At 50.4% G+C, this 122,546-nt stretch overlaps 6 protein-coding genes and 38 non-coding genes across 45 annotated transcripts; 18 read left to right on the plus strand and 26 right to left on the minus strand.

The window, feature by feature from the left end:
* Nucleotides 1-5,031: 5,031 nt before the first annotated feature.
* Nucleotides 5,032-32,991, plus strand: COL6A2 (collagen type VI alpha 2 chain). 2 transcript variants are annotated; one of them, XM_032189600.1, is made up of 28 exons: nucleotides 5,032-5,257; nucleotides 9,836-9,958; nucleotides 10,865-11,463; nucleotides 12,047-12,067; nucleotides 12,714-12,779; nucleotides 13,326-13,379; nucleotides 13,490-13,534; nucleotides 14,019-14,045; nucleotides 14,590-14,616; nucleotides 14,715-14,759; nucleotides 15,765-15,818; nucleotides 16,182-16,244; nucleotides 16,431-16,493; nucleotides 16,786-16,875; nucleotides 17,680-17,742; nucleotides 18,159-18,221; nucleotides 18,481-18,543; nucleotides 18,938-19,000; nucleotides 19,432-19,482; nucleotides 19,939-19,974; nucleotides 20,330-20,392; nucleotides 20,707-20,769; nucleotides 21,035-21,070; nucleotides 21,337-21,382; nucleotides 21,740-21,892; nucleotides 22,156-22,608; nucleotides 22,886-22,924; nucleotides 26,422-28,001. In XM_032189600.1, the coding sequence occupies exons 2-28, from the start codon at nucleotides 9,865-9,867 to the stop codon at nucleotides 26,715-26,717; spliced, it is 2,736 nt and encodes a 911-aa protein (XP_032045491.1). In that variant the 5' UTR covers nucleotides 5,032-5,257; nucleotides 9,836-9,864; the 3' UTR covers nucleotides 26,718-28,001. The 2 variants fall into 2 exon arrangements, with proteins under 2 accessions (XP_032045491.1, XP_032045490.1); XM_032189599.1 differs by lacking the exon at nucleotides 26,422-28,001 and adding an exon at nucleotides 31,396-32,991 and having other exon boundaries at nucleotides 5,034-5,257.
* Nucleotides 32,992-37,660: 4,669 nt separating this feature from the next.
* FTCD (formimidoyltransferase cyclodeaminase) lies at nucleotides 37,661-43,249 on the minus strand. Its single transcript, XM_032190634.1, has 14 exons — nucleotides 43,196-43,249; nucleotides 42,391-42,574; nucleotides 41,930-42,058; nucleotides 41,682-41,770; nucleotides 41,338-41,517; nucleotides 41,126-41,263; nucleotides 40,671-40,802; nucleotides 39,923-39,984; nucleotides 39,355-39,484; nucleotides 39,042-39,203; nucleotides 38,775-38,818; nucleotides 38,504-38,642; nucleotides 37,965-38,060; nucleotides 37,661-37,747 (listed from the first exon to the last, which is right to left on the minus strand). The coding sequence occupies exons 1-14, from the start codon at nucleotides 43,247-43,249 to the stop codon at nucleotides 37,661-37,663; spliced, it is 1,626 nt and encodes a 541-aa protein (XP_032046525.1).
* An 871-nt stretch (nucleotides 43,250-44,120) lies between these two features.
* Nucleotides 44,121-44,192, plus strand: TRNAP-UGG. Its single transcript has one exon. It is a non-coding gene; the product is annotated as a tRNA-Pro (tRNA).
* A 328-nt stretch (nucleotides 44,193-44,520) lies between these two features.
* Nucleotides 44,521-44,592, plus strand: TRNAA-UGC. Its single transcript has one exon. It is a non-coding gene; the product is annotated as a tRNA-Ala (tRNA).
* A 164-nt stretch (nucleotides 44,593-44,756) lies between these two features.
* On the plus strand, nucleotides 44,757-44,828 carry TRNAP-CGG. Its single transcript has one exon. It is a non-coding gene; the product is annotated as a tRNA-Pro (tRNA).
* A 266-nt stretch (nucleotides 44,829-45,094) lies between these two features.
* Nucleotides 45,095-45,166, plus strand: TRNAA-CGC. The gene has a single exon. It is a non-coding gene; the product is annotated as a tRNA-Ala (tRNA).
* Nucleotides 45,167-45,555: 389 nt separating this feature from the next.
* On the minus strand, nucleotides 45,556-45,627 carry TRNAP-AGG. The gene has a single exon. It is a non-coding gene; the product is annotated as a tRNA-Pro (tRNA).
* Nucleotides 45,628-45,863: 236 nt separating this feature from the next.
* On the plus strand, nucleotides 45,864-45,945 carry TRNAS-CGA. Its single transcript has one exon. It is a non-coding gene; the product is annotated as a tRNA-Ser (tRNA).
* A 374-nt stretch (nucleotides 45,946-46,319) lies between these two features.
* On the minus strand, nucleotides 46,320-46,391 carry TRNAA-UGC. Its single transcript has one exon. It is a non-coding gene; the product is annotated as a tRNA-Ala (tRNA).
* A 487-nt stretch (nucleotides 46,392-46,878) lies between these two features.
* On the minus strand, nucleotides 46,879-46,950 carry TRNAA-CGC. Its single transcript has one exon. It is a non-coding gene; the product is annotated as a tRNA-Ala (tRNA).
* A 266-nt stretch (nucleotides 46,951-47,216) lies between these two features.
* Nucleotides 47,217-47,288, minus strand: TRNAP-CGG. The gene has a single exon. It is a non-coding gene; the product is annotated as a tRNA-Pro (tRNA).
* A 169-nt stretch (nucleotides 47,289-47,457) lies between these two features.
* TRNAA-UGC lies at nucleotides 47,458-47,529 on the minus strand. The gene has a single exon. It is a non-coding gene; the product is annotated as a tRNA-Ala (tRNA).
* A 328-nt stretch (nucleotides 47,530-47,857) lies between these two features.
* TRNAP-UGG lies at nucleotides 47,858-47,929 on the minus strand. Its single transcript has one exon. It is a non-coding gene; the product is annotated as a tRNA-Pro (tRNA).
* Nucleotides 47,930-49,305: 1,376 nt separating this feature from the next.
* On the plus strand, nucleotides 49,306-49,377 carry TRNAA-UGC. The gene has a single exon. It is a non-coding gene; the product is annotated as a tRNA-Ala (tRNA).
* A 374-nt stretch (nucleotides 49,378-49,751) lies between these two features.
* Nucleotides 49,752-49,833, minus strand: TRNAS-CGA. The gene has a single exon. It is a non-coding gene; the product is annotated as a tRNA-Ser (tRNA).
* Nucleotides 49,834-50,069: 236 nt separating this feature from the next.
* On the plus strand, nucleotides 50,070-50,141 carry TRNAP-AGG. The gene has a single exon. It is a non-coding gene; the product is annotated as a tRNA-Pro (tRNA).
* Nucleotides 50,142-50,530: 389 nt separating this feature from the next.
* Nucleotides 50,531-50,602, minus strand: TRNAA-CGC. Its single transcript has one exon. It is a non-coding gene; the product is annotated as a tRNA-Ala (tRNA).
* Nucleotides 50,603-50,868: 266 nt separating this feature from the next.
* TRNAP-CGG lies at nucleotides 50,869-50,940 on the minus strand. Its single transcript has one exon. It is a non-coding gene; the product is annotated as a tRNA-Pro (tRNA).
* A 164-nt stretch (nucleotides 50,941-51,104) lies between these two features.
* On the minus strand, nucleotides 51,105-51,176 carry TRNAA-UGC. The gene has a single exon. It is a non-coding gene; the product is annotated as a tRNA-Ala (tRNA).
* A 327-nt stretch (nucleotides 51,177-51,503) lies between these two features.
* On the minus strand, nucleotides 51,504-51,575 carry TRNAP-UGG. The gene has a single exon. It is a non-coding gene; the product is annotated as a tRNA-Pro (tRNA).
* Nucleotides 51,576-55,975: 4,400 nt separating this feature from the next.
* On the minus strand, nucleotides 55,976-56,272 carry LOC116490499 (beta-keratin-related protein-like). The gene has a single exon (XM_032189700.1). The coding sequence runs from the start codon at nucleotides 56,270-56,272 to the stop codon at nucleotides 55,976-55,978; it is 297 nt and encodes a 98-aa protein (XP_032045591.1).
* Nucleotides 56,273-60,942: 4,670 nt separating this feature from the next.
* Nucleotides 60,943-61,024, minus strand: TRNAS-GCU. Its single transcript has one exon. It is a non-coding gene; the product is annotated as a tRNA-Ser (tRNA).
* Nucleotides 61,025-61,686: 662 nt separating this feature from the next.
* Nucleotides 61,687-61,760, minus strand: TRNAT-AGU. The gene has a single exon. It is a non-coding gene; the product is annotated as a tRNA-Thr (tRNA).
* Nucleotides 61,761-62,194: 434 nt separating this feature from the next.
* On the plus strand, nucleotides 62,195-62,266 carry TRNAP-AGG. Its single transcript has one exon. It is a non-coding gene; the product is annotated as a tRNA-Pro (tRNA).
* A 234-nt stretch (nucleotides 62,267-62,500) lies between these two features.
* Nucleotides 62,501-62,572, minus strand: TRNAA-CGC. Its single transcript has one exon. It is a non-coding gene; the product is annotated as a tRNA-Ala (tRNA).
* A 266-nt stretch (nucleotides 62,573-62,838) lies between these two features.
* TRNAP-CGG lies at nucleotides 62,839-62,910 on the minus strand. The gene has a single exon. It is a non-coding gene; the product is annotated as a tRNA-Pro (tRNA).
* A 204-nt stretch (nucleotides 62,911-63,114) lies between these two features.
* TRNAA-UGC lies at nucleotides 63,115-63,186 on the minus strand. Its single transcript has one exon. It is a non-coding gene; the product is annotated as a tRNA-Ala (tRNA).
* Nucleotides 63,187-63,514: 328 nt separating this feature from the next.
* TRNAP-UGG lies at nucleotides 63,515-63,586 on the minus strand. The gene has a single exon. It is a non-coding gene; the product is annotated as a tRNA-Pro (tRNA).
* A 369-nt stretch (nucleotides 63,587-63,955) lies between these two features.
* TRNAP-UGG lies at nucleotides 63,956-64,027 on the plus strand. Its single transcript has one exon. It is a non-coding gene; the product is annotated as a tRNA-Pro (tRNA).
* Nucleotides 64,028-64,355: 328 nt separating this feature from the next.
* On the plus strand, nucleotides 64,356-64,427 carry TRNAA-UGC. The gene has a single exon. It is a non-coding gene; the product is annotated as a tRNA-Ala (tRNA).
* Nucleotides 64,428-64,591: 164 nt separating this feature from the next.
* On the plus strand, nucleotides 64,592-64,663 carry TRNAP-CGG. Its single transcript has one exon. It is a non-coding gene; the product is annotated as a tRNA-Pro (tRNA).
* Nucleotides 64,664-64,924: 261 nt separating this feature from the next.
* On the plus strand, nucleotides 64,925-64,996 carry TRNAA-CGC. Its single transcript has one exon. It is a non-coding gene; the product is annotated as a tRNA-Ala (tRNA).
* Nucleotides 64,997-65,457: 461 nt separating this feature from the next.
* TRNAS-CGA lies at nucleotides 65,458-65,539 on the minus strand. The gene has a single exon. It is a non-coding gene; the product is annotated as a tRNA-Ser (tRNA).
* Nucleotides 65,540-66,063: 524 nt separating this feature from the next.
* Nucleotides 66,064-66,135, minus strand: TRNAP-CGG. Its single transcript has one exon. It is a non-coding gene; the product is annotated as a tRNA-Pro (tRNA).
* Nucleotides 66,136-66,888: 753 nt separating this feature from the next.
* TRNAS-UGA lies at nucleotides 66,889-66,970 on the minus strand. The gene has a single exon. It is a non-coding gene; the product is annotated as a tRNA-Ser (tRNA).
* Nucleotides 66,971-67,699: 729 nt separating this feature from the next.
* On the minus strand, nucleotides 67,700-67,771 carry TRNAP-AGG. The gene has a single exon. It is a non-coding gene; the product is annotated as a tRNA-Pro (tRNA).
* A 340-nt stretch (nucleotides 67,772-68,111) lies between these two features.
* On the plus strand, nucleotides 68,112-68,185 carry TRNAT-AGU. The gene has a single exon. It is a non-coding gene; the product is annotated as a tRNA-Thr (tRNA).
* A 613-nt stretch (nucleotides 68,186-68,798) lies between these two features.
* Nucleotides 68,799-68,880, minus strand: TRNAS-GCU. Its single transcript has one exon. It is a non-coding gene; the product is annotated as a tRNA-Ser (tRNA).
* A 104-nt stretch (nucleotides 68,881-68,984) lies between these two features.
* On the plus strand, nucleotides 68,985-69,057 carry TRNAM-CAU. The gene has a single exon. It is a non-coding gene; the product is annotated as a tRNA-Met (tRNA).
* Nucleotides 69,058-70,092: 1,035 nt separating this feature from the next.
* Nucleotides 70,093-70,165, minus strand: TRNAM-CAU. Its single transcript has one exon. It is a non-coding gene; the product is annotated as a tRNA-Met (tRNA).
* Nucleotides 70,166-70,269: 104 nt separating this feature from the next.
* On the plus strand, nucleotides 70,270-70,351 carry TRNAS-GCU. The gene has a single exon. It is a non-coding gene; the product is annotated as a tRNA-Ser (tRNA).
* A 161-nt stretch (nucleotides 70,352-70,512) lies between these two features.
* MCM3AP (minichromosome maintenance complex component 3 associated protein) lies at nucleotides 70,513-94,312 on the minus strand. The gene is made up of 28 exons (XM_032189694.1): nucleotides 93,481-94,312; nucleotides 93,171-93,394; nucleotides 92,579-92,657; nucleotides 90,708-90,855; nucleotides 89,776-89,966; nucleotides 88,498-88,637; nucleotides 87,795-87,992; nucleotides 87,319-87,587; nucleotides 86,519-86,681; nucleotides 85,806-85,966; nucleotides 85,158-85,402; nucleotides 84,076-84,266; nucleotides 83,216-83,316; nucleotides 81,708-81,839; nucleotides 81,025-81,138; nucleotides 80,384-80,536; nucleotides 79,669-79,866; nucleotides 79,310-79,378; nucleotides 78,463-78,594; nucleotides 77,917-78,070; nucleotides 77,205-77,460; nucleotides 76,725-76,822; nucleotides 75,643-76,033; nucleotides 75,232-75,483; nucleotides 74,345-74,474; nucleotides 73,578-73,784; nucleotides 72,733-72,883; nucleotides 70,513-72,228 (listed from the first exon to the last, which is right to left on the minus strand). The coding sequence occupies exons 1-28, from the start codon at nucleotides 94,310-94,312 to the stop codon at nucleotides 72,070-72,072; spliced, it is 5,538 nt and encodes a 1,845-aa protein (XP_032045585.1). The 3' UTR covers nucleotides 70,513-72,069.
* A 100-nt stretch (nucleotides 94,313-94,412) lies between these two features.
* Nucleotides 94,413-95,366, plus strand: YBEY (ybeY metalloendoribonuclease). Its single transcript, XM_032189696.1, has 3 exons — nucleotides 94,413-94,745; nucleotides 94,933-95,001; nucleotides 95,263-95,366. Exons 1-3 carry the CDS (start codon nucleotides 94,413-94,415, stop codon nucleotides 95,347-95,349), a joined length of 489 nt encoding a protein of 162 aa, XP_032045587.1. The 3' UTR covers nucleotides 95,350-95,366.
* Nucleotides 95,329-104,126, plus strand: POFUT2 (protein O-fucosyltransferase 2). Its single transcript, XM_032189695.1, has 9 exons — nucleotides 95,329-95,555; nucleotides 96,352-96,602; nucleotides 97,790-97,934; nucleotides 98,250-98,360; nucleotides 98,957-99,023; nucleotides 100,261-100,386; nucleotides 100,922-101,102; nucleotides 101,952-102,075; nucleotides 102,253-104,126. Exons 1-9 carry the CDS (start codon nucleotides 95,395-95,397, stop codon nucleotides 102,404-102,406), a joined length of 1,320 nt encoding a protein of 439 aa, XP_032045586.1. The 5' UTR covers nucleotides 95,329-95,394; the 3' UTR covers nucleotides 102,407-104,126.
* The last annotated feature ends 18,420 nt before the right edge of the window (nucleotides 104,127-122,546 follow it).

A 122,546-nucleotide genomic window follows, 5' to 3' on the forward strand; every position in this document is an offset into this window, starting at 1 on the left:
TCTAATGGCTGGAGTCTGTGTGAAGACTGCCCTGCTTGTGAAAGTGGAGGTGTCATCCTAGGTGGTACTTGCCTGTGTCTGTGACCTATCGCTGCAAACCTGCCTGGCTGTTCAGTGGAGACAGACGTGACTATTAGCGACATTGGTGTTAGGGGGTTGATGTTAGGGGTTAGGGTTGGTGTTAGAGTTGTTAGGAGACAGAAGTGGTGAGCCATTAGGACACTGTAGAAAGGGTGACTGTAGAAAATGTGCCTGATGTCTGACTCTGAAGGTGAAGTAGTAACAAGTTTACAAGTATGGTCTCCATTTCAAAATGGTCAAGAATTCAAAGGAAATGTGCAGCAAGTATAACTTGCCATAGGAGTTCTGGAGAAGCGCTGCAGTTTATTTGAGACAGACTTCTTAAACTGATCACAGGAAATGAGATCTTGAGCAGCGAGGAAATAAAACTTGGAGCAAGGGTCTCTGCACAAGTGAAGCATAAACAAGCACTTCAGGAAGTTGATTAACCGTGGTCTGGAAACCAACGCTGCCTGAGCACAGCTAGACACGAGGCCTGCAGTCCTGCTGGCAGTCCGCGTCAATGTTACCCTGATACAGGAGATGGCAACAAAAACTGGAACACATCAGTGCCCTGCTGGTGGCTTTAAGGGTGTCTCCTGTAAGGTCCTCTGGAACTTGTGCAGTATAGGACCAGAGGAGGAACCAACACCTCCCATTCTGGCTGCTCCTTTTTGCACTGCCTTGTCCAAACAATGCAGAGTCTCTGGGATATCATCCTATGGGGATCTTGAGCTCTAATGGAAAAATACATGGTCATAGACCTGGGTCTGCACCTGGCAAGGCTTCAGTAATGCTGTAGGTTGGGAAATCCTCAAAGCTGTTTAAAACAAGTTCCTGGAAACTCCAAACAGTACTTCTTTATGTGCTAGTAAACAAAAAATTATGGGCACACAAATGCTGTGTATAAAAACTGGGTGTTAAGTAAATAAGAATTGCAATAGCATAGGGGACTTAAAAGATAACACCAGAATATTAAAATAGGAAAAAGTATGCAAAGCCTCAGATTGCACTTTTATGTTCATGATGACTTTCTAAACATCCTGGAGCAGTTGGTTTAATGGCTTAAATCCCAGGAAATGCTGATAGAACACAGAGTCAAATTAACGTTTGCTTTTCCTTTGAAAAGATTGTCCTTTATGTCTCATTTTACTGCAATTCAAGACCAGCAAGAAGAGTGGGGGCTGTTGCTCAGGTTTGTACCCTTTTTACAGATGCATGAGTGTGTTAGGTCATTGCTGACTGGGCCATGAAGCAGGCACAGCAGTGTCTGTAAATGCACGGGTGATGTTGTCAAAGGTGTCTGCTGCAGAAGAAGAAGAGGATGAAGCTTTCCTTAGGAACCCGGAGGAATCCTTACAGACACAGGCCCAGGTACTCAAGACTGAATTTAACCACCTCATTATCTGCTGGGAGGGCAACGTGGCTGGGCATAACTCTTACAAGAGGTTTCTTCAATTGTTCAAAGGCAATTTGGGGTTGGAGGTTGTCAATGAACTGACTAGGGGAGATGCTCTTTTGGACCTGCTACTTGAACACACGTAAGAACTGGATGAGGATGTGAAGGCTGAAGGCAGCCTTGTCTGCAGGGTCTACAAGACTGTAGAACTTAAGATCGTGAGGGAAGAGAGCAAGGTAAACATCAGAATTACAACCCCAAGCCTCAGAAGAGCAAGGTTTTACCTGTTTGGGCTAGGCATACAAACACATTACCTGTACATGTACAAATTGATTTACGAAACAAGAATTTTCAGAGAATGGAAGCTATAAAAGGGTGTAAATTCCACTGTCTGGTTTCTAGTCAATGAAAATGCTGAGATTATCAACAGCATAATTGAAAATATTTGAAAACCAGTGTTCATTTTTTCACTAAGAACTTAAAAAATCTTGGACTCATCTTTGGTCTTCTTAACATATTTAGAAAAGAAGACTCTTGGAGACCAATATATAACCTCAGAAACACATGAAGGGTAGATGGAGTTGCAGACAGTCAGGGCACGAAGGAACTACAGTAGTTATTTTTCCAGAGAGCCACACCAATCACATGAATTTGTTTCAGATTTATGTGGTTTAAAACCAAAAGTCTGCATTTTACTGGGGGCTACAACTCAGATGTAAAAAAAAAATAAAAATAGCAGCTACGCAGTTTAGAAAATAACAACTATACACATGTATCACATTTAAGCCTACAAGTGTGGGAGTGTAGCCATGGGGGTCGACAAGCCCCATGGTTGGTGATACAAGGGGATGTAAATGAAAAAATAGCCATCTGTGTCTGACTGACTCCTTTGCTTCAAACTCTATGCAGTCACAGATGAGAGCAGAAAATCGATCAGTTTTTTCCTTCTCTTTCTGGTCTTCATCTTCTCACATTTCCTGTCCCTCCATTTTAAATATGTTTGAATACTAAATGTCTGTTCAATATGCAGCATTCGCTGTGAGCAATAATAATAGTATCTATCTCAGATATATAGGGGACGAGCAACTAATCCACATCAATGCACATTCTGTGCAAAAAAAATATATATATATATTTATATATAAATATACATATGTGTATATATATATGTTTCCATGAGATTTGCAATTCCACTGTAAAGAGAAAAAATAAATAAATAAATACTGAGACGCTATCTTGGATTAGGAACAGAAGCCACAGAAAAGTTAGAGATAGTGGATGAGGTTCTCCTGAGTGAAGGGGAGTGATTCTTCACCTGGACAGACCTCCATACAGAAGCAAGCACTATGTACAAAAAAGGATCACTGAGCATAGAAAAAAAAGTCTTTGCCCTTCTTTATTTTCCTTTCAAAAAAAGGAAGATTAAAGAAAAACAATGTTGATATTGTCTCAAAAAGTTAATGCTCCGTGTTCTTTTTCATCTAGTGCTTCCTACATTCTAATGCCAATCAGAAGAACAAAAACTCAATGACAGAGAACTAGCTTGGGCATTTAATTCAGCTAGTTGTAAAAGAAGATTATAAAAAGCCCAACAAACCCAGGAAAAAAAAAAAAAAAAAAAAAAAAAAAAAAGAAAAAAGTGTTCCATTTTGAGGTTACTTTTTCTGAGTTTCTGTGTAAACAAGACATACTAAACCTTCATTGTTCTTGTATGTTAGAACACCATATCTTAATACATGTACTGACCAGATATGGCCAGCCATGCCATAGGTGTGAAGATAATATTCCTAAAAAAAAAAATCAAAATGGATACCTAGGTAGGTGAGAAAGACACAAATTAGCCTTTTAGTTGAAAAGTATGTGATATGAGGTGGTTTTGTAAGATATACAAGAATACTCATGGGAACAAGGTAGTATATCATGTCAAGCTGCAGAAAAAGGTTTTGGCTTGACATTAAAAAGTTCATGAAGTGTACAAAGGAAGTCAAAAACCAATAGGTCCTTTGGTCAAGGAACTACACACAAAAGTCAATGTCCACAAGTCAGTGAGGAAGAAGAGGGAGGTACAGAGGTCTGTGCCTGTGCCTGCCTCCTTTTTACATTTTTGGCATTCTTGCTGAAGAAAGAGCTTCTGCAGGGACAGATACACCTAGAAATAGACATATTTCTAGGATTTGAAGGATTAACTCTAAGTCTTAGGATTATTTCATGGATAAGAAGCAACATTGATTTGTACTTGCAGACACAACAGAGCTTGGACACAGCAGCAAAATGAGGAAAAGAAATGGCATGATACACAATGTGCACTGGATTACTGCAAGGTGAATGCGTTGCTTGGACACCTCCTGTGCTATTCAGTTAACCACTGTTAACAGCAGCTGGAACCCTGCTCTTCACTAAAGATGCTCAAAGGGGAAATTGGCCCTCCAGTCTGGAGCTGCAGCAGGCTTCCTGGAATGGGATGGCCCATGAAATCCTTCTTTGGTGTTCCAAGGAATCTGTAAGAAATGTCTTTTTTTTCTCAGGTAAGCTTATTCTTCAGTGTCCCTTTGTTCCAGAATGATTCCAGAATGAATCCAATGATTGTGTCAAGGTGCTTTGAGACAAACAGGGAAAGTGGCATGCACAATTCTCACTTATGGCTGTGGTTCCTATAGGCATTGCTTGAGTCTTCCTGATGAAGATGCTGACACAGAAGATACTCCAGAAATGTACCTTTTTAAGCACAAGCAGCTACACAGAATCAGGTTTATTATTTTCAATTGACTGTTCAGATATTTTTCACAAACACAATCGAGTTTCCTGAGCAACTTGTTCCTGTGGATGAGGACTAGTGGGTTAGCAGCTTACTCTGAGAAGATCTCCTGAGACAAGTCTTTCCCTTCTGTCACTACATGGGAGTAGAGGTAAATGAGAGTTAGCTTTGGTTTCCCCATTGTGGGTTCACGTTGCTCAAAGTTTGAAGACAGAAAGTCATGGTTCAGAGGATAATGGCCACGTTCCTTGAAGTCCTTACTGTTCTCCCTGTTTTCGTTGGATATTTCCCCCATCTTTCATTTAGTAGAGCTAAAAAATTACTCGTGAAATTAAAAAAAAAAAAAAAAAAAAAAAAAAAAAAAAAAGAATGAATAGAAAGAAGCAATACGCAGACATGGAGACTTGGATGTCTCTAAGTAAGTCTTGGCTATTTGCGAAGGGTAAGATGCAAGTTACTCTTTTTTGAAATGTTCTTGACTTATTTGTTCCACTCAGGACACGTTACTAGGATGGGAAGAGGAGGAGGAAGGGGAAAAAAAGAGGAACACTATTTGATGGTATAAGTATGTGGGGCAGCAATGCCAGCCATGAAAAGGGGACTCTCATCATGGAAAAATGAGACTCTTCCAGCTTGTTTTAAAAAATTCCTTCAGCTCCAAACACAAGCGGCCTCACCCCACCCCAGCAGCAGATTGGTGGAGGAGACTGTCCTGGGGTGTTGGTAGACCCACAGTGACTCTCCGTGGATATCTCCAGCTACTGCAAACGAGGGGCTGCCTGACACGGTTTAGAAGGCGGGGGAATATAGAGGGTAGTTTCCTGCCTGAGAGGGAATAGAGGAACTCGGCTGGAGGAGGCTCAGCTGCTCCCAGCTGCTCCTCTCTGCTCCCCTCACCATACACACCCCGGGCACCCAAAACCAGGGAGCAACCCCTCCCCTCCAGGGATGCAGAAGCCTTCTTGATACAAGCAGTTCCGCGGAGTCTTTTTGCTGACACTTCTGAGGCTTTTTGGAGAAATTTTGATGAACCCGTTTTCCAGGTAGGCAGGATTTTCCTCTCCTTTTATAGCGTTTGCATGGCTACTGACGGTTTTCCAGCTGCAAACCGGAGCTTCTGAAATCCAAGCCCATGCCCTTCTGGGTTCCACTGCAATTGCTGCTGCCCAGGGACTCTCCAACAAGCTACTAATTTTTCAGACACATTGTGTTTAGACAGTACCTGCTGTAAAACAATACTTATTTCCATGTGGCTTTCAACTTTTGGATATCTCGGGCACTTTTCCAATTCAGGAGTTTATTCAAGGTACAGGTCTTGTGAGCCACAGACTCTCAGCAGCCAGGGCCAGAGGTCTAGAAAATCGCTCTATGGGGACCTGTAGAACTGATTATTTTCCCTGGGACAATTTAGTTGAAATCATCAACTACAGCTGAGTGAAGTGACTGCAGTGGTAGCGGCTTGGTATTTTTCTGCAGCTGTGAAGCAGAGCAACTGATCTGCGATACGACTCCTCCTTGATTTTTGGATATTCGGCGATAAAGATACAGATTCCAGATTAGACTAGCCTGTGATCTGTGTCCCCCGGTTATGGTGGTTTTCATCAGCACAGGCTCCTCTCTGTTCCGAAGGAGAACGTTAGTTACTCCCAAGCTAGTTGGAGCATGCATGTGTTGTGCTTGCTTCGTTGGTCTGCTACCTAAGGGGATGTTGGTGGTTGTTGGGGTCTGCACAAGGACTGTAAATTGAGCTGTGTGCTCAGTTCTGGTTGCAAGAGCTGGAGCTCCAGCAGTTCAGTCGTGGCTGCGGGTGCGGCTGCAATCACCAAGACGGTCCTGCAGAGGAGCCTGCTCTTACACCCGGGTGGAGACTGGCTCCTCCCAGCCTTCCTATGGTGCTGGCCTCCTGTCTGTGTGCTTTCTCCTGTATATGTCCCACTGTAATTGCAGTAGGAGAGCTGTAAAAGAGCTTAGACTACCTGCAGCTGTGGGGAAAGCTTCCAAATTGATGGCAGAGGAGACCCTAAAACTGTGGGACTCATTTGAGTGGACACTGTGACAAATGCGTTTATTCCAAATGAGACACATTTCTTTTGGTTTTATTTTACTTAGCGAACATCCGAGAGGAGCAAAATGCTGCCTGCACATTGCATGTATGGATAACACCACGGGCACTGCCCACTGATCATGGTCGTGAAAGAAACTGGGACTGAAGCAGAAGTTCAGTTTCAACCTAAATTCTGCATATGACATAATTAATACAATTCTTCCTTCCTTGAGAGAAAAACACTTTGTGTGTCCATAAACCAGCTCATTGCGGACAGACAGAGTTAGCTTAGAGTAGAGCAACAAAATTCATGTAAATATGGGGAAAATTTGCTCAGCTATAATAGGAGTTGTGGTTTTGAAGGAGAAATACACCATGCACCAAGAGGAACTTCAAAAATTTTAATGTGTAGAAGACAGGCCATGGATCTGCCAGACACATGAGATGGCCTTTATAGAGCATTAATATCTGATCAGTCTGATAATCTGCTGTGGGCATGCAACTAAGTGAAAAGTAATTTGCACACTCAAAAGTCATTGCAAGTCATTTGTTTGCCATAATGCTGCATTTGATTCAGTTACTCAGGGTCAGAAGAGGAACCCACGAGTAGAGGACTCAGGACCTCATGCAACACCACAATTCTTGCAGGGCTTTATCTAAATAACTCCATATATTTTTGCAATGATCTTGGTAACAGCCATGTCTCCTGGAGTGTGAATGTGGGAGCAGCAAAGGCCTTGTTTGTTTCTGCTGAGCACTAGAGGTAACATGTAGGAGCACAGCCCCTAATGCAGGGAGGATGGTGCAGCACAGCCTAATGCCCTCAAAATCTGCTCAGATGACCCCAAACCATTGCTTAAGATTCCCCGTGTTTTTCTTTCTCCTGGGGAAAGTGATGCATCACTTAACAATACAAATACTGTCAGAAGAAGATTTCAAGAGAAATCCTTGTAAGGACGTGCTCCTACAATGTCGTGGTCCTACTCTGGCAGAGAGAGAAAGGAAGTCAAGGAGGAAGAGCATGGCCAGAACCAAGTATTCAGGCATAAGGAGCTCCCAATTTGCATGATCTTTTTTTTTTTTTTTCAATGTTCAAAATTTTTCTTCAACGTCCAGAAAATGTGAAATCTGAGATTCCCGTCCAAGCATTTCACAACAGGAGGTGGGGCTTTGAGGAAAATGTCAAATATTACAGGATTTGCAGCAGAACCACCCTGATAGCACGCAGGACAGAATAAGCAGCATTCCCTACCCCAGTTCTAGAGACCCTTCAGATGGGGAGAGAGGCTGTAGCAGCCTTGCCCACATGCTCCCAGTCACTGGGATCACTGGGTGGGGAAGGATGGAGCATGCTGCAGCCCCTGTCCCCTGCTCACACACAGCAGCTGGCACTGCTGAGCTGTGCCTGGCCCTCATGTGGGCAAGGCAAGAAGGAGAGCCACAGGGGTAGCTGGAGGCACTGGGATGTTGGGCAGGGCAGCACATGCTGCGGGTGAAGGGCTGTGGTCCCTAAGAAGGAGCCTGCACGCGATGGAGCAGAATAAAGGAGACTGTGTGCTACAGGATGACAAAGGAGTGAAGTGTGCCTGGTGCTTTGAGCTACAGTTTTTCTGCCTCACATCTCTGTGTAGAGGCAAAGGCTACAGTGCTTCATGGATGCAGTCCAAAGTCCCAAGGGCTGTGGGCACAGGCAGGCCCGTGCCAGAGCTAGGCCTGGTTGTCCATGCAATTTAGCTGCACCCTCCAGCTACGTGGTCCTGCCTGCAGAGCAGCTCTTCTGCACGGAGCCTTTCTCACCCACGCACACATGGCAGGAGGAAGGGAGGTGGTTAAACCCAGGGTGCTGTGATCCGTGAGTCAGACACTTGGCCAAAGCCTCCAGTACTCCCAGCCTCTCCAAAAGCTGTCGTCTCCAGCTTCCTGAGCAGTCACTGAAGACTGGCTCTAAAATGGTGCTGTCTGAAGCCATGTCACGTCTTCCAAGGGATCAGGACCTCCTGAAGCTCTGCTTTGTGGGGAACGAACAGGATGCGGAAGGCCTGTAGTAAACTTAGAGAGAGAAAGCTTGATCTTATTAAAATACCCCCTTAGCATTAAAGTATTTTATCCTTACAATACCTATTCTGTTCCATGCAGCACAATGAAAACCAAGCTACGCTGACCTAAACGTGGACTTTATGAGGCCACAGCTGCGTCTCTTTGGAAACAGCTTTGTAACCTCTCTTGAGGGAAAGGAGAAGGACACATGGCCAAAATTATTGACAGAGACATTTAGGTGCTAAGCTGGAGGCACATGAGAGGTCCCTTACCATCAGAGGGTTTTTCTTATCTATGTCTGTGAAGCACCTCAAGTTGGTACTCCTTGAAGCTATAAGGTACTCCTTATATCTGTGCTTCTTGTCCCCTCTCCAGGAGCTCTCCAAAGAGCATGGAAGTGTCTTCTTCCCCAGTCTAAAATCCAGCCTCAGCAATGGCTCTTGCAGGCTTGTTAGCATAAGCCTTAGCACGAGCCTTAGCAAGGAGGAAGGCTGTCTGTATTGTAAGGATACTGGTGGCACTGATAGAAACTAGTCTTTCCAGTATAAACAAGATTGCGGAATCATATGATTCTGTAAACTAGGATGGAGTGTGTCCAACCAGAGAATAACTGCTGACTAGCCACATGGAGAGAGCTAAGGAACTGCCAAGGATGCTGAGCTAACTGTAGTCATCAGGTAATGCTGTTTTCCCTGCAACTAAGTCAGCAGCAAAGCAAAAAAAAACAGAAAAGTAGGTGTCTGGTCTGTGTACTGTGAAGCTGACATGCTAATCAGTACAATTGTCCTCTAGACATAAAGCTGAGCATTGACTGTTCCACCATGTTCCTTACTGTCGATTACTGTCACTTGTATTTTCTCTGTGAATGTCATTTCAAACCCGTGGCTCCTCTGAACACCTATATACATTCCCAAGAACTTTTCAGACTAGATCTCCAACTTTGCTGCTGCTTAGGTTATTGTAACCCTACAAAAAACATATTCCCATGTGCAGTTGGACTTCAGAGGCCCAGCAATGTGTTGAATGCTGAAGCTGTGTTTTCCTTCTAATGCTTCTTTATTCACTCCTTTGTCCATGGGTTCAAAGAGAGGGATTTTGTACCCTTTTGGTATACTCAGGCATCACCACACTCACATGACAAGTTGGAAATGGAAAGGACCTGCTGCGTGCCTTCACTTGTGGTCTGGCTGAATAGATGAAGAAAGTGTGGATGGTTACACCCACAGGGTGACAGGATAGGAACTATGAAATCAGAAGATCCCAACACAGTCAGCAGTTCCACCACCTGATCTTTTCCCTTAGACAGAGAAGGCCAAGCATTTCTAAATCATTTGCACTGTTTGCACCAGCAAATATTTGAATTGCTTAGCTTTCAAGTCCGTATAAATATCTATAGTAAGGGGCCCAGTGATGCATTACGGTGATGGAGAGGTCATATTTTTCACACAGAGTTAACAGTAAGCATTGTCTGGCTTTATGTCTTTCTGTCAGAGCTAGGAGTTGGTGTATTGTCTTTAACATGTAACTTGTTTTCCTGCAGGCATCTAAACGCCCAGAGGAACTGCTGAGATGTTCCGACAAGCGTTTTTTTCCACTCTTCTTTGTTTGGCTCTAGTTTCTCTCCATGCTCAGTTGGAAGAGGAGCCTGTTGCCTCCTGTACAGGTATTAACTGAATAATTTGGGTGTCCATCTCCTTTGTAGGCAGCAATCTTAAAGCAACAGCCATGCTCAGCTGTAGAGCCTTCTCACAAGGAACTTACAATGGCACATTATACTTCTCCTGCCCCTTTTGCACACCTGGGCAGCACCCTGGAACAGTCATCTGTCTTTCTGTAGGGAACCCTGTCCTGCACTGAAACTCCCATTTCTTATCTTGAGTGCAGTGCAGAAGTAGAAGAGCTGAGCTCTGCCAGTGGTGGCTGCTCCCAGCCAATGCAGTGCTAAATACCGATGAGTCTTCAGAACTCAGATACATCTCTAATGTCAGAAAACAGCCCATTTTGAATTTTGCAATTTCAGCACTTCCTAGCTGCAATGTGGAAGAGATGATTTAGGCATCCAGACAGACATTTACAAAAAAAAAAAAAATGTTTTCAAGGTTGATTCAGTAAGGAGCAGATCTGAAGTCCTTGACATTGGAGTCTTCTGACCTGAACACAGATACTGGTAGTGGTAGATGGGGCTTGTGCTTTTTCCCGTATCTCACTTATATATCTCACTATAATCCTTTTGAAAATGTTTTTAAACCAGAGAGAGCAACAGCAACTTAGTGGGCAGGGCATTCATCTATTGTCCAGGAGAGCAAAAGTCATGTCCCTGCTCTTCTTAGTTCAAACCTGGCATTTAGTCCTCAGCATCCTCATTTCCTCCAGTCTAGTTAGAAATAACTCCTGATTAGAGTTGCAGCACCGTTGGAGGAAGCTGAACCTCATGCCCTGTGCTGATGTTTGCTCTCTTCACAACTCTATCTGCTCTAATCTCCTCGGTCCAGCTTTCCGGGGAATAATGAAGGGGGTTCCGCATTGCATAAACTGCTGTGACAAATTCTGAAAAATTGTCTCCATGCAGAAAAGACGGACTGCCCCATCAGTGTGTACTTCATCATTGACACCTCAGAGAGTATTGCTCTGCAGACTGTGCCAATCCAGAGCCTTGTGGAGCAAATAAAGCAGTTCATCCCTCAGTTCATTGAAAAACTGGAGAATGAGGTCTACCAGAACCAAGTCTCCATCACTTGGATGTTTGGAGGACTTCATTACTCAGATGTGGTGGAAATTTACAGCCCTTTAACAAGAAGCAAAGACACATACCTCACCAAGCTGGCTGCTATTCAGTACCTTGGCCGGGGCACCTTCACAGACTGTGCTATCTCCAACATGACACAGCAGTTCCAGACCCAGACGGCGCGTGATGTGAAGTTTGCAGTGGTCATCACTGATGGCCACGTCACTGGCAGTCCCTGTGGGGGGATGAAGATGCAAGCTGAGAGGGCGCGTGACATGGGGATCAAGCTCTTCGTCGTGGCCCCCAGTGAGGATGTCTATGAGCATGGACTTCGGGAGATTGCCAGCCCGCCGCATGACCTGTACCGCAGCAACTACAGCATCACACAGAAGAACGCCCTGACCATCGACGAGAACACTATTGAGAGGATAATCAAAGCGATGGTGAGGGACACTGACCTGTGCTGCCCCAGGAGCAGAATGTAATGGGGGATCCACCAGAGAGGGGTGACAAGAGTGGAGGTGTCGGTGGGGTGGGGCACCTCATGGTGAGGCTCTAGAGAGCCCCCCTACCTGGGAAAATCATTTTGCTCCTCTTCCTTTTTTTATGTCCTTTCAACATGAAGGGGTCATGTATGTTTGAGCATGTATGTTTTCTCTGGCTAGATGCCTATCCAGGGCCCCTTGTTTTGTGTCTCTGCTCCCCTAGGCAGGATCCATCCAAGCCCTGGCTGCTGCTCAAGCCAGACCCATGCCCCACCTGGGGGCACATGGAGGAAGGGGCAGCACTGGGACCTGTGAGGCTCCCTGTGCCTCCTGCCCACTGCTGGAATGGTCCCTGGGGCCCCATTTGTGAGGCTCTATCAATGGGGGACTCTGCCTAGGCTATGTTTAAAGCTATAGGACTGTAATCACCTCCTTTCCCCTACCATCAACCATCACATGCATTGCCAAGAGTTTGATGCAGTTGTTCTCTCAGAGCTGACTGCCTTAACTGATTCTGTTTATCCTGTTTTCTCCTTTGCAGAAACATGAAGCCTATGCCGAGGTGAGTGAGCAGCATCTGCATTCCATTTCATAGTTTTAGTTGCCTTGCTTGCTAATGAAGACCAGCTTGTACCCCGAAGGAGCGGGCCTGATTTTGCATTGAGCTGCATGGAGCGGGGCTCTGCCCACTTGGGGACCGGTGTGGAGCGTGGGGACCCATCCCTTTACCCAGTAGTTGAAATGGCATGCTGAACTGTTCACCTTCTGCCTTCCCCTCACCTGTGATTTCCCTCATGGCAATGACTACAAGTCTATTGAAGAGACTCATTTCATTATGTTGTACTTGAAGGCATGTTTTATAGGTGTTCTGCAAGCTAGAGTTCCTGCCCAGCCATGTGGACAGGAGAGGAGTGTGCAGAGTGGTGCTCCTAAGAGCAAGCCCACAACCCCGTGGCTGACACTTAGCAAGTCCTGTTCTTTGAGCTTGGACCCAGAGCCAAAGCCGTAATGAATGTGCTTGTGGCAACTTCTAACACATGGGCAGAATTTTTCAACGTGCTTTTTGCTGCCTCAGCTCTGACCCAGCTGGAGCCCGTGGTAGCTTTTACTGCTGCAGTCAGGGGGAGAGGCGTGGAGAGTGCATGCTCTGGGTGGCTGAGAACGTGCAACAGAAGGCTACACTTTGTGTTTAATTTGGTGTATTTCAGTGCTACAAGATGAGCTGCCTGGAGATCACAGGTCCTCCTGGTCCCAAGGGATTCCGAGGGCAGAAGGTAGGTTACTCTAACCCGTTAGAAGAATAATACCAGTGACCGTTGCAGACACTGCAGAGCCCTTTAGATCTCACCTCAAGTGGGCACAGACAGGTCTCAGGCCTCAGATAGAGCTCCCACATAGGAAATAGTTGCCCAGCATCTGACTTGACCCTGGGAGACTGCAGGGCCGCGCTGAAAGGAGCACACAGCCAGCACCAGGGTCTCCTCATGTCCATGCCATGGCCAAGGGACCAATGCGTGCAAAGAGACATCCGACCATCAGCCATCAGGCAAGGACCTTCAGCACCTGAGAAGCTGTGCAGGGACAAGAAGAGCAAGGCAGAAATTGTTTCCAATTCTCCCACTGCCCACAGCAGAGCCGTCTTGTATGCAGGGTCTCACTCTACCCACACCCCAACAGAGCTCCAAGCTCTGTGGAGCCATGCTGTGTTTTCCCACCCCCATGCAGCTGCCCCAAGTTCTGTAGGAACCTGATGCTACCAGAAGTTGACTTTTTTCCCCAGTCATCACCAAGTCCTGACCTGTGGTTTGTTTTTCCCTTAGGGTGCAAAGGGAAGCATGGGTGAACCAGGCTCCCCTGGTATGAAGGGACAGCAGGTGAGTTGTAAAACTACCCCTCCATCGCAGTAAGGAGCGCAGTCCTGGTGCCAGCTGGGGTTGCATCTGTGCCTTGCTTGAGGTAACACTTGGTGTCTTCTTTCCTTAAGGGTGACCCAGGTATTGAAGGTCCGATCGGATACCCTGGTCCCAAGGTAAGAATCATATAGCCAGAAGCTGAGCGGTTTGCATTCATTGTATTCTTGGTAAAGCAGGGGGTGACTCAGGCTAATTTCCCACTGCTCGGCATTGCTTCCCTTTATGTCACTCCCTGACATCCCCTCTCCTGGGGAAAGCAGAAAACACCCACCAGCCAGCCCGAGCTGTGCACTTGAATGCCGCTGTGGCCTCCTTTAAGGGGCTTTAAATCTGGCTGCTTTACTTCTGGCATTTGGTGTGACTCCAGGAATTATTGCTAGACTTTCCCCCTGGAGAGTATCAACAGCACTGGGATCCTTCTGCTGCCTGTCGGTAGGCACATGTCAGTCTGGGCTGGTGCAGAGAGCTCTGTTCCTCTCCTCCACCTGCTCGTTCCCACCCGAGATGCCCTGCGTGCCTACCGGCCCTGCTGCCTTTGCTTCAGCTCGTCGCAGGCACTAAACAAAGCATCTTCCCTCTTCCCTTTTTATCTTCCTCCAGGGTGTTCCAGGGCTGAAAGGAGAAAAGGTGAGAAAGAAGAGCCTGCATGGTATGTCTGGGCACTGGGGGGCACCTTTTTCTGCAAAGAGGGAGAGTTTAGCTGTGATGGGGGGAACAACAACCTCCGTTGTATGTAGCTGAAGAAATGGGGAGGGATTTCAGGCACTGCTCAGAGTCCTGTGACATGCTGATGCGAAATTGTCTTCTTGGGAAGTGGGGTAGCCTGCTTCCAGCGTGGAAGGAGCAACTGCACCCAGTGATTCCTCGCTCGGGCACAGGTTGATCCTGAGCTGGTGCAGACCTCTCTTCTCCCTGAGAGGCCAGGGGAATACAGCACTTGGCACAAGAAGAGGGTCTGGAGACTGAGGGGAGCAGCTCCCTGGAGAAAGGGGTCCTGGCTTCCACTTGTGGGAGGCCAGGGAGAGACGAGGAGGTTTCAGAGTCATTTGCAGAAAATGCTGCCTGAGAATCCACAGTCCTTGTGCACCTGAAGGAAGGAAGGAAGGCTTGTGGGAGCACAGGCTGGTGTGGTGAGCGAGCGTGGCTGACTCCTGTCCTCTTCTGTCCCTAGGGTGAGATTGGATCCGATGGACGGAGGGTAAGAGAGCACCTTTTCTAACTTGCACGTTGTTCCATCTACAAACCCTTGAGTGTGTCAACACATCCCTGATCCCTCTTTTCTCCCCCTGATCCTAGGGAGCAGCTGGCTTGGCAGGCAGGAACGGCACCGATGGACAGAAGGTAAGAGCATGGAGTGCACCCGGTAACACCACTGCTGTTTTATTTGTTTACGTCCCTTTGTCCCCACAGGTTGTTCCTTTCCTCTCACCCCCCACACTTGGTTTTTGGCTCCTTCCATACCAGTCTGACTGAGGTTTCTAAAAACTGATTTGCACGTTATTCTGCATGTCCTGTAGAAATATTTGAGCTAGCTGAAGATGCATTCATTCAGGTCACAGGAGTACTATCCCTTAGTCAGAAAGCTGTCTGCAGGAACTCGATATACGTGTACATGTATAACACAGGGTGCCCTCCAGCTGCAGGATGATCTGGGTGTGGATAGCTCATCTTGAGTGTTAGTGACCCCTACAGGACATTTGCACAGAAATGTTTGCAGAAATTTGGTTTCTAAGGCAGTTCCTCAAAGAATATGAAATTTTCTCTCTGAGCTAATGTTTGTTCTTAATGTTAAAGCCCTAAAGCTGCATTCAAGTACCTCATAACAAAATCCCTGAAATCCTCTGTCCCTTCTCAGGTGAGTGCAGAGGGATATGACCTACCCCATATTTACATGCTATGCAAATGTACCAGAACAGGCTAGCCTAAATTTATACAGTTTCAGCTGGCTTTGCTCACAGGCCAGCACATTGGTCTTTCTCTGTACATTATCTTACATCCTCAACAAGTACATCTGTGAGATCATATCAGGTCTCCCCACTTCTAACACGCCTGCTGAAGCTGTAAAACAGAAGCTTAACACGTCTGCAGGAGGAGCCCAGGACAACACTCAAGACTTTCTAAAGCCCCCACACTTTTCTCCTTCTCCACTTATTTCTGCACACCACAGACAGCAACACTCCTACTTAAGGAATTAAGGAATACTCTTACTATTTATTCTGTAACTGATCTCAGGTATGGCCAGCTAGTGATGTTAAAAATTACTAACTGTTAACAGGAAAAAGCTGTGTTTTCCCTGCAGACACTTACAGCTTTTCTGTCTTTTTCTTTTGAATGCTATTTCTCCAGGGCAAGCTGGGTCGAATTGGACCACCAGGCTGCAAGGGAGACCGTGGTGACAAGGTAGGGATGCTTTGTTCTTTTGTTCAGCACATCAAGCGTGCAGCCCTAGCTCTAGCTGCACAGGCAGGAAGATAAGACTAACAAGAGGTTACTGCCCCATTTTCCTACCTATTGCATGATGTGATCCCAGGTCTGGGATCCCCAGGCCTGCCTTTTTTGTGCCTCCTTTCCATGGGCAGGAAAGCTGGAATCTTTCCTCTCCATATACAGAGGAGCAGCTGCTCCCCTCATCAGCGCTAGCAGCAAGCAAAAACTGAGTTTCAGTCTCTAGAGAATGACTTTACCAGTGAGTTGGTTTGTTCTGCAGAGAAAATGCACATTGTTGCCACTGTATGTATGGTTCTTTGTCCCTTTTCTCCCTAGGGCCCTGATGGCTACCCAGGAGATGCAGGAGACCAAGGTGAAAGAGGAGATGAAGGCATAAAGGTACAAGTACTCTGAATGGCCAGCAGAGAGTATGGACAAAGACCACCAGTGGCAACAGCTACACACCACTGCCTGTATTTACTCTTAAATCCTTCAATACTCATGGAGTAGATAGGTTCTGACTGCCTGGCTTTTGGATCCCATCACTGGATGCAGGAGCCAATGACCATTGCTCTCTTGTTTCAGGGAGATCCTGGTCGGCCTGGCCGCAGTGGACCCCCAGGACCTCCAGGAGAAAAAGGGAGCCCGGTAGGTTTACACAGCACTCGTGTGTCTCCTGTGTCCTCCTAGGGACTGCTCCATGTGGCATGGAGCAAGAGAAGCAGCAGCTGCTGGTCATGGGACATCTGTGGCCTGAATACAAGTGCACCCGGATGATTCTGGAAACTAGCCACCAGCACTGGGAAAGCACAAGGAGTTAAAAGGATTTACCTTTCTAGCTGTGCATCTGTGCTCCTCTTCCCATCTTCCCAGGTAGAAAGGCTATAGTGTGCACCTTGACCTCTCTTCTGACAAATCCTATTTCTTTTTCTTCTTCCAGGGAATTCCAGGCAACCCTGGAGCTCAAGGACCTGCTGGAATCAAAGGAGGAAGAGGTGAACCAGGACCCCTAGGACCCAAAGGAGAGCCTGTAAGTGCCTGAATAGCTCCCTGGAAAGTGGGCATGCTGTGAAACCTGACCCAGGTTCATGAATGATTGCTGGACAAGTCATCCTCCTCAAAGAGGAACGGGAGTGAGAGAGTCATTGTGGTGGAGCTCAGCTGCCCACTCGAGCGGAACCACCACAGGAAAGGAAACAGAAACCTATTTCTATGATGTCTGAGCCATGAGGTTGAAAAACTACCTCATTTAGCCTGCCTGCCCTGCTTTCTGCATCCCAAAAGTCATGCAGATGCTGATGGCCTTGTCTGCCACTCCTGATAAACCCCAGTGTGAGGAGCTCATCCCAGTCTGCACATGGGGAAATAACCTCTGAGTTTGTCCTGGCAGTTGGCACCATGTGGTCTCTATCTGGCAAGGAGCTTAAACAGCATAACAGCACGGCTCCACCAGCACCACATGGCAGAGCCCAGAGGGTGTAGATCAGCTTGAGTCCTTGTGCAACATCCAGAGGGGGAAGCACAGCCAGATGAGCTGGAAGTAAAGCAGAGCATTTAATCTTGAGGGAATGAACCATGAGTGTTTGTGGTCACTGTGGTGACCACCCTTCTGGAAGAATAGTCTGTATGTGGCTTCCTAAAATCCAAAGGCAAGACTCCCCCAAGCAGTGCCATCATGGGCATCCCTGCTGCCCTGCTGCCAGGTACAGGCTGTTTAAGGGGGCAGGGAGATGTCTCTTGGGTCAGGAGGGAGAAGGCAGGGCAGCCAAGTGTCACTTCAGCTGGAATCCATGTTGACATCCTGTTTATGTGACCTCTTTCTGTGTTTTCCAAGGGTCGACGTGGAGATCCAGGGACGAAGGGCAGCAAAGGCAGTCCAGGGACCAAGGGAGAAAGAGTGAGTAAAGCAACTGCCTAGACCATTGCAAATGAGCCCAATATGCACAGGACTGACACACATGATGCTCTACTGCCCAGACATGAATGCCCAAAGCTGGAGCTGGGAACTGAAGATGCCAGTGGGCTCTGCTCCTGCTGTGCCTGATGCCTGATCTCCCTTTAACGAGTTGTGACAATGACCCCCAAAAACAGCATATATGGCCTCCACTTCCAGGACTTGATCCAGAGATGAGTGGGGATGAAGGGCAGTAAAGCTGCCTAAGAGTCGTGTTTAGAGAGCGCACTGCCCTGACACTGCTTCTTGAGCCAAGATCTGAGAACAGTGTTATGCCTCCTCACTCCAGAGAGGACTGCCACACAGATAGACAGAGCTGGAGACAAGCCTGACAAGGAATATCTTTATCTTCCTCACAGGGAGATCCTGGTCTAGAGGGTCCTCGTGGCCTGCCCGGTGAGGTTGGAAGCAAAGGAGCAAGGGTAAGCACAGAGCAAGGGTTCACGATAGCCAGGAGGGAGGGAGAGTGCTGCTGCCAGCCGAGGCAGCTCGCCAGGCTTTGCTCCTCACACACATCCCTGGCAAAAGGAGCAAGATGGGCTGTGTGCAGTGAGAGCTGCAGATAGGAGGCCAGGACACTGCTGCCTCCAGAGGTGCCAAAGCCTGGTGCACCACTCAGAGGCGTCTGCCTGTACCTGCTCCTATGTATTCTCACCCCTTGCTTCTTGCTTTGCTTTGTAGGGAGACCAAGGACTGGCAGGACCTCGAGGCCCTTCAGGTGTTGTGGGAGAACCAGGCAAGACGGTAAGTCATTCCAGGGCATCCGTGTGACCGTGCCCTCCCTCTGCAGTGACAGCTGGCCCTGCCAACATAAGCTGGCTGCATTATCCCCTCTGAGGGATGCCTGCATGACCTGTCCTCGGGGAGGCTCTAAAACTGGCCCAGGGGCTCCCGGCTAGTCCTTAGTGGGGGCAAGGAGAAATTGCAGGACCCAGGAGCCCCTGCTTTCGGAGCTGAGCTGAGAAACGCTTCAGGATCTCCCCATAATAACTGCACCGGAGAGGATCATACAGCTGGGGAAGATGGGGGGAGGTCACCTCACATCGCCTTAGCAGCCCATTTCCCCAGCGTGGTCCCTGGTGCAGGCAGGGAGCTGCAGGAAATGTCCTCACCCACTCTCCCCAACTCTGCCCTGCAGGGATCACGTGGGGACCCTGGAGACTTGGGTCCAAGAGGAGACGCTGGACCACCAGGACCAAAGGTAAAGTCCCTGAATGCAACTTGAGTATTTGAAGGAGAGTATCTTTGTGTGGTCTTTTTTTTTTTTTTTTTTTTTAAGACGGTTTCTGCTGCAGAAATTTGCTGACCTACATATGTGTCTCAGAAACAGGAAGGCTTGATCCTGAGCCTCCCTGTGGACGGTGACTTAGGTCTTGCTCCAACCAAAGCAGCTCTGATTGCATCCCTCACCCTCCACAGATTCAGGGTTGCTCCAGGGCATGTCATGGCCCCAGGACCCCATGCCCTCTGGACAGCCATTCCCATTGTTTCAGGAGCAAGAACAGAAGTGATGGCTCCTGGGGGTGTTTCTCCCCAGGGAGGGGATGAAAATGGCTCTGGTCTCACCAGCATTGCTAGGGTTTGTAACTCAAGTTTGAATTCTGACAGATCTTTCTCTTTATTTAACCAAAGGGTGACAGAGGCAGGCCTGGCTTTAGCTACCCTGGACCCAGAGGACCACAGGTATGTATGCTTTGTCCAGTGAAGACAGGCACACTGCAGCAGCATTGGAGGAAGCCTGTTTCAGTGGAGGATAACATCAGAATTGAGCAGCCTGGGCGAAGGGGGAAGGAGGAAGAAAACTGAGGGCCACAAGAAAGTGAAGTGAAGGGGGGTGAGGAAGCGGCATTTCAGTGCCAGTTCCAGCATCCCATCCTTGTCCCCAGTCCTGACCCCCGTGTTAGGGAGATCCTTCCTTTGCTCCACAGGGGTTGAACCTGGCCACAGATCCCTCAGCCTCTCATCGGGGGCACTGGGGACCCCAAGGTGACCACAGTGACATGGAGGTGGCTGTGCCCACCGCCCCAACCACCACTCCTATGTTATGCCTACTGTTTAGCTTTGTGCCCCTCATCACAGACTTCAGGTGTAAATGTGAAGCCCGTTCTTTCTGACCCATCCATTCCTCTTCCCTCACAGGGTGACAAGGGTGAGAAGGGTCAGCCAGGGCCCAAGGTGAGTGCGTTTGATTTCTTTTGTCCTGACCCAAATGCTGAGTAGTTGCCTCCCAGCCCGTGGGGTGAGTGGCTGAGGAGATGGTCTTCCTGCAGAACCTGCAGCTGCAGAGCCTGGGTGTATCGTCCAAGCTTGTCTCCTGTGGAAACAATGTGAAATATGTTTTGCAAAACTTCCTTATTCTTCAGTTAATGGCTGTGTAAACATCATTTATTTGCTCTGTACAGAGCTGCTGGTTCAAAGGGTGCTCCTCTGGGCCAGGCAGGCCTGTGTTTATGATGGGTTCGCAGCAGTTGTGCTGCCTGAGTGCATCCATATGTGCTCTGATGCATCTGTTTTTCCCTTCTCCAAACAGGGAGGAAGGGGTGAGCTTGGACCAAAAGGAGCTCAAGGGACAAAAGGAGAGAAGGGGGAACCGGTAAGCAGACCTCTGTGTCACCAGTGCACACCTGCTTGTGCATGCCCTGGGTGTGTGAGATTAATGGATGCTTGAGACACGTGGCAAGGAGCCACGTCCTGTGTCAGTGCTGCATGCTGCCAGCATGCACGCTTTGCTCTCTCCTACATGACCAACGTAGCCACATGCTGGAGATATTCCCCTGGCTCCAAGCTCAGCAGTGGCAGGCTGGTGACCATAGCTAGCAGGGCTGTGCCCTGACGAGTGGCTCGGGAGGAGCCCCTATCACCAGCCTTGCCAAGAAAACACTCAACCCTTCTCCGTTTCTCTCCCAGGGTGATCCTGGCCCAGCAGGTGAACCTGGATCTCGAGGCCCAACTGGTGAAGCAGGCCCAGAGGTAACGTACAGTGCCGTCATGCCTGAGCATCTGCTCTGGCACCCTTTTCCCTTCCCCTCTCCTCTCGCTCCCATGCAGCTCTAAAGCCCAGGGGGCCCCAGCAGCTCTCCCCCCAGTAGGACTTGCTGGAGGGGGGTGTCTTCTGGCTCCAAGAGAGGCTTTCCTACCCTTCCTATGGCTGACCTCTGCACAAAGCCAAATTTTTGATGGTGCTGATGTCTAGTTCCCAAAAACTGTGCCTGAAATCCTTGTGCTCTTCCTACAGGGGACCCCTGGCCCACCAGGAGATCCTGGCCTGACTGTAAGTAGGAAATCTCTGCACCCCCGGGTGCTCTTCCACGCTTAGCAGCCTCGGTTTTGCCACGTGCAGGCTGAGAACGAAGCAGGGCACCAAGTCCTGCTGCTGCTTGGTGTGGGAGCCACCTTGCAACGAGCAGAGACAGGGTTGACTGTGGCTTCCCACGGGGACAAGGAGAGAGGGGAGAGGGTGGCCAGGTGGGAAGGGAATGGGGAACCTTTCCCTTTGGGAGGGAGGGAGGCACTCACCCTGCACCCCTTTGCTGGCAGGATTGCGACGTGATGACCTATGTGCGAGAGACATGCGGGTGCTGTGGTGAGTGGACTGTTCCCTTTCTTCAGAGCTGAGAGCCGTTGTTGGGCAGGGGGACAACAATTCGATAGATGGTGAAAGGGGCTGGCTAGAAACACTGCCTTTTTGCCCTCAGAGGCATGCAGGGGAAGCTGGACTTATGTCCCAAAATAGGTTAAAAAGGTTTCTTTTGCTATGTCTTGACAGAAAGATGCATGTAAAATCCCTATGCTGTCAGCTGCAGGCAGCACCATAGATCCTGTGGATGGCTGGTTTGATATTAAATGTCTCCATCTTCTCACAGATGGTCTCTTCTGCCATAGCGGCTCATTTGCACCATTCCTGACCTTTGTGATTTCCTCCTTCTGTCCCTCTCCCCAGACTGTGAGAAGCGCTGTGGTGCCCTGGATATCATGTTCGTCATAGACAGCTCAGAGAGTATTGGTTACACCAACTTCACCCTGGAGAAAAATTTTGTTGTCAACGTGGTCAGTCGGCTGGGCTCTCTTGCCAAGGATCCTAAGTCGGAGACAGGTCTGGAGTGCATGTGTGTGTGGTGGGGAGTGGCAGAAGGGGGCCCCGGGATCAGGGTCTTGGATCACTCCAGCTTCCGTATTTACATATTTATCTGTAGCTGCCCTAGTCTGCATCTATATGCTCAGCATTTTCACAACAGCTTCTGCGCTTCTCTTTCCAGCTTTGTAGGCCAATTGAGCAGTTATTTGCTAATATGAAAGTTTGCTGACTTTCTCCACTCTTCATTTCAAAGCCAAGCAATGTTGACGCTTCATTGGCAGGTGCCCGTGTTGGAGTGGTGCAGTACAGTCATGAGGGGACCTTTGAAGCCATCAAGCTTGATGATGAGCGCATCAATTCACTGTCAAGCTTCAAGGAAGCAGTGAAGCGTCTGGAGTGGATTGCTGGAGGCACCTGGACACCTTCTGCCCTGCAGTTTGCCTACAACAAGCTCATCAAAGAAAGCCGTCGAGAGAAAGCCCAAGTGTTTGCTGTGGTGATCACAGATGGGCGCTATGACCCTCGTGATGATGACAAGAACCTAGGAGCTCTTTGTGGCAGGGACGTGCTCGTCAATACCATTGGCATTGGAGACATATTTGATCAGCCGGAACAGAGCGAGACCCTGGTCTCCATTGCCTGCAATGAACCCCAGCGAGTCCAGAAGATGAGGCTCTTCTCAGACCTGGTGGCAGAGGAATTCATTGACAAGATGGAGGACATGCTTTGCCCAGGTCAGTACCTGTCCTAGCACTTATGGGAACTGGAGTTTTCTAGCAATGGGATTTGCAGCCACTGTTTCCCAGCAGGTCCCAACTCACAAGTTGGGTCATTCATGGTGGGTGGACTGACCTTTATGCAGCCCTGAATAAACAGTCCTTCCTCAGATAAGAGTTGGCCTTTTGGGCCGTTGTCCTTTCCTCTTATGAGAAACCTACCACTCTGATTATGCAAGCAGTGAAGGGGGATGGTTGCACATCATTCAGTTTTCCTTGTTTCTTTTCCTTCCAGATCCCCAGATCGTCTGCCCTGAGCTGCCCTGTCAGACAGGTAAACATTACAAATAGCTTTGTGCCATCTGCACATAGTTGTAGGTCCAGGGGAGAGTGAACAAGGCTCAAGAGTGGGAGGGAATGTGGAAGGCTGTTCATTACCTTTGCACAGCAGGGAGTTTGGGAAATAGCATTATTTCACATCAGGAGAGGCTCTGGGTTTTCATCCCCTGGTCTTCCCTGTCCCTCTGAGTTCTCTTCACAGGTAGGTACTAGTGTATTGTGTTAGTATGTGAGCATTGCTCAGCTCTGATATTTCTCCGTGTCCAAATTCGTGGGAGCCACCAGGTTTTGACCTCCAAGCTCACCAATGAATTTCTCACTTGCTCCGTGTCTCTGTTACATACTACCCCTTTCTAAACTCTGCCATCCATGCAACCTTTGAAATCCAGAGTACAACTTGCAGCACAACTTGTGAATGATGAGGGCAGAACAGAGGGTAGGGAGAGTTTGGAAAACAACACTATAGTGGACTGAAAGCTTTGGCTTCTCTAACACTGGCTGTATTTTAATTAACAATTAACTCAGGGTGTTGGATCAAAGGAAAAAGGCTGTAAGGATTGATCCTCTGGTATAAGAGATGGCTGCTGCTTGCTGCAGGTGGTTTTACTTGATCACATTTTGCTTATTAAAGGGCAGATCTGCAACTCCTAGAGATACTGTCTGAGTCTCCACACCTGTTTAAATACAGATGCACTCTTTGCAGATATACACAAAGCTTATAGGGGACAAAGTTTTGCCAGTTCTTGCAATTTTTTAAACTCTACTCTTGCCGTGAGCATGTTTTTCTGAAAGCCCACACTTCAACTCAGTATTACACAGAATTTCAACTTTAATTTTCGAAGAAGTCCCTCCATTACCATACAAAGCAAAGGGAAAAAGGATCGTCCCAGAACAATCAGAAGTCTGAAGACAGAAAAGCTGTGTTATTCCTCTCTAAAATCTCTGACTGCTATTCTCAATATTTGCACCTGGCCATGCAGAGAAAGCAGTGCTAAACCATGGTGCTGAGCCGTCCACACACACTCCTCTACAGTGTCTTCTGAGGAGCTTTGTCCTGTGGATCTGTGCAATGCAGGTGACTTCTCCATGCCACACTGGTGATTGCTCAGGTATCTTTGAAGGTTTTAGTCTTTGTAGCCTGCCTATTTGAGGAAAACTGTAGGAGAGACTGACCTGAGCAGCTGAGTTCATGTTCTCCTAGGCTTTGGCCATCAAAACCTTCCAACGCAAAGCAAATTTGGCTGTCCTTTCTTTGTAGCGCACTTGTGTGTCTCTGTTTCTGATGCAAAGTGAGAACACTACGCTGTACCTGCTGCCACTGAGGACCAGAACAGAAATGGTAGCTGGGGCTCAAGGAGGCATCTGAACATGTTCCCTCTTGGGGTAATGCTTCAAACCATGCCACAGGCAGGCCAGGACAAGCGCAGGCACTACAACTGGACCCTAGAGGACATGGGAGGTGGAATGATATGCCTGGGTAGGTGTGGACCTCTGAAAGTGCCACCACACCCTTATCTGGAAGGCAGAAGTTACTCTGATGTGCAAGGATCTGTGCTAGGCATGGTAGGCCAAGTTTTAAGTGATACACAGAGATTCAAGGGCCCTTGGGCAAAGCACCATCCGGCTGCTGCACTGGATGGTGCATAATGTGTTGTTGTCATGAACCCTTCTAGATGAAGGGTTTGCAATGATCTCATTTGCATAGTGGTAAGGAAAGGTGTTGGATGAATTATGGCATAAGGAGTGCAACAGAGCCTGGGGGTTCTCTGCCTCAGTGTTCAGCTTCCTCTTGTTTCCTGAGAACATTTTCAACAGTTGGTGCCAACTTAAATGCAAACCTTTGGAATGGAGATGCTGCCTTTTGCAGGACACGTGTGTGAGCTTCATGCATATCTGTTGGATGTGTCCAGCTGCACATGCATCAGACAGGTTCAGGCTGCAGGGGGCTGGGGAGCCATGCTCTACCTTGGTCTTAGGCTTTAGGCCTTAGGTTGTCAGAATTGCAGTCCTGGCACTTCAAAGAGCAAATCAATTGCTTCTGCCATGTACCCTAGCTCCAGCCTGTGTTTTGTCAGCAGGATATGGCAAGGATGAGCTATTACATGCACCCAGCTTCCTCTCCGCTGCCTTGCAGAGCTGGGCATGTCATCACTCTGAGTTCTCATCTGCAGGTGAAGGCATGCTGCCTCTCAGTGCTTTGACTAAGGAAATCCAGGTTTTCCTGTTTTCAAGGCAGACCCTTGTCTTCTTTTAACCTTCCATCAACTACTTTGGTGCTTACTGGATGCTGGAGTGTTTCTTGATCTGGGCTCGGTTAGGGTTAAATGCTGAGCAAATATGAACTGACCACTTGCTTTGATGGAAACCGCATGATGCTCTGTGAGGCTCTTTCTAACCCATGCAAAAGGGCTTTGAGCTTTGGGATTTTATTCAAATTTAAGTTGAGCACAGCCAAGTGGAGACTGAGGTTCTCGGGGTCCTGAAGAGTTTGGAAACCACACAGGAGCACTGTACACCACAGGACAGTAACTCCAGCCAAAGCGTGGTGGGCTGAGTGCCAGGCAAGTTCACATAATGCTCTCTCTTGGAAGTCTTTCTGGCTCCCTGGCATGCATACAATTTGCATGTGACAGAGTTCAAAGCCACATGGTGGCTGGTATCAATGAGTCCCACGTGCAGAAAGAAGTTGGACTTCGTGGCCTTCTTTGTAATTACTGTTTTGTCCATTGTGAATATGCTGGACTAGTAGGTAGGAATTGGGTGGTTAAATTTTCATGTCATTTTCTGAGGTCTGTTCATTGATGTGCACTTTAAGTCAGTGTGAATCCCGTGGTTCCTCGATCATAAACATGGCAGAAAGTTAGTTGCCCTGCCACCAAACTGTGAAATGCTGTTCCTTCTATCACACCTGTAAGATACAATCATTTGGTCATAAGCATAGTGAGTTCACTTCTCAGAAATAGGCAACTGATCAACTTGTCTTACTTATTCTGTGCTTCCCGGGCTCTTCAGGATTTAGTAATTCCTCGTTCCCCAAGTCAGATGCCTCAGGCAGAGTCTGTACAAATATCTGGTTTGTCCCCAGCCTGTGGAAACACAGATGCATTAGGGTCTGTACCCCCTTGTCTGGCCTCTCTGGGGTAGATCCTTTCCTATCGATGCTCTATCCCAGATCCCTGTAAGGGCTGTTTTGCAGCGCACTGAGAGCCTTCCCTTCTTCACCAGTGATCTTTGGCTCCAGCCCTTCCTGTGAGAGCTGCAGGAAGAGTTCGGTTTCAGTGAGGGAGCCATGTCCCACTCTGGGACCTATATTCCAGCACCACTGTTGACACTTAGATCTTGAGATTTAAAATCTGGCTCTGATTTTTACATCTCTGTCCCTCATAAGCTCTGTTCTCCTGTGGTGCAGTGTGCGTAGGAAGCCAGGTAGCATTCAGAGACACGGCCATTACTAGAAAGCCCTGAAAATATTCTTTTGACGCTCACTTGCAGATGACAGGAACCCGGGGAACGTAAACCCACTTATTTTCCGCCCCATGGAAGAGGGAGTCAACATAAATATCCCCAGCACCATACATTCGATCGCCCAGTTCCTAAACTCCACGCGGGAAACCCAGGACCCCAGAATGTACACCCAGCTGGTGGCCACTTTGGCCTTTACCGCCGAAAAAGCCAAGTTTGCCACTGGAAATGAGCGGCAAGAGTGGATGGACCTGTTCATTGACACCTTCAAAATGGTGCACAGCGAGATTGTGGGGGACCCAGAAACCGTGCTAGGGCTTTGCTGACATCTCTGTTCTAGATCATGCAAAGTGGGTGGAAGCAGAGAGTGAGCGGGGATGGAGAATTGTTTGGAGCTGCAATCGTCTTTCCTTGAGTGCCTGTTTGGCAGAGGGGGCAGGTACATTGGCAGAAGCTTTTAGTTTAGGAGAAATGCAGGCAGTGAAAGAGCTTGGCTGGGCTCAGCCAGGGATGTGACAAAAGTGGCAGACCTCTCCGGCTTGGCTGGATGGCGAGCATGGCAGCTTTCTCCAGAGATGCTCTTGCTTTGCCTGCTGCTTTTCTGCAGGGGAGCTGCCAGGCCCTGGCAGGATGGCAGCACTGCCTTGGTCTCTGAGCCAGCCATGCCGCTGCTCTTTATTTTCCTGCTCCTGCCATGCTCTGGCAGCCTGGTGCATCCCAGTCCTCAGCTGCAGGTGAGTGGGAGGCCCCACTGCAGAGACTGGGACACACGTGGCTGTGGGCCAGAGCCAGCCTCTTGGTGGCAGTGAGCCCAGTGATGCACTTTTCCTGCTCCTTCCTACGTTTGTCTTTGCTGACTGCTTCTGAAGCATCTTCTGTGTCCTCTTGCTGGCTTACTGTGAGGGCTCTCTTCAGGTCCTGCTAACCAGTTGTGTGGCAAGACTGGCAACGTCTCTTCTCTCTGCAGTCAGAGTTCCTGTACAAGCACTCAGTAAGCAGTTAGGATTAGCGAAGGGGAAGAGCAAGGAGTACAAGAGGGGAGCATCCCTGGCTTTGCATCAAGAGCAGCAAAACCTGAGGAGTGCTTCTGTCAGAAGCTGTATAAGCTGTGTGTGCCTTTTACTCTGCTTGTACACTCGTGTTTCCTTTGTCTTCATTAGCTATGTGTACTATTCATATCCAGGAGACAGAGGTTATATAGGACCAAGAAGTCCTAAGCAAAAGTCCATGACTGCACAAACCTCTGTGATACATTACATAAGCTATTTAAAAGCAAGTATTTAAACTTGATGTAGTATAGTCCGTGAAATCCATACCCAGTGCTAGTTCAGTTCAGAGAGTACAGACCCACCACTAGTGCTGTGGATAGATTCACTTAGATGAGGAGTGGTATTTCCATGAGCTCAGCTACCACTGGTTTTCACAAAAAGTCAGGTAGATGACTGCCATTTGTGCCTCCAGAATATTTACTGACCTCTAAACCTGTAAGAAGAAAACAGAGCATTTTGCATGCCCATGCAAGTGTTTACTGCCAGCAAGTGGATCTTGCAGTCTCTCTAACTGACATGGTATTATTGCAATAAAGTATACTGAGCAAATGTCATATTTAATGGGCAGAATGGAGATGTACAGTCTTCAAAAATGTGGCTGGGCTATAATGAACTCCGTTGCAAGGTGTGTAAAGGGGAGCCAGTTGCCATACTGTAGCCAAGTTCAGAAACAAGCACTGGAACAAGGAACTTGCCCACTTTGAACATTTTACAGTGTTTTATTTCAGCTCCATTTCAACATCTCACCACTTTGGTTGTTTCATTTCCTTGGAAATATTTCCTAGCAAAGCAGGACAGTATTAGAAACAAACTTTTTTACCTCTCAAAAACCTACAGCGAGCTTCAAAAAAAAAAACAACAACTGAGAGAATGTCTTTGCCTAAGCAGTGTTTTGAGACAAAGGCATGTGGGTGCACTGGTGGTTTGCTAACATAATCCTGGCTAATCCTCTGACAAAACCGGTTAGTTGTCATCGCAGCTGCAGTTCCTTCAGTGATGGGGCAAAGCTGTTGTGCAGAGGGGTCAGGTGAGAGAAATTTCTGCAGTTCTGCTTCTTGTGCCACTTCTGTTAGGCAGCCTCAGCTGTTTCCTTGCACCTGGTATGCAGTACGGTGAGCTGCAGGCATCCGTGCCGTGCTGTGAGACGCATTACAAGGACCAGTGCTCCAATTAAAAGCACAATGCGAAGATTTTAGTTGGGCTAATCTGCGGTGGTGCTCCCAAGAGCTTATCTCACAGGACCACATACAGTTAAGGACAAGAATCTTGTTCCTTGCTGCAGGAAAGGGAACTCAGCTCCATGCTGCCCAGATGTGGGAACCGACGCATGGTACTGAACAGGTTTTGCTGTCACTGTACTGCCCTGCTCATCTATGTTATATCCTCCTGGGATCACACAGTCCACAGGCAGCCCTTTCCAGTTGTGAGGAGCATTGGGGAGTTTTTCTGGGGAACACGCCTGCAGTAGACACTGGTAGAGAGCTGCCTGGAGAGCCAGCCACGTGTTAGGGGGCTGTGGGCAGCCTGATCTAGTGGGAGGTGTCCCTGCCCACGGCAGGGGGCTGGAACCAGGTGGTGCTGTGATTCTGTGATTCTGTTGGCCTCACCAAAGCTCCACAGAGGGACTCTTACGTCTGCTTAACTAGGAGCTACTACTGATTGCTTTAGGTCATTTTGGAGTGTGAGGGGGCAGTTTGTGCTTGTAATCACAACATGGCTATGTGTAGGCAAACACCAGGGGAGACAGACTGGTAGCACTTCTCTGAGTCAATATGCAGCCCTTTCTTCCACCTGCTCACTTCCACTAGCTTTTCAGACCCCTACCCAGATTTCAGACTGTGGCTGAAGGGGGCATGCCTTTCCACCTTTCCCTTTTGTGACTGCACAGAGCAGGGGAGCACCTGGAGTTCACTGGTGCAGGCGCTGCCAAGGCAAAATTTCCTTGTGGCAGCAGCACCTGCATGCTGGGAACTGCAGCATCTATGTACCTATAGACAACATTTCTCAAAGAAGGTTGGCCAGAGGTGAGTACATAACTTTATTGCTTTAAAGGAATGAAGTACTGCAGTTGAATTTGGAAATGTGCTATTAAAAAAGCTCACGGGGAAAAACAGAATCACTAAGAGGTTGCTTTCTCCTTCAGTCAGAATTGACATTGCAGAAGCCTGTCATTTGCAGTAAGTCAGTGTACAGCAAGCACCATTCAAGACACACCATTATTATAGGTATATTTTACAGTGTGGGCTAAGAAATACAAGTCTGCAAGGTCAGGGAAAATGAAACAAAAGCAACCATGGGCTTTAGCAATGTCCAGAGAGTTTGATTAAACTACAAGTACCTGTATCAGGTGTTTTATTATGTTTTATTATGGAAAGCAGTGGTATCAAATAGTCTTCGAGTTCAACAATATGCACACTCAGAGTGTCTACTACGCTGGGAGTAGAGTCCTCTGTTGCTGAATTCATTGCACACTGTCTAGTCTCAAGAGCACATGTATCCATTTTGCTTCAAGTACAGTTTTGCTGTTTGCCAAGTGTTGACTACACATGTATATATATACACACATTGTACTTTCATACTAAACAGTGATTTGTTTGTTGTTCACCTCATACAAGGAGTTACAAAACGCTTTGGTTCAGCATTCCACCATGCTGAATGCAGCCCCAGGTATAACGGCACTCAGCACTGAGGAAGCGCTTTGTCAAGTTGGATTTGTTCACTGTACAGAAATTCAACCTAATGTGATGTTCCTATCGTGAAGGTTGCCCCTTGATACCCAAAATGGATATTCAGGCTGGAGTTGCTCCAGAATCACCCTGTCCTTGCCAGTCATGCAACACAAGAGGAGATCTGCTCCAGTGCCTTTTTGAGAGTCAGTCTCAGTCTGCACCGCAGAATTGCTCTACAGTGCAATATGGTTTTTGCCCTGCTGCCACCATGCAGGAATACCTCAGGAGGTGGACAGCTACAGCACGTACATCACAAACCAGTACTGATGTTACAATTGTATTCCTGACTAGGGTTTTCAGTAGAGAAGGAACTCAGAAGAATTATTACACCAGAATGGAAGAAAATCCACCATAGCAAAAGTGGAGGTCTTTCTTGAAGAAGCAGTGCATGCACATGAATGTCAAATGCATTACACACAACCACGGCAAAGTGACGAAAGAATGGTTCATAACTAGCACCTGGCTCCAAATATTGTAGTTTTATACCACTTTTTTTTTTTTTTTCTGAGTTTACTCACTGCATATATTCATATGCCTACATGCCTTACTTTATGGACAGGTGCTGTTCTGAGTGGCTGAAGGACAATGTCCCACTGTGTTTCATTTAAATGTTGGTCTTTGTTATTTATTACAAAAGCTGCTTTACAATGTGCAGGTGCACCAGCAGGGTTAGAGCCCTGTTTTCCAACCATATGACCCAACCTTTATATAAACTCTTCAGGAATCGGTAATTACAGATTAAACTAATTTGGGTGAAAGGTATGAAATCAGCTTTATCCCTACAAATCTTTGTGTGAAAACTAACTCTGAAAGTAAGCCGCTCTCTAGAAATTACCGAGATGTAAGACAAGCACTGTGTGCTGTTGATCTTCGTATAGACCCCTTATATATAAAAGCTGGGCACTGCTCTAAGAAGGTGGCTGTAATTCTAGAGCTGAAATGCACAAAATGCTCAGACCTGTCTAATGCTTGGATGCTTCTGAAGGTCTATCCTAGGTCCTGGAATTAACATTCATTCCTCATGCTCAGGAACTGAGGGAATTGGAAGCAAAAGCCCAACATTACCAGCCACAAAGATGGGCTTTGGCATCATCGTGAGGCTTGTCCTTCTTTGGAAAAGTGTGCGCAGAGGCGACTGGAGCCCAAGCTGCATGAGGCAAGCCCCAACCTTATTCTGTAGGCTTTCTCATGCTCCCAACTTTCTTTTTTTTTTCTTTCTCCTGCAGAGCTTGCAGTGGCCCAGTGTACACAGCGCCCCGTTGACATTGTCTTCTTGCTTGATGGCTCTGAAAGAATCGGGGAGCAGAATTTCCACAGGGCCCACAACTTTGTGGAGGAGGTTGCCCGACAGCTCACACTGGCCAGGAGCAACAACGACAACATGAATGCCCGGATCGCACTGCTGCAGTATGGCAGTGAGAGAGAGCAGGACGTGGTCTTCCCACTGACCTACAACCTGACGGAAATCTCCAATGCGCTGGCACAGATCAAGTATCTGGACTCCTCCTCCAACATTGGGTCAGCCATCATACACGCCATCAACAACATCGTGCTCAGCCCAGGAAACGGGCAGCGAGTTGCCCGGCGCAACGCTGAGCTCTCCTTTGTCTTCATCACCGATGGCATCACAGGAAGCAAGAACCTGGAGGAGGCCATCAACTCCATGAAGAAGCAAGACGTCATGCCCACGGTAGTGGCTCTGGGGAGTGATGTAGACATGGATGTCCTGCTGAAGCTTGGCCTGGGGGACCGGGCAGCCATCTTCCGGGAGAAGGACTATGACAGCCTCTCCCAACCCAGCTTCTTTGACAGGTTCATTAGGTGGATATGTTAATTGAATAGAGTACACATGTCCTCCTCTCACCAGTATACACACCCCAGATATTACCTGTTCTATTTTCTTCTCTCTGTACGGTTGCTAGCAACTCTGAGCTGGCCTAGAACAGTGTGTATGCAGCTGCCCTCTGGGTCCTCCTTTCTGGCCAAAATTCAGACCTCTCTTTTGATTTTCATGATGAAAAGTCACATATCTTACATTTATGGTGCTAATTAAAACCAAGATCTAAGCAGGATACAGAGCCATATGAAGTATGTCTGTAAAGCTTTACACACACCAAGCCATGCCTTGTGTATGAACTGTTACCCTTGGAGGGCTTCTCAGAGAAGCGAGAAACGTTTCCAGTTTAGTAGGACAAATGATCATCTCTAGTGTACAAAAACTCCCCATCTCCTTGAGCATCCTTTGAGGAGATTTATAATTGTGCCATCACCCATTTTTTTAGCAAGCCCTTTTCCCAATTATATCATCCTTTTTGTCCTCTTGGGATTTCTGCCCCTGAGAGGACTGAGCAAGTTTCTGACACATCCTGTGCTGCTTGAAGCGCTCAGTGACTTGCTTTTCTTTTGCATGGCCCTTGGTTGTTTGCTCCTTTTTCCCTGGGAGCAATGGGATGTTTAGAAGTTTTGCTGCCTTCAACAGCTGTCTGCAGGTGCTCCTTTTGGTGCTCTATCAATCCTAAATTTCACAGGTCAGCTTAAAGACCTTCATTCTCCTTCACTTCTTTCAGCCATTCCAACTGTCACCAGAACCTGTTCATTTATTATAGCACCCAAAATACTGGCTGAGAGGGGCAGCATGCCTCCCAGCAACTCACAGAATACTGTGCAGCACGTGGAGCTGCCTTCGTGTCATCCCAGAGTGCTCAAAGTAGCTATGGTGCCTTCTTCCCACCAGTATCTCCTGAACAATACCCAGATTTGAACTTGAATTGTGCTGCCTGCAAAAATAAACAAATAAACTCTTCTCACCCTATTTTGAAAAAGCCTCTTTATCCTGTAGTTTATCTCGTCTCTCTTTTTTTTTGTTGTTTGTTTCTAAAGAGCAGCTGATGCTCCCCTCGGTGTTAAGCTGGTAAGTCAGGATAAGTTTGTCTTCTTCATTTCCTTGAAAATGCTGGAGCACAAGGCCAGGGGTCCATGCAGCACAGGGCACTGCTGAAGTCCTGAAGGACCACAGGAGGCTAATGGGTCCCCTCCAGTTCTCCTCACTGCCCAGCACCTCCAGTTCCCTCGCAGATCTGTTCCTCTGCCCCAACCCCACACATCCACAGTGCCCATTGAGACCCTCATCTCCCAGCAATGCCTTCACCCCTCCCCAGTTCACGTTCCCTTGGCGCAGGGCTGCTGGTCAGGCACGTTAAGGGAGGTGAAGAGCAACAAGAGCTCAGCCACCTCCTCCAGCTGCTCTGGCCCAGGGATGGCACCACACAAGGTGCCCTTTCCCAGCCTGGCTCTGGGAGCTGGCACAGAGGTTCACTCATCAGACACAGGTTTCACCCCCAGTAGGCATTTAATCATCACAGCTCACATAAACCACAGTACAGAGAGTGCAAACACACGGGCAGAGTTAGAAAAATGATTTAATGAGCAAAAGATGTAAAAAGAAAGGACAAACGATGGTGATCAGGCAAAGGGCTTAGCCAGACAAGCATGCTGACCGGCCGCATTTTACATAAAACCAACCCTTTTTTACCCTTTTCTACCTGTCCCTCCTCTTTGGTACTCCTGTTCCCCAGGCCCCCTGCACACCTCCATGGGCTTGCAGAGCTCTCTGTTTTCTGCACCCTCCCAGTCTGGGGCCACTTGGTTCACAATCTTATCAGCTGCAAGGCTCAGCCTTCCTGCAAATGGCCCCTGTAGTTCATTAGCTCACCAATTAGTGGGAGGTTTGCTTATTGTGATTTCTTCCCACCTGAGCAGTCCTCCCTCAGATTATTCTGCTGGAATAAATGTTCCTATATTTTCATATGTTCTCATAGGTTAGTGTAACTGACCAGAGCTGGTTCCTATCACTTCCTCTCTTTCTTATTACCCCGTGTTGCCTTGGAATGGGGCCCTTGACCACTATGCAGCTGGCATCATGCCAGAGGGACAAACAACCACCGACTGCTGACCAGCACGTGAAATTTTGTGTGCTGTTACCCACAGTCTTGGGGATGGCCCTCAGTGTGGGATGAGAGCCCCTTCGCACTAAAGACAGGCCAGAGCTGCTGCTTGTCCTCTTACGGTGATTCCAGGTCAAACAATTTACAAACTAAAAGCAAGAAAATCACTCAACAGGCAAAATGCAGACCACAGAGACAGCAGACAGGGGCAGAAGAGCAAGCAGGTAGTTCCTGTGGGATATTTGTCTTCATATGCTGTCTCCTCCGGGGCTTCACCACCGTGCGGGTGGAACGTGTCCTCTTCAGTCGGAATCGGAACTGCTCGAGCTGCTCGAGCTGCTTGAGTGCTGGAGAAGGAACAGATGAAACCGGTTCAGGATAGCACAGAAACAACCCTCCTCCACACCACTTCTGGCAGGTGCTAACGGCTGCAGGCGTGAGACCTGGGGACTTGTCCAGGGACATTTTGGCTCCATGAATTCCCCCCAGTGCAGGGTGCCCACCGCCTACAGCTGCTGCGGGAAGAAGGGTGCCTGTTCGTAGAGCCCAGCTGGGTCGAGGTTGAGCTGGAAGCAGCCACAACGCACGCCCACAGTTTAATCACCACCAAAAGGTGTGCCCTCAGGTGTGTACACAGACTGAGCTGCAAGCTGGTAATTACCAGCGGCAATGCCAGGGGCTGTGGCCATGCAGAGGGTCGTGATCTGCAGCATCACGGCCTCAGACAGTAAACCTCTGCCAAGCTACCTTGGCATTGAGATAAAGTGGCTACTAATAAAATGATGCCGGTGTTTATTGCAGTGCTGTCACATGACATATTTTTGAGCTAGGCACTGTTGTATTTCTGCCACGGTGCTTGGCAGATATGATTATGAGCACATTGTGGGAGGGCTGTTTTTTTATTGTTATCTCTCAAGGCTGTTCAGGACAATTAAACAAACCCCAGAAGGGTTGTGGTCTCTGCCAGCAAAAGCAAATGTCCAGGCAAATCACCTTACAAGCAATCAAATATCAAAAGGAGCTGAGGGTTTGCATTGTCTGGGAATTGCATCTACCTTGGATGGTGGAACTGGCAGCCCTTCACTCAGGCCTGTCTGGATAGCACCCATCCCTAGGAGATTATTTACTGCAGCATCTCCACCCAGCACAGACACAGAGCTACTGACTACCCTAAGATTTTTTTTTCAATCTTTTTTTTTTTTTTTTCTCATCTTCTGGATGGGGAGGATTTTTGAAAGGGAGCTGCACTGGTCCTCTGATGTGGGACACTGAGCAGACGTGGTTCACAAGGTCTGGGTAAGCAGAAGGAAGATGTGGGACTTAACACACTGCATGGTGCACCCTGAGCTGTGGCATTCCACTGCTCTGAGTGGCTTCAAGGAACTTCACAGATAAGGTATCTAAAGACTCATTTGAAATGACTCATGCTTGCCTATTTATAAAACAAAAGGGAGTCTCCAATTAAAAACAAAACCAAAACAAAACAAGAAGTCCTTGGCAGCCCATGAGCTCATTCCAGCTGTAGCAAGGCAAAGGGGAACATGCACGGGGTGCAGGGGACCACGACAGAGAGCTTGGGGCAGCTGCGGCCACCACACTCTTACCTTGCCACTGTGGTGCTTGTGGGACTTGGAGTGCTTCTTCTTGTGCTTCTTATGGTGCTTCTTGTGGCAGCCAGGGTGGGCTGGTGGGCACCCCGGTACCCCTGGTGGGGGATGCTCATGGTGGTGGTGTCCCGGTGAGTGGTGGCCTGGTGGGTGGTGGCCCGGTGGGTGATGTCCCGGCGGGTGGTGGCCCGGTGGGTGGTGGCCAGGTGGTGGGGGGACACAGGGGAAGGCAGCTGGGTGTCCTGGCTGACAAGCCCCAGGGACGCTGGGGGGCACTGCCGGGTAGCCAGGATAGGGCCCAGATGAGTTGCAGGACCCTGGGTATGGGTATGTCGGAGGGGCAGACGGGCAGATCTGCACCTGCGGAGGTGGCGCTCCTAGGAGGAAGAGGGGGACTGTAAGTGAGCAGAGCCTGGAGAGGCAATGTAGGGAGCTGGGGTACCTGTGCACCCTAGGGACCCCACCTGGTCTACCCCCTCTTCTCAAACGATGCCCCACTCCCCTTTGATGCACAGGCAGTCCTTTGGGGTGCCTGTGGTGGCTGCACTGAGCTCCTCCTCAAGCCCCGGTGACTGTACAGTACCCAGGGGCAGCCGGCCCCAGCCCCACGGACACTCACCTTGGTTGGGGTTCCACATCCTTCACTGGCTCCGAGCTGCAAAGGAAGGGACAGGCACAGTCAGCACTCCCCAGCAGTACACGGCCACGGTGTGGGGCTTCCCCTGGGGCCACCCTGGAGGGGACAGGGGGAATCCTGTCCTCCCCAGGGATCCTGAGAGTGGCTGCCACCACCGCCACCACCACCACTCCCAGCATACGATTTCCATCACGAATAGAAAAAAATGCACCAACTCCAGCCCAACACAAGTCTCCCATGTGTCCCGGAGCAAGCCAAACCCATGCACCCAGCAGGAGCATAAGGGGTTGGGGACACCGTGTCCTGGCCCTGCACCAGCTCTGGTGCCCCCCAGTGCATCCCAGCCCCACCAGTGGGGACTGCCTCTGCTCACCCGCCGTGCAGAACAGAGCCCTCTGTAAGCACCACAGCCCCGACTGCTCTCCTCAACGTGGCTCTCCTGAGGCAGTGAAGCCAGCCCGTGGGCACCCCTTAAATACAAAATACAGGGCCCTGCCCAGCCGGGGTGACACCGGAGAGCAGCGAAACCTGCAGTCACCATGGGCACGGGGAGACGTCAGCACACCGCTCCCACCCAGCACAAAGGTCCTGCAGGGCTGGAGAAAACACGGGAGGGTGCTGGCGTCAGGTGATGGGTGAGTCAGGCGTCCCTGCCTTGAACCCTGGCGCAGTGCCCCCAGCATGGGTAAAGTGCCCGGGGGACAGTGTGGGGATCACGTCCCCACTGGGGCTGCTGTAGGGCTGGGGGGCTCGGGGCCCTGCCGATGACCGCTGGGAAAAGGGGGCTGGGGGTGAACAGGTTGAGCTCAGGGTGCTGCGACAGCCTGACATCTGCCACCAGACCCAGCCCTTCCTCTCCGGGGAGCTGTGCAGAGGGGGTAGAGCTCCCCCAGTGCCACCCAGTGCCATCCCCGCCACCTCCCAGTGCTGCCCCGTGCTTGGCAGTGCTCCCTCCCTGCCATGCACCAGGCTCATCATGCGCCGCCGGGATGCTGTACCGCTAGGGACATGGCCCTGGTGCCTGGCCCTGCCCTAGCCCCGCGTCAGGAGGGTGTCTCAGGGTGATTCTGGGCACAGAGACATGCAGGCAGGTGAGGGCCCACACCTGCAGCACCACAGGGTCCCCGCTTTGGTCAAAGAAGGTCCAGCGCAGGCAGAGGACATAACACTGGGACTGGTCTGAGCGGAGCAGCTCCCCTGGGGCGGGTGCCGAAGGAGCCCAGGCAGCAATGAGTGTGTTTCCCAGCTGTATTTGCGTATCCCCCCCACCCCGTGCATCTCCCGGCCCAGCCCTCAGCGCCTCTCAGGCCACCCGCTTCTCCAGCAGCGCCAGCACGAGTGCCAAGCCTTGCTTCGCCTCCTCCAGCAGCCCGGAGACCTTCTGCGACATCTGCAGGGGAAGAAGACGGATCATTTCCAGACAGAAGGACTGACAAGGCCCCCACTGCCCACCCTCCAAGCTCTGCCACGTCTCAGTGCCCATCCTGGCACTGAGGTGTCCTTGTGCCCACAGCCCCTCCACACGGGGTCCCGGGGGCCACATCTCCCACTCTGTCCAGCCTCATCCCCACCTCCAGGGCAGGCGCACACTTCCAGCCCCTGCTTACCGCAAGCTTGAACTTCTCATCCGTTATGTCTTTGAGGTTGATCATGACATTGAAATAGGCTCCAAACACAGCAGCTTCCAACATTTTGGCTCCCACCTATGAAAAGAGGCTTCTGGAAAGCTCTCCTCCTGGACCAGCTGCACTTCATGGTCTGGCAACAGGGCAGACCCTCGCGTTACAGTTTGGATCTCTGCTGCCATGACAGCTGCCCTGGCCTGCCATGGGAAGCAGCACCTTCCCACCACGTTCAGGACATGGCTTTGCTGTGGGAAACATTTCACGACCTTGCCACGGATGTGAAAACTCAGGCAAGGGCTGGTGGAGATCAGCTTTCCATCCTGAAAGGCTCACAGTGTGCCAGAAAGTGAATAGGTAAAAAGCAGTGGCCAGTTTGGGAAGCGATGCTGGCTAGATGTGTCCCCTGCACAGGTCAAACTGTGGTGGAAAATCTGGTGTGGACAGGCAGTGAGCTCTGAAGCCCCAGCCAGGACAGTGTGTGAACCCTGCGGCCACAGAAGGTCCTAAGCATGGGGCTGTACCTGGATGTCGGATTTGCAGGCCAGGTTGCAATGCTGTGCCAGCTCCTTCAGTGGGGGCCAGAGCCTGTTCACCTTCTCTGCCAGGGTGAAGGGCACTTTCACAGCTGTCTTCAGCCCCTGCTGCATGGCAGCGCCACGCCTGGGATAGAGGATAGCCCTAGGTGAGCACTGGGACGAGCCCAGGCTAGGCGTGCTTGTGCAAAAGCTGGGGTGCAAGCTGGTGTGCAAGCTCCCACCACCACCACAAGCCCTCACCAGTCTGAGGGCTCACCTTTCCCTCTCTTCAGGGGTGTTTTTTGGCAGCTTCATAGCTTCCTGCAGGCAAGGAAAAGGAAGTTTAGTGGACTGGGGTGCTCTGAGATCCCATGTGTCTTCCACCAGGGGCCACAGCGGAACCAGTGGCTCCCTCACTTGTACTCAGGCTCCCTCCCCAGGTGATGCCCCTTCCCCCAGTCCTGCTCCAAAGGGCACCAGGGTGCAGTGCTGCTGGCAAGCCCCCCTGTTGCCCACGGCAGGGCTGCTCTTGGTGAGACCTCACCATGTAGCTGCTGAAGGCCTGGGAGTCGGCGTCCACCATTGCCACCAGCTCGTCCATGGCCTGGTGGAAGGGAGGGATCAGCTTCCTCATGATGGGATCCAGCTCCTCGAACTGCCGCTTGCCATAGCTCATCAGCCCCACCATGCAGCCCAGGGCTGCTCCCTGTGAGGGCACAGTGCTGAGTTCTCCAGCAGGGCACAGCCACTGCACCAGCTCTCCTCACCGAAGAGCCCCCCGGGTGCCTGGAGAAGTACCCAGGAGGGCAGGGAGGGACCCCCTTGGGGAGAAACCCCCCTGTGGGCAGGCCACGTACCAGAGCGGCCGCAGCTGCAGCCACCGAGCCTCCTCCTGGTGCTGCTGTCCTCCCGCCGACTGCTCGCACAAAGGCTCCCAGCGGCTTTGCCACCAGCCCCTTGTCCTCCTCTCCTGCCTGCACCAGGTACCTGTGGCACACCGTGGGTCAGACCACCCCTGTGCTGGCAGCCACCACCACCCAACCCCTCCTCATCCCTCTCCGCTGGGTTTTCATCTACCCCTTGGCCTACGGGTGATTGGAAAAGGGGGGACAGCGCTCTGCTGGGAGTCCCAGAAAATCAGCAGGAGAAGGAGCCAGGTAGCCTCCTGGTGATGGCAGGGGTTGCTCTGCATGAGAGGAGCATCTCACTGCAAGCAGCATTTGATGGGATAGAAATGCACCCAGATGCTGGCTTGGGCTCTGAAGCCATATCCCAGGGCAAGGGGACAAGGACTTATAAGCGCACGCCCTGACTTCCAGGTGGATTTCACTTTCCCAAATCAATCTCAGCGCAAGAGACTTGCAGCAGGATCCCCCGGCCTGGGCAGAGATGGGGACAGTGAGGAGCAGCAGGAAGGGCCCCTACTCGATGATGCGCTCCCGGGGGTTGAACGGAGACAGGGAGTCCAGGCCCAGCCGGCTGACCACCTGCAAGGAGCAGCACCACCGTGTCAGCCCCAGCCGGCTCCGTGCGCCCCGCCAGCACCTCCCGCTGCATCCTCTTGCATCCTCACGCCCTGATTTTAATTAATGTTGGGTGGTTTGGCCCTGGGAAAGGGCTGCAGGAGTGACCACCCGAGGCGAGGAAAGCTGGTGCCACACGTAGCTCCCACCCCCAAGGTAGGGGTGGTGTGCGGCCGCCCACGAGTGCCTGAAACTGCACCGATAAATGTTTAGCTCACTCTTATCTAGCACATTCCTGATAGGGTGGTAAAGTCCCTCCCCACTCCCTTCCCTGCTGGAGCTGAAAAGCAGAACCTGCCTCCTTGTTTCCAGCTTATACCGGAGCTGGGACAGTGCCCTTGAGCTGTGGGGAGGTGTCCTTTCCCTCACAGCCTCTGTGCAGGCAGGCTGGGCAGCTGCTGCCTGTAATTTGTCCTCCTCAGATGGGGTCTCTGTTCCCCTGAGCATCCTCAGGACTGTAAGCCAGTTTGTCCCAGTCACTATCCCCTCACAGATTTCTAGGCACCATCCCTCAAGCCAGGTGTTACAGGTCACCCAACATGCCTGTGGCTTGTCCTGGTCCCAAGTCCCTGCTCAGCGGCATTTTTGGAATCTGGGGGGTCTTACTTGTACTCCCGCCCTTGTCTCAGTGTTGGGAAGACCCACTTTACCAGCTTGATCTTGTGTTCCTCCTCCAGGATGAAGAGTTTTTCCTTCTTGATGTAAAACTCTGCTGCGTCGAGCATGGCCTTCTTTGGGACAAGCCCTACCAGCTGGGACCCCACCACAGGGAGATTCAACGCCTGCAAAGGACATCAGAAACAGGAGAAAAAGGACATCAGATCCAGGAGAAAAAGGCCCCAGAGCTGCCTTTCCTGCCTCCACTGCCACCTCAGCCTGGTGGCTCCTATCCCTTCCCAGGACCTGGGGGGCTCATGGAGAGCCTCCGATGTGGCTCCTGCCGTGTGGAGATAAGCCAGAAGCTGAGGTTAGCAACAAGTTGCTGAGCTTTTGGAGTTTACATGTGGGTCAGGTCTCTGCCCAGCTTGGATGAGCTGAGTATAAGAGAAAGCAGAGCCCAGCTGTGGGCTGAGCACTTGGAGGGAGAGCACCGTGCACTACCCACCTCTGCGTCACGGCAGACCTCCTCATAGACAGCGTGGAGTGGCGTAGCCTCAAAGTCCAGCAGGTTGGTGGAAACCTGGGCTATGTTCTCCTCCTCCAAATACCAGCCGATGCCCTGCACCTTCTTCAAGCGTCCAGGCTGCGGAGAACCCCTGTGGTCAAGGTGGCAGCCCAGCCCAGGAGAAGCGGGGTCAGCGGGCAGCACGGGGGTACCTGGCTGGAGCCGCGGCCCTGCTCGCGGATGTTGAGGGCGATGCGGTGCGCCAGCTCCTTGGTGCACAGCAGGTTGATGTTGTACGCGATGAGGAAGGTCCGGGCCCCTGTCACTGTGGCCCCCCACCGGGGGACAAAGGTTGGGGGCCCAAAATCGGGAGCCCACTCGGGTTTCTTGAGCTGGGGAGGGAGGAGAGCACGTGGGTGCTGGTGGGCAGCATGAGCTGCCCTCCTGGAGGTGGCTCCTCCCAAGCAATCACCCAAGAAAGGAGGCTCACTCCCCCTGGCACCAAGGTTTGGCTGGAGCAAGGCTCACATCTCCCGTCCCACAAAGCCAGGCTCACCTTCTCGGGGAGTGCCTCGTACTCCCCGGCACGGATGGCAGGTAGGGTTCTCCTGCTCTCCTCTCGGGCTGCCTCTCCGTACAGGTACACTGCAAGGCAGGGTGGTGGTGAACAAGTTGTCTACCAGGGTCTGAATTTGCCTACTGGGGGGCAGGCCCCCTTCTGCCTGTGGTGAAGCTTTTGTAAAAGAAGCGCTGGGGGTATGCAGGGGGACAGGGGCCCAACTGGGCGGCCCAGCTCTCACTCACCAGGCACCCCCAGCTCTTCCGACAAGCGCTGCCCGAAGACGTGAGCACAAGCAACGCACTCCTCCATGCTGACGTTCATCACTGGCACAAAGGGGCAGACGTCCAGGGCCCCCATGCGAGGATGTTCACCTAGGGCCGGGGCAGAAATCAGGATGGGAGCCCAGAAGGGCAAGCAGACAAGGAGGGATGAGGGCCCTTTCCCTGCTGCTTTTGCAGTCTGAGCACTGTCACGGCAAGGAAAGTGCAGTTTGCAGCAGCAATGCCTGCTCCAGCCTAGGGACAGGACAGATGCAGCCCCTCTGGATTGGGAGGATGAGCAAGAGCTCGGTGTGGTCTCACCAGCATCCCTCCTACAGTGCTGGAAACACTCTGTGCTTGCCCTCTGGCAGCACTTTGGTGCCTGCTCTTCCTTCCAGCCGAGGCAGGGGCTCTGCCCAGGCTGGGTGCAGAGGGTTGCTCACCCGTGTGCTGGCTCATGTCGATGAGCTGCCCGGCCACACGGGCTGCGCTCAGCGCCCCTTCGACGACAGCTTCAGGGGTCCCCACGAAGGTGTAGACGGTACGGTTGGTGGAGGCACCAGCGTCCACATCCAGCAGCATGCAGCCAGGTGTCCGGGAGATGGCCTGCCCCAGTGCCTTGATCACCTGCCAATGGGGGCAAGCTGGCTGGGCTGGCGAGGTTTCCACTGCAGCCCCAGCAGCTGTGCAAGGTGAGGATGCCTTTTCTCAGGTGTCTCCACCCTGCTCCCACCGGTGCAGGGGATGCACCTATCGTCAGGCTCATCAGGAAGGAGGTGAGGATGCAGGACCTAGGGGCATGAGCATCCAGATCCCAGCCAGGGGATCTGGGACTCTGAGACAGCCCCCAGGTAGCCCCAAGCCCTGGGAGAGCTGCTGTGTGACAGTGAGCTCCATCACAAGTTGCTGTCCCTGAGGACACTGTCCCCTGCAAGCTTCAAAACAGATTTGGCTCCAAAAAGCCCATTCCCCAGGGGAAGCAGCAGTTTTTCAGCAATTTTAGGTCTGCTGACCTGCACCACTGTCAGGGGCAAAGTGCAGCCTGAAGCGGGTGCCCAGCAAAGGCAACATTGACCTGGCTGGCATGTTTGATTTCATTTGGCCCAGAAATAATGGAAAAGTACCAGAGAAGTACAGGAGTACTGGAAAACTATAAGCCAGGCTGCAAATCACGGGGCAAAACCCATTGCAGGACATATGGGAGCCCAGCTGCCCACCACCCACCACTGCCCACCCCTCGACCCTCACCTCCTTATTGCACCCCTCCGAGAAGTTGGGGACACACTCCACCATCTTGGCCATGGTCCTTGGCTCTGCCCGAACCCCGTGGCCCCAGGCTCGGCTCCTCAAGCTGCGTGGGTTTTTCTGGCTGTTCCAGTCCTGCTGGGAAGCAGCAGTTTTCCCAGCACCCAGCCGGTTGCCTCTTGCCCAGCACCAGGGTTTCTCATTAACTGCATTGATCTGCAGCCAGCAGACAGAAAGGGTATTGGATCAGCAGCACGGGGGGGCTAGGACTGAAATGCCCTTGTGGGGCTTGAGCAGCACGTCCTCAGCAAGCTCCAACAGAAATGACCCGTCAGTGCCCACTAATGACTAGGACAAGGTGGCACAATGTGAAGAAAAGCAAAAGTTCCCCACTCCACCCATCCCCAGGGACTGCCCCACAGGACTGCCCCTGGTACAGGCAGATCAGCAGCAGGCCAGTGGCGCCTGCAGGGCTGAGACCACAAGGGATGGGGACACGGAGGACAGGAGCACAAAGGCACAAACGGGACGAACAGTACCCAGCACTGGTGGGGGGCTGCTGCTCCCATGGTGAAACCAGTGTGAACCCCCACCCACAAGCTGATGGTAGTATCAGTCACTGTGAGCAGGATTCACACCTGCACACCCTATAGGATTTCGAGCCCACTCCTTCACCCCTCAACCCTCATATGTGCCACAGGAACCTTCAGCCCACGGCGTATTAGAAAGAACACCTTTGCTGTGAGGGTGATGGAGCACTGGGACAGATGCCTTCAAGGGTGGTGGAATTTCCCTCTTTGGAAATCCTCAAAAGGTGCTGGGACGTGGTACTGGGCAACCTAATGCAGGTGTCCCTGCTGGGATCTCCCGGCAGTGCTGAGGAGGTGTCCGTCAGCAAGAGTGGGGGTGCAAAGGGGTGCTGCACCCCGGCTCGTTGGTCTAGGGGTATGATTCTCGCTTTGGGTGCGAGAGGTCCCGGGTTCAACTCCCGGACGAGCCCCATCTTTTCTGGCTCCGTGTCCCAGAGAGCATGGGGGGACAACCTTGGATTGCACTGGGGAGCAGGGCCAGGACAGTGTCCGCTGTGAGGGGAGAGCGTTTGGTTTTGGGGTGTGTGTGTGTGTCCAGGGGGAGGAGGGCTGTTGAGAGCATGTTGAGTAGTCAGGGGTGAGTGTGTGGTGCTGCAGGTGTGCTTTGTGAGGCAGGTGTGTTGTGGAAGAGCAGGGGAGGTGTGCTGATGTGTTGGTGAGTGGTGTGGTCTGAGGAGGAGGAGGCAGGAGGAAGGCTTTGTTAAAAGCAGAGCCCCCCAGGAAGGCCCCCATGAGTGTGGGGATGTAGCTCAGCGGTAGAGCGCTTGCTTTGCATGCAAGAGGCCCTGGGTTCAAGCCCCAGCATCTCCATGCTTTTCCTCCCCACGCAGGACAGGGCAGGGCAGCTCTTGGGGGCTGCAGGGCCTGGGGCTGTCACAGGGCAACAAGCACGTGGGGCAAATGCTGGAGCTGCCCCAGCAGGCGTGAGAGCTGTGGGGCACGAGGGCAGAGGGTGCAGAGGGCCCCATCAGCGTGGCTCGTTGGTCTAGGGGTATGATTCTCGCTTCGGGTGCGAGAGGTCCCGGGTTCAACTCCCGGACGAGCCCCCCTTTTGAGATGAGCACAGCTGCTGCGGGCAGGGGGCAGACGCAGGGGGGCTGGCTCTGGGCCCTTGTCCAGGGGGTCAGCGCTGCAGGAGCAGGGGGGCATTCCCCTGGCATCCCCCAGCAGCCTGCAAGCGGCACCCCATGCTGGGGCCGGAGGCTGTGTGGGGCAGCACAGCCGCCTTTGGCCAGGCTCAGCCATTGCCAGTGCAGCAGGGAGCGCCCAGCTGCTGCTGCCAGGGCCTGGTCCCCCTGGTGGGCACTGGGCAGGGGATGTAGCTCAGTGGGAGAGCGCTTGCTTCGCATGTAAGAGGCCCTGGGTTCAAGCCCCAGCATCTCCAGCCTTTTCCTGCCTCACAGCCCGTGCCTGGGGAAATGCCTGGGCAGTGGATGATGCCCACCAGGAGCTCCTCTTCCTTCTGCCCTCTGCAGGCATCCCCAGAGCCCCTCTCCCCCTGCTCCTGGCTCCCCGATGGCTGCGGCACTCAAGGCGGCCTTGCCCAGCTCCTGGCTCTGCCCTGTGGGTCCCCGCTCTGCTGCCCCTGTCCCAGTGCAGCCCTGGCTGTGCCCTGTCCCTTTTGTCCCTGTGGCACAGGGCAGCACAGGTCTGTGGTGCAGGGTGGGGAGGGAGGCAGCAGGGGGCTATGCCCGATGTGTCAGGGCTGTGGGGCAGCAGGGCTTTTCTGTGTCTCTCCAGGATGTGTCTGCAGGCCAGCGGTGCCCAAAAGAGGGGCTCGTCCGGGAGTTGAACCCGGGACCTCTCGCACCCTAAGCGAGAATCATACCCCTAGACCAACGAGCCGCGCTGTGCAGCTGCCCAGGCCCCCTCCCTGGGCCACCCTGGCAGTGCTGGGGCAGTGCCGCCACTGGCCCCTGCTGGCCTCAGGCCCTGCCAGCAGCACCCAGGTGCAGAGCGGGCCCAGGGCTGGCGCTGCAGCTGTCCCTGCCTCTCCAGCAGGAATGGGGGCTGGGGGGGCACCAGGGGCTGCCCGGGGATGCCCCTCACAGACCACGGGGCACAGGCAGCCCCAGCCGGGGGCTGTGATGGCCGAGGGGTGAAGGCGTTGGACTCGAAATCCAATAGGGTTTCCCTGCGCAGGTTCGAATCCTGCTCACAGCGACAGCTTTTAGCCCTGCTCTGGGGCTGCAGGGGGCACGCTGAGCCCACACAGGGCTCTTGGCTGCCCAGGGCAGCCCCTTCCCTGTGCGCTGTATGAGGCCAAGGCAGGCCAGGGGTTTTGCTGGGGGCCAGCTGCACACCAAGGCTCGTTGGTCTAGGGGTATGGTTCTTGCTTAGGATGTAGCAGAACCGGAATTCAGCTCTGGACCAGCCCCTCTTTTGGGCATCGTTGGCCTGCAAACAGCCCTTGTTCGTGGCATGGAAGAGGGCCCTGATGTCCCACAGCTGCCTGCCACACCTCGCTGCCTCCTGCCAGCACCCACCTTCCCCCTTCAGCGATGTATCTGGGCTGTGGCTTGGCCACAAAAAAAGCATGGAGATGCTGGGGGTTGAACCCAGGGCCTCCTGCATGCAAAGCAGGCGCTCTCCCGCTGAGCTACATCCCCTGCACAGGGGACTCTGCCTGGGGGGTCTCTGCTGGTACCCACAGACCAGCTGCCCCCATGGATGCTGCACAGGGGGCACTTGGCGGCTGTGCCCACTTCCCTGCATTGGCCGCACAGCCCAGGCACGCCAAAAAGGACCCCCGTATGCTAGGCTCTGATAGGGACAAAAGACAACACCATACAGGAGGATGGTCCTTCGATAGGGTGCGAGAAGTCCTGGGTGCAACGGCTCCTGGATGAAGCTCCCCTTTTGGGCAGTGCTGGGACACGGCACAGACGGAGCCCCTGTCCTGGTGGGACACGGCACAGACGGAGCCCTGCTGCCCCACAGCCCCAAAACCTCAGGCACAGCCCCCTGCTGCCTCCCTCCCCACCCCCCACCACAGACCCGTGCTGCCCTGTGCCACGGGGACAAAAGGGACAGGGCACAGCCAGAGCTACACTGGGACAGGGACAGCAGGCTGCGGGCTGTGAGGCAGGAAAAGGCTGGAGATGCTGGGGCTTGAACCCAGGGCCTCTTACATGCGAAGCAAGCGCTCTCCCACTGAGCTACATCCCCTGCCCAGTGCCCACCAGGGGGACCAGGCCCTGGCAGCAGCAGCTGGGCGCTCCCTGCTGCACTGGCAATGGCTGAGCCTGGCCAAAGGTGGCTGTGCTGCCCCACACAGCCTCCGGCCCCAGCATGGGGTGCCGCTTGCAGGCTGCTGGGGGATGCCAGGGGAATGCCCCCCTGCTCCTGCAGCACCGCCTGGGGGGACAAGGGCCCAGAGCCAGCCCCCCTGCGTCTGCCCCCTGCCCACAGCAGCTGGGCTCGTCCCAAAAGTGGGGCTCGTCCGGGAGTTGAACCCGGGACCTCTCGCACCCGAAGCGAGAATCATACCCCTAGACCAACGAGCCACGCTGATGGGGCCCTCTGCACCCTCTGCCCTCGTGCCCCACAGCTCTCACGCCTGCTGGGGCAGCTCCAGCATTTGCCCCACGTGCTTGTTGCCCTGTGACAGCCCCAGGCCCTGCAGCCCCCAAGGGCTGCCCTGCCCTGTCCTGTCCTGCGTGGGGAGGAAAAGCATGGAGATGCTGGGGCTTGAACCCAGGGCCTCTTGCATGCAAAGCAAGCGCTCTACCGCTGAGCTACATCCCCACACTCATGGGGGCCTTCCTGGGGGGCTCTGCTTTTAACAAAGCCTTCCTCCTGCCTCCTCCTCCTCAGACCACACCACTCACCAACACATCAGCACACCTCCCCTGCTCTTCCACAACACACCTGCCTCACAAAGCACACCTGCAGCACCACACACTCACCCCTGACTACTCAACATGCTCTCAACAGCCCTCCTCCCCCTGGACACACACACACACCCCAAAACCAAACGCTCTCCCCTCACAGCGGACACTGTCCTGGCCCTGCTCCCCAGTGCAATCCAAGGTTGTCCCCCCATGCTCTCTGGGACATGGAGCCAGAAAAGATGGGGCTCGTCCGGGAGTTGAACCCGGGACCTCTCGCACCCAAAGCGAGAATCATACCCCTAGACCAACGAGCCGGGGTGCAGCACCCCTTTGCACCCCCACTCTTGCTGCCCCACACCTGTGGGCAACCTGTTCCAGAGCTCTGAAATGAAGAATCTACCCCAACAGTGAAGAATTACCTCCTAATATCTAGTTTAAATCTATCCTCTTTTAGTTTTAGACCATAACCCCTTGTCGTATCATTGTCTACCCGAGTAAAGAGCCCTTCTCCATTCTTTTTATAAGACCCCTTTAAGTACCGAAAGGCTGCAATGAAGTCTCTGTGGAGCCTTCTCTTCTCCAGGCTGAACATCCCCAGCTCTCTCAGCCTTTCTTCATAGGAGAGGTGCTCCAGCCTCATCTTTGTATCCCTCCATTGCATTTGCTCTAACAGGTCCACGTCTTTCTTGTGCTGTTAGCCTTGTTGGCAGCAAAGAACACAATGCTGACTTATGTTCACTTTGGTGTCCCCCAGGCCTCCAGGTCCATTTCTGCAAGGCTGCCTTTCAGCTGTGCGGCCACCAGCAAATCCTGGTGCCTGGGGTTGTTCTTCCTCAGGTACAGGACTCTGCACTTCTCCGTGTTGAGCTTTATGAGGTTCCTGTCAGCCCAGTTCTCCAGCCGGGGAATGCTGGAGGTGGAACCCAGGGCCTCCCGCATGCACAGCAAGTGCTCTGCCCATGAGCTGCACGCCCGTCATGCCAGTAGTGATGGGGCACCTGTGGTTTGGGAAAGTCTCCTAGCCCACTTCTTTCTCCCCCTGCTGGCTCCTGTCAAAGCTTCCTCTGCCCTACCCAAGGGCTCTTCTTTCCCCAGCACAGTCCCAGGGGGTTGGGGCTCACATGGATCGCTCCCATCTTCAGGCCTTTTGGTGCCCGCAGCAGCTCTTTCACCCAGATGTGGCCACCTCCAGCCCCGGTGCACAGCCCCAGGCCCCACAGCGAGCAGCACCAGGGTGCTCTCGGGGGCACCCCAGCTGTGGGGTAGAGCCCAGGCAGGCTGCGGCCCCCAGCACACAGCGCCCAGCACCATGGCCCTCTCGTTTCATGGCTGTGCCCCCATCACAGGCAGAGTCTGGGGTTGGGTGTGTGTGTGTGCCAAATGTGGGTATTTGTTGGGTAGGGGAAGCGGGAGATGCTGCATGTGGAGGCAGACTCCTGCCCCTACAAAAATGAGGCGGGTTGTTGCCTGCCTTGCATTGCCAGGCTGTGCTGCAGACATAGTGGGGTGTGTGGGGGTGCCTTTTGTCCCTATCAGAGCCTAGCACACAGGGGTCCTTTTTGGCGTGCCTGGGCTGTGCGGCCAATGCAGGGAAGTGGGCACAGCCGCCAAGTGCCCCCTGTGCAGCATCCATGGGGGCAGCTGGTCTGTGGGTACCAGCAGAGACCCCCCAGGCAGAGTCCCCTGTGCAGGGGATGTAGCTCAGCGGGAGAGCGCCTGCTTTGCATGCAGGAGGCCCTGGGTTCAACCCCCAGCATCTCCATGCTTTTTTTGTGGCCAAGCCACAGCCCAGATACATCGCTGAAGGGGGAAGGTGGGTGCTGGCAGGAGGCAGCGAGGTGTGGCAGGCAGCTGTGGGACATCAGGGCCCTCTTCCATGCCACGAACAAGGGCTGTTTGCAGGCCAACGATGCCCAAAAGAGGGGCTGGTCCAGAGCTGAATTCCGGTTCTGCTACATCCTAAGCAAGAACCATACCCCTAGACCAACGAGCCTTGGTGTGCAGCTGGCCCCCAGCAAAACCCCTGGCCTGCCTTGGCCTCATACAGCGCACAGGGAAGGGGCTGCCCTGGGCAGCCAAGAGCCCTGTGTGGGCTCAGCGTGCCCCCTGCAGCCCCAGAGCAGGGCTAAAAGCTGTCGCTGTGAGCAGGATTCGAACCTGCGCAGGGAAACCCTATTGGATTTCGAGTCCAACGCCTTCACCCCTCGGCCATCACAGCCCCCGGCTGGGGCTGCCTGTGCCCCGTGGTCTGTGAGGGGCATCCCCGGGCAGCCCCTGGTGCCCCCCCAGCCCCCATTCCTGCTGGAGAGGCAGGGACAGCTGCAGCGCCAGCCCTGGGCCCGCTCTGCACCTGGGTGCTGCTGGCAGGGCCTGAGGCCAGCAGGGGCCAGTGGCGGCACTGCCCCAGCACTGCCAGGGTGGCCCAGGGAGGGGGCCTGGGCAGCTGCACAGCGCGGCTCGTTGGTCTAGGGGTATGATTCTCGCTTAGGGTGCGAGAGGTCCCGGGTTCAACTCCCGGACGAGCCCCTCTTTTGGGCACCGCTGGCCTGCAGACACATCCTGGAGAGACACAGAAAAGCCCTGCTGCCCCACAGCCCTGACACATCGGGCATAGCCCCCTGCTGCCTCCCTCCCCACCCTGCACCACAGACCTGTGCTGCCCTGTGCCACAGGGACAAAAGGGACAGGGCACAGCCAGGGCTGCACTGGGACAGGGGCAGCAGAGCGGGGACCCACAGGGCAGAGCCAGGAGCTGGGCAAGGCCGCCTTGAGTGCCGCAGCCATCGGGGAGCCAGGAGCAGGGGGAGAGGGGCTCTGGGGATGCCTGCAGAGGGCAGAAGGAAGAGGAGCTCCTGGTGGGCATCATCCACTGCCCAGGCATTTCCCCAGGCACGGGCTGTGAGGCAGGAAAAGGCTGGAGATGCTGGGGCTTGAACCCAGGGCCTCTTACATGCGAAGCAAGCGCTCTCCCACTGAGCTACATCCCCTGCCCAGTGCCCACCAGGGGGACCAGGCCCTGGCAGCAGCAGCTGGGCGCTCCCTGCTGCACTGGCAATGGCTGAGCCTGGCCAAAGGCGGCTGTGCTGCCCCACACAGCCTCCGGCCCCAGCATGGGGTGCCGCTTGCAGGCTGCTGGGGGATGCCAGGGGAATGCCCCCCTGCTCCTGCAGCGCTGACCCCCTGGACAAGGGCCCAGAGCCAGCCCCCCTGCGTCTGCCCCCTGCCCGCAGCAGCTGTGCTCATCTCAAAAGGGGGGCTCGTCCCGGAGTTGAACCCGGGACCTCTCGCACCCGAAGCGAGAATCATACCCCTAGACCAACGAGCCACGCTGATGGGGCCCTCTGCACCCTCTGCCCTCGTGCCCCACAGCTCTCACGCCTGCTGGGGCAGCTCCAGCATTTGCCCCACGTGCTTGTTGCCCTGTGACAGCCCCAGGCCCTGCAGCCCCCAAGAGCTGCCCTGCCCTGTCCTGCGTGGGGAGGAAAAGCATGGAGATGCTGGGGCTTGAACCCAGGGCCTCTTGCATGCAAAGCAAGCGCTCTACCGCTGAGCTACATCCCCACACTCATGGGGGCCTTCCTGGGGGCTCTGCTTTTAACAAAGCCTTCCTCCTGCCTCCTCCTCCTCAGACCACACCACTCACCAACACATCAGCACACCTCCCCTGCTCTTCCACAACACACCTGCCTCACAAAGCACACCTGCAGCACCACACACTCACCCCTGACTACTCAACATGCTCTCAACAGCCCTCCTCCCCCTGGACACACACACACACCCCAAAACCAAACGCTCTCCCCTCACAGCGGACACTGCCCTGGCCCTGCTCCCCAGTGCATTCCAAGGTTGTCCCCCCATGCTCTCTGGGACATGGAGCCAGAAAAGATGGGGCTCGTCCGGGAGTTGAACCCGGGACCTCTCGCACCCAAAGCGAGAATCATACCCCTAGACCAACGAGCCAAGGTGCAGCACCCCTTTGCACCCCCACTCTCGCTGACCCACACCTCCTCGGCACTGCTGGTGGTGCCCCGCACCACATTTTGCCCCTGCAGAAGCACCAAGTTCTCTATAGTGCAAGGGACCTCTGCACATCACCTGGACAAAGCCTCCTGCTCAGGCAGGGACACCCACATGAGGTTGCCCAGGACCATGTCCGTTGCCCACTGCCCAGTTCGGCAGTGCCTCTGGGGCAAAATAACGATATGGCACTGTAGGCTGTGCTGGTGTGATAGTCCACTCCTGGGGCTCATTTTAACCCCTGGGAGCTGAAGTTAGGTCAAGAGGAAGGAACAGCCCCAGCTGTCCTGTAGATTATAGGGCCGTGGGCAGGGGCAGGCAGGGTGTGCTTCTCACCCATGATTACCACGCTGCAAAACATCCCCACGGCAGCCTGGCTCCATCAACACCACAGAAGGAGTGCAAGCAAGAGCAACCTTACCCTCAATAAGCAGATCAATGTCCTCTTCTCTGGGAACTGCACAGACACCTGATTCTCAGTAAACATGAATCAACAGTCTTGGAATATTTGACTTAATAATTAGTGAGCTTGAAACTGTCATCCCAGGCTATTTCACTCCAGGATGCTCTAAACACTTTGGAGCTGGGCTGTGCTTCCACTGCACAGCACATTGTATCCCGGTTTCCCCACTCCTGGGGGGATAAACTCAGAGGAGGGTCTGTGGGGCAGCTGGGTGTGGTGTCTGGTGCTGGTTTGGGCTCGGGATGCAGCGCGGCGCTGGTAGGGGGAGCAGGGCTGCTGGCTCACCAGGGTGCGAGCCGTGAGAGCTCCATTCCCACGGGTGGCACCAGAAGGACCAGACCGGGATGCCCGTGCCTTTTGATTTGTGTGCTTCTTCCCCTGTGACTCAGGTGTGTGGTGGCCTGTGATTACCTTGCTCTATGGGATTTTCAGCCCTGAGGAAGAACCGCAGCCCTCACCGAGGAGTCCCCCACGGCTGGAGTCATCGCCAGTCTGGCTCCCCGGGCCAGCGCAGGGCCCCTGCCCTGCGGTTGGTCCGTGGGTGCAGTGGTGGGTGCCCGGGGCAGGGTGTGATCTCAGCAGTGCCCTCTCCTGCCTCTTATCCCTACCACGCGACCTCTCTCTGTCCTTCCTGAACCCTAACAGGAGGCACCCACTGTGCCACGGTGGGAAATCACAAGGCGAGGCACAGGGTGAGACCCGGCGGGTGAGGAAGGAGGTTTTATTGACAAATAAATCCCACTGTCAGCTGCCACACCTGCAGGCTCCCAGCTCCAGGGTCCCCATCTCTACCCAGCTGACTCCAGGCGTGTGTCCCCAAGCACTCTGTTCAGAAGTCCTTTGCCCCAGCGAAGATTGGGAAGCTGCCTGTTGAGACCACCTTGCACCCTATCACTGGCCCCAGGCCACCTGCGACTTTCACTCCTGACAGTCCCATTCACTCACCATTTGCACCAGTCTCCCCTTTTCCATGATAACCCTCTCTGTTTCTCCACTTGCTGCAGCCCAAGATACGACTTCATCCATTCTCTCTCTCTTCTTCTTCCCCAGTGGCCAGGCACCCACCACTGCACTTGCAAAGAGCTGCAGGCTTTCCTTGTGTAGGAGATGCTTGCTGGCTGCTTCTGTCAGCTTCCCCAAGCAGAGAAATGTAGAAAAAAAAATGAAATAAAAAATGACGGAGCCCATTTGCCAAGTGTAGGGGTGTATGCTGGGGTGTCCTTGTGGATCTAACCAACTCCAAAGAGGAGATCAGCACTCCCATGGACGTGATCTCATCATAAAAGGGAGTTGCCACCACCACTGTCCCATGCCAGGGTGCTTTGGCTGCTCACTCATACACTGTAATTTTTACTGATGCACTTGTGTTTGCCAAAGCAAGGGAGAGAAGAAAGAAAAAGAAGGGAAATGGGAGTCTCCAGGAAGCAACGACTGCTGCAGGAGGAGGATGTGTGATGGCAGTGAGGAGGTTTGTACCAAGGACACGAGCAGGTGAGGGAAGATGGTGGAAAAGCAGAAGTCATGAAACTCGACAGGTTTGGGTCTGGGCTCTGCTCCAGGCTTCTCTGAGAACTGCTGCTGTTGCTACTGTTGAAAGCCATGAGTGAGCGATGCTGGGACCAAACCCCAGGACCCAGCTATTTCCCTCGCCGTGCATCCTTCCACCTGCTAAGCTTTATTTTTCACCCCAGTCTTGGTATGTAGCTCCCAGTTTCTCACCAGGGCCCTTGGCTGTGCCGTCTTTGTGGGAAGCTTTATTTTAGGGCCTGATTAGCAGGTCTGTGGGGTCCTGCCTGGGGCAAGCACTGGCTGTGCAGTGATACGTGGCGGAGTGAATTCAGGGCAGCTCAAGTCAGGAGTCCCAGCACCCAGAGAGACAGGGTGGCAGGTCCCTTGGGATGGGGATCCCTGCAGTGCCTCAGGTCCTCCCTTCCCTGGCTCTGTCTGCACTAAGGGCATCGCAATTTTCAAGTCAAATTAAGGACCTGTGTGGATTTCAGTCTCCTTTGAGTCACTGTCTCTTCAGAATAAATAAATAAATAAATAAATAAATAAATAGATCTCTATGATCTCACCAGAGGAGTCATTGTGAAAAGCTGTAGCAAAATGTCATTATCATTTTCCCCTGTTCCCTTCTGGACTGTTCTATGCATCAGACTGGTGAAAGAAAGTTGCACAAGCCCCAGATGCCTACAACTTATCTAATGAGGCCTTTTCTAGAAATCCAATGCTTTTCTTTGCTGCAGCACTCAGGAGAATTTTACACCCCCTCACAATGGAAAAATTTCTGCAGCTGGGATAAAATTATCGGAACAGTCCTTGGAGCAGAGATGTGAACCCACACCTCTCTTCTCCTGGTGCTCTGACTGCTGAGCAAGTGCCATGCAAATTATTTCCAAATTAAGAGCACTTCTGTGAAGATCTGAGCCAGAAAACCAGTTGAGCTTGGTAAAAGAGTTTTGAGGACCAACATGCTTTCAAGCTCAGCATAATCCCTCATTGCTAAAACACTCATAAACTCTATGCAAATTTTCACACTAACAAAATGTTCAAGGAATGAAAGAAGATTTAGACAATGCCCATGGAGGACTTAGTCGCACTCTTATTCCTCCTTTCATTAGCTAAAAATGTTCTGCCTGATGTTATATGACAAAGGAAAAAGAGGCTTACTCAGTGCCTGGCATATTTTTCTAGAGATGCTTCCATCTGCACACAGTTTGCATCGCAGACACCCTTCTTCCTCTTATGGAGAGGTGCTAACATGGATTTGGGCTTCTCAGCAAAGTTCCTGCCCCATCCAGGGTTGGTATGGCATTCCCTAACCCATCATGTGGAGCTAGCACCAGAACCCCGGGGTATTTAGGACACGTTACTCCTGTGGTTGTGAGGCAAATGCTGCAGTCAACGCCTGCACAAGTGCATGTCTATGTGTACATGTAGCAGCAAAGAACAAAGTGTTTTCTGCTACTACATTCTGCAAATGCACCAGCCACATTCAGACATACCTCACAGCTCGCTAGCACCTGTGCTGTCTAGGTTTAAGTCATTGCATACTCATTTATATAAGGCCCCATGCATCCTCCATAAAACAAAAAATAAATGAATAAAAAGAAACTGCTGCAAAAACAGGGAAAATGCCATTTTGAAACATCCAATCTCCATGTTGCCACCTCCTTGAGGTAACAGGCAATGAGACCGTTGCATGTCTCCCTACGCAGACACTTGCTCTGGGGCAGCAATAAAAAAGTCTTCATGCTGAGAAGTCTGCCTTTGGGCCGGACACAGCAAGCCACATGGCTCTGTGAGCAGTGTGGGGCTGAGCAGCAGAAATTCCCATTTCAGACCCGAAAAAAAAGAACCTCCACACAGCAACAGGTTGCTTCCAGAGCACATCACCATTTCAGACCAGAGGCAAAAGGAACACCAGAAGACTCAGGCTGTGATGTAGCATGTCTTTAATGAGAAAAAGAAATAGAATAAACAAGTTGAGACTATGAGAAGCGCATTTCCAGTGCTCACTAAAGGAATGGACAAACCAACAAGGTGCTGCCCCTGCAGCCCGTGGCAATCACCTTCTGTCTGCAGCCAGCTAAAAGCGTTTTCCCCCAGCTAATAGCAAATGCCGTGTAGCACCGCAGGTTGTGACACCTACATGGAAACATACAGTGAGGCATAGCAAGAGAAAGGCGTACAGAGGCGCGATCTTGAGTGGCGCGTGCTCGCGGCTCCCTTCCTGCTGCGGGAGCTGCGGATGCCCTCCACAGCCTGGAAACACACGGGCATCTCCTTAGTCCTCTTCCCCAGCCTTCTTCCAGTGCTTCACTGTTCCTTCCCTGTGCCCTGCTGGCATCGGTGGGACGAGGTGACAGGCAAGGACACCCTACAGCCCACCACCGAGGCACAGCAGTCCCGCCTTCCCCAGCCCCCGGGCGCCGCTGGAGGCCACCGGCACCCCGCAGCACCGGAGGTAGCTCCCAACCGCTGCCGACGCCGTGGAGCCCACCACTGTGTTCTGCGGGTAGGAGCTGAGGATGGGCCCGGGCAGGGTCACTACCACGGTGGGAGGCTGGATGACGGTGGTGGAGTCCCCGCAGCGCCGGTAGCAGGGCTCATTGCAACTGGTGGCCAGTGGCCTGGGGCCGCAGGAGGAGGGCAGGCACAGGTCGTAGCAGGACATCGCCGGGTGAGGACGGACACCTGGAAGGCAGAGCAGGGCGTAAGCGTGAGGCAGAGACCATAGCCATCCCTGTGGAGCCCTAATTCTATGGCTCTGGCAGCCAGAAGAAAAGAGGAGTAGCCAGAGGGTGCACTGGGATAATTCAGTGTGGGTTAGATGGTCTGCCCTGGAAGGCGGAGCTGGAGAGCTGACAGAAAGACTTTCCCAAGCAAAATCCTCACTGAAATGCATCTGGTTGTTGTAAAAAATAAATTAAAATAAAATAAATAAACCAATCAATCAATATATACTTTTTTTTTTTTTAAAGTAATCCATGCAGGTTGCACCTGGCTGTATGGTTACAGACTCTTGAGGTAGGTACCCAGTACCCCCTGCATCCCACACCCCCTTGCACCTGGAGCCCTGACTCCTCATTTTGCGACAGAAATAAACCCTTCTGGGGGCCTCTGCAGGCAGAAGACAGGCAAAAAACCTCAACCCCTTATGGAGGAGCAGGCAGAAGACATCGGTGAAAGCAACAGCTCAGGCAGAAGCCAAGGAGCCAGAGCCCGCCTTTACTTACCTGGGTGGCAGAGGCGGCAGCAGCTGGGAAGAGGGTGGCAGGGCCAGGTTCCGTGTGGGATTTTATAGGGTGCCCCATCCCTCCGGGGAGCCAGCGCATTCCTTCTGTGTGAAACTCTCCGGCAACCAGCAGTTTTCTCCTGGAAAGCTCCCTCAGCTGATTAAACAGTTTCCTCTTTCATCCGTCATGTTTTGCTTCCATTTAGTACTGAGTAAGATTGAAATGATTCGAGCTACAGGTAGTAATTATCTTACCTCCTAAGGCCAAAGTACATTTTAGGTCTTATGCTACAAGGCAGGAGAGCATTTCAGCAGAATTTAGGGCAGGCACATCCCCGGTTCATCTCCCCTCCCTTCCCACCTTCCCCTCAGCACAACCACAAATCACTGGGGAAGCCAGCTCCCAAGTGCACCTGAGGTGAGCCGGTGAGTAAGGGGGTTTAGGCTGAGCATGAGAATCGTTTATCTGTGCATAAACCCAGCAAAAGCAGCCAGGCACCTGCGCTGCCTCAGCCCCACACGGTCCCATTATGAAAATCAGGGATGCTGGAAGTGTGAAGGGCAGTGAGGGACCTTGCACAGCTTGGAGAAAAATGCATGAAGTGTTGTGTGGTGCTGCAGAAGGCACCAGGCAGCCCTCCTCCTTCCGCAGCTGCCCAGGTAGTACAGACAGGGACATGACTAAGGGTAAGCCCAGGTAGCTGAGCTAGGGTGGCATGGCCAAATTTTTATGCTTTTGGATTCGCTTAGAGGATTTTGCATGTTGTTATCCCCATGCATGGTGTTCAAATTCTGCTTGGAAAATACAGCACATTATGAAAGCAAACTAATCAAAGACACAGAAAGATGTTAAAAAAGACTCCAGAGTCCATCCCTGAAGGTGACGCACACCGTAAGTAGCTAATTTTGCTCACTGAGCTGAATTTGGAGGCCAAGAGCTTTCCCAGCCAGGTCTTTGGATATGCTAAGAGCAGTGAGCCAGAAGTTCACGGCTCTTCTTCCTTGTGATGGAGCAACATCATCAAGACATTCTAATTACAGGTGTGACACCGGATTGCTCTGCTGGAATCCTGCTAGCTGCTACAGAGCTGAGGAGTCGCAGAAGTCCCAACCTGCATTTAGACGTGAATCAGCAACATGTTGGTGAGAGGGAGCCGCTGACGTGGTACCGAGCAGGGGAATGAGCCATCAGGCTCCAGGGGCAAGGAAAGTTTGAAGGTTTTTCATTTCATGCCAGCAGAGCCTAGATGAAGGTATAAACTATGGCGGTACTGGGGCACATGTACAATGCATGTGTGGAGCCAGGGATTCTCAGTAAGGCTGTTAAAGACATGCCTTGTAGGGGTTTTCAGGGTCGCTTTAGTTACTGGGATGACTTGGCCTTGCATGGAGCCAGGCTTTATAGCACTGAGTTATCCCTAGTGACTCCTTCCTGCCCTGCCTGCCAGGGCAAAAAATGCTTTTCAGAGGTGATGGAGTCAAGCCCAGTTCATTTTAACCTCACTCTGGAAGGGAAAACAGAAAATCAGCTTTTCTGAGGTGCGGAGGAAGACACATGCTTCAGTCAGCAGCAGTCCTGCAGCCTGCTGGAGTAAGGGAGGGGGCTGGAGGCTCGTCACAACTTCCTAAAGGGCCATCTGGGGAGCAGAAAAGGATGACGCTTTATTTTAAGCTTTTCCTTTTTGCCTTTTTGCAATGACAAAATGATGCCATAGGTGCACCTTGGACTCACAGGCTAAGACTTAAACCCTTCTTTTGCCAGGCAGGATTTCTTCTTCACTAACCATTTTCTACCCCTTTCTTCCGTGCTTCTGTGATTCTTGGGAGAATGACCTTTCTGAAGGACTCCCTGGCTTCCAAACAGAGGCTTAAAAAAAAAAAAAAAAAAAGTCCTTTGCCTGGAGATGGGAACAGGGAAAACAAAAGGCACATGTTGGGAAGCTAAAATAATCAGATTTGTGTAATGAGAGAGATTAAAACAAAGGAAAACCATAGGGCAAAGAGATCTTCCTGAGAATGCAGGTATCTGGGAGAAAGGCAGGACTGGTTTTACTAACCCCTATTCACTTCAGGAAATGAGCAATTTCTGCCTGAGACATGACTTTCTCTGGGAAAACCACAAAACCAAGAAAATATCACCAGAGAAAACATGTCAGGCCCATTTTTTTTGTAACTTTTGCAATGGATCTGGGATGCGTGCACATTTCAGCCCTGTTTCTTCTTGCAGGTAAGAACACAGGGAGAAAAACGGATCAGGACCAGTATTCACCATGATTCCCTTTCCATCCCCAAGCCCCAGCGGCACTTTGCAACTCTGATTCACTGCTCTGCATCTTGGTTTCCAGCAACCTCGTCTCTCTCTAGATGTCTGTGATGCCAGAGGAAGCATCCCCTGCCCCAGGACCTCCTGAGAGCCAAGGTGGAAACCCTAATGGCGGTTGTATTCCCCTAAGCATCTCCTGTGGAGGCTGCTGGACTTTGCACAAGTTCCCTACGGAGTTGGTGGACAGGGACAACCAGCCCCCACAGCCCCACCACAGGACAGGCCCATGGCTGTGGGGACACAGACATTAGGAGCCCTGTCCCTGCGTGCAGCCCTGGGAGTGCAGCCTCGCCGGTGCCACCAGGCAGAGCAGGCCCCGGGACTGGGGGAGGTCTGGTTTCACAGATCCTCTAATTGCCAGGTCCATGTCACTGAGGCTGGCACGTCCCCCCAGCAGGCCCTGTCACCAGGTGCCTGGGCAGGGACAGGCCTGCTTCTCTGGGGCTGTAGCACGTGTCCACTCCTTGTCCCCAGGACACTCCTCTTGGGGCAGCCTGGCTGGCCCTGGCAAGAGCCGGCCAAGTGCCATGGTGCCCAGCAGCAGTGGGCGAGGACAGGGTGGGCACCCATCCCCATTGTGGCTGTGGACAGGCTGCTGGGGCAAGCAGCTCCCTGCTGGCCACCAGGGCATCCCTGCAGGCCCTGGAAGGAAGAGTGGCCCAGGGGAAGGCCAAAAACCTGCACAGGGCCTGCAGTATGAGTGTCCCTCCCTCCCGCCCAAGGTGTCCCGGTGTGGCTTTTCCATGTCCTTGTCAACAGAAAAAAAAAAGTCAGGTCAGGGAAGACACCTGCAAGGCTGGAAAAACATGTTTCCCTGGCTGTGGCAAAGCACAGGCATGCCTTGAGAAATGCAGTGCTTCCCTTCCTGCAAGACCTGTGGGATTTGTGAAGAAAAAAAAAAAGAGGGGGGGAAGGGGAAGGGGAAGGGGAAGGGAGCAGAGCAGAGCAGAGCAGAGCAGAGCAGGAAAAAGAGCTCTCCTAGCAGCTATTTCTATGTTTTTTCCATCCTCTTGATCTTGCAGTGTCTCACCCTTGCTCTTCCCTGGCCTCCCCAGTGAGCACAATTTCAAACACAGGAGGGAGCTGCCACCACGCAGCAGCCATGCCCTCCTCAGGAAAGCACCTCGCAGAGGTGGCGATGGCTCATGAAGGCCCAGCTTTACTCAGGGCACCATGGGGATGCCCAGGGTTTCCGTGTGAGATGTGGAAAGACCCAGGGTGTGCCCATGTCCCTCCCCAGCCAGTGCCGCTGGTTTCTTTCCACCCCCAGGGAGGCTGCCCGTGGCCGGGCACTTTGCCACCGCCAGGAGAGGAGCACAGGGGGCACCCAGCGGGTGGGCTCGGGAACCAAGGCTCTGCCTGTGGAGGGGACAGCTCCCCACTCCTGTACAGCAGCGTGGGGCCCAGCACGTTGCCCTGACGTGAGAGGGCAATGCAGCTCCCTGGGCAACCAGGAGCAGGTTCAGCAAGTGAGAACACCAGCCCAGATGCAGACATATATTTATCATGAAAGAGGAAAAGAGACGGGAGAGAGGAAGCCAGCCAGGTATCAATTTGCCACCAGTGCAGCCAAGTGATGCCTGATCTCTGTTCTGTGTGGCTCTGGCAGGGAGATGCTGGGGGCAGGAGGTGATGGCATTCGGGTGGCACAGCTACCTGCAGCTGCACTGAGGAAGGCTGCCAAAAGAGGGGGTGGCTAGGAGGGACTTTCTGGGTTTGGGGTCTTGTCCCTGCTGCCAAAAGCCTCCCTGTCCACAGAGGATCCCCCACACAGCAGCCAGAGAGCCGACGAGGGTGGGATTCGAACCCACGCGTGCAGAGCACAATGGATTAGCAGTCCATCGCCTTCACCACTCGGCCACCTCGTCCCCTGCTCCAGCCCACATTTGGGGATTTTTTTTTCACTTTTGAGCACAGGTTGCAAACCCACAGATGCTCCATCAGGGTGTCCCCTGTACAGCTGGGCCGTAGGAGTGAGCTATGTGCCTGCCTGTTGCATGGCTGGTGGCAAGCAGGGCGGTGGGGGCTTTGTGGTTTGTTTGTCCCTCTCCATTTTCCCCCCGGTCCCTGTGTTCAGAGGACAACAAAATATAGACTGGGCAGGAGACAGGATTTATTTATTTTTGCTTAAAAAGTGTGTGGTCTAGGCTTTTGTTTGTTTGTTTGTTATTGTAGGTCTACATCTCCTCTACCCTCTCTCCCACCCCTGACCTATGTCCAGAGGGTTTTTCTGCATGATTCAGCACCAGTCAAGCTTGTAAATGAAAGGAGAAGATGGATAGGGCAGCCCCAGCCAGCAGGATATGTACCTCTTTATTTCCCAAATACTCCAGGTTTGGAGACAGTTTGGATCACCTCACAAATGTGAGCTTCCCAGAGATGTGGGTTAGAAGGAAACTGTAGTTCTTCCCAAGAGCAGGGCCACCAGAGAAATGAAGGACTCTGTTGTCATTGCCTTCTCTATCGGGTGTTCAGTGCTCTCATAGCCCCTGGATCTGGTGGTTCTGTGAAGAAAAACAGCCCCCAGGCCAGGCACCACTGGGAGTTGAACCCAGGATCTCCTGTTTACTAGACAGGCGCTTTAACCAGCTGAGCCATGGTGCCCACCTGGCCACAGTGCTGGGCCCCCTGCCCATGGCCTTCAGGGTAGCCGCAGGAGAAACATGTGCCTAAGGCAGCCAAGCACTGTGGTACTGGAAACCAGGAGGAAAGCTGAAATGCTCAGGGTGAAGAATGGCCCAACATCAGTCAGGTGGGGATAGCCCTGACAGATAGGAATGTACCCAAGGATGGCAGCTCCTGGCCAAACAGATGCTGCACATCTCTTCTAGATGCACTGGAGACTGCAGGTAAATTGGCATTAGCTACCACCATCCACATGGGGCTTCCTTCAAGGTAAAAGAAGAGAAAAGTGCAAATGAGAAGCAGCACCTTCCATATGCTGCGTTGTGCTGCTACCAGAAGCAAAGGTCAGGATGGGGAAGCAACGCAATGTACAGTGGCCACAGGGGCTCTGCTGGGGATAACCTGCACACCCTGGCTCGTTGGTCTAGGGGTATGATTCTCGCTTAGGGTGCGAGAGGTCCCGGGTTCAACTCCCAGACGAGCCCCTTTTTTGGCACCGCTGGCCTGCAAACACATCCTGGAGGGATACAGCACAGCACAGACAGTGCCGCACAGCACCACAGCCCCATAACCTCAGGCACAGCCCCCTGCTGCCTCCCTCCCCACCCCGCACCACAGACCCTTGCTGCCCCGTGCCACAGGGACAAAAGGGACAGGGCACAGCCAGGGCTACACTGGGACAGGGACAGCAGGCTGCGGGCTGTGAGGCAGGAAAAGGCTGGAGATGCTGGGGCTTGAACCCAGGGCCTCTTACATGCGAAGCAAGCGCTCTCCCACTGAGCTACATCCCCTGCCCAGTGCCCACCAGGGGGCCCAGGCCCTGGCAGCAGCAGCTGGCCACTATCTGCTGCACTGGCAGCGGCTGAGCCTGGCCAAAGGCGGCTGTGCTGCCCCACACAGCCTCCGGCCCTAGCATGGGGTGCTGCTTGCAGGCTGCTGGGGGATGCCAGGGGAATGCCCCCCTGCTCCTGCAGCGCTGACCCCCTGGACAAGGGCCCAGAGCCAGCCCCCCTGCGTCTGCCCCCTGCCCGCAGCAGCTGGGCTCATCTCAAAAGGGGGGCTCGTCCGGGAGTTGAACCCGGGACCTCTCGCACCCGAAGCGAGAATCATACCCCTAGACCAACGAGCCGCGCTGATGGGGCCCTCTGCACCCTCTGCCCTCGTGCCCCACAGCTCTCACGCCTGTTGGGGCAGCTCCAGCTCCAGTGTTTGCCCCGCTGCTGCTGCTACGCATGGGGCCAGGCCAGGAGCTTCCTTCTCGAGGGGACCTCCTGTGCCAGCCATGTAGCCCCCAAGGGCTGCCCTGCCCTGTCCTGCGTGGGGAGGAAAAGCATGGAGATGCTGGGGCTTGAACCCAGGGCCTCTTGCATGCAAAGCAAGCGCTCTACCGCTGAGCTACATCCCCACACTCATGGGGGCCTTCCTGGGGGGCTCTGCTTTTAACAAAGCCTTCCTCCTGCCTCCTCCTCCTCAGACCACACCACTCACCAACACATCAGCACACCTCCCCTGCTCTTCCACAACACACCTGCCTCACAAAGCACACCTGCAGCACCACACACTCACCCCTGACTACTCAACATGCTCTCAACAGCCCTCCTCCCCCTGGACACACACACACACCCCAAAACCAAACGCTCTCCCCTCACAGCGGACACTGTCCTGGCCCTGCTCCCCAGTGCAATCCAAGGTTGTCCCCCCATGCTCTCTGGGACATGGAGCCAGAAAAGATGGGGCTCGTCCGGGAGTTGAACCCGGGACCTCTCGCACCCAAAGCGAGAATCATACCCCTAGACCAACGAGCCGGGGTGCAGCACCCCTTTGCACCCCCACTCTCGCTGACCCACACCTCCTCAGCACTGCCGGGGACACCTCATGCTGCGTTTTTCCACTGCCAAAGATCCCAGCAGGGACACCTGCATTAGGTTGCCCAGAACCGCATCCCAGGACCTTTTGAGGATTTCCAAAGAGGGAGGTTCCACCAGGCCTGAAGGTAACTGTCCCAGTGCTGCATCAACCGCACAGCAATAATGTTCTTTCTGATATGCAGTGGGCTGAAGATGGCTGCAGCACAGTTCATGGGTACTGCCAGGTTGGAGCCCCTGGGACTGTGATGGCTGAGGGGTGAAGGTGTGGGTCAGCGAGAGTGGGGGTGCAAAGGGGTGCTGCACCCCGGCTCGTTGGTCTAGGGGTATGATTCTCGCTTTGGGTGCGAGAGGTCCCGGGTTCAACTCCCGGACGAGCCCCATCTTTTCTGGCTCCCTGGCCCAGAGAGCGTGGGGGGACAACCTTGGATTGCACTGGGGAGCAGGGCCAGGGCAGTGTCCGCTGTGAGGGGAGAGCGTTTGGTTTTGGGGTGTGTGTGTGTGTCCAGGGGGAGGAGGGCTGTTGAGAGCATGTTGAGTAGTCAGGGGTGAGTGTGTGGTGCTGCAGGTGTGCTTTGTGAGGCAGGTGTGTTGTGGAAGAGCAGGGGAGGTGTGCTGATGTGTTGGTGAGTGGTGTGGTCTGAGGAGGAGGAGGCAGGAGGAAGGCTTTGTTAAAAGCAGAGCCCCCCAGGAAGGCCCCCATGAGTGTGGGGATGTAGCTCAGCGGTAGAGCGCTTGCTTTGCATGCAAGAGGCCCTGGGTTCAAGCCCCAGCATCTCCATGCTTTTCCTCCCCACGCAGGACAGGGCAGGGCAGCTCTTGGGGGCTGCAGGGCCTGGGGCTGTCACAGGGCAACAAGCACGTGGGGCAAATGCTGGAGCTGCCCCAGCAGGCGTGAGAGCTGTGGGGCACGAGGGCAGAGGGTGCAGAGGGCCCCATCAGCGTGGCTCGTTGGTCTAGGGGTATGATTCTCGCTTCGGGTGCGAGAGGTCCCGGGTTCAACTCCCGGACGAGCCCCCCTTTTGGGACGAGCCCAGCTGCTGCGGGCAGGGGGCAGACGCAGGGGGGCTGGCTCTGGGCCCTTGTCCCCCCAGGCAGCGCTGCAGGAGCAGGGGGGCCCTGGCATCCCCCAGCAGCCTGCAAGCGGCACCCCATGCTGGGGCCGGAGGCTTTGTGGGGCAGCACAGCCGCCTTTGGCCAGGCTCAGCCGCTGCCAGTGCAGCAGGGAGCGCCCAGCTGCTGCTGCCAGGGCCTGGGCCCCCTGGTGGGCACTGGGCAGGGGATGTAGCTCAGTGGGAGAGCGCTTGCTTCGCATGTAAGAGGCCCTGGGTTCAAGCCCCAGCATCTCCAGCCTTTTCCTGCCTCACAGCCCGCAGCCTGCTGTACCTGTCCCATTACAGTACTGGCTGTGCCCTGTCCCTTTTGTCCCCGTGGCACAGGGCAGCAAGGGTCTGTGGTGCGGGGTGGGGACAGAGGCAGCAGAGGGCTGTGCCCGAGGTATCGGGGCTGTGGGGCAGCAGGGCTGTGCTGTGTCCCTCCAGGATGTGTTTGCAGGCCAGCGGTGCACAAACGGGGGTTTCTTCTGGGAGCAGTTGCATCCAGGACCTCTCGCACCCTAAGCAAGAACCATACCCCTAGACCAATGAACTTGGGTGTACAGCTGGCCCCCAGCAAAACCCCTGCCCCGCCTCGGCCCCATACAGCGCACAGCCTGGCAGGCCCAGCACAGGGAGGGGGCTGCCCTGGGCAGCCAAGAGCCCTGTGTGGGCTCAGCGTGCCCCCTGCAGCCCCAGAGCAGGGCTAAAAGCTGTCGCTGTGAGCAGGATTCGAACCTGCGCAGGGAAACCCTATTGGATTTCGAGTCCAACGCCTTCACCCCTCGGCCATCACAGCCCCCGGCTGGGGCTGCCTGTGCCCCGTGGTCTGTGAGGGGCATCCCCGGGCAGCCCCTGCTGCCCCCCCAGCCCCCATTCCTGCTGGAGAGGCAGGGACAGCTGCAGCGCCAGCCCTGGGCCCGCTCTGCACCTGGGTGCTGGTGGCAGGGCCTGAGGCCAGCAGGGGCCAGTGGCGGCACTGCCCCAGCACTGCCAGGGTGGCCCAGGGAGGGGGCCTGGGCAGCTGCACAGAGCGGCTCGTTGGGTCCACATCCCCTGCACAGTGTGTGGGTCTTTGTGAAAATCTCATACACTCTCACACTGCTGCCCCACACTGCCTTGTCCCAAGGGGCCTTTCACCCAGACAGGCCCTCTGAGATCCTATTTTGCTGACAATGTTTGCTGCTAACCGGCTGTCTCCTGGCTATGCCCACACCAAAGTTGCCAGCTCTCCTCCTGTCACAAGCGACTCTCCTGACTCTGCTCCCCACCACGAGCTGCAGCTCCACTGGTCTGCCACGGCTGGTGGATGTCCAAAAGAGAGGGCTCGTCCGGGAGTTGAACCCGGGACCTCTCGCACCCGAAGCGAGAATCATACCCCTAGACCAACGAGCCAGACTAGTTTGGATTGGCAGAAGTCCCATTATTCAATGTCAGGTACTCACAGGATTGTGATGCTACAGCAGGAACTGGGGAAGTTCCCTTGAATCCTGTGATTGTCTGTAGCCGGGCCATCCCTCTTGTTCTTCCCAGGCTGTCATGCTGGCACATCCCCAGGGCCATAGGTACAACAGAACCATGGGGTTTGCAGCAGGGCCAGGTACATCAGACAGGGGATGAAGTTCAGGGGGAGAGTGCTTGCTTTGCATGTAAGGCCCTGGATTCAAGCTGTAGCATCTCCAGACTTCTGTTCCCCTGTAAAGCATCTCCACACCGTGGCTGTGGTGGTAAACCACACTTCTGCATTCCCCAAAGGAGTTATGCACTGTATTCTCGGAGCATCATGGCCTTAGACAGACCTGCCTGGTGGGGACATGGTGCTGGTATCACCCAGCTGTGCCATCCCTCACCACTTCCACCAGCCCCTTCCCCACTGAGGAGCAGTAGCTCATACTGTCATTGCTCCTTTTTGTCTCATTTTTCCCCACAGCACATCATTCCCACCAGTGGGACTGTCCCAGAAGCCTGGGTGTCCCCAAACCTGGAGAGGCCACCTGTCCGCATGGTGCCAGGCAGCAGAGCCCCATCCCTACCCTGCCCAGACAAGCCAGGTTGTGGATGCCCAAAAGAAGAGTTTATCCAGGAGTTGAATCAGAAATCCCCCAGGCCATGGTCCCTAGCCCCCTGCCAGCAGCAGGCAAAATCCACCGCTGTGAGCAGGATTCGAACCTGCGCAGGGAAACCCTATTGGATTTCAAGTCCAACGCCTTCACCCCTCGGCCATCACAGCTCCTTGCTTAGTCCCATGGGTGCCTCCTCCCCCCTTGCTAAGTAAGGGTCTGGCTCCAGGGAGGGAATCCCCATAGGCCAGGATGGAGCCATCCATGCTCTCAGCAGCCCCAGTGCCTACAACTGCTTCCCCATGCCATCAGCATGTCCCAGGGCTGGGAAAAAAAAATAAATGATGGGGGATATTTCCTGACAGCTGGGCAAAAATAGCCAGGCCCAGCAGGGAGCCTCACCTCAGGGCAAGTAAGGGAAACAGCCTCCAGCAATGCATCCTGTGGAGGCAAAGGGCTTCAAGGGGAAAAGGACAAGCAGGTGCTGGGGGTTTAACCCAGGTGCAAGCACTCTCCTGCTGACCTACATCCCTTACATAGTGGGGGGCGGGGGTGGGGGGGGGGTCTCTGCTTTAGGACAGTCTCCACCCCCCGGGACCACATAATGACCACATAATGACAGAATGGCTGGGGTTGGAAGATATCTCAAGGCTGTCCCTAGGCTGCTCCTGGCCCCACCAGCTGCAGGGACATGACCATGACTGTCTCTCCTCTCCCCTGCCCGGCCACTGCAGGCAGTGGGGCACGTTGTCTCCTGTCATGGTGAGCTCAGCCTGCGTGGGCAAAACTTGGTGCTGGTGGGAAGCAGCAAGGTGTGAAGGATGGGTGTCAGGGGGTGGGTCCCTGTCCCCGTCCCATCCCCACAGGGTCTGTTTGCAGGCCAGCAGTGCCCAAAAGGGGGGCTCGTCCGGGAGTTGAACCCGGGACCTCTCGCACCCTAAGCGAGAATCATACCCCTAGACCAACGAGCCAGGGTGTGCAGCTGCCTGTCCCTGCCCTGTGCTGATCATTGGGGTGCTGGTGTAGTACTGCCTCTCATCCCCAGTGCTGGTTTCCAGAAGGACCCTAGTGATGTCCCTGAGGAACAGAACAACACCATGTCCTGGGCATGGGGAGGACTTTCACCCCTCTTGGTTAGAGTGAAGGATGTTCCAGGCTCAAATCCCAGAGTACCCCGCTCCTTTTGGGAACCACTGTCCTGCTATGGTCCAGCAAGTGCAGGAGTACCAGGACAGGGGCTGGGCAGGGGTCTGATTTCCCTTGGGAAGATCCCAGGGGACACACAGCACCCCTTTTGGGCAGGGGTAGGTGGGCACCATGGCTCAGCTGGTTAAAGCACCTGTCTAGTAAACAGGAGATCCTGGGTTCGACTCCCAGTGGTGCCTGCCCTGAGGGATGTTTTTCCTCCCCAGCCCCTGGCTGGGGGCTCCGCTGAGGTCTGCACCCCAACAACGGGCACCCCCCCAGGTGCCCCTGCTCCTCTGCCTCACCACCCCCATTTGCCCCCTCCCAATGACCAAGGTGTCCTGGCAAATTCAGAGTGCATGTTTTTACTCCAAATCTCATTTCAAGGAAGGACGAGAGACAAGAGACCATCATGGAGACAGCAGGCAATATCTGGAAGTCTGGGTGGGGGCAGGAAGGACTTGGGAGCTGGGGTTCATCTCCGGGGATTGGGGTAGGTGTTGGGGCACCTGTAGCGTGTGAGCAAGGAAGGGCTCCATGAGGATGAAGGAGAGGGCATCACCTGCTGGACTCGAGGTCCCACAGGTTTCCAGCACCCATCACTGGCAGCAGGAGAGGCGCAGATCATTTAGGGTCGTGTTGTCCCTCTTCAGCCCCCACACAGGCGTAGGGCACTGATGGCTCCAGTGATGGCTCCACCGAACCCCAGACAGCCCCCAGCCCCCTCAGAGCACGCAAAGCGCGCGTTGGTGGCAGCCGCTTCATCATGCAGCAACCCGTATGCCACCAACAGCCGCCAGCAGCAAAAGGCCCCGACGAGGGTGGGATTCGAACCCACGCGCGCAGAGCGCAATGGATTAGCAGTCCATCGCCTTCACCACTCGGCCACCTCGTCCCGCCCCACCGCGCCGCCTGCCCGCCCCGAGCCCGCCGCCCCCCGACACGGGCCCGCCCCGCCCCGCCCCGCTGCAGGCCCCGCATGGGGGCACCGCAGCCAGCGCCCTCTTAGCGCAGCCGGCAGCGCGTCAGTCTCATAATCTGAAGGTCCTGAGTTCGAGCCTCAGAGAGGGCAACGCATTTTAGTCTTTTATTTTTTTATTTATTTATTTTCTGTGGGCGGCTTTTTGCAACACCCCGCGGTGCGGGCGGTAGTCCCAGGGCGCAGCAAAAACAAAACAAAACAAAATAAAATAAAACAAAACAAAATAAAACAAAACAAAACAAAACAAAATAAAATGACACGCCATGAAGGCTGTGCAGCCATTCAGTGAGACCTAGACCAGCTGGAGAGATGGGCAGAAAGAAACCAAATGAGGTTTAATAAGAGCAAGTGTGGAGTCCTGCACCTGGGAAGGAACAACCACATGTATCAGTACAGGCTGGGGACAAAATGCTGGAGAGGAGCTCTGAGGAGAAGAACCTGGGGGTCCTGGTGGATGACAGGTTGACCATGAGCCAGCACTGTGCCCTGGTGGCCAAGAGAGCTAATGGGATTCTGGCGTGCATTAAAAGGAGCGTGGCCAGCAGGTCAAGGGAGGTGATCCTCCCCCTCTACTCTGCCCTGGTCAGGCCTCACCTGGAGCACTCTGTCCAGTTCTGGGCTCCCTGGTACAAGAAAGACAGGGATCTCCTGGAAAGAGTCCGGTGGAGGGCCTCAAAGATGATCCGGGGCCTGGAGCATCTTCCCTATGAGGAAAGGCTGAGAGACCTGCGTCTGTTCAGCCTGGAGAAGAGAAGAGTGAGAGGGGATCTCCTCAGTGTATATAAATATCTGAGGGGTGGGGGACAGAAGGATGTAGCCAACCTCTTCTCAGTGGTTTGTGGGGACAGGACAAGGGGCAATGGCTGCAAGTTAGAGAACAGGAAGTTCCGCACTGACATGCAAAAGGACTTCACGGTGAGGGTGACGGAGCACTGGAACAGGCTGCCCAGGGAGGCTGTGGGGTCTCCTTCTCTGGAGATATTCAAGGCCTGTCTGGACGCCTACCTAGGCAGCCTGCTCTGAGGAACCTGCTTTGGCGGGAGGTTGGACCCGATGATCTTACAGTTCTGTGATTGTGATTCTGTGAAATAAAATAAAATAAAAAAATAAAAGACTAAAATGCGTTGCCCTCTCTGAGGCTCGAACTCAGGACCTTCAGATTATGAGACTGACGCGCTGCCGGCTGCGCTAAGAGGGCGCTGGCTGCGGTGCCCCCATGCGGGGCCTGCAGCGGGGCGGGGCGGGGCGGGCCCGTGTCGGGGGGCGGCGGGCTCGGGGCGGGCAGGCGGCGCGGTGGGGCGGGACGAGGTGGCCGAGTGGTGAAGGCGATGGACTGCTAATCCATTGCGCTCTGCGCGCGTGGGTTCGAATCCCACCCTCGTCGGGGCCTTTTGCTGCCGGTCCCCTGCCCACAGGGGTCAGCTCTGGCTCCCTGCTGCCCACCACCCCCGGCTGTCCGCAGCCAATCTGCTGGATTAGAGATAAAATTAAAAAAAAAAAGCACAGTAGTTGTAGGTTCTATGTAACAAAAAGGCAAGAGCCAAATTCAAGCCACAGAAAGCATTTATTAGGTACAAAGGACATTTACATGAAACAAGTCAACAAAACTCAGCCCAACAAACCCCGGCAGTAGGAACATCTCAGAGCACGGCTGCTTCAGCTTTAGCTTTCTGATTTCCACTGCTAGTAGCAATTGTGCCTTAACACTACATGTAAGAGAAACAGCAAATACTATATGAAAATGTAACATTATTTTGGGGAAGTAGCTGACAGATGTGGACCGAATTTCAAATGAAATTAGAAGCAAGTCAGACAAATGATCTCACCTGTCCAGTTATAAATCAGTGTTTACAGTGACAGCAGCAGTGATTTGTATTTCACCAGGTGGCAATGAGAAAAATCTGCTGCTGTTGCAATTTTTTAAAAAAAGATTACTGTACTAGAGTACTGCAACCATGAAGTACATCTTCACACTATTTACATGGAATCAATATTAAACTAAAACCAAAAGGTCTTCAATTTTCAAAGCTATAGCTGTATAAAAACTAGAGAATGACGGGATTCTGAGCTCTTCCAGAAAGGAAAATCGTTCTTCCGTAGCTGTTTAATGAAGAAAATGCCTTGCATTCCAGGCATGACAATTAGTCTGTAGAATAAGCAACTGATTTAGTTTTAATGCTATACATATTTAACATAACAAAACTGGGGCCCAGCAGCACGAAAGTCCTTCTGGATTTGCATAGAGCACTTAAGTACAAACAAACAAACAACAAAAAAAAAAAACCATCAAAATGTTGTAACTACTTCAGAATGATCACTGATATTCCTAAGCAGCTAAAAACCCTTCAAACCAAGGTGCTGCTGCTGCAAGGTAGCTTATGCATCAAGTAAACACAGAGCTGGGACAGCATCCTGTGGACTGTGTGGAGACCGATTGCTCTGATGCTCTCAGGGGTCCTTGCTACCTTATTGTTTTCTCCTGGTGAGGTTAAATATAACTACATGCTTCCCACAAAACTATTTTCTACTAACTCCTCACAACAGTATTCTCATATCCGCATTTCTATAGAAATTGAGATCTGATCACAAACAAAAAATCCTGGTCCTACAGCAGCATTGCTCAGCTTCTTGCAGTGTTATGAAGGCAAGGGAGAGAACAAAAGCTAGGTACAAGGAGAGCATCACTACTCTGCACAAACTGATACAGAACTAATATGGACAACCAACTCATCGCCTCTTTCCTGGCTGATTGACAATTGATGAGAGTTGGTAGAAAGGAACAAAACACCGCTGTGTCAGTTTACAGCTTTCCATGACCAGCATCTGACTTGTCTCCACAGCTATGAAACAAGTCAGCTTAAAAGGAAGGGATCCCAGACCAGCCAAACCTCCGCTGTGAGCCAAAGGGACACAGTGAATGCCCCTGTACATCCTTTCTATGCAAGGCAGCCATGCAGGAGCGGCCCAGACCCTGCACCTGCTATGTTCTTCTCCCAGGACACGTTTTTTCCTCTAATGTTAGGCAGGAGTTCCTCTGTTGAATCACTCAGCCCTGGATTTCTTTACCAAGTTTCTTGGTCTGCACACGTATCTCATTTCTGCTCAGATATCCACCATGTCCATCAGAGTAGACAGGTGGAGCTCAGAAGCAACCTCACCCTCCCTGTTAGCTCTGAGGAGCCTTTGCAAGTGTTTCAGTCTGTCCGACAGTATGGGGCTTAGGTTGTCCTCCAACAGCTCACATCCTGCTTGACTTCCAGCCTGGACAGAAAGGAGAGAGAGATGAGACTGAGGAAGTTGCGTTATCTAGAACCAACAAAGGACTTCTCAGCTTACTGTTCTGCTACTTGAGGATAACCACAGAGGTCAGCCCTCCCCCCCTAATTCCCAAAGGATGTATGATAAAAATAGCATGTTCTGCTATTTCTGGACCCAGTTTTCCTTTAACTGGGTGAAGCTGACTCGCAACAGTGATTCTCAAAGTTCACTTGTGGCATTATACTGTTAGAGCTGCCAGCAGCAGACAGGAGTTCATCACACATGTTAACAGTATTTCAGGTCTACGGAAAATACTCCCCTTTCTGGAATTACCGAAGTAATCCCTCCTTATTTTCAAGGTACAATTTCTCAATTCTTCATTTCCCAAGTGTGTCCAATACCACCCAGTCAGGTTATTCCCACTAATGGTTTACAATTACAGCAGGCTTGATGCCTGCACAGTACTCTTCACAGCTACAGTTAAGTTCTCAGCACATTCTTTCTTACCCCTTGAACAGGTGACATGGAACTCCTGATCAATGGACCAGTGATAGCTGGGGTGGAGACCAGGGATTGGGGAAGGTAGAGTGGAAGTCCCACGAAGTCTCCAAGGGGCTCAGTGTCCTCAGTTAGACATTGTTGCAACTGTTCTTCAAACCTGCAGAGAAAGATCAGGAGCACCAGTCATGCTGCCACCTGGCTTTGCTCTTGTAACCAGAAGGTAAAATAAGTGTTGGGGGTTCAGAGGTGTCTACAAGAAGGATCTGATGTTAGCAGTCATTTCCAACACTGACTGACATCCCCAACTGCTATTAAAAAAAAAAAAAAAAAAAAAAAAAAAAAAAAAAAGCCATTTTCCACTCATTGTATTGTACTTTTATCTAGCTGCATGCTGGACATTTTGCCCAGAAGGGTACTCTGAGATGCATTATCAAAATCTTTACTGAAATCCAAAAAATTACATCAACTAGCTTTCCCTTGGTAAACTACATGGATGACCTTGTCATAAAAAGCAATTAAGTTTGTTAAGCAGCACCTTCCCTCATGAACCCATGTTGGCTGTGACCAATGACCATATTGGCCTTCAGGTGTTTTTTAATAATTTTCTCCATAATTTTACCAGGTACTGAAGTAAGACTGACAGGCCTGTAACTGTAAGAAGGACAAGAAAGACAACCCTGGTAATTTGGAACTGATATGCTTGATGAAGGAAGATGAATCTGGAGATAGTCTAAGAAACAACCTAGTTTCTTAGCACTGTTGGAATTCAGCTTCCCAGTGCATTCAGGTTAAAAATTGCTAACAATTGTGGGCTGGAGCTGCAAGGAAAGGATGTTGCTCTGATAACTCACCTTCTGCTTTCCATTTTTTCCTGTTGCAACTGTCTTAACAGCCGCTCCGGGAGAAGGTCCTGGGCCGAGGTTGTGTCTGTGAGTGGATCTGCACTGGGAATGCTCCTTTCTTGACTCAAGAGCATGTTCATGCCAGCACCATTTTGTTCTGGCATCATGGAGACACTACGGGGTTTCTTAAAAGAGACAGTAGATTTTATCCTTGACCTGAGAGGGAGAGGGGAACAAAAACAAAACACAGAAATTGTTAAGAGTTTGTTTTTTCCCTACTAGCATAGGAATATCTGGGAGTAAAAAGCAAACAGAGATATAGACTATAGTACAGGGTCTAACAAACCACCACCACCAAGTGGGACTTGAGAAGAGCAAATCTGACTGGGATTCACTTCAAAGAACTGTACCCATCCAGTATTTGCTATACAAAAGAGCAACAGATAAGCTTCTGAGACAGAAGAGAGGTTGGCTTTACTCTGAACAGGGCTAGAGAATTGAGCTAGGCTCCTGAGAGCTCTCAAATCCATTAATACCACATGGACGTATAGCTTTAAGGCAGCCTCCCCCCTCAACCATGCATTTTCCCTTACATCCTACAAGGAGATGTACAAAAGCACGTTCTAAGAGAATGTCACATACTGGTTCATGACATCACAATAACAGGATATGACTGTGACAGAGGCCCTGAGCAACCTCCTCAGAATTCACCAAGCAGCTCTGGTGGCTTCATGGGCAGCTGGATGCCAATTGGGCAGCGTCAGCAGCCATCTCACCTCTCATTGCCCTGCCGGATCTCCTCCTGCGTGCGCAGTCTGGCTTGTTCCCACGCGTAAGGGATAGCGAAGTTCTGTAAATGCTCCTTGAAGAAGTACACACGAATCTGTCCATCTTCACTTACTGCTTCTGTGAATAAACAGCATTTATTATCAGTACAGATTTTCTCTTCAAAAGGAAAGCTTTAGTATTAAAAAGCCAATATGAGGGAAAATAATGTGTTCCCGTTCAAGTAGATTTTTGTTGTACTCAGCATGTAAAAATAAGGGTTGTCCTGAGCTATTTTACTGCTCAATATACCACATTACTGAGGAAGAGCATAAAATGTTCTTTCATCTTCATTTTAAAAATTCTGGTGCATCTAAGCACAGTGTTCAGCAAGTTCAGTAACCATTTCAAAGGAGACTCTCTATAATTAAGCCTAACAAAGCATGGAAAAAAGTCCACACACTTTTAAATTGAAAGTAAACAGAATTAAAGACAAGCTTCATTAATCCACGGAAGTGTTCGTTAAGAGTGGCAGTCTGCCATCTCAGATGATCTGAGCTGATGTGGCTTGTCAAGTACCAATTCTCGGTCTGTGGGTGAATCTAAACACCCTCTGCTCTGCCTGGGAGAAGACTGAAAGACTGACTGTATTTCTCCACACAGAGAGAAGTGTGCTGAACACAAGCTCAAGTCATCATCAACAATAAGTATACACTGAATAGCAGAAAGACATGCAGTAAGCACACTGTCATTCTGCAACACGAAAAAAAGATCAAGACCAAAGCTCCATCCCTGCTACATTGATACCCACTCACTCCGATGCATGAATGCACCACTGCCAAGTTATTAAACGTTTATGCAAGAAGTGTCATCCTTGCTGTAGAAGGACATAAGATACCTGGTGCAACAGGCAGTTTTGGTGGTTTCCAGTCTCTTAGCTTATGATCAATGCAGACTGCCAGAATAGCATCCCAAGGGATCTCATCAACAGAAGGCCCGTCAGAGCTCCCCAGTGTCCTGTTTCTCCACTTCTGATATGTTTTGCTCAGCAGATTCTCCACTTGGGACTGGATCAGTGGCTGAGTATATGAAGAATTAGCGATCTGAGATACATACTGAAAAATCATGTGGCAAACAGGACTCCAAGGAGCTACAGGAAACAAACAAAAACCAAGTGGATTGTGAGAATTTGTGACATAGCCAGACCGCACATATAAGAAGTTGATGGCTCAACACAGTGCAGACACATTTAAGAGAAATGATGCGTGCATGTTGCAGCAAAGATGATGCCACAACATCAAGTACGTACCACCTAACGGAGGCAGGTCTAGGTAGGGGATCTGGAAGGACAGCACAGCCTTTTTCAGCCAGGCTAGGTGATCAGGCATGTTCCACTGCAGGTGGGGTAAGAGCTTGTTACCCCCAGGCTCTGAAAACTCAGTAACAGGCCAAGACAAGTCACAAAGATGCTCTGAGGATGCTGCATCTGAAAGAAACTGCAGCACACTGTTGTACAGCTCTATGATGGCCCCGGGTTCCTGAGATGGCAGGCCAGCTAAACGTCTCTCCTTCCAGTCAAGGTAGAAGCGCTTGCCAAATTCACCATCAATCCCATCCTCAATGTACTCCTGAAGGGTCTGACTGCAGATCTTAAGGGAGTTAGGGCACTGGGAAACCAACCAGCCCACAGCTGCAGCAATCTACGACACACAAAACACAAGTGGTTGGAAACCCAACTTCACAGTGATCAAGACACTAATGATCCAATCCCGCAACCTTGCGTTTGATGTAACAGAATTTAAGATTCTATGCAGCAAAATACAAATAGATTATCTCTCAACATTCTCATATGTGCAGTAATTGTTCTCCAGCTAGGTGGTCTCAAATTTAATTCACATGCAGTGGTCTCAGGAGCAGACAGGCAGAGGCTGTTCATATAAGGTGCCATTTTGCCATGAAATTCTCTGCTCCAGAATGCTGGGGATGTCAAAAATTTATCTGGGGTCAAGAAAAGATTTGGCAGATTCACAAAAGTTAGCTCACAGGGACTAAACCCAGAGAAGTCAAGCCTGATCCTGGCAGTCCATAAACCACAGAGATGCCAGCTGCAGGGGTTTGCAGGGGAGCATCACCCTGTGCTTGCCTCATTCCTTGCACATTCTTTCCCTAGGGACCTTCCTCAGCCACTGTGATCAAGGAATACAGTGGCTGGAGCTGCAGTCACATCAGCTCAGCTGTTCTCAAACATTAACCTCACCCACCTCTCCAACCCACCCTGCTATGTCTCTCACACATGACACTTAGTGTTAAATATCCAAGGCATTAGTAATTAAGGAAGGTTAATGATAAACCAATTGAGTATGTTTTCATGTTCCAATCCACTGTTCTTACCCTTTTTGTTCCTTGTAAGTCATTGATAGAACCTGATAACTCAACAATGATGTAGTCTGAAATAAGCTGGGCTGAAATCAAGTCCTGAAGCATTAAACCTTAAAAATAAAGAAACAAAAAAGAACAAAAAAAACATCACACATACGCAGAGAAAGAACACAATATTTATCTTCTACTCTGACCCAACTGCACGCACTGTATACGTTCCCAGCATGTTTTCCTTCTACATCCTTCCCCTAGACTCTCAAGATCAAATATTGTGTGCTAAGAACAACTGGAAGCCAAAGAAGAGTTCATCACTTTCCATCATGATCAACTGTTAAAGTCTTTGGATTTCTACCAAAGCTGTGAAAATGCATTGTACTTTACCGTCTGTCTGCTAGGCTCTGTATTTGAGATTACACTAGCCACAAAAGTTCTACCTTGGGCATTCACGTTATTTTTATGTCTTAAAAAACAAACAAAAAAAAAATTATGTACCTTCTTCAACTTCTTTCTCTATGGCCTCTTCTGCAGTGGGGACTACAACCACCAAAGGAACTATTGGGTGGAAAGGTTTGACCTGAAGCAACTGTTTCAGCTGCAGCAAAGCTGAAAGCCAGTAGACATCTTCTTCTGCAACATCTTCACTCCTTACTCTAGGGGGCAGGAGAAGAATGAGTCCACTGGTTCCAAGTAAGTCTTTTTGCATGTTTGCTGCATCAAGCTCAGAGTCAGAGAGCACACCATGTACCACCTATACAAGAAACAAAGATGACAACAGTAAAATAACTAAGCAAAGCAATTTTCTGAAATTTACTGAAAACCGCAGTTCACTATTAGTAGCATTCAACTTTGATATTCATTACCAGGAGCTCTGCAAGTCTTCAGACAATGATTGTAAGAAAGATGTCTTCAACAGATGCATGTGCACACAGAAGTGTACTTCAGCACCTGATGTACCTGATTTGGCATTGGAAATTGAGAAGATTGAGGTTCTACTGGTAAACCGTATTTAGGCAGGTATTACTTGATTGACTGGAAACAAGGAGAAATACACACTTTTTTCCAGACCTTTTCAACAACCCTATCCCTGCCAGTATTATCTCTCTCTGACAGGACACAGCATGAGAAGCTCCTAAACAATATCCACTGGAAAAGAGCACACCCCCTTTTACAGCCTGTCACGTATCACAAAATTGCTCTCACTTACCTTAACACACACACTGACGTTAATGCTTCTGCTCCCTTGCATGCCAGGAGAATTAAATAATGTCAGTGTTTGAATTCTACCTTCTGCACATGAAGCGTTTTTCTTCCAGCTTTTGTCTCCAATAAATTTGGTCTTAAACCAATCCACCAATACTCTAGCAAACAAGAAAGTGGTTTTGTTTGTTTGTTAAATGGCATTTTGAAGTATTTAGCAACAACAATTCTCAGATACCAGAATCTATTACAACCCTCATAATGCCTGGATTTTGCTACGCGTCTATCAGATGTCCTTAAATTCTCCATAATATTACCTAGCTAAAGGTTTTCTGTTTTCAATATGAGCAAATGCTATTCAATGAACAACAACAGAAGACAATACGGACCACTGCCAAAATTCTAGCTGTATCTTTCAAGTGCTCTGGAGAAAAAAAATACAGCGGTTTGATATGGTAGAGTAAAAGCATACATCAAGGGCTGCATACTACTATTCTTCCATTCCACTGCCATACTTGAGAAAGGGACTCAGAAAATAATCTCTTCTGCTTACCTGTTGAGATCATCCTCTGCATATTCATCACTTGGCAAAACCAATAGCACTTTCCAAAATATCTGATCTTGTTGAAATGGTATATGTTCAGTGATTAATGAGGTGAGATCCAGGGGAGTCCAAGCTAAATCACTTAAAGAGAGACAGAAGCTGGTTTAAAAAAAAAAAAAAAAAAGACTCCCTAGAGCTACATCCCCCTCCTGGAGAATGTTCTTCTTGCCTCGAACAACTTACATTACTGCAACTGGTTACTGTCTAATTCAAAAAGCTCTGAAGTTGTGTTTCATCTTTTAGCTTTGTTGCCCATATATTTCACCACACCCCAGATTCCTTCCTTCCCCAGCTCTCCTTCAGGAATTGCAGCTGCCAAGTCTGTTAACTGAGCCTTGCTTTGGGGATTGTGGGACAATACACATATCACTTCACCTCCACACTGCTTAAATACCCATCTCCAGTGAACACACAGGGCACTGGAGTGCATGGCAAGTCATGAAAACCAAGTCTCCTGCTGCACATTTAAAACCAAGGTCAATCCCTTTGTGTCACAACCCAGACTGATAACTGCTTATATAATCATCTCTCCCTATACCCCTCCTATCCCACCCAGGGGCAAAATTTAACAAACACACACCAGATCCTCCAAGTTATACCCACAGCATTAGGATAAGACAGCCAACACTTCCAGGGATTTACCATCCAGTTCCCTTATCTAGAAAATACTTAGAGAAGCAAGGCCGCTAGTGGCTACTTGAGTATGATCTGCCACTCTGAGATGACACCTTCAGGATCTCTGGCATTTCTCTTACAGTTTTCTTAAAAAGAAAACAAGGATCAAACACTAACTTACCTTAACAATTGCTGGTAGAAGTGACGAACTCTAATTTCATGCACTGTCTTGTTTCTCATCCAATTCAGCCTGGAAACAAAAGATCCTTTGTTGTGATTTTTTGGGTAACTATAGCTAAAGATACTGCTTTTACAGAACACTAAGACCTGAGAATTACTGCATATGCTTTAGAAAGATGCAGTTAATAGAAGAGTGATTTCTTTGGGTTTTCAGTCTTTCATGGCATTTGTGCAGAAAGGGTCTTCTGGGAAAGGTATTTAAAAACAAGTTGTATTGCAAAAACATTAACTTTCACAATGGAAGAAGAGAACTTACTTTCCAAAAATCAGACTGCCACCCGCTCTCGTAAGTATCCTTACCTCGTGCAAGAGATTCCCAGCTTTCCTCCATTCCCCAGGTTTACAAGTCTCCTGCACAAGTTCTCCATGGCTATAGGCCACTCAGCACTGGGGGACAAAGCTTTCAGTTTATTTTGGGGATCTGTGCAACAGGGAGCAGCTGGAAATGCCCTCATTTGACGTTTCAGCTTTGTTCGAGCTGCCACTGCCTGCCTCCACCTTGAAAAGAGAAAAAATAAGGTCCCATTAACGAACTGCAGTCCATCATGGTGTTCATCTTTGCTCTTCAGACTGGATCAGGCTCTCAAACACCTCACAAGTCCCAGTCTGCCATGGGAAAAAGGTGAGGTGGTGTGTGTGGGTAGTGCAGCAGGCTCTGGCTGTTGTGCACACAGCTGCTAACTCACAGCTTGTGCACTGGATGAGACCTGCCCACCATACATGTTCAGCATCCAAAAGGGTCAGCCTTACACGTATTTCTAGCTAGAATGAAGCTGAAGTCTCCGATGAAGCTTATTACCTGACTCTGATGAGACATGTTCCACTCCCTACGTAAGGCTGAGCAACATTAGAGACCGGTAACAAAAACGTAAGCCTACCCTTCTACCAAAGCCAACCAGACATCAAAAACTATCTCAAAAAAGAACACAGCCAGGCAGGTGCAGTTTAAACCCTATTAACCACTCCCTGCCAGGACTCCTGAATAAAACAGTTGTATCAGAGGATGGCCACTCACCGTTGCAAATATTTGCAGAAACACTGGAGCTCCTGAAGGGTTTCCTTTGCAATCTGGAAAATCTCATCCTCCAGGAAGTGGTCCATGACATGACCACAGACTTCTTCCGAACAGCGGGCAATACGGGCTTGCCGGTCTCTTTCTAAGGCACATCTAATTCAAAACAAAATAAAATCAAGACCTCTAGCGAGGTGAACACCAGAGCAAGTACTAAAACAACTAGCTGTAGCACAAACAAGAGAAACCACCAGCACAACTAGCAAAGAGGAGGGATTTTCCTTGTACTTTACAGCCCGTCCAAGTAAGGCTTGTAACCAAACCTGAAGTCATTCAAGATTTCACTCTGATCACAGACTTCCAAAGAAAGGTCTGCAGCTGAGCCGTAAGGGAGGCAGAGTAAGAGCAAGCATATAGGGCAGCCTTGTCCAAGAGAAAGCCTCTATCACCTCCACCTGGGAGGATTGCAACTGAAATGGCAAACTGGCAATATGCTGCATGGCAAGTACACTTCCCCTCTCTTTAAAGCAGTTTATGGAAGATGAGCTTGGAGAAGGCCAAGCAAGGAGCTCAGCACTCCCTTATACCCTTACCCTTTAGAAAGCACCTACAGCAAAGCATAGCATATGGGATGTCGTACTTACTTTAACTCATTGGCTGAAGCTTCTTGAACAGTCTCGTTTATTACTTCTTCCATTAACTCCATACCCACCAACTGACTCAGCTGCTTTATTAACTGTTCTCTTTCCTGCCTTTGCCTAGAAGGACAGAGAAGACATTTACACAAGTAGCACCTGGCAAGCCTGCCACTTTGCTACAGAAACACTACACGCAGACCCATGGTTAACTCACCTAAAATGGAGCTCCCCCTAGCTGGTTTCTCCCTCTAAAAATTAAAAACTGGCTTGCGCGGAGCCAAGTCTTATCATCATACAGGTAAGATTTGGGTTCTTTCTTTCTTGCTTAAAAAGCCACAGACAAGTAGCAATCTCAGTAGCATACTCACTGCATACAGTGGGGCCAGAATGCATCTCCCCCTCTGGAAGCTCAGGGTGAATAAAAATTCCTAAACATGCCAACCCACAATTTTAACAGTAGCTCCGTGAGGCTAACACACACTAACTAGCAGATTACCTCAGAACAGAGAAGGGACAGATTAAGTGACCCCAGGGCAGTTCAACATGAGACAAACTGAGCGGTATTGACAGCTGATAAAGTCACAGGGCTTGGGTACATGGCACAAGGACTCACGTTGGCACCTGCTGTCCTCACGGAGCCTAAGGATAGCTGCAGCCCACCCTGCCCCACAGCAAAAGCAGCAGCTCACCTCTCTTCCTCCACTCTGCGCCTTTCCTCCTTAACACGCTCCCTTTCTGCGCTGAGCGTGCTTCCAACCACTTGTCGGAGGACTTCCTCCATCACTTCAGCCACCAGTTCCTCCACAGTGGTCTCCGAGGTACTGCATGGAAACAGCAATTCTCTTCTCAATGCCAGGAAGCCGCAAGTGGGAGCCTCACGGGGAAGGCACCACACACCTGTGCTTTTCTCAAGCACGCCCTTGCTCTGCTGTGGCAGGCAGATCTCAGCCAGCAGCCAAGCGCCTGCCTCACCTTGCTCATTCCCCACCCCACAGCAGGGCATGGGAGAAAAAGATGAAAACCAAGAAAACTGGTGGATAAAGACAACTTAATGAGGAAGAGGAAAAAAAAAAGAAAGAAAATACACTCAAACACGCAGACAGCCTTGGTGCTGCGCAAGCACAGCTCAGCAGCAGCCAAAACTCTGGCGTGTTATCAATACTGCTTTCGTCACAAACCCAAAACACAGCACCATATGGGGTGCTGTGAAAAGAGTTAGTTCCATCCCAGCCAGACAAGAACATCTGTAAATTTAGTATCTACCCTTGGCTAGCAAAAACACTTGCCATGTGCAGACCTCACATTCTGTTAAGATCAAGATTTCTCACTTTAGGAGAAGATCTAAAATCCACACAAGGACGCTGATTTTAATTTAACATTACTAGGAATAATCAACAGGAAAAAAAAAAAAAAAAAAAAAAGAGTAAATCTTATTCATTTTCATATTTCTTTTCCCTAAAAAAATAACCTAAAATCCAAAGAAAATAAGCCATACCAGAGTCTAGCAGCCAGTTTATTCCTTGCTCACAGTCTCTACCACACTTAGCTCACCCCATTTCAGATATTTTTATTATTTTTTACTATTATTATTTCTAGCCAAGAACAAAAGTTCAGAAGTTTACTTAGATGGGTAAAAGCAGTGAACTTTTGCTGGAGGTGTTTCTTGGCAAGGACTAGCACATAATTTTTTTTAAACCAAATTCCATTTTGGCAACTCAGTTCTGGATTAACAAAGTTAATTCTCACATCAGCCTAGTGAATCAGGGGTCATAGGGAGCTAACCACCCCTGCTGGGACTGAGCAGCACAGACAGAATAGCACGTGTGCATGTGTAAGTGATCCTATTTATTATCAGAAAACATCACCCTACATCTTATTGTCTAAATACTTACTGCTAAAATTGTGAGTAACTTTCCTAAAGCCAAGTACAGATTGGCAACCAACCAGCAAGAGCAGGAGGCTGCACCAGAGACATACAGATGCTCCCTCCCACCAGCACATCCAGCAGTCTAGCAACTGCCTTGGAGAAGAAACATTTTAAGCAGAGAAGCAGAGCTTCCCTTCAGTGTACCAAAAAGACTGTCTCTGCTATAGACCTGGCCTTGCTCAGTTTTATGATCTCCACACATGGTGCTGCTAAGGTAATTTCTAATTTTGTCAACACACTCCAGGAGTACCAGCAATAAATGTTCTTTACCAGATTGCTGCAGTCACGTAGTCAGCTCCTGCTCTGCCAACTTCTCTGCACTCTCCTTTGAGAACATCATGCACAAGCCCGTCCACCACCTCGGCGATGTCCTACAACACAGCAGGGGAAGCAATTGAAGCAAGTTGGAGCCCTGCTCAGGACAGCTGGTGTGCACGCATGAATTGGGAGTAAGGTCCTCCAGCCTTGTTTAAGTGATTATAACTGGCAACTGCACGATTTGTATTTCTACTTACAGACTAAACTAAGTTAATCAAGTACAACAGCCTGGAAATTCAAGGTTGAGTTTAACAACCAGTTTAGAACCGTACAGTAACACCTCAGAGACAGAAGCAACTTTTTGTGTTATATACAGACAACACAATTTATGAAATAGGGTAAGTGAATTTTGAGAGTAATTCTTATTTTTGTACTTTAGTTTCTTTTAGAGTTGCACTGCTCTACAAGTATTAGCTGACGTAATTTCAGGTGACCAGTTCTAGTCTTTACTGAAAGGTAGCCACATCCAGGTAGAATACAGCAGCTCTACTCCACAAAGCAGTGCAACACTCCAGAACAGGTTCAGCATTAGTGCATATCCTAACTTGCATGAGGGAGAAAAAAGGTGAACACCAAAAATACACAGGGTACAGTTTCAAACTTGCATCTGAAATTACACAATGCTTCTTTTCAGAATAGTTCAAGGAAAGATCTTAAAAGTACCCGCCACTCTGAACCAGGCAGAGTCCATTTTTGCCTCTACATGATGTGAAGATTCTGAACAACTAAAATAACCTATCAGTCTCACCTGCTTTACATCATATTTTCAAGATTTTTCCCAAATATTCCATTATGATTTTTGATTTCCTTACTGTGTCTGTGTATACAGGCTGAGGCTTTGAAGAAAGAGGCTCAGGCTGTCCAGCAGACTGGGAAATTGCCTGCACAGGAGGTAGTATTGGCACAATAGGACGAGGTAACAGTGAGGGCAGAAGATGAGCTTGAGGCTGGGCTCTTACTGCTGTGACATCTAAATCCACACCTTTGCTTTCCACTCTTACTTCTTTAACAGGTGAGTCAGCAGAGAAAAATAAAAATGGAAACACATTCAGATACAAATAGCTCAACTATTCTTTGCTGCTTGTTATATTTTAAAGCTAGCTTGTCTGACAAATCTCATCAGGTCATAAAACAAACCCACAATGGCAGCCTGCTGCCTTGAAGATATATAATTATATATTGTGGAAACCAATTTCTAGGCATAAATATTCTATAAAAATATTTTATATATTTATAAATATATTGATATTTATATAAATATATGGAGAGATTATATATAAATATATAAATATTTATATACTCTATTACTATGTATATATTATATATAATACAGGTAAAAAATTAAATGTTTTACATAAATATTCATAATTACTGCACATTGCCTCCAATATCAACCATATACATTTCCAATAACAAAACTTGTTTTAAGACAACTATGCCTAGCACCTACACACATGCTTCTTGAAAAAACAAAAACTATCTGTACTTTCTGCAACGACAAAGCATAAATCCAGACACCTTGAAAGGGAAGATGATTGCAAGCACAGGGGAACAAACAGCATATAAAACCTGGAAGCTGAAAGGGGAAGTCAGCTATCTGAAACAGCCAAATACGTAGTTATTTCACCTATACTGGTAAAATTAAGCTTATTGTCATCAGAGTATTTTCTGTATTTATTAATCACTGAGTGTTTTTTTTTGTTTGTTTGTTTTTAATTTTTACACACATGTAAGTACATTTAAATCAAAACATTATTTCATTACACCCAAATTCCCATGCAATTTCAACCCAGATGAGCAAAGAACAACTTCTGCTTTGAACAACAAAACTACTCATAGAACAGACATAGCAGCATGTTCTTGAGAAGTACCTAAAATGCACATTCAGTCTTACCTGTTGCTTCTACACTGGACTTTTGGCTACTGCTAGCTTGATCCACAGAGATGCTTCCACCAGTATATTTGTTCTGTCCATTAAAGCTAGACACAGGCACGTGGTGAGGCACTGATGGTAATGGCCCGCCATTTACAACTTCCCCAACTGAGACAGTTAGCTTCTGGCTGACAAACAGCGATTTACGGGGCTTGGGTAATCCATCAGGCTCCAAAAAAGCTGAGCGATTCAGCTCTACATAAGCACTGGGGAAAAATAAGAAGCAGGAATACATAGTCAAAGTTCCAGTAACCTAAGTATTTTCAACCGTACAGCACAAAAATAAAAATGCACAGGCCTGAAAAAAAGGGTATGGTAGGAAAACCATAGTACTTACAGGGAATACGAATCCCGTTTCTTGAGGGAGAAAGAATTAAAGAACTTCTATATGTATTGATATAATTTTGAACAGAGATTATTGAAGTTTGTGCTCATCACTATCCCAGTGCTTAACTTACATAGAGCTCAGCCTCTAACCTTTGCCTGTTGTTTTCTCCCTCCTTTTCTCATTGCAAACTCCAGGGGTGGCCCATCCACTTAACGTTCTGCTTGACATTGGTCTAACCCCAGTAGGCATCTTCAGACTGATGCTCTGTTCTTTATACTTACCCATCAGATACACTCAGGCCATAGTAACTTATAAAATCAGTTGCTTCTTCACAATCCTTGAACAGCAGCATGCGGACCAAGTGATCCAATGGAAACACAGTGCATCTTTGGGTGCTTACAGTGTAGGCAATATTAAGAGACTTGAGAGCATCTTTACGAATCTGCAGGGGCAGGAGGGATAAAAGCAGGAGTCACATAAACTGCTAAGTGCACTCTAAAAACAGAAATATTTTTTTACAAGAAAGCAGCACTTTGTCATCAGACAGACACATAAATAACTGTTTAGATTTAGCTTTAAGTGCTGTGCACTTTCTTTCCAGTTTCCACCCCTCTTCAGCACTGCTCATTTTGAGCATATCCCTTTGCAACTCCCGTGCAAGAAAAAAAGCTTGCAAGGGCTTCTGAAAGCACATGTTGATGTTTTGTTTAAAAAAAAGTCTCAGGCCCACTTCTTTGCTCCCCAAATTATTTTCAGGGAAAATATATATTTATACACAGTCATGGAAAAAAATTACTAAGAGCACTCATCTTTAGTACTTGCCTTTTATAACCTAGTAGAAAACTTGATTTTTTAGAAACACTTAAGATTCAAGAACAAAACTATTTTTAATGTTAAATATTTACTGAGTTGTTTGCTCTCTGAACTGATTTCCTCCTGAAAAACTGTTTTACAGGTTAAAGCTTTTTTAAAATATCCATCTGCTTTTTCTTACCTGGTTGAAATAACAGTGTAAGAGACAGGCATTCAGATAAGAAGCTGCCTGCACTAACTTGAAAAACCTCACAAAATTGTTGCTGTTTAATGCAGCAAAAGCTTGAACCGCAAATCTCACTTCAGGGGAGTTTCTAACCTCTGGATGAAACTGCTGCACTTCTCTGTGGAGATAAAGACAGAGACAAACCTGAATCAATACAAACAACTGGATAGCAACCTATAACAAAATGGAATTACAATCAGGAGCTTCAAGTGAGACATGCAACTTTCAAGTGTCAAGACCAAAACCAATGTCTGTGAGTAAATACTGCAGCAAAGTTAACTCATCAAAAATCTTCTAAAGACACTTGCATAATCAGCATGCTCTGATTTAGGTACATCATTCCAGCTTCTAGGGAAGAAGGCAATTAGGAGACTGACCAGAAAAGCAAAGTACAACACTGCCCACAACATTTTTTTTTTTTTTTTTTTACTTGATTCTACTAGAGATAAAGGCGTGAAGATTGTACACCTCTCTAGTAAGAAGGATCTCCTTGACTGAGGAAAGTATTTAATTTTTACACTTGCTGTGCAGAAATTCTGGTGAGGTATTTAAAAATCAGAAGTTTCTTCTTAAGAAAAGACTCATTTTAATGACATACTACAAATTAAAGCAACATTACTACAGTACACCATAGTCCTTCTTTGGCAAAAGCAATTGCAGCTAAGGTCTTCACTTCCATCACAATTTTTTTGGGACTTAATTCTAATTTCTTCCCAGAGACAAGAGAGAAACTAAGTGATATCTATCATTCCCACCTGAGAATATCACCCTTGTTGAGGTTCAGCAAAACATTATAACCTCTGAATTCCGCTTCACTCTTGCAGTAAATTCCCTTGTTAGCCAGGTCATGATACATCTCCTTCAAGCTCTGCAGACATTTTGTCATATTCTCGTTGTTGATTTTGGCATCAAAGGAGGACATTGGCTCTTCACACAAGTGGTGAGCACAATGGATGTGAAAACGAGCGCATTTCTCAATCAGAGATACCATCAGTGGGTTACAGAGATGCTGCTGGGTTATATCCTAATCAGGACAATAAACAAAGCATTTATGTGCACCTTAAACTAAAGCTGAAAAGCATAGTCATCCTGTCCTACTTTCGGAAAATTCTGTGCTTTGTGTCAGTTTTCAATTCAAGTATTTCAATTACTATTGGTTTTTGCTTCACTTTTTACAGTATCGTGATCATTTGCTTTCTATCATCTAACATCTCCATCTACTAGAGCTTACCTTTCTTATTCCTCGAGTTCTGTTCCAAACAAAGTCATACCATTCTCGGTAATTTCCTTCCCCTTGGTCCATAATATTTGTCACTAAATAGTCCATGGTCATGCTCAACACTTCAGAGGGTCTCAATTCATGGGGCAAAGGCTCCTCCTGGTCTGCTGAAGACCTGCTATATTCCTTGATTGCTGCTGCATGATCTACCTGCAAGAAGCAGAGAAAATAAATGAAAACCAAGAAGTCTTTTTAAAATAAAAAATAAAAAAAAAATCAGGAGTGTAAGATTTCATCACATTCATGCCTTTACTTTAGCAAGGAGCAGACTATTAGAGGAGTTTTTCCACTGTTTACACTAACAACCCATGTAGGTTCTGCTATGATAGCAAGTAAATTTTATTTTATGACAGGAGCTGACTTGGCAGTCCCTCACTCGTCACCTTCAGAACTTGTACGCTGCTAAGCACAACTACATACAGATCTAAATGCTTTTCTGGAATGAAATAGAAAAGGTTATTGCAGTACTTAAATAGCAAACATCCACCATCCATTTTTTACAATGGGCAATTAGAAGCCAGATTAGTGTGTGTCTACAAAATTCCCCACCAGAATTAACCCTGTAATTAACTAGATAACACTAACAGCTTTATATAAGGAGCAAATGAACAGATGTGCTGAGAAAAGCAAACTCTTGCTTACAGAGGATTCATACCTTGTCAGATCCCAAAAGCAACTCAAAGGTACTGAGCTGGTTTCTCGTCTCCCTCATGTAACGCTCCTTTTCAGGACACATGTCGGGACAAGTGCCAATGACAGTTTTTGCTTTGCCAAGATCAGTCCTTTTTATTCGAGCTAAAAAAAAAAAAGTTACAAATTAAAATAGTAACATTAAGCATCTCTCTTTTAGATTTCATGACAAGCTATTTTCTTAATGTGCTAACACACCCCAAAGCACAGCATCTGCCTAAGCTGAGGTCCATACACTGTCAATGGATGGACATCAAGAAGCAGGCTGCCAAGGCAAGGGTTCACTGAAAAGCAGGTATGAAGGGATCTCTAGAGGCTCCCAACCAGACTCCCCTTGGAGCAGGACCCTGGCATGGCTGGAAATACACAAGGATGGTTTTCCCCCATTCTGGGGCTGGTCCCAGGGCTGCACTGTTCATCTGGGAAAGCTTCTTATACTGTCCCACCCAGGTATGGAGAGTTTCTGTTGAAAACATCAGACTCTAAACCTGATAACTCCACGTTTTGTATCCCAGAAGCCCAACTTGTTTGTATCCTAAACTAACACCATCAATTTCACAACTCCATGTCAAGTGACAGAGAAATGTGTTTGCTGATGTTAAAAAATAACACCTTAAATAAAAAAATAGAATCCGCTTTGAAACAGCAAGAATAGGATGAAAGGGTTTACAACCCAGAACTATGAAGCGAGAGGAGATTTCTTGAATTTCATTTTTTTTTTTTTAATAGTTTGCTTTCAGAGAAACACTGTTAGATTTTGGTTAGCTTTCTCTGAAGAACCTACATTGGTGCACATCGCCCTACACAGCCTCCCCTAGGGCTAAGGAAACCAAGGCCTGCATTTAGCAAGCCAGTCTCACATGATGATGCAGTTACATGGGGTGGCTTAGCTGACCTTGTCCCTGTTGATTTTCCTCCGGTTATTAATAGGGGTCATTTTGCCAGGACTCAAAATAGACCCCAAAGTACTCAAGAATTCCTACAGAGATGAACAGTCTGCTATTCACTATCCACAAGAAATACACGTGTGCAATAAGAAACAGACTTCTGTTGTATACATTAATTTCCTGTAGAACAACAACCCATTAAAATAGAAGACTATCTTTGCAGACTGTTCCATGTTAGTCTCATTTCAAAGCTATTACCATAACATTACAACAGCTTTGCAGACATCAAGCACTCATTTCTTCCCAGCAGAGAAGCTGATGATAAACTCATGAGCTTTTTTAATTAATAACAGTACCTTGTCGCATTATTTTGTCCCTTTGGTCCAGAAGACGGTATCTTTCTTCAGATGTCTCAGCCACTAACCCGATCAGGTTACTGAGAGATGATAATGAAGTGGCCTCTGAGTTCTGCCCTTCAGAACTAGAATCAAACAGATCTGCTTCAAACTGCAGCGCCTTCCGAAGACCAGGCTTCTTAGCTGGAGAGCTAAAAATGAGATTTTTTAAATCATTATTACACTATACATGCCCTGACCTTGCCAGTACACTCTTCAAGGCACTGACATCTCTGTTTAGAACAGTATTTTAGCATTTACACAGGACAATGTATCAAGTAAACAGAGTATGCATCTATACCCATCACTCCGAGGCCCAACAGTTGGCATTTCAATCTAGGAATTAGCCTGCTGTTTGCTGTGAAAAAAAAGGGAACGCATTCTATAGCAACAAGGATCACTAGGAGATTTTACACGGCCTAGATATGAACATATTCAAGGAACAGTCATTCTTTTACAGCACATTAATAATTTTATAGTTGTATGACAACGCATACCAAATGACCACTGTCCAACTAGACACACCACTGAAGTGCCACAGAAAAATCACAGGACTGCAGAATCAGCACCTCACACAAAGCAGAGACCTCCTGTAAAAAGCCTGTTCTTTTGAACTGCAAAAAAGATTATGCCCCAAATTCACCAGCTATTACAAAAAGGCAACTCATTACACACAAACATTTGTCCACAAACAAAACTATTCACCTCAGAAACCAATTTAATCGAGACCAGTCAAAACAGTCAGTCATTGCCACTTGGTCCTACTTGGGCTCTGCACTGTTTCACTATTTCCTTATGCCTTGCTGTTGCAGCTGTTTCTCGTGTTGTAACAGAGTACGCAAGCGAAATATGCAGACAGAAGTAAAAGGCCTGAAGAAGCAGAAGAGACATACCTTTTACCAGGCATGACAGCACTGGCAGAGGATCTTATTAAAGGTTTCCTAAGTGGGGAATGCTGGTAGTTTTGCTCTTCACTGTTTTGCCTTCCTTCATCTTCACCTGCTTTCTTCTCCTTGGATGAGAATTCTCTTTTTGCAGGACCTGAAGTAACATATAAACATGAAGGTGGGTACTTGGCAAATAATTTTATCAACAGCTTTTTTACCCTCCTTGGTTGTGATCAATAGTTGGTTTTGTTTTCTGATAATATTTTTTACTCACAGCTTCATGCAGACACAGAATGCTTGCAAGAAACTTGCACTAGCAGCTGTACCAAGTCTACCACTTACTAGTCAGCTTCAGTGTTCTATAAAGAAAAAGCATTCTTAAGTAAAACACTGCTCAGCAGTAACTGTAGTTACTCAGTAGATCATCAGTAAATGAAGTCTGGTCATAGTCTGAATTTGAATTCTTTTAGATTTGGGATATAATCCACCAGTCACAGCTCTTTACTAGGTATTCAATCAATTTCACCAACATAAACCACAGTTGTCAGAGCATTTTCAGTGCTCCTGAAGCATTTTAGTAATTATTTTCACATATCCAAGCTAAGACTAGGGTTGGCACGGCTTCCCAAGTACCTAGTCTACACCTTGCAGAAACAGAGAACATTCTCTCCCACGAAGAAATTTTCAGCCATTTGGATTTCTTAAATTTTCTCAGACTAGTTATTTCAGAATATTCCCATTTACATTTCTATAGACTTTAATGCCAGAATAACATGACAGAGGCATCATTATAGATGCTGGTTCCAGACGTTTATTCTCAGACAGCTCTACAGCCGTTCATTTTCTACAAAGGCAAGTTTCTGGGTTGGTCAAAGCCGTGGCAAACCATTCACTTGCTGACAGCTGAAACATATCCCCAGGGCACAATCTCAGAACTACACAGGCAGCGTTCATAAAATTAAAGAAAGGGAAGCAAGCGTCTGGCAATTCAGACATTCACCTAGGGGGGCAAATAGCCAGCATTCACATGTCATTTCGTCCTATTCACAAGCAGGGACTGGAATTCACATTTCCCATTTACAACTCAGTTCTTTCTAAGCCAGCCATGCACACTGTTCGTTCCTTGTGGTTTAAGCAATATACAGCTGTTTATATGCGGAAAAGCAGTCCCAGCAAGACAGACACTCAGACCGACACTCCTGAGTACTTGGTAACTCTGTTCTCAGGACACTTCTGAAAGCTGGAAGCCCACATCTCAGTCCACACTCTGGGCAGAGGCGCAATAGAAATTGCACTTTCTTACTTCCCTGAAGAACTCCCTACTTCTACACCCTATTTCTATTTCCAACTATGACTTGCAGTTGCTTACCTAAAGCTTCCTCAATACTAGAAGACAGTCCTACAGATGCTGGATATTCATGCAGCTCATAAAACAACTGAGTAACTTCATATAAGAAAAACTCTTTGCAGGCTAAGATTGGCTCCCAGGAATGGTGGGAGACAGGAGAGGGCTATCTCAGCTGTCCAACAGTCGAAAAGTTATTCTGGAAGCAACTCCATGCTTTAAACTGCTGTTGCTCTCTCCCCTACACATGCACTAATTGCCATTGGCAGAAACAGAACTACCCAGGATGTCAAATAAAACACAGGACAACTATTTTTATGCTTCTCTAACAACTTGCAACACTCACAGAAGCTCTGGACACCGAACAGTTTGCTAGAAGCCGGAGAGAACCGTGATACGTTTGGACCTCTAGCACTCCAACTATGGAAATCATCTTGGTAGAGTCGTCAGTATATTAGAAAACAAGAACAGAGCAGATGCCACTATTTACTACGTATCATCCAATTATCATATCTAGAAACAAGAGACTTACTTGTTTTCTTCTTTTGCCAGAACGTTACTATGTCTTTGTGCAACTCTTTTGCCTTTTTTTTGGCAAGGGCAGCAGAGGCCTGGAAGAAAACAGTGTAAAAGCCTATTAGCAGGACACCACCAAAAACTGCAGTGCAACTTCTGCCAGAAAAAAAAAAAAAAAAAGCATTTATGAACTCCCAAAACAGTCTGGGTTCCGCATTTTAACCTGTTGCCTAAGACCTACGAGCAAGTAGCAGGACTGGGCAGGCTTCCAGAGAGAATTAACTGCTTTTGTAAGGGAAAGTGGAGAGCACACGAGACTGAGGATGCCAACAAAAGGGCAGCATTTCCAAAGAGCGGGGCACTCTGCAGAGATCACTGTGCCCTTGGTGCTGCCACAGACCCGGCTGTGTAACTTTAGGCTGGTGTGGCACGGGAATACAGGTTGTAAATAGCAAGGATCCGCTTGGTGTCTGTTTTGTGATACCCGTGATGCAACAAATCCTCGGTGTTAACTTCCAAATAAAGGATGTGTAGGCTGATCAAACTGGGGTCTGACATAAAGGGCACCCCAGAGCTTTGATCTCCAGCTGCTCCCTGGCAGTACTCACATGATCAAAGAAGTGCAGGATGGCCATTTTCTTATTGCGCCGGGTCATGACCCGCCGCACCTTCACGAACTGCCCGAAGTGCTTCTCCAGCACCGTCCTGTCGTTCAGGTAGTCGGGGATGTTTTTGCACTGGATGGCCGTGAGCTCTCCGGGTGCCAGGCCCCCCATGCTATCCGTGCTCTCGCTGCTCCTCACCCTGCGCCCTGCGCTGCCCGGAGGAACATCTGTAAAGACGGCGGGTGCCACATGTAGGTCAAGATGCTCAAGGAGAAGGGGCTTCAGCCACCTCCCAGCCCTGTCCTCCCCTTACCTGCCCGGGCCGGCTCCCTGCCCTCCACCACCACCACCGGCTCCTCGGCGGGGCCCCCCCGCTCGGGCTCGGCGGCTTCCCCGCGGTCTCGGTGCCCCCGGCCCTGGCTGCGCAGCACCTCCTGCAGCGTGCGGCCGAACAGGGCCCCGCCGCGGGGCCGGCTGAGCAGCACCGCCCGCTTCTCCGGCGGGGCCGCCGCCGCCGCCCGCCCGCTGCCCCCCGCCCCGGCCGTGGTGGCGGCCGCCGCCCGTCGCGGGGAGCGCTCCCGCTCCTCCTTCCTCTTCAGCCCCTTGGGCGCCGCCTCGCCCGCCTCCTCCGGCCGCCCGAGGGCAGCGGCGGCGGCGGGGCGGGAGAAGGAGAAGCCGCCGCCGCCTCCACCTCCACCCGCAGCCGGCTCGGGGGGCGGCGGCTCGGGGCTGAAGCCGAAGGGCGGCGAGAAGGTGAAGGCGGCGGGGGCGGCCGGGCCCTTCTCGGCTTCGGCGCCCGGCAGCGGCTTGAAGGAGGAGGAGGAGGAGGAGGAGAAGGAGGAGGAGGAGGCGTCGGGGGTCTTGAAGCGGAACTCGGGCGCTGCGAAGGCTCCGGCTCCGGCTCCGCCGCCGCCCGCCTCGAAGCCGCCGAGGTTGGTGGGCGGCTTGAAGCTGAAGTTGCTCCCCGCGGGGAAGGCCGGCGGCTGGCCCAGCCCGAAGGGCTGCCCGAAGGCGGCGGGCGCGGGGCCGAAGGGGAGCCCGGTGCCGCTCCCACCGCCGCCGCCGCCCCCCGTCCCGAACACGGCGGGCTGCCCGAAGCGCAGCGGGAAGGCGGGCGGGCCGCGGAACGGCGGCCCCGCGCTCATGGCGGCCGCTGCCGGGCTGCGGGGCGGCGAGGCGGGGCCGCGCAGGCGCCGGGGCCGGGCGGCGGGGAGGCGGGGAGCGAGGAGCGGGGCCGCGGCCGCCATGAGCCTGGTGATCCGCAACGCGCAGCGCTCCGTGCCCCTGCGCCGCGCCCCGCTGCGCCGCGCCCTCAGCGCCCTGCTGGCCGCGCTGGGCGCCTCCCGCTTCGACGTGGCGCTGGTGTGCGCCGGCGACGGGCTGATGCGGAGGCTGAACGGCGCCTACCGGCAGCGCCCCGAGCCCACCGACGTGCTGTCCTTCCCCGCGCACCGCCTGGCGGCCGGCGAGCTGCCGCGGCCGCGCTGCCGCCACGAGTACCACCTGGGGGACGTCTTCCTGGGGGTGGAGTACATCGCGAGGCACGCTCCCGGGGAAGACTTGGAGGGCGTCCTGACGGTGAGCCCCGACGGCACCGCGAGGGAGCACCCCATCCCTCCCTCGCTGCCAAAGCGGGCGTCCAGCCAAGCCTTGAATGTCTCCGGATTAGGAGACGCCGCAGCCCGTCCCAGTGCTCCCTCGCCCTGAAGAAGTTCCCTAGGTTTGGGGCTCAGGTTTGTGACATCTCCCCTTTGTTCTTGCGCAGGTGACCGCAGCCCACGGATTGTGCCACTTGCTCGGCTACCAGCACAACACCAAGTCGGAGTGGCAGCAGGTACCTTTGGGAGGATGCATGGCACACAAACGCTGTCAGGACTTGCACCAACACAAAACCGAAAGGGTTTCCCTCTCACACCTCCCGTGAGGGAGTGACCCCCAAGCCCTGCCCGTCATGGACGGCTCCAGAGAGCTTTGGTCTACGTTGGTGCAGTCGTGCTGCTTGTCACACAGGTGTTGAGCCACCGCAAGCCACGGCTCCGCTGTTCAGCCCTGGTTATTCAGCAGCCCATTTCTCCCCTCTGCTCTCCTCCCACAGATGTACCAGAAGGAGGAGGAGATCCTGGAGAAGCTGAACCAGCTCATGGGCACCAACCTCCGGCCCCTGACCGCAGGCCTCTTTTGAGGGGCTGGGGCCAGGCTGCTGCAGGAGCCCCGACGTGGTGCAGTGATGGCAGTGCACGACCCCAACCTCCTGCTGCTGCTGCTGCTGCTTGGCCTGGCTGTACTGGCCCACCCGCCGCCCGCTGCTGCCCAGCCGCCGCCTGCTGCCCTCCGCGCCGGCCACACCATCACCTCGCTGCCTGCTGCTGCTGCTGCGCCACGCACCCGGTGAGGAGCAGTCTGTCATCCCCAGCCCGCCCTCTGAGGCAGTGCCTGCCACCCTGGCCCAGCCAGAGCTGTCCCTTGGGTCGGGGCCCCCTCCGTCACTGTCTCTGCTCGTCCTGCGAAGTTGTCAGCGGTGTGATAGTGCCCAGGGTCCCCCTCTGCAGCAGCTGGCAGCACCTCTGGGCGATGGGCTCCTGGGCACATAGAAGGCCTTGTTCACCCTATGGTTTTGTTTGGGTCATGTCTGGAAGATGGTGCTGTCGTAGCTGTCCTGCTCTGGATGCTGCCTGGGTCTCAGCTCTTCTGGCTACCAGCCCCAAGAGCTGTCTGTCTGTCTTTCCTGTGACAAGTGACAGCCTTTCTCCCCTGCCCCATCTGAACAAGTCCTCCTGTGTCAGTGTTTGAGTCACAGGAATTAACCCGAGCATTGTGTCAGTTATTTCATTGCCCTCGTCACATGCAACATTGCTCTCAGGGTGTGCAAGACACTCAGGGTGTTCGTTTCACGTCCCCTCTGAATCCTCCCTTGCCCCAGGAGAGGCCCGTGACACAAGCCGCCTTGCTGATAACTGTCAGGAGAACCTCAACAAGAGGAGAGCCAGACAGGGGCATCGGGACCACTCTGTTGGGGCACGTCATGGGGCCCTCTGCCCATGCAGTACATGCTGCTCAGCCTTCTTCTCCTTCCACTCCCTTCCATCTCCTGAGTACCACAAACTCATGAAAGAGGAAGAATTTCCCTTCTGTTAGTCGTGCCACATGATTGCCTGAAGTTACGATGTTGTTTTGTTCTCTCCAGATACCTTTTGTATGACGTAAATCCTCCTGAAGGGTTCAACCTTCGCAGAGATGTCTATATTCGTATCGCTTCACTCCTAAAGACTTTGCTGAAAAGTGAAAATTGGGTGTTAGTTCTGCCTCCTTGGGGACGTCTTTATCACTGGCAGAGCCCAGACATTCTTCAGGTTCGAATCCCTTGGTCTGAGTTTTTTGATATCCCAAGCCTCAACAGGAACATCCCTGTCATTGAATATGAGCAATTCCTTGCAGGTAAAGTATGGAATAATGCAATCAACAATTTACTAAGCATTTAAGGTGTTTTCTTCACAGTTTTGTCCTTACCCGTGCTTTTATCCTTATTCATTTGAAATAAAATATGTTAAAGGTGTCAGGAGGAGGAATGGTAATGAATAATGCTGAGTGACAAACCACTGGGGGAAAAATAACCAAATTATTTGGCAGATCACTTGGCTCACCATTTAGCACTTCTGTTCCCTCGACTTCCTACGGGCCCTTGAGAGGTGCCCATAAAAAGTCAGGTAGCTCTGGATAATTTTGGCCATAGTAACAACCCTGTAGGGGAAGAGGGACAGCCTGCAAAATACAAAGAAGCCACCTTTTTCTGGAGATGGTTGGACGGTAAAGGCTGTAAAGTAGGATCTTCAGGGAGATGACTTTTCAGCATCGATGCTACATATACCCAAATACACTTCCCTTGCTTTTTGTGTACAAAATGGTTTGTAGGAGCAAGACTTTCCCTAAGAGCATGGAAACAGCGAGTTTGCTTCCTTTAGGATTTAATGCCACATACTGTTAACCACCAAATGCCAAAATCTGCAAGTGTCACAAACGTCTTCAGCAAAGGAAATAAAACCCACCAAACGTCATACCTCTGCAAAGCTCTCTGAAGGGATCCTTATCCACCACCTTTCAGGGCAAAGAATTTGGAAACCCTGAAATGTAGGGGAAGAAGGGTAAGAGGTGCTTGTATGCGTCATTCTCCTAGAGGCCCTTTTCCTGTAGCAGCTAAACATGGTATCGAAAATCTCTGTGCTTCATCTGGATTATAAAGAGAATCAAACTCAAACCTTACGTGAATCAAAAGTAAAAATAATCTAATGACAGAAAACAGAGGCGCAAAGAAAGCATGTGGAGGAATATGAACAAAGGCAGGAGGACTTGCTTTTGTTCTACAGAAGGTGTGTTTTATCCAGTTTTTAAAGTTACACTTTGTTGGTGATTCATTTCTGCTGGCGCAATAAGTCACACACAGCTAGGTACAACTAACAGGTTGCCACATCCCCTTTCCTTTCCTTTTTTTACAGGGAAACATGAGGGAGAGACTAGTGTCATGTTAGCATTTCCAGTAGATTTTTTAACGAGGAGTAATGCTACTTTGTGCCTTTTATCATGTGTTTTTTCATGCTTGTAAATACTTTGTTTTGCCTCCTGCTTAGAGTCAGGTGGGCCGTTTATTGAACAGATTTATGTCCTGCAAAGCTACGCAGAAGGATGGAAAGAAGGAACATGGGAGGAAAAAATAGATGAGAGGCCTTGCATTGATCAGCTTATGTATTCCAAAGACAAGTATGAGTACTACAGGTAACATCTAGCAGCCTTGTCAGTTTTTTTCTTGAATTTATGAAAAAATTGCCGCTTTAATGGAATAGACTTGTGTGGTTGTTGCAGTATTGTCTGTGAGTTCAGAGATTGGAATTAATCCAGGTGCTTAGAATTAATTTTGGTTTTAAAACCCCATAAGTCATAATTTCATGCAAAAACACTGTAAAGGAGCTGTGGGGTTTATTTACCTTATATATCACCTTTCTAGGGTGTACTGCTGATTTGTTTCATTATTTGTATGGCATTAATTTAAAGTACAAGCCTGTGAAACAAAAACTTTTTTCTCTGTTTCAGGGGATGGTTCTGGGGTTATGAAGAAACACGGGGCCTAAATGTGTCTTGCATGTCTGTCCAAGGATCTGCCTCTATTGTGGCTCCCATCCTTCTGAAAAATACCTCAGCACAGTGAGTTGCTTTCTGTTACCATCCTGTTGTATCGCATGCCCACAGCCCATTGCCAGGTGGAAAAAACAAGAACTTACAGACTGTGTTCACTGTTGTGGCATTTTATCACTGAGTTATGGTGGTCCATTAAAATCATTACAAAAGGAATTTGCACTCTAAAAGACAGGTAACGCAGATAACTGTATGTTATGTTAAATGTTGCAGTGCTAACAACTAAGAAGAAAAGCCCTTGAGCTCTTAATTCTTCTTTGTTCAGGTAGCTTAATGTACCCTGTGTTTAGCTCTTCTTCCTTTATGCTTCAGTGCTGTGTCAAGAGGCAGTGAACAGAGCAGAATCATCCCATTGAAGAGTAACATTTGCAAAGGAAGAGAGCAGCAATACACAGTGGCATTATTGCATTCTCTCCTCAGCAGTCTCTGGGTCACAATTTGCATTATACACGTATGCTGTAGATTGGCACCATGTCACTCATTCCCATTGCTCTGTTTCCAAATAGATCATGGTCTGTGCCTTATCCTAGCAGCTGTATAAAGAAACATCATAATGTGAATTCTGTTCTTCAGGGAACTACATTCAGTTTTACAATTTCTAACAGGTCTGTGATGTTAGACAGAGCCGAAAACCTTCTTCATGACCACTACGGAGGGAAAGATTATTGGAACGTGAGTATTCTCCAGTTAGCTTCTCTACATTTTCTCTTCGGTTTTGATAAAAATTCAATAACCAGTATGCGCTTCTGTTTTGCCTTGGTTTTATGCTCTTGAAAGTAACTTGTGTCTTATGTTTCAGCAGTGTATGCTAAAGATGGTCTACAAGCTGCTGTGAATTAATGTAACTGATAGTGCTCCGTACTGTCATAGCTCTGTCTCTCTCTTTCTTTGATGGCAATATTTCTACATGTTTAAAGACCCAAGGGTCTAATAAAATAATTCCTATGAGAGAAGTTTTAAGAATTTTCTGATAATGTTAGAGGTTAGAGCCATAGGAAAATAGAGCATGATATGGGGTGCTTGACATGGTTAAAATTTCTAAAGGAAGTGACTCATGATATTAAGAAACAAATTAGATAGACCTCAGTCCTGTAAGATATAAATATCTGTCTGTTTGCTTGATATGTGGCATATTTTTCAGAAGTGGACCAAACAGTAGTTTAATAATTACGAACTTTCCATAGATAATGACTTTCCAAACAGACAAGTGTGACTCGTATCATTTCTGAGCATGACACGTAGTCCTGTAAAAGCAGAAATGAAATCCATATGGATCCATAATACACATTTCTTAACAGTGGCACTTAAACATTGCCTCAACAATTAAAATTTGACTCAAAAATATTTATAACATTCTGGAAAATATTCTTTTTTCTTGTATTTTAACTGCAACTCCCTGTGTGATTCTGTTTCTTTTTTGAAGATTTTTTTTTTTCCAAAACTTAGAATCACAAAAAAAATTTAGCCTGGGAGGTACACAGTTGGCCCTGCCTTGAAGGTTGCACTCCAGCACTAGATTCAGGGAGCAGAAGCAAAATGTGGAGGTAGTTGGCAAGAACAGCAATATGACACGTGGAACTTTGAAACGAGTACTTTAAATAACGAACTAGCCAGATACAGAAAGCATCCACTTTAGAAAGTGTGTCAGTAGAGGCTCACACATTCATCTGTGTTCTCTTTTACATACAGTGAACTGCAGCCTGAGTATTCTGCAGCAGACAGCATGTACATCCTCCCTTAATATGAGCGTTTTGCTGGAGGAATTTGGAATGAGATTAGAAAGCCAGCGCTAATCTCTTTAAAGATGCTAGAAGAGTATCTTGAATGCTCTGTGTATGTGAAACGATTTCCATTTATTCATTTTTAGCTCTCCCTTTTTCTGACTCAGCATGTGTTCTTACTCCAACAGACCCGTCGAAGTATGGTGTTTGCTAAACACCTGCGTGTAGCGGGAGATGAGTTTAGAAGCAAGTATCTTCAATCCACAGATAAGGCAGACAGGACTCATTACAATGAGGACTGGACACAGATGAAGGTAAAATCCTAACAGTCAGTTTCCCATAACAAATGTAATAAGTCGTTTTTATTTGCCATGCACTGCGGGGATTACTGAAAGATATGCACATACCTAGCTCTCCCTGCTCAGAGCATGGTGGACATGCATGTTCCTACTCTCTTTTTTTTCTCCATGTGTGACATGAGTTACTGGAATCTGTTGAGAATTGGCTGACTGGCCTGGGTGCCATATTTCTGTTACCCTCTTTTCACTTCCCTTAGATTTCTTCTTGTGTGCAGTATCACCTGTGGGTGTAAAGTTCAGCAGCAAACTGCCAGTTGTGGATTCAGTCAAGGAGAGCAATTTTTGCTTTCAAAGATTTTGTACCGTAATTTGTCCTGTGTGATGCAGGCCACCCAAGATCAAAATGGAGCAATAAGTGTCCCAAAATACTGCTGAATACTGAATTACTTATAGTAATTCAGACATTATATGTTCATATTCGCAGGTCTTTTCAGTGTGATTGAGTAGTGGCACTCTTAAGTATTAAAGGGTATTGATTTTTCTCTCTTAGGTCAAAACGGGCACAGCTCTAGGTGGTCCATACCTTGGGGTTCATCTCAGAAGGAAAGACTTCATCTGGGGTCACAGAGAAGATGTGCCTTCGCTGCAAGGAGCAGTAAAGAAAATCCGCAGCCTCTTGGAAGCACATAAACTTGAAAAAGTTTTCATAGCCACTGATGCTGTTGAGGAAGGTCAGCAACTTATAGTCTGTTTGGGATTGATAACTATTGAGAATGAGCGTAGTAATTGCCAATTTGTTTTTTGTAAATGATTAGAAGTTCACGTCTCCATCATTGAACAGGATTGGGCAACTAGCTGTTTCCTTCCAACACGAGTAGTTGGCATTAAACCATTTGTTCAGCATTTCCCATAGGAGCTTTGGCAGTCTCTGCAATGGGAGGTTGTGAATTGAATAAAGCAACATCATCTTTGCCTGTTCCTCCTCTTCTTTCTTCCAGCCCACCTTTTTTTCTTTGTATTTCAGAGAATCGCACATACAGCTGGGAAGGGGCTTCTGAAACTTCACACCCAGCTTCCCGCTTGGCTGTCCTCAACATCAGAGTGGGGCAGCCCTGGCTGTGCGTGGCCAAGGCTTAGAACCCCCCCAAGGGTGGGCTTTATCCTGTGCTTGCGCCTCCTTTACAGTAGTATCTAGGGATCTGTTTCAATACACGATGTTAGGATACCCATGCAGGGGATTGTATCTGTGAACGAACCTTAAGTTTGGTGTTATTACAGGCCTCTCGATACAGCTGCCCTGTAGGAGCAGGCGGTGAGACTAGTAGCTCTGTCCATTCTGCCTCATGCAGGTTTCCTCATCCTGTGAGATTTGTCCCCTTGGCAGCAGGTTTCTGCCCCATGGACTCCAGCCACTGCCTACAGTACTGTGATGCTTGGCAAACATATTGTACAGTTTGTAGGTAGATTTTGGCTTTGCTTGCTTTGTAACTGTTCACCCAGGATTTCTTTAAAGACTAAAATTTTTATGACAGCAGTAAGTGGCGCTTTCTGATACAAATTTTTGGTTTTTGTTCCTTCAGAGATTGAATTGCTCAAGAAACTGCTGCCTGAGATGGTGAGGTTTGAACCTAGTTGGAAGGAGCTAGAACTCTACAAAGACGGGGGGCTGGCTGTGATTGACCAGTGGATCTGTGCGCATGCAAGGTAGTGAATTTGCCTTTTCTTTGAGGAGCCAAATTTTACTGTCATAAACCTGAATATTATTTTTGATCCAGATATAGCTGTCTACAAATCTCTTATTTAAATTAATTGGACTGAAATCAATTACTTATATTTTAAAAACTAGGCACCTTCACAAACCCTTTCTCATTTTTTTCACAGGTATTTTATAGGCACCTCAGTTTCAACATTTTCCTTCCGGATCCATGAAGAAAGGGAGATCTTGGGATTTGATCCAAAAACAACTTACAACCGATTTTGCGGTGAAAAAGAAAAAAACTGTGAGCAGCCAACTCACTGGAAAATTGTGTACTAGTATATAGAGAAATCCAAGGACTTTAATACTCCGGTGAGCTCAAGAGAATGAGGAAAGACTACAGGGAAATCCATGCCTTTTACCAAACTACAACTCAGTCCTCTCCCCTCTTCTCTGTGTTTACTTGACATCTGCGTTTTGAAGCACAAGCAATAGTCATCCTTTTATCCAGACACTGATGTGAGCAAGGAAAATTAAGTCAGCCTGGGATTCAGTTCTCAGCATAACTATGATTACAGATGATACCATGCACTACAATTAAGATTGGAAAGGCAGAACTTTGTGCTGAAGCTGAGTAATGAATCAACTCAATGTTCTCTTCGGAGTTCTTAGGGAAGGAGAGGATCAAAGCTCAACTTCTATACATGTAACACAGCTGTGGTCCGTACTGCATTTCTGTCTTTACCTGATTGTTTTTTGTTAAGTGTTTGCATCTCTGCAAGAAGTACAGCTTATTTCTGTAAGCTGCACTGTGTGAGTTGCAGATCGTGCGTAAACTCTGCAGTTCCTTAGGAAAAATCTTCCCTTTTTGACTAGCAAGTTGTCAATATTCAAATTGTCTGATCCAGTCAATTCTCAGTAAAAAGAAGAGGGTGTGGTACTTCTGTGTGAGCGCTATGCTGTGAGAAGCAAAGCTTCACATAGCAGTCACAGTGGGTCTGTGCTGAGAGAGGCACAAAGACCGGTTTTGGAGGGTGGTAAAATAAGTGTTGTTTCGTGTGCTTTTTCTTCACAGAGGAAGCTTTTCCGTATCATCCTCTGAAGGGTGTATTCAGTTGGACTGATGCTAATGTCAGTACCTTTTGGGCATCGCTCAGCTAAGTGACCATGATACTTTGCCAGGGAACATGCTAAAAGACCTTTCAAGTTTCCGTATCAGTTAAATAGATCGTCCCAGTAGTTCATCAAATTAATGTTCTGAGTTTCTGCTTCAGAAGGGAGCAAACTGAAGAAAAGTAAAGACAACAAAGGCCATTGGGCCACAAAAGAATGTGTATAAGCTGAGCAGTTAGGTACCTTGCAGGTGATAGTGCACTCCAATGGAGACAGCTGGCTGGTAGTACATGGGAAGAGCACTGTGCTACACCACTAGCCAGAGGGAAAGTACAACTCCTATTTGTGAAATGCTTTTTAAGTACAAATCCTAGTTTTTGCAGTCTCCTGCCATTCAGATTTGACTGCTAGGCAGTATTCTGCATTTTGTGCTTCAGATGGGTCTTTTGCCCTGCAGATGCACATGGCTCTGTAAAGCAAGAGAAACTTTTTTTCAAAAATGGACATGGAGAGAGGTTTTGAGAGGTGAGTCAGATGTTTTTCCCGAATTCAGTTTTACTAGGTTACCTCCCTGTTAGTAGAACCTTCACTTGCTTTTTCCCTTGGCTTGAGCAGGAGCACAGATACAACCCTCCTGCATTGTGCTTTGGATGTTTCATAGATGCTTCCAGACAATGAGGCTGTTTCCTTCTGTGCAACTGCAGTGAAAACTGCGAAGACTTCTCAGACAGTAGTAGCAACAGATATCCTGTTCTTACCAGCTGTTTATTTATTTCCTTGTTGCAGCTGAGTCTCTCTGGTGACAAAGTGGGGAACCCAACTAAAAGCAGTGCCTTTGCCCACCAAGTCAAATGTTCTCATTCAGCCTGTTTGCCATATAAAGCAATGGTGACATCTTACATGTAAGGAGTTCCTCCATTCACTGAGGAAAAAATAAAAACTTAAAATAAAAAAGCTTTCGAACATTTTATGTATCTTGGCAAGGGGATTTACCAGCCTTTGAGGAAAAATTGCACAGAGAGACCTCGCTCAAGGGAGGAAAGCTCGACTGCAATGGCCTCCTGCTCCTGATGTTGCTGCTGCTCCTATTCTGTCTGGTCCCAGCCTGGATTTGGTGAAGACCAAGCACAGACAGAGCTGAGGGTCTGTGGGAGAGGCTGGAGGACACAGCCAAGACCATGCTGTCCGGGCAGGGTGATCCCCGAGCCAGGAACTAGCGGGGGCACTGAGCCCAACCTCTCTTGTGCATGCATGGGAGCCAGGTGTTCCCCAGCAGATGGGGCATGGTAAGGGCGGAGAGCCCTGCACCCCACAAACTGCTTGCTGCCATGGCGCAGGAGAGGTCTGTAGCCACAGGATGGCTGCCCACGGCCTGCCTCTCCCTGCTCATCCCATGGGGTCGGACGGTTCCCCTAGCCCCTTGCCACATGGGACAGCAGCTCCTGTGAGGACGGCAAGGGGCAGAGGCAGCTCGCAGCTGCCAGCCCTTCAGCCCAGCTCGGCCTCTCACCTGCCTGCAGCACCTGCACCTCGGTCAGCTCATAGGGCTGCTGCGCTGGGGGGGCATTAAGCTTGGCCTCCTCCTCCTCCGTCCAGGCCGGCTTGGGCATGCTGGGGTCTCTCCCCGCCATGCTGCTGAGGTCTGGCCTCAAGGGCTCCCACCACAGGGATGGGAAACGCTTCCAGGAAGCACCAAAGACACGGGCAGCAGGAATGGGGTGGCTCTGCAGGGACTCCTTGCAGCTCCACTCCTTCCCGACCTGTCCCGCCTCGTCCTCCAGGAAAAGTGGGGAAACCAGGCTGCCAGCAGCATTTCTATCCCTGAGGTCACAAAGGGCCCCGTGCCCCGTTGCCTGGACACGGCCCGCATCATGACAGCTCACAAAGGGCCCCGCGACCCGCTGCCACCTGCCTCGCCCCTCAGCCCCCTCCTGCCACCCCATCCCCTCACGGCTTCCCACCAGCCTGGCTCTGAGGGCCTTCCTGCCAGCCTGGCCCCTGGTAGCCTCCAGCCTCCGCAGCCCCTCCAGTCCTCCCACCACCCACCCCCTCACGGCTTCCCAGTGCCCCAGCAGCAGCCCCTTGTCACAGGGCCACCAAGCGCTGGCTGGGAAGGGACCTGCGGGGCTGGCTCAGGGACGAGGGGTGGCATGTGCGTAAAATGTCCACCTTGTCGGTGCTGTGATGGTGTTTTGTTTATTTTGGTGTGGTGAATTCTTTTTCTTTTTGATGTAAATGAAGTTTGTGAAGGCTGTGATAATTGTAAAGTAAGAGTATATTGTGATTAATCTTAACTATACTTTTAACAGAGGCGAGGGGTGGAATGTAGTGGGTTTACGTGGCAAGGTTTTGGTAGCAGGGGGCAATAGGGGTGGTTTCTGTGAGAAAGATCTAGAAGCTGCCCCATGTTTGGTAAGGGCCCCACTGCTGACCAGAGCCGAGCCAATAAGCGATGTTGTTTTGCGCCTCTGTGAGAGGGAAAAAAACACTGCGCCACACAGCAGCTAGGAGAGTGAGAGGAGTGAAGAACAGCCTTGCAGGCACCAAGGTCAGTGAAGAAGGAGGGGGAGAGGTGCTCCAGGTGCCAGAGCAGAAAGTCCCCTGCGGCCTGTGGTGAGGACCATGGTGAAGCAGGATGTCCCCCTGCAGCCCGTGGAGGAGACCATGGTGGAGCAGGTGGCCCTGCACTGACAGAGGCTGCTGTCTGTGGAAGACCCCTGCCGGAGCAGATTCCACGCCGGACCTGTAGCCCATGGAGAGGAGACCTGGGGGACCCAGGTTGGAACAGTTTTCTCCTGAAGGATGGACCCCGTGGTACGGACCCATATCTGGAGCAGTTCTGGAAGAGCTGCTGCCTGTGGGAAGTCTACGATGGATCAGTTCATGAAGGACGGCATCCCGTGGGTGGGACCCCACAGCACAGAGGATGAGAGTGACCGAGAAGGAGCGGCAGAGAAGAAGTGCTGTAGACTGACCATAACCCCCATTCCCCCGTTCCCCTGTGCCGCTCAGGGGGAGGAGGTGGAAGAGGGTGGATGGGGGGGAAGGTGCTTTTGGTTTCTTTCCTTTGTTTCTCACTTCTCTAGCTTGTTAGTAATAAACAACAAATCTTACTATCTCCCTATGCCGAGTCTGTTTTGCCTGTTACGATAACTACTGCGTGATCGCCTTGTCCTTATCTCAACCTTTGAGCTCTTTTCACATATTTTCTCCCTGTTCCTCTTTGAGGAGGGGGAGTGAGAGAGCGGCTGTGGTGGAGCTCGGCTGCCCACTCGAGCGGAACCAGGGCAGTAAGGCTAATGCTTGATACTTCCAGGCTTCTCCTTCTCGGGGCTGCCTCAGTGAACCACACGCTCCTGAAATCGGGCTCAAACTGGGGAGGAGCATGTTCACCGGGGCAGGAAGGGGGCTTCTCATCTGGCTTAACCTCTACTGGTTAGCGCATGGGAAGAATCTGAGGTGTGCCTCCCTCTGTTTGATGGGCATGCCCCTAGGGAGCTCGTTGCACATACCGTTTTCTAAGGGTTTCTGTTTGCACCCCTGCAGCAGGGGTGGGGTTCCGGCAGTTGCCGGTCACTCGATAGCTTTGGAGGGCCCTGGCAGAATGGGTGGCTCTTGGTTTATCGTTCTGACACCCCCCTGTGAAGCTGGACGGATTACAAATGGCCCTTTTTCCCAGGTAGAGTAGGGCTTCTCGGCATCCTTGAAACTTTGGGAAACTTTGCTTGGGGCGAGTGGGACCTTTGGGTCCATGCTGCCACGTGTGAGGTGAGAGCCTGTGGGTGGCATGGCGGCCTGGGAGTTTTATCTTTTCTGCTGGAGCTTGGAGCCCTCAGCTGTCAAGACGGGCAACTATATCCTTTTGAGTCTGCCCCACCACAGAGACACAAGACGCCGGGGCCACCAATGAGCACACTGTTGAGATACCGATATGCTTGAACTCCTTCCCCGGGCATAACTGGGGCAAGATGTTTAGTCTCATTAAGTCACCCCCAGCAATTCCTCCACAGCCAGCCATTCTCTGGAGGTTCCCAGTCACTTCAGGGCCCAAGTCTTCCACGATTTCATTGCCGCAAAGGAAAGACACGCAGACAAGGGGAAAAAGACGGACTGCTTGTCTGGGGAAGGCCAAGCAGATCTGGGAGCAAGCGAAGGGGGCAGGAAGGTCCTGAAGGCTGGAGGTGCGACACACGCTGGGAGAGTCCAGGGGACACCCAGCCTTCCACACACTTTTGGGTGGCCCCAGCACGCAGGGTGCCTGCCATCATCCCTGCGCACAGCAACAGCAGCACAGGAAGGACAGTACAGAGCGCTTCATCTTCCACGCCTTCCAGAGCCGGTAGCTCAGCCCTCGTAATCCAGGTACAGTGTGTGGCAACCTCAGTGCAACTCGTATAATGAAGAGGGTCTCAGTTGCGAGCGAAGAGACAGAGGAACTGACGTCGTCCGTCATGCCTTGAATGGCTGTGAGAGAGAGGAGCGGAGGCAAGGTCAGAGCCTGTGGGGACCCCAGGAAGGGCCCCATCCCTGGAAGTATTCAAGCAAGGTTGGACGGGGCTTTCAGCACCCTGGTCTAGCGCGAGGCATCCCTGACCAAGCAGATGGGTTGGAGTTCGATGACGTTACAGCTCCCTTCCAACCCAAAGCATTCTGTGACTCTGGTTTTATGATTCTACCAGCTCCTGCTGTGGCCAGCGCCACCCAGCTCTTCCTGCGCCCAGGCAGGAGCAGGGGGCAATCCGCCGATACCCCGCTGCCCTCACTCACCTTCATAGATGATGGGGAGCTCCTCCTCACGCCAATCCCTCACTCGCTGTGCAATGAGCCCTAGGTAGTACACACAGCCTGTCACAAACCCTTCCCAGCAGCACCCCTTCCCCATCTCCCCCCTGCAGGCCCTGCTGGCCAGGCCACCTCCTCCTCCTCCCCTCGGGCACAGAGGGACCCCAGGGCTCGGGCTCACCGATGAACCTGACGGCCTCCAGTCGCAAGGGCTCCTGCGGGCTCTGCAGGTATGGCAGGCTCTGGTGCAGGTGCTCACCCAGGCTGTTGTCCTCCAGCTGCACAAGAGAGAGCGCAAGGGCATGGGGCTGGTGCAGAGCCTCCCCCTCGGACAGCTGCCTGCCCCATGCCCTGGGGCGCTGTGGGCTTGTCCAGTCCGAGTCGGGGCCTTCAGAGCTGTCCTTACCAGGCACTCGCCGAGTCTCCATGTTTGCTTTCTCTCCAGCAGGTCCACGAGCTGCGTCCTCTGCAGGAATTTGGCAGCATCGAGAAGGGTTTCCTCCGCGGCCTGAAGAGCAGCAGAGACTTTTAAGTGGCATCCCCAGTTCTCAGGGGACCTGGGTCCCCAGCCCCTTGGCGAGGCTGCAGGGGCTGCATGCCTCTGCACGGCCCGGGGTGCTGTGTGGGGCAGGCTGACCACAGGGAGCAGGCGTCTGCTCCGCGGTGTAGTGCCCGAGGGAGCTGGGGCTGGATGCAGGGAGCAGGGATGGCAGCAGAGCCCACGGCTCTGTCCCTGCAGCAGGCCTCGCTGTTGGGTGCTCAGTCCCACCCCGGGGTGTCAGCATCACCCTCCCCAAATGCCCACGCTGGGCAGAGAAGCCAACCTTGGCCACTTGCTGGTTCTCGTCGTGCAAGTGGAAGAACAGTGGGATCACACCCTGGCGCACGTGTGTCTTCAGCTGCTCTTTTTCCCTTGCTGCAAAAAGGTTCATCACGTCTCTGAAGAAGTGGATGGACTGCAGCTGCATGGAGCTGGATTCCTGGTGGGAAGGAAGAAGCGAAGACCTCAGCACCAGCTGCTCCAGGCCCACCTGGGCAAGGGTGTGAAAATTCACAGGGCACAATGCTTCCTGACAGCACCCAACATCCATCAGGAAAGGCACTGGCCCTCGGAGACCCCCGCTGGGCCCTGTGCCCTCAGCCTTACACTGTCAAAGAACGCTGGCAGGCTCTCTGCCAGCTGCAGAGCGGTGGGGCTGGCCGTGCTGATGGTCATCTCCTTGAGCACTTTTTTGAGCACAAACAGGGCGTTTCCAGCCACGTTCCCTTCCAACTCTGGCAGTATCTCCATGATCTCTGGCAGCAGAAACTTCATTTTTTTCGCCTGTGGGGAGCAACAACACCGTGTTGGGCTGTGCTGGCAAACACTCTCAGGCTGTCAGAGCCCACAGTGCCCAGAAGCCACAGTCCTGCCCCAAAGGACTTGGGCAGGCGCATGGGGAGGCACAAGAGTTGGGAGGAGCTCCCACAGCACTCGGTGCCCAGCCAAGTCCAAGGAACAGTGTTAGCCAGCATCTCTGGCCCAGAGCCACACCACCAATGGGGTGTGTTCAGCCAGCTGAACCCTGCTTACCACATAGGGTCTTCTGCTGAGTGTCTTGAGGCCCTTGAGCACCACCTGACGCATCGCCGTGCACTCACTCCTTAGGTATCTTGGGAAGAGCGGCAGGACTCGAACACACTCCATTCTGAGGTCCTTACGGGCCAGCATCTGAAAAACACGCCTCAGTCAAGGCTGGAATTGGCCGGCAGAGACCTCGCTCACGGGAGGCACGAGAAACCGCAGACAAGTGTCACTCTGGCAGCGTGTGCCAAGGGGATGAGCCCCAAGGGGCCCCCCCTGCCCCAGCTCCACCGGCCGGCCTCTCCCCACAGCTGTGGCCCCCAGAGGGTGGAGTGGCGAGAGGCAGCTCAGGCCGGCACCGCTTGCCATTGGGCTCACCTCGACCAGGAAGGCCATGGCGGGGACCTTCCAGTGTGGCTCGTTGCTGCTGAGCCATGTTTCCAGGTACAGCACAATCCGTCGGCACTCTCTTCTTGAGACAGATTTCATCGCCCTGGCAGAGGGAAGAAGGCAGGGTGAGTCCTGAGCAGGAGTCCTGAGCAGAAGTCCTGAGCAGGATGGGCGAAGTGCTCCTGGCTCTGTTCCAGCAGCACCAGCATTTCATGCTCATGGAGGCCTGGTCTTTCCCCACCTCTCCTTGCAGGGAGAAAGCCAGGGCCCCACAACAGCGGGCACCTTGGGTGCACAATGGGCTTCCTGCCTGTTATATATGGAGTGGTAATTTGTGTCGAGAAAATGGTTGATATTAATAAAGAAGGGGAAGATTTGGGAATGTGGCCATGGGGGTTGGAAAGCCCCGTGGTTGAGATAACATTAGGCTCCTAACGACGAGGCCATCAGGAATATAAAAGAGTTTAGAGGGAACAAAGAAGGGTGATTCAGGAGACTCCATGCAGTCTCCCTTTCTTGTTCTCCAGCTGGTCTCTTGTTCTCCAGCCGTTAAGGCATGGATGTTTCTGGGTGTTTGCTGTTGTTACATTCAAAGTTGTTTGACCAATTAAAAGTTGTTTTGAAAAGAACTGCTGTGGAGAGAAGGGTATAAGAGGGGATCCTGCCCTCAAGAAAGAAGAAGAAGAAAAAAAGGCAACACGATGAAGTTAAGTCATCAATAAAGAAGCAGGAAAAAGAAGTGAAGAGGAACAGGCTGGCAGAACGGAGACAGGACGGGAACAGGCACTTTGATCGCCTCATGAAGATAGGCTCAGCCAGACTCAGCAAACCGCTCAGAGAAGCTCGTACTGAAAGTCGCTGGAAATGGCGCACTGGAGCTGGAGAGAAGCTGGAGCTGAGAGAAGCGGAGCCGCGCACACAACTGCCCCTCGCTAGTAAGCAGTTGCGCATTATGGGGAATCATACGTCCTTAGGAACAAAGACTGTCCTGGTAACCTTACAGCTTATTCTCCTTATTAACAATTGGACAGTTTATGAGCCTGAAATATGGGACCAAACTGAGGTCAAGGTGTGGGACTCTGCAACTAAACACGACAAGGTTGCAGTGGGATTGCTCGGCACCTGGCGATCAGTCTCTGAGGCCTTAAAGAGCCCTGTGGGGCCACAGTCAGAAATGTGTGGTTTGCCAGACAGTGAGGGAGCTGTGGGCTCCTTTACTGATCAGACTGCTACGCCACAGGCCCCTCTGCTGCTACAGCCATCGAAGGCTTTTGCTGTTACGCTCTCTGTTGACGTGAACGTGCCTTTTGACCCAGGCCTATTGGCCTTGAAAACGAGATGGATATGCTTTTCTTCAATCCGGGAAGAACGGGATACATAAGGCCTGAAGACCGAGTTGCTTGACAACTTAAAGCGAGACATATTGTTCAAAGGGAATGGAAAATGGAGACTTGTTAGTACTCAAGAAAAGGAATGGAAAATGGAGACTGTTAAGTCATGGAACTTAGAGGATTGTTTGTTACCTTTCCTGATTGTACGTATGTATAGGCATACTTGTGTTTAGTACGTAAAGCAATGTTCTGTATATTTAGAATGTTTGATGTTTGTGTGTGCGTGTTGGTGGAGAGTAGACTCCCTGCACACCCAACGCTGTTTACTTGCCTTTTATACCTTTTATACCTTTTAGAAATATTTGTTTTACCTCATTTATAACACTGCCCCTTCTGAGGAGACCTCATTCGTGCCCATGGGCGACTGATGTGCCCCGGGCTCTGCCGGTGTCCCTCAGTGCCTCCTGCCCTGCCCCGGGGGGCTGCCCTCGGGAGGGGAGGCCAGCACTGTGGCAGAGGACTGCTCTTGCGCAGCCACCCTCTCTCAGGCTCCCTTGTGCTCGCAAGAGCCAAGGCTGCAACCCCTTTCGCTGAGAAATGGGGCCCCTGTCAGCCACCACCAAGGGGATTGGATGGGGCTCCCCGTCTGCAGGGGAGAAATGCCGGGGGGAGAAGGGAGCAGGGTGCCCTCACCTGGCCAGCAGACCCACCGCCCAGTGGTGGCTCTCAGCATGGAGTAGCATCTCCCAGACATTCCTCTTTTCCAATTCAAGCACCAGCATATCATACCCAACACGGCAGAGCAGTGCTTTCAGAGTCAGCACTGCGAACCTGTAGGCAGAGCACAGCCCAGGTCACACCTGGATCCCTAGCCCAGGCTCCAGGACCATGGGAAGGATGGGAGGAGGGGGACGGAGCACCTGCTGGGGCTGGTGGCAATGCCCTCCTCCTGCTGGCATTCCCTGAAGAAGGTCTCCACCTCTTCTGGTGTCTGCTGCGCGCTTGCGAAGATTTGGAAGAGCAACACCATCAGGGGTAGACAGAAGCTCATCTCCTCCTCCATTGGGTAGTTGGCTGGCCGAAGGAGCTCCCGCAGCACCCTGGTTGCCTGCAGACAAGACCCAGAGATGGCACTCACTGCTGAGCCAGACCCGTGGCACGGCCCCAGCGTGGGAGGCCGAGGCTCAGGTGCAGACGTGGGCCACGGGAGATGCAGGCAGAGCACCCGGCCTGGCTCCCAGCCAGAGCTGAGCCACAGGCAGCCTCCCTGGGGCGGTGGCAACGTGCCCTGGCTGAGCCTCCTGCGGCCTGCCACCAGCCTGGGCTCTCCGTCCCAGCCCCTGCAGCCTGCTGGGCTGTGCCTTGGCCCTGGCCTGTCTCCTAAAATGCCCTAAGCCAGGTTTGCAGCCCACCGCCTGAGGCAGGGAGACGTAGTGACAGGGGAGGAGGGATAGCTGCCCCGAGATGCAGCCCCTGGGGGGAGAGAGGGCTTGTTCAGAAACTCACGGCCAGGGTGAAGACATCCGTGTTGTCCCCGTCGGAGGTGGACGTCCTGTGAAAGGGCCAGTCCTTCAGCACGCGGCACAGCTCCGCCATCACCGTCTTTTTAGTCCGGGACGAGACGACCATCACCCTCCACATGGTCACGGCAGCTCTGCAGGGCCAGAGAGCTGGGTCAGGGGGGCCTTGGCCACAGCACCAAGACCTGGGCAGCCGTGGCCCGGGCTGGCCGCCAGTCCTGCCTCTGCCCCCTGCCCCTCACAGGCAGCCCCTGGCGGGCCGTGTGGGGCAGGGAGGGATTGTGGTGGCAGGCTCTGGGGCTGACGTGCCAGGGCTGGGAAATGGGGCGATGCAGGGCTCGGCCCCTGCAGAGCACCCTGAAAACTGCCATCTGCCTGGCAGCTGGCGCTGGACGGGCTCGAAAGGCTGGCGTGCCCCGAGCCATCAGGGCAGGCGGGCCCCATACCTGTCGCACGCTGGGGAGCAGCGCAGCAGCGTCACCACCACGTCGTGGGGGTGCTCCTCGGCCAGTTCCAGAAGGCTCTTGTCCAGGCGGTGCTGGGCAGACTTTTCTGTGTTGGACACGAGCCACTGGTAGATGCTCCTCAAGATGCCGGGTGCCTGAAGGAGAAAGGGCTGAGAGTGGGGCTGCTGCCAGAGCAATCCCTTTCCTGGGGTCCACTGACAAGCGCTTCTCTTCCCACCACTCAGGGCTGGCCAAAAACGGTGTCACATGCCCAGCAGACGGAGCTTCAAGGGGGGCACACGATCCCCCAAGGGCTTGAGACCCACTGACTGGATACTTACATGACGTGGATGGATGACACTGTGTAGTACACGCTTATCCAGCTCGACTGCAATGGCCTCCTGCTCCTGCTGCTGGTCCCTTTCCTGCTCCTGCTTCTGGACCCTGTCCTGATCCTGCTGTTGCTGCTGCTGCTGCTGCTGCTTCTGTTCTGTCTGGTCCCAGCCTGGATTTGGTGAAGACCAAGCACAGACAGAGCTGAGGCACTGAGCCCAATCTCTCTTGTGCATGCATGGGAGCCAGGTGTTCCCCAGCAGACGCGACATGGTAAGGGCGGAGAGCCCTGCACCCCACAAGATGCTTGCTGCCATGGCGCAGGAGAGGTCTGTAGCCACAGGATGGCTGCCCACGGCCTGCCTCTCCCTGCTCATCCCATGGGGTCGGACGGTTCCCCTCGCCCCTTGCCACATGGGACAGCAGCTCCTGTGAGGACGGCAAGGGGCAGAGGCAGCTCGCAGCTGCCAGCCCTTCAGCCCAGCTCGGCCTCTCACCTGCCTGCAGCACCTGCACCTCGGTCAGCTCATAGGGCTGCTGCGCTGGGGGGGCATTAAGCTTGGCCTCCTCCTCCTCCGTCCAGGCCGGCTTGGGCATGCTGGGGTCTCTCCCCGCCATGCTGCTGAGGTCTGGCCTCAAGGGCTCCCACCACAGGGATGGGAAACGCTTCCAGGAAGCACCAAAGACACGGGCAGCAGGAATGGGGTGGCTCTGCAGGGACTCCTTGCAGCTCCACTCCTTCCCGACCTGTCCCGCCTCGTCCTCCAGGAAAAGTGGGGAAACCAGGCTGCCAGCAGCATTTCTATCCCTGAGGTCACAAAGGGCCCCGTGCCCCGTTGCCTGGACACGGCCCGCATCATGACAGCTCACAAAGGGCCCCGCGACCCGCTGCCACCTGCCTCGCCCCTCAGCCCCCTCCTGCCACCCCATCCCCTCACGGCTTCCCACCAGCCTGGCTCTGAGGGCCTTCCTGCCAGCCTGGCCCCTGGTAGCCTCCAGCCTCCGCAGCCCCTCCAGTCCTCCCACCACCCACCCCCTCACGGCTTCCCAGTGCCCCAGCAGCAGCCCCTTGTCACAGGGCCACCAAGCGCTGGCTGGGAAGGGACCTGCGGGGCTGGCTCACCAAACTTGTGGTGACAACGTCAGAGTGCCAAGACTCATACACCTCTGTGTCTATATTTCCAGGGCATAAGGAACTGGATGGATGGTCAACAGCTACTGTGACGCCCATGTGGAGCCCAGTGACGAGTGGTGTCCCTAAGGGGTCTGTACTGGGACCGCTGTAATTAAACATCTCTGTCGGTGACACGGGCAGTGGGATTGAGCACGCCCTCAGCAAGAGGGCAGACAACACCAAGCTGAGTGATGGTTGGACCAGACCGGCTTGGAGGTCTTTTCCAGCCTTCATGATTCTATGATTTGTGAGGGGTGTAACCCCCCTTTTTGCTGTCACTCAAGGAAATTGTTATTCCAGCGTGTTAGCCTTGCACTGGAGGCATAGCGGCTCTTTAGGAAGGACACGCTGGCAAGATGAGGAGGGGCTGTTGCCCTTCATGGGAGCGAGCAGCTGGAGTGTATGGAGCTCTGTCTGGAATGGCTGAGGAGCTGGCTGAGAGTTTATGGCTTACGATGAAAGGCAGGGGAAGGAAAGGTGACATATTTTTGCTGTTGAAAATTCCACTAACCTTGCATATTCAAAAGTGATTGCTCAGGCATAGCAGTTGCATAACAGTGGGGGATATGTTAAGCAGGTAAGGCGACAGTGCAATGTCCCAAAATAAGGAGGAAGTCCAAGAAAAACAAGACAAACAGTGGTAGAATCAACAGAAACAAAAAATCATGGGTCCCTCCAGTTAAATAGAAAAAAAAAAAAAAAGGGTGTGTAAGGGGAAAAAAGGAGAAATTAAAGTTTGGTTGGCTAAAATTGTACATACATGGTATAGTAAGAAGTGTCAAGTAGGTTGTGAACCTGTGGTACTCAGCCAGCAAGGAAACAAGGTGACGCAGTGAAAACTCAGTAACCAAAGTTATTAAGCAGGTGTTCTTTATTATGAGGTCAGGTGTGTGGGGGACCACACACCCCAAAAATTACTGACAGTGTGCTTATGTTAGGATATATACATACTAATTTCCCAGAAGTTTCTTGCATAGTCATCAGGTCTCTGAAGAATCATTAACATAGGTTCCCACCTCTCTTTGCATGTGTACTGGAGTCCTTGGGTGGTCATCCAGGGTACTCTGATGATCTTTTGATGAAGGCCAGAAGTCTTCCTTGCTGCTACATTCCTGACCCTTCCTTTCTTTGACAGACTTCAGCAGTCAAGCCAGTTCTTGATGGTTCTGTTATCTGCGTGCATGAAGTCTTTTCTTCCCTTATCTTTTAGGGTTGTCCTGTCCTCATACTCCCTGCCTTGATCTTGTCCTTGTGGTTGATACACACCATACTCCCTGTGTTAGCTAAAACCTGCAAAATCAACATGCTTTCCCTTTCTCCCTGTCTCAATCTGAATGTGAGGGCACTTCTTTACTGTGAGGGTGACAGAGCACTGGAACAGACTGCCCAGAGGTTGTGGAGTCTCCTTCTCTGGAGATACCCAAATCTTTGGCCTCAGATGCCAAAGTTGCAGAAAGCAATAAGGTTCTCTCTTGAGCACCTTTTCTCCAAACTAGACAACCCAAGTGTCCTCGACCTCTCCTCACAGGACATGCCTTCCAGCCCCTTAGCCAGCTTTGTTCACCTACTCTGGATGCTTTCAACTATCTTAATATCCTTTTTATATTGTGGATCCCACAGCTGCATAGTAATATTCACGTTGGAGCTGCACCAACGCTAAATAATGCAGGAGAATCACCTCTTTTGACCAGTTGGCTATGGTATGTTTAATGCACCCCAATACACAGAAATGTCCATAGACTACAGGAATATCTGTGCACGTGACAAAGGATGGGGAAGTGGCTGATGGAAACATCTTGCATACTGTAGGACCTGAGTATAATACAAATGGTATGTAGCAAGGGGTGGAGATTGTACTGGGTCTGGCTGGGATGGAGTAAATTCTCTTCACAGCAACCCACATGGTATTGTTTTAGATTTGTGACCAAAACAATACTGAAAACACACCCATGTTTTAGCTGTTGCTGAGCAGTGCTTGTACAACTTCAAGGCCTCTGTTTCTCACTCTGCCCCTCCTCAGGTAGGCTGGGGGTGCACAAGAAGCCGGGAGGAGACAAAGCCAGGGAGGCTGACCCAAAGCGACCAATGGTATATTCCACACCATCCAATGTCATCCCATCCAATGCCATCCTCAGCAAAAAAAAAACAGGACTGGGGGGTGGGCTTTCCAAAGGAGCCATTGCTTGGGGTCTGTGTGGGCTGCTGTGAGCAGTTGGCTGGATTTGGGGCCTGGTAGGGGGCTGCTGGTGAGTGACTGCTTTCACATCACCTGTTTTTTTTTATTTGTAATTTTTTCTCCTTCACTTTTTAAACTATCTGTATCTCGACCCATGAGGTTTATCACTTCTGCCCTTCCAGGAGAGATTTTCTTTCCCTCCTCTCTCAGTATGCTGTGACACTGGGCTCAGGCAGCGAGTCAGCGTCCCACAGGCAGGGAGGGCAGCTCCCACATCCAGAGCTTCCCATTTCCATCACATACAGGAGGTGGCAGATGAACCCTGGGCACTCCTGCATCCTCTATATGGCGTTTCAGAAAATACCCAAATACAAAATTCATGCTTACCTCCCTTTCTCTTTGCAAAAGCTACAATTTCAGAGGTCAAACCGGCAGCTTCAAAACATACCCCCCCACACACTTCGTTTCCTGGATAGCTTCTCAGGATGTCATCAAAACAACCATTTTAAGGATTTGCACGGTATTTCGTGACATTTCACCTATTTGTTGCTGCCACTGCTGATATCAATATACAAAAATGATGAAACTTTGAAATTATGTAGCTCTTTGTATTTTTAAATCTCTGTACAAATGTTAAACAAAGGAAGTATGTGGAACTGTCATTTTTTGGAATAATCAGTTGATGGATTGTGCTTCAGCTGTACCAGAAGGATATAAACAAGTGTGCTGTACAGAAAGCAAGAAAGCAGATGTAAAATGAGGTTTCATCTTCAAAGTTGAGATTATGGTTGGAGACAAGTGTTAAGGACTGTATCTGACAGCGTTATTTAATATTCTTACACCAGTTAAGTAAAGCCTAATGGCTTCTTTCTATCACACAGGAAGATAAGGGAAGAGTAACTGCTTAAAGCAAATAACGTACACCAATATATACATATATATATATAAAAATATAGGCACAAATATATATTCAGACACACATTTGGACTTCAGTTTGTTAAAGACATCTCAGCCAAACTGCAACAAAAATGGTATTTGTATGGTAACACTGAACACATTAAAAACTTTTAAAAAACCCTGTAATGACTGACTATCAATCTTTCTCTCTGAAGAACAAAATTGTTCAAAAATGTTGTACCTGACGAGGCCAGCTGCTTTCTATACTGACTAAAACCACAGTTCTTAATTCCTCTTCTCTGGAATAACTAAAGAAAATAGAAAGCCGCTATAATTAATTTCTGCACTTCGTGCAGAATTTTTTGCTGTTGGCACGTTTAACAGCCTGTGTATTAACAGGCGACAGTACAGACCTTTGACAGCAAAGGTTCTGGAAATCACTGTGATGTTGACATGACGCCGTGAGAAACTCGGACCCTATTTGCTCTCCATCAGCTTTGACAGATTCAGGATTTCAACCACTGCTATTTATTTATTTATTTATTTATTTATTTTTACAGCCCCTGTAGGTTTGCAATGTTCCTACAAGATCTGTGCAACAGTAAAAACAACAGTTTCACCTGCACTGTAACAGATCAGGCATATGATGCTAACGGATATACTTCAGAAAACCAGGCCTTCATTTTTATCCAGTTGGGTATTCTGAGGATAGGAACACCTGCCTAGTGGTAAAATACAACACGTCCTGCAGCCATTGTGCTCAACCTACCTGCCCCAGAGACTCAAGCAACCTTCTTCCCTGGTGGTCAACTCAAAATTGCTTGCCAATGCTCTGGCCTGTTTGTTTCCGTAAAGTAACAGCAGCAAACCCAATGCATTATAAAATCATCAGATCTATGGGGGCCCAACTGTGCTGGGATGGCTGCAGGAAAGTTGGTGGCCGGGAAAATCCTGTTGCTGAACAGATAATTCATTTTGGCCCATGCTCTCTCTCTGTTTCATCCAGAGGGCTATACAGCAGAGGGCAGCAGGAAGCAGAAATGAAACTGTGTGCACTGCTCACCCCCTCATCACGGGGTCATCATAGGATGATTTCCGCTTTAGGAAGCAAACGCACCAATTTCTCCTCTTTTTCATTTATTTCCTTATTTTATTTGGGTAGACAGCATTCTTAGAAATCACAGGTCTGGACTGATGAAATAAAAATACCAGTGAGCCAGCTCCAAGATCCTTGGATTTTCAGCTGTAAGGTATTTTAGATTTAAAGGACATACAGAGTAGAAACAGACAAAAATCTTCTGCTCCTGAGTTTTCTATGCAGTAACCATTCATTAAATGATTTCTCTAATATAAGGGAATATCAAAATTGTCAGCTGTACAGAAACCTCATTGCTGTACATTCCTAAGTGCCACAAACACGGTACAGTTGTCATCACTACCTACATCACACAGGCATATGTTTTGAGCATGAGAGCTATGGGACATCCACACGGTTAGAGAAGAACAGGTGCTAACAAAGTCCTACACACCCTAGAAGTAGGAAACAGTCTACAGTTATTATCATGTCCTGAGTACCACCATAACCATTATTTCAAGTGTTACCTTTAGGCCCAAATTTTCTTAAATGATCCAGCAGAATATATATATTTTAAACATCTATACTTAAAATGTTCTATTCTACTAACCTACAAACTTTATTATAGCTAGACTGTCATCTGGAGAAAAACACCTTAACGAAATGTCAAGTATCCTTCAACGTTAAAGTTGTTACTGTTTATTTAAGTCCTCTGAAGATCCTGAGACAAACACTTATACTCACTCAAAAGTGAGAAGGAAAAAAAAAAAAACAAAAACAAAGCAGCTCCCAGAGTGGCACTGCAGACCTCTGCTTAGGCCAGCTCCCACCCACCCAGCCCACCCAGCCCACCAAAATTTGGCAGCTGCTGGAAGCTGAATTGTCTTATCCTTTGTGATTGCTCGAAACTATACACATCACTCTTCTTTCATGCTCAGTGATGGTGACTTATGAAGAATACAGGAGCATCAGCAATCACAACTCCACCGGCACACGCCATAAGGACACTGGGTGAAATGGGGACAGGACAGAGGCTGGGGCAGCGTGACAAGTCACATCTTTGATGGGACTGAGGCCTTTCCTTACAACTTTCCACATATTAACTGCACAAAAAGGAACAAACAAATGAAGGAAGCCAAGCAGTATTTTATTGACTCCCACAAGACAGATATGGATTGCATACAACCCTGAAAAACTTTCTTTTTAAAATCCTGGAATTATAAACAAGAGAACTCATTCCTTATAAATAACCTGACACCATTCCTTCATCAAAAGATTTTGGCATGGAACAGATTTCCTTTACAGTTTCATTTTAATCACTCATTTGAACAGCTTAAAAAACTATGTCTATAATAATACTTAAATATATTGCTTATATTCGTGACTTCATAAAAAAAATAGTTTGAGCTAATACTTTCCTAGTCTTCAAAAAAACCCAAAGAGACATCAACTTTTCAATGAGTACTTCAGAAAGATGAGTAAAAATAATTTGCTTGAAATTATCAACAAACATTATTTATCAATAGACCAGGTCCCTTAAAAGTGTGTATTTCACTTAGTAACATTAATAATCCCCAGAAAATGTACACGGTGCAACTAGCTTTCCCTTGATACTACATGGATGTATGCACATATTTATCTACAGCCACAAAGGAATTTCCGCAACATTAATGAGACAGGACTGATCTCAAAGGTAAATGCCCAAGTGCTTGCAAAATCTGACCAAATACAAATAAATTACTTTTGGAATAAGTTGGTCTGAGCCTTATCAGAATCATGTCTGCAAAAAGTTAGTTTGTATTCAGAAACTGCTGCCCTTCTGCTGTGTGGGACTAGCACAGGTGTGACAACACTAATGGTTTTAATGCAGAAACAGACAGAACAGCTTAGAGTTGCCAACAAGGCTAAATTTATGCAGTCTGTCTAATATGGTTCATAACATCTGTTCCACTGGCATCTGGAAAAGGCAGTAACCTCTGGAAGCATCAGCCTTTTCTGAAGGGATCACTAGACCACTGTGATTTGCTTGCCTTCCTGCAGCAGTGCTCACTATTGTCCATTATACCATCAAAAATTCACTGATTGTTTCTCAACGCATTACTTCCAGCCACTAGCCAAGAGGCTTAAACTAATGCACAAGTGATTATCAGGCCTGACCATTTTTTGAAGTTGAAAACAGGCTCCTACTCAAACGATAACAAAGCAGCACATCTCCTCAGCATTCATGATAGGCCAGAATTGGTTTTATACCAAAGTCTCCAATGGGTAAAGTAGCTGCTAACCCCCAGGAGACACTTGGTCTGAGGTACTGTAACTTAAGTTACAACTGCATGAGACACAGGCTTTAGTCATGAAGCTGGCTGCAGGGATTCCTGTGCTCCACTTCACTTCTTCTGCAGATGGGCCAGCGTGATTCAGAGCTGGATCTCTGACCCAATATGGGCCTAAAAATAAGTGTTAACTTGACTTCAAAGTATGGACCAGCCCACTGATCTGATGTCCAATGCAGCACAGGAAGGGGTGGTGATGTACAGCTGAGGGACAAGACCCATCAGCTGGAGCAACGTTGCTGAAACACACTTGGCTTGGGTATTGTGTCACAATGTCCTGCGTCACAAAACATGACCTTCATTGTTTGCAAAAGGATGACATAGAATCCCCAAGGGGCCTTCCAGAAAGCACATAGGATATTGAATAGGTACAAACCACAGCATGTGTTTGGACACAGACTGTGGGAGCAGAGAAATGACAGCAGGCATTCTCTAATCCACTCCTAAACATCATGTACTAAAAAGTGTTTTTAAAAGTGCCTTCTATACACCAGTTAATTAAACAGATCTCAAAATATTTCCCTTCTATCTTACATTTTTACACAAAGCTGAAGTGTCTACATCTTTACGAAAAACATGTAATAGTCAAAGCAAACAAAAGCACATTTAAGAGTAACTGACCTAATTAGTTTCATGAGGACCATCACACATGTAAAGGCAAAAGGCAATGAAATTTCAAAGGGACACAACTTGAATGAAAGGAAATGTAACTCACAGGAAAGAAGTTTTAACAACTTTTTGTCCATACATGAGCTTTTCATTTCTTCTAGAAGAGAGCAATTAATACTTTGTGAGTGATTGTTTTTGGCAATTCAGGCTTAGTACTCTTAAAATGGAACAATTTTTCTTTTTCCTTTTTTTTTTTTTTTTTGAATTGACATTTTATAGTTGTGATCATATTATAATGAATTCCTGGGATATACAAATCACCTACTTCTAAACAGATTAAACAGATTTCTGCACATTATAGACTAAACCTCTTAACTTACAAATAATTACTTTGTTGTTTCCAGTTTACAAGGGTAAAAAAAAAAAAAAAAAAGACTTCACAATGTGTGTAAATGGAAGGTAAATGTATTTTTAAAAACAGAATAAAAAGCTGCATGTTAAAAACTGGATCACAGACTAATAAATACATACATCAAAGACATTAAATTTTCAGCAGCTGGTTTTAAAGAGCAAGGAAGTGGGGAAAAACTAGCTGTCCAGACTTCACTCTGGCTTTATGGTCTATAGGCAGTTCAAAAACAAGTTAGCAGAAGAGTAGAATCAATCTTGTCACCTAATTTCTTTTAAAAAAATTAAGCTACTTCCTAAAAGTGTGGTGTAAAATCCAAAGAAAATTTAA

This window comes from Aythya fuligula, chromosome 6, assembly GCF_009819795.1.
Source record: "Aythya fuligula isolate bAytFul2 chromosome 6, bAytFul2.pri, whole genome shotgun sequence".
Lineage (NCBI taxonomy): Eukaryota > Metazoa > Chordata > Aves > Anseriformes > Anatidae > Aythya > Aythya fuligula.

Coding starts and splice junctions, on each gene's coding strand:
- COL6A2 (XM_032189599.1), top strand. CDS start 9,865: ATGTTCCGACAAGCGTTTTTTTCCACTCTTCTTTGTTTGGCTCTAGTT. Junction 14,760..15,764: donor ACGGCACCGATGGACAGAAG/GTAAGAGCATGG, acceptor CTATTTCTCCAG/GGCAAGCTGGGTCGAATTGG. Junction 21,893..22,155: donor GGATCCTAAGTCGGAGACAG/GTCTGGAGTGCA, acceptor CTTCATTGGCAG/GTGCCCGTGTTGGAGTGGTG.
- FTCD (XM_032190634.1), bottom strand. CDS start 43,249: ATGGCCAAGATGGTGGAGTGTGTCCCCAACTTCTCGGAGGGGTGCAAT. Junction 41,518..41,681: donor ACGAGGCACTCCCCGAGAAG/GTGAGCCTGGCT, acceptor CTCCCTCCCCAG/CTCAAGAAACCCGAGTGGGC. Junction 38,061..38,503: donor CCTGCAAATCCGACATCCAG/GTACAGCCCCAT, acceptor CTCTTTTCATAG/GTGGGAGCCAAAATGTTGGA.
- LOC116490499 (XM_032189700.1), bottom strand. CDS start 56,272: ATGTCCTGCTACGACCTGTGCCTGCCCTCCTCCTGCGGCCCCAGGCCA.
- MCM3AP (XM_032189694.1), bottom strand. CDS start 94,312: ATGAGCGCGGGGCCGCCGTTCCGCGGCCCGCCCGCCTTCCCGCTGCGC. Junction 89,967..90,707: donor GCTGTCATGCCTGGTAAAAG/GTATGTCTCTTC, acceptor TCTCATTTTTAG/CTCTCCAGCTAAGAAGCCTG. Junction 73,785..74,344: donor ATCCGGCAGGGCAATGAGAG/GTGAGATGGCTG, acceptor TCTCCCTCTCAG/GTCAAGGATAAAATCTACTG.
- YBEY (XM_032189696.1), top strand. CDS start 94,413: ATGAGCCTGGTGATCCGCAACGCGCAGCGCTCCGTGCCCCTGCGCCGC. Junction 94,746..94,932: donor ACTTGGAGGGCGTCCTGACG/GTGAGCCCCGAC, acceptor GTTCTTGCGCAG/GTGACCGCAGCCCACGGATT. Junction 95,002..95,262: donor CCAAGTCGGAGTGGCAGCAG/GTACCTTTGGGA, acceptor CTCCTCCCACAG/ATGTACCAGAAGGAGGAGGA.
- POFUT2 (XM_032189695.1), top strand. CDS start 95,395: ATGGCAGTGCACGACCCCAACCTCCTGCTGCTGCTGCTGCTGCTTGGC. Junction 98,361..98,956: donor CTGAAAAATACCTCAGCACA/GTGAGTTGCTTT, acceptor AATTTCTAACAG/GTCTGTGATGTTAGACAGAG. Junction 101,103..101,951: donor CACTGATGCTGTTGAGGAAG/GTCAGCAACTTA, acceptor TTGTTCCTTCAG/AGATTGAATTGCTCAAGAAA.